Source organism: Ahaetulla prasina, chromosome 13, assembly GCF_028640845.1.
Source record: "Ahaetulla prasina isolate Xishuangbanna chromosome 13, ASM2864084v1, whole genome shotgun sequence".
NCBI lineage: Eukaryota > Metazoa > Chordata > Lepidosauria > Squamata > Colubridae > Ahaetulla > Ahaetulla prasina.
In genome coordinates, this window is record NC_080551.1 from 11,256,324 (window position 1) to 11,400,502 (window position 144,179).

The window sequence follows — 144,179 nt, forward strand, 5'->3', positions numbered from 1 at the left end:
CATTTTGGGGTCTTTTTTCAGCCCATTTTTGAGGCTTTTTTCAGCCCATTTTCAAAGCTTTTTTTCGGCCTGTTTCTGAGGCTTTTTTTCAGCCTGTTTCTGAGGCTTTTTTATGCCCAGTTTTTGAAGCTTTTTTCACCCCATTTTCAACACTTTTTTGGCCCATTTTCAAGGCTTTTTTTACCCATTTTCGAGGCTTTTTTCTCCCGTTTTTTTTTGGAAAAAACAACCTGAAAAAAACCCTCAAAAACAGGCCAAAAAAGGGCTGGAAAAGGCCTGAAAAAGGGCCTAGAAATGGGGTGCACGGAGGCCAAAACCTTTTTTTTGTTGTTGTTGTTGATTTCCTCTTCTAAATTTAGGTGCATCTTATAGTCCAAAAAATAGGAAAATTGTCCCCCCCCCACCCATAAGCCAATCTTAAGCCCAGAAGCAGCTCTTCTTCTCCATGAGGATATGACCCAAAGTTGAAAGTTTGACTCTTCAATATCCCTATTGAAATCTTCTGCAGTTCTCTTTGTGCTTAGAAGACGGCAGGGTTGGCCTTAATTTATTAGAAGACATGAGTAGATTCTTAACTAAGCCTTCCCCACCACCCCCGTATGGATTGCACTAAGACAACGAAAGCCTTCCCCATAAAAACCAGTAAATGCGAGGATAATCTATTTTATCCACAACCTACTTTCTGGAGGAAGTTGAGAAAAGCAGTTGTAAAGTCAGACGCATTGATAATGCATGTTCTGCTTTTAAATTCCTATCATAGCAGAATCATGTCAGGTCAACCAAAGTTTACAGAATTATGAAGCCATCTATTGAGCCTCTCAAAAACTCTTGGCCAAAAATAGCAATAGCAATAGCATTTAGACTTATATACCGCTTCACAGTGCTTTATAGCCCTCTCTAAGTGGTTTACAGAGTCAGCCTCTTGCCCCCAACAATCTGGGTCCTCATTTGAGAGGACCCAAGGAAGTCCTCTCAGAAGGATGGAAGGCTGAGTCAACCTTGAACCTGGTGAGATTCGAACTGCCAAAGTGCTGGCAGGCAGCAGGCAGCAGAAGTAGCCTGCAGTACTGCACTCTAACCACTGCACCACCACGGCTCAAAAAGGTCCCATTAATGGAGATCCAAATGGCCTCGACTCTGTAAGATTTTTAGGACCCTGAAGGAGAGGTGAAATGTTCCTGGTTCGAACCGGATCGGCCAGTCACATAGCCATGCCCACCCAGTCACATGACACCCCCCTCACCAAGCCATGCCCACAGAACCGATAGGAAAGAAATTTAGATTTCACCACTGCCCTGAAGCCTTGGCTGGGTCCTCCAGAGATTTAGGTCACGAGATTAGTTGAGTTCTGCTACTGATATGGCTTTTATTTTGGGGCGTGGTTATTTTAATTAGGTGTCATGGTTTTTGTGGTGGTTTGTTTGATCTACGTGTGTTCCCTGGAGTCTGTACTGTGAAATGGGCAGTTCTCTAAATTATATAGACATATTAAACACACGCATCAATAAAAGACGATTCAAGCCATCAACATATTTGAGTTTCACGTATTCCTGATGTACGCTTTGGGATAGATAAACCTGGCCAATCATGGCTTATTCTGCTCTATAGTAAGCCAACAAATGAGTTGCAAAAGGCATGGATTTTTAAATTGATAAAGGCTTAGCCTTAAGACCTGTTAGATTAGGAAAGGTTGAGCTAATATGAACGTAGATGAATTAGATGGGAAAGGAAGGGAAACTGAGCCGGAATTTACAGTTAGATGCAGAGGGACAATTTAGAAGATTATTGCTTTAGGTAATGAAGACTGGAATAGCATATCTTTTTGGCTTCCTTATTGTTTGTTAGGGAGATTTTTTATTTCATTTGTTGGCTGTTAGGCAGCATGGTTCCATCCTGTAAATACGACTGTTTCCATCCAACCCAATAGCAGACTAGCCTGCAGGTTTTGTGCCAAAGCTGAAGCGAAGGATCAAATGGAATGGAAATGAGAATATAATGGATCAGATTGAGAATAATATTGCCGCATGTCAATTTAAATTATGAGCACGACAAAGGAAATGTTTTCCTATTGCGGTGGAGGAAAGGAGATAATATTAAGGATAATTGGGGTTTACAGGGATGATTCTAGAATCAATAGTCTTTTTGAAGCTGTAATTTTTTTTTTTTTTTAGGTTTCCGTTTTCCTCTCAACCTTGGTGGTCTCTTGTAGCAATATCCACAATTTATCTATCAGCATGGCATTGCCAGTGGTGGCCGGGGATTACGGCCATTGAATCCCATGGCAACTTTTCTAGAACAGTGTGTTGTTTTCAGAAACGTCACCATGATCAAGCAGGATAGATTCTGTGCAGACCTCACACACACACACAGCCAGTGGGGACCTCTTCCTTAATAGGTACGTGTCACATCTGTGGAAACAGCTGTAAATGAATTTTGAATTTTGCGCATGCAGTTGTTATTTTTTTTAAAAAAAAGATGTATTCAATTCTTTTGAAAAGGAAAGAGCTTATCACCATAGGCAGAGGAGGTCTTTTTGTAAATAGGATGAAGATAGCTTCACCTTAAAAAAAAAAAAAGATGTGTGTGAAAGTGAAACTTTGAGAATGAATCATCAGTCTTGAAATAGATAGGACTGGATGGGTTCCTCACTTGAGGAGTGAGAAGACTAGACTCCAAGTTCCTTTCAAAATCCACCTCTTTTATTGCTGTCTGTTGTTTGGATTGAAATGGGTGTGGAGATGGTTGACAATCCAGGGTGAGATAATGGATTTGTGAGGTTGCCAGGTTCACAACCGTTTGTCAAAACAATATTTTCAAAATGTCCTGTTGATGGGAGCGCCGTCTCAGTATTAATACAACACGGTGGAATGGGCTTGGAATTTTCCAGCAATCTGATTGGAAGTAGAGATAAAAGGATTTTGCATTTCCTTCACATTCTCTGTTCAGATGAAGATCAGGCGGTATCATAAAAGGAATTGTGATGTGATTGCCTTAGTTTCAAGATGCCCACAAAGTCTTCTCCAGACCTTGAAACTCTCTTTTAAGACATAATTTCTCTGGCATTTTCCAACATCATGAAACATAGAATAATTTACCCGTCAGGATTGCTCATCATGGCTGCATTCACCCGACACGTTAAACTTGGCTACTGAGTTGACCCAGGTTGGCACAATAGATCTATTTGCTTGTTTATTTCTAATCTTTGTAGCTTGCCGCAGCGAAGGCAATATGAACCACGGAGCAAGAGAAAACAAAGCAATGGACGTTCAAATAGCATACTAACCAAGACGAAGCAAAACCATAGTCAGTCAAGAAAGTTCAAAGTGGAATATTTTAATTGACTTTCAGAACGCAATGAGGAAGGATATGAGTCAGTTTGGCCTAGTGGTGAAGGCACCAGGTTAGAAACCAGGACAAAGTGAATTTTAGTCTTATTTTAGGCATGAAAGCCCAGCTGGATCCCTTTGGGCCCATTGGGGTGGAGTTCCCAGTGACATCTTTCCATGAAGTTGGGCCAGATAAGTAGAATCAATTTGGGCAAGAAGTTGCCTGACGTAACGTGGTGCTGGAGAATTCTGGGAGTTGAAGTCCACATATCTGACAGCTGCCCAATTTGAAAAACACCGGTTTAGACTCAGACAACAACCCCGCAAGGCTGAATGGTTGATTCCTTCTCCCTCAGGTCAGAATTTTGCAAAAACCAAGTGTGCTAGTTTTGGATGCTGAAACCAACATCCCATCTGCCTTGTCACCACAAAGCTCGTGCAATTATGACACAATCGTTAATCATTGCCTGTTCTGGTTGTGCTTTTTTTATTTTTTTATTTTAACGCCAGCTGCATCCTTTTTGTCTTGCAGGGCAAATGCACAGCAAGTTAGATAAATTTCCTGTTCTTTTGCTCAAAAACTGATGGCAATAACCACCCGTGAGGCTCTGCTTTAAGGACACCAGATTGAAAATGACATGGGATTGCGCAAACACCATGGGGAATTTTCCTGCCAGTACTCACTTCTAGTAAGAGTTGTTGGAATTGTTGACGGTCTAAAATATCCACTACTTTGTTTTCTCTTCTGACCAGCTCATATGATCTACTTTTTTTTTTCTTGTTCTGTGTTTCACTTCTGCATCATCCCCTCCCCTCACCAAAGGGATGGCTGAGATGTGGAAACTGTCTTCCTTCTCTTCGATAAACCTTTGGAAGGAGAAAATTGCAACAGGTTCACTTCCTCTACTTGACTTAGAGTAATAACTAAGTCAAAAGTTCCCTCCCAGTAGCCTTAATGAGCATTTAAATTGTTGGCTAAGAGTGTTTTGCATTATGATAGATTCGTTTAGTCATATATTAACTTTTTAAGTGGCCGTATCTGCTGTCTAAAGATAGAAGGCCACAGATTAATACTCATCTGTTGCATCTGGGGGAAAAAATATTTTTAATGTAACGGGTTAGGATTTTCGGGCGTGTCAACTTTCAATTTCCAAAACAGTACGGCTGCTCAAAAGTTCTGACGTGCCTTGGGGGACTGTAAAAATATTTTAGTTACTGTCATATAATTGAGATGTGCTTGGTAAGGAACTACCTAAATTAACTTTTTAATACTTGGTTTGTTTCAGTAGGATATCGCACATTGTGCAGAACCACAAAATGCTTAATCATGGCTTACTGAATTGGTTGAACTTCAACAACATGGTAAGGTTATGGATCATAGCTTTCAAATCACAAAGGGCTGGACTGGCTGAAACTGAATGCACGCAAACTACATTGTAAACTAGTATAATATGTGGAATCCTACTGTCAGGCCTGGAAGCCATATTATCTTGGTGCCTTCAGGGTCCAGGCCTGCCACAATACTACCGTGAGAAGTTGGGAGGGGGGGATTGCATGACTGAAGTAGAATTAGCCATAACAAAACTTCGCAGAGAAGTTCAAGGCCATGGCGTCTGACAGATGTGCTGAGAAGAATGTGGCAGTTGTCTTCTGAACGTGAAGGAACTGATGGGAGCGGTGGTGGACATGTGGGAGAAGTAGCCAGCGTCTTGAACTTTCTTTTGGGTGAGGAAAACCTGGAAGCTCTCAGATTCAGATCTTCCACAGATGTGCCAATATGACATCTCCAATAAAAGTTAGCTTTGGGGAACTGCAAGCCTCCGAGTTTGATTTCTTTGGGGGTGTTACTTGGAACACCTATACTATATAATTTTTTTTATCAAGTGGGATCCATTCTATGACTGCTTTGGTCCACCTGCCACCAGTTCTTCTTGCTATGTTTCTTGCTATATTTTATCCATTTGATAAATAGAATAGAATAGAATAAATAGAATAGAATAGAATAGAATAGAATAGAATAGAATAGAATAGAATAGAATAGAATAGAATAGAATAGAATAGAATAGAATAGAATTTATTGGCTAAGTGTGATTGGACACACAAGAATTTGTTTTGGTGCATAGGCTTTCAGTGTACATAAAAAGAAAAAGAAAAAGAAAGAAAAAAAATACCTTCATCAAAGGTGCAACATTTACAACACAAATGATGGTCATAGGTTGCAATTTAACCCTTAGTGATAGCAACAAAAAGTTACAGTCATACAGTCATAAGTGGAAAGAGATTGGTGATGAAAATGATGGGAAGATTAATAGTAGTGTAGATTTAGTAAATAGTTTGACATTGTTGAGGGAATTATTTGTTTAACAGAGTGATGGCCTTCGGGAAAAAACTTTTCTTGTATCTAGTTCTGGTGTGCAGTGCTCTGTAGCGTCGTTTTGAAGGTAGGAGTTGAAACAGTTTATGTCCAGGATGTGAAGGATCTGTAAATATTTTCACAGCCCTCTTCTTGATTCGTGCTGTATACAGGTCCTCAATGGAAGGCAGGTTGGTAGCAATTATTTTTTCTGCAGTTCTAATGATCCTCTGAAGTCTCTGTCTTTCTTGTTGGGTTGCAGAACCAAACCAGACAGTTATAGAGGTGCAAATGACAGACTCAATAATTCCTCTGTAGAACTGGATCAGCAGCTCCTTGGGCAGTTTGAGCTTTCTGAGTTGGCGCAGAAAGAACAGTCTTTGTTGTCCTTTTTTGATGATGTTTTTGATTCTCGTGATGTGATAGAACCTAGAAATTTGAAGGTTTCTTCTGTTGATACTGTGTTGTGCGCATCCACGAAAGAGACCCGAAACAGGATGGATCGATGACATCAGCAAGTATTGCAGGCCCAATTGGCAGAAAAAGGTTCAGGACCGCATAGGTTGGAAACATGAGGAAGAGGCCTTCGCCCTGCAATGGACAGACAATGATTAAAATGATGATGATGATGATGACACTATATACACAACATTACACATATATCTTACGAACATACTATGATTTTAATGTGCTTTGTGAAATAATTATCATGAGCTAAAAGTGTTTCACCCTGCAGTGGACAGACGATGGTTAAAATAATGACGATGATGATCCTATATCAGTAATGGCTAACCTTTTCCGGACCGAGTGCCCAAAGCACGTGCACGAACACACTTGCGCATGCAAACCCCCAAAATGCAATGTGTGTATGCCCCCCACATGCACACCCAGCCCCCCATGTGTGCGCAGCCCTCATACACACCCCACCCCGCGCATGCATGCACAGTCCCCCGCATAAGCCCTGCCTGCCATGAATGCATTGCGCTCCCACACATCCCTGCTCCCTCACACATGCACAGGCATCCCCCCCCGCATGCGCCCCACACATGCGTGGCAGAGACCCAAAGACCAGTTGGCCAGTGGGAGGCACATACGTGGCAGAGCTGAACTGGGATGACTGCTCCAGAGGTGGGTTTCAGCAGGTTCTGACCAGTTTTTGGGTATTTCAGAGAACCGGTAGTAAAAATTCTGACTGGCCCTGCCCCCATCTATTATCTGCCTCCCGAGTCCCAGCTGATTGGGAGGAAATGGGGATTTTGCAGTAACCTTCCCCTGGAGTGCGGTGGGAATGGAGATTTTACAGTATCCTTCCCCTGCCATGCCCACCAAGCCATGTCACACCCACCAAGCCACACCCACAGAACCAGTAGTAAAATTTTTTGAAACCCACCACTGGACGGCTCGCGCGCCATCACAACCCAATATGCACAACATTACATATACGCAGTGGTGGGATTCAAGTAATTTAACAACCGGTTCTCTGCCCTAATGATTTCTTCCAACAACCAGTTTGCCAAACTGCTCAGAAAGTTAACAACTGGTTCTCCCGAAGTGGTGCGAACTGGCTGAATCCCACCACTGCATATATGTCTTATAAACTTACCACAATTGAAATGAGCTTTGTCAAATAATTATCATGAACTGCAAATGTTACTCTATTTTGTCTTTAAAATGAAGATCTCGTTCCACTTGGGGGGGGGAAAAAACCCAAGCCTTTTTACGAGTACATCAAATTATGACTTCCTAGCTAACATCTTCCATAAATCAAAACCTCTGTACTTCAGGATCGGATCAAGCCTTGGAAAGATAAAAGTGATGTTTCAGTCATGTCAGCTAAGGAAAGATGAAACTGATGGACGGAGGCTAATGAAATCAGAGTAACATTTTCGGCCTTCACTTTGTTGATTGAGGTTCACCACATATTATTGTCTGGGCTATTAGCATCCTGAAGCACAGATATAGAGCGTTGTTTGGGGTTAACCTAGCTGCGCAGAGGCTCAAAAGCTGCAAACTTCATGGGCGGAATAAAGCTGTTAAGGCAAGTGCTAACCAGGTTAATCCTGGGTTGTTTCTTCACAGGGAGCTCACCGCCAAAATATCATGTAATATGTCTGCCTTCTTTCTGGCTTGGCTCATGAAATGAACTAAGGCATAACCCAGATCAGGGGTGTCCGGAGGAGAGAATGAAAGGAGTTAAGATGATGTGGGAGAAGAGCAGACAGACCTGGGGGGGATGGAGTTAAGCACGTCATCAGCTTAGAATTGTTACAATGCCGCAAATGCTCCAAGTCCAATCCCTCTTGAATTCCGTTGACTCTTTATCTGGCGCCGATTCAGAGTTGAGCTTCAGTTGACTAGATTCTTGTGTATAGGCTTGAGCAATAGAGCTTCTGAACTACAACTTAACATACATGATCTTGATCCTTTGTGCCTGACAGATGGCAGTGGCAGGTGGAAAAGGTGCAGGACTTCTGTCACAAAGTTGTAGACCCTCCCTTGGCTTGTTGGACTCTGCTGGTGACCTTCTACCGCTGCACCATAGAGAGTATTTTTAACTTACTGCACCTGTTTGCCAATTGCACAGTGGCAGATAGGACAGCACTCCAGAGGGTTAACATCATTGCCCAGAGGATCATTGGTTGCCCTCTCCCCTCTTTGGAACAGCTTTATAGCTTCCACTGCCTTAAGAAAGTTCAAAACATTCTTAAAGCAAGGGTGAAATGCTCCCAGTTCGAACCGGATTGCCCAATCCGGTAGTGATGGCGGCGGGTGGTTCGGAGAACCAGTAGCAAAACTCCCTGCCCACCTCCCATGCCCTGCTGAGCTGCACGATCATCACAAGTTTTTCTTTTTTTACTTTTAAAAGCATTTTTTCTTCAGCCGAAAAAATGCTTTTAAAAGTAAAAAAAAACCCTCTGATGATTGCGTGGCTCAGCTGGGATCGTTAAAGCCTTTTAAAAGCATTTTTTTTACAATCTCTTCAGCCGAAGAGATTGTAGAAAAAATGCTTTTAAAAGTAAAAAAAAAAAGTTGGCCATGCCCACCCAGTCACATTACATCAAGCCACACCCACAGAACCAGTAGTAACGAATTTTACATTTCACCACTGTCTTAAAGATCCATCTCATCCTGGGCACTTTTTTTTTTTGAACTATTACCATCTGGCAGACGGTACAGGGCAATAAAAACAAGGACAAACAACTTCTATCCCAGAGCAGTAACTATACTGAATTCTATTGTATAGTGCAATATTAATGCAATATCAGGGTTTTTTAATTCAATTGTATAGACTGTGAAGGCTGTGTATTTTTGTTTTATTTTTATAGTTTTCTTATGTACAATGTACACTGAAGATGGCATTTAATTTTGTTGTACGAGGTGCAATGACAATAAAGTAACAACTACAATTACAATTACTCCCCTCTGTGGATGCCCCAGATCTAGATCTTCGGTTTTTATTTCCCATGTTATGGGAAACTAGTCACTGTACTTGGCGAACCATGTTACTAACTGAACAACTGCAGTGATTCACTTAACAACCGTGGCAAAAAAGGTCATAAAATGGGGGCAAAACTCACTTAATTACTGACTTGCTTAGCAACAGAAATTTTTGGCTCAATTGCAGTTATAAGTCAAGGACTACTTGTAAATGACTGCAGCTGGGTTCATGCAAGTACTGGGACAACATTTCCACGTCAAAATGCATCGAGTACAAAATTCGACGAGTTTTGAAGCAGTCAAGTATCGAGGTACCCCTGTACAAAACCTCATTTGTTATGGGGAGGGGGCACACAATTTGTGGGTCTCATCAGGCTGTTCCTTGGGTGTTAATCTCTCACGGCATTTTGATACTCTTGTATTGGGTCCAAAAGCCCTTTAGATGGGTTTTTTTGTTTTGTTTACATTTATATCCCGCCCTTCTCCGAAGACTCAGGGCGGCTTACAGTGTGTAAGGCAATAGTCTCATTCTATTTGTATATTTACAAAGTCAACTTATTGCCCCCAACAATCTGGGTCCTCATTTTACCTACCTTATAAAGGATGGAAGGCTGAGTCAACCTTGGACCTGGTGGGACTTGAACCTGCAGTAATTGCAGGCAGCTGGTTTTAATAACAGGCTTCTTATAGCCTTGAGCCACCACGGCCCTTGGTTGATACCTTGATAGGAAGAACAAACTCTAGGAAGAACAATAGTTTGTGATGAATATATTTATATATTTACAATTATATATTTACAGATGGTCCTCCACTTACAACCATTCATTTAGTGACCATTTGAAATTACAAAGGCACTGAAAAAAGTGACTTATTTTGACCATTAGCAAACTTATGACCATTGCAGCATCCCTATGGTCACATGATCAAAAAACAGATGCTTGGCAACTGGCATGTATTTATGACGGTTGCAGTGTCCTGGGGTCACGTGACCATCTTTTGTGATCTTCCGACAAGCAAAATCAGTGGGGAAGCCAGATCCGCTTAAAAACTGTGTGACTAACTTAACAACCACAGCGATTCGTTTAACAACAGTGGCAGGAAAGGTCATAACATTGGCAGAAATTCACTTAGCAACTCTCTTTTTGCTTAGCCTCAGAAATTTTAGGCTAAGTTGTGGTCATTAATTGAGGACTAACTCTATAGCAGAATAAATATACCAGAGTCTTAAAAAAAGAAACAGAAAATGAATGTTCCCAGCAGTTCCCTGTGAGGACCCAGTGGGAGGCAATTGAAACAGCCTTGTAAGAAAGAGAGTTGTACAACCACCCATTCTTCCCCAATTCGTGCAATTTTCTACAATAGGCCACACGTTTCTGGAAGAGCCACTTCCCTTGTTTGCTACATCCGCTAACTTCTCCATCAGCGGCCGCACACCAATTTAAAAAGCCGAGGAGGCGATTCCTCTCCGTTTACTGGCATATTAGAAAATGAAAAATCACTCTGCAATTTCTTTTTGCTTGCTCAAAATTGCTCTTTGTCAGATATAATATGCGGCAGCAGCATGCCACCCATGTGGTGCAACAGTGACAGAGTATTATACGGTGTAAGACGGATGACATGCTCAATCTAAGTATGAAATGGCAGAGGTTGAAGCTTCAAATAACTCGGTATGGGTTCTGAAGAATGCCCGTTGCATCTCACGCAAACTAAAATTGCTGACGGCATCCGAGACAGTTCCAGGGGGCCAAAAAGGCAGCCACTCTTTCCCAACAAAAGAGGGTCTCAGAGTTGTTGAGTCTCCTTGGCTGATGTCATCTAGATCCTGAAATATCACTGCTGAGTTTGCAAGTAGCCGTGTTATTTCTCTGCCCTGTATTGATAAAGGAAGTCATGCAAAGCTGTGTCATGCAACCATTTCCCCAAATGGGAGACTGCGCTGGGATGATGCTTCATAAAGTCGAGGGAGTGAGGTGGGAGTTTACAATGTTATAAGGCAAAAGAAAAATTAAACTTTTGTCTGCATTGATTTGGCTCTAATAAAGGAGAATATTTGTAGCTCTCTGAGCTTGCTTGTTTTCTGGCAGACGTTTCATTACCCAAACTGGATAACACCATCCAGTGGTGGGATTCAAATAATTTAACAACCGGTTCTCTGCCCTAATGACCAGCTGGGTAGGCGTGGTTCGGTGGTCATGTGACCGTGTGGGCGTGGCCAACTCAACATCACTCGCTTCGATGGGCGCTTCGCCTTAGCTGTTACGATGTAAGAAGGGTTAACCAGAGGGGCAGTTTCTGTAAGCAGGGCAATAAAGATTAGGCTAGAAACAACACCAGAATGTTTCCTTCCTGCCTTTCTTACAGGATTAGCCCTGGAAAGTGGAAAAACAAAAACAAAATGAGATTTCTTCCAACAACCGGTTCTCCGAACTGCTTAGAAAGTTAACAACCGGTTCTCTGCCCTAATGATTTCTTCCAACAACCAGTTTGCCAAACTGGTTGTTGGAAGAAATCATTAGGGCAGAGAACCAATTGTTAAATTACTTGAATCCCACTACTGGATAGGGCCAGTGTTCAAGTCTGTCAAGATCCATCTGGATCTTGAGCCTGTCTTCTAAGGTGTTAACCAGTGGTGGGATTCAAATAATTTAACAACGGTTCTCCGAACTGCTTAGAAAGTTAACAACCGGTTCTCTGCCCTAATGATTTCTTCCAACAACCGGTTCTCTGCCCTAATGATTTCTTCCAACAACCGGTTCTCTGCCCTAATGATTTCTTCCAACAACCGGTTCTCCTGAACAAATGCGAACTGGCTGAATCCCACCACTGACATCATTTGTACTGATCAGAAACATCAAACTAGGTAACATCGTCCGTGCATCATCAGCACAGATGATGTTACCTAGTTTGGGCAATGAAACATCTGCAATCAAACTCAGAAAGCACCAAGGACCCCAATTTTAAGACTTGTGGACTTCAACTCCCAGAATTCCTCAGCCAACAAGCAGAGGGCACCAAGGACCTCTGATCTAGCCCTCAATAATATTTCCATCATCTTGGTTGAAGGCTTCACTTCCGTTTCTTTGCAACTATGGCACAAACATGCTTTGCTAATATATATATATTTCATTTCCTGCCTTGCTGGTGGAACCCCTGGCAGCCACAATATATCTACTTGCTTGTCCCACCATGAGTGAGACTAGCTTAAGCAACTGTTAGTGACATCACTGTTGAAATAATATTTTCCTCCTTACTTGGCCACCACCCAAGAGCTGTGACATCTCTCTCTTATTTTGGAAAAAAAGTTCAACCACTGGAAACAGAAGCAATACGATAGGATCAGACTTAGCTTGGGGCCGGTGTAGTTTTTTACCACACCTTTTTGCCTGAGAATAACAGACAGATTAACTGAGTTGGAAGGGACCTAATAGGTCATTTAGTCCAACTCTCTGCTCAAGCACTATACCATTTCTGACAAATGGCAGTCCAGTCTCTTCTTGAAAGTCTCAAGTGATGAAGCTCCCACAACTTCCAAAGGCAAACTGTTCCACTGGTTGATTGTTCTCACTGCCAGAAAGTTCCTCCTCATTTCTAGATTGAATCTCTCCTTGGTCAGTTTCCATCCATTATTCCTTGTCTGGCCTTCAGGTGCTTTGGAAAAGAGCTTCACCCTTTCCTCTCTGTGGTAGCCCCTCAAGTATTGGAAGATGGCTATCATGTCTTCCCTGATCCTTCTCTTCACTAGACTAGCCATGCCCAATTCATGTAACCGTTCTTCATATGTTTTGGTCTAATCAACCTGGTTGCTCTCCTCTGCACTTTTTCTAGAGTCTCAACATCTTTTTTTATAGTGTGGTGACCAAAACTGGATGCAGTACTCTAGGGTGATCTTACTAGGGCTTTATACAGTGGTATTAATACCTCACTTGATCTTGATTGTATCCCTCTATTAATGCAATTTAGGATTGTGTTGGCTTTTTTTTGCTGTGGCTGCACACTGCTGGCTCATATTTAGCTGATTGTCCACTAAGACTCCAAAATCTCTCTTACAGTCACGGCTATTAAGCCTGGTTTCCCCCAGTTTATATGTGTGCTTTTGGTTTTTCTTACCTAAGTGTAAGACTTTACTTTTCTCTACATTGAATTTAATTTTGTTAGATAGGGCCAGTGGTGAGATTCAGCCAGTTCGCACCACTTCGGGACAACCGGTTGTTAACTTTCTGAGCAGTTTGCCAAACTGGTTGTTGGAACAAATCATTAGGGCAGAGAACCAATTGTTAAATTACTTGAATCCCACTACTGGATAGGGCCCAGTGTTCAAGTCTGTCAAGATCCATCTGGATCTTGAGCCTGTCTTCTAAGGTGTTAACCAGTGGTGGGATTCAAGTAATTTAACAACCGGGTTCTCTGCCCTAATGATTTCTTCCAACAACCAGTTTGCCAAACTACTCACAAAGTTAACAACCGGTTCTCCCGAAGTGGTGCGAAGTGGCTGAATCCCACCACTGGTGTTAACTATTCCTGCAAGCTTAGTAGCATCTGCAAATTTGGTGAGTTCCCCTTCTATTCCCTCATCTAAGTTGTTTATGAAGATATTGAAGAGTATTGGGCCTAAAATGGAACCTTGTGGCACCCCACTGCTTACTTCTCTCCATGTAGACTTAGACCCATTAAGGACTACTTACTACTCAGAATAAACTGAGAGCAGTTCAGCCTGGCAGCTGAGATGGATCTGGAGATGAGTGTTGGATTGGTTTGAGACTCTATAGCAGAGGTGCCCAACCTTGGCAACTTTAAGACCTGTGAACTTCCCCAGGCAGGGAATTCTGGGACTTCAAGTCCACAGGTCTTAAAGTTGTCAAGGTTCGGCACCCCAGCTCTATAGCAACAGATTTTGTACCGGCACCTGGGCACTATTTTATGCCTTAAGGCTGCTGTGAAAATGGCAGGACATCTGCAGTCTTGGGAGAGAGTAATATCATGGCTATCCACCCCTAAATATTTTTTTTTAATTTTATTTTTAAAACTTGTCAAACTGGTTTGAAATAGATATAGGCTCATCATTCTTGGCAAAGGAGAACATCAAGGTTTTGTATGTAGGCAGGTGTGCGGTTTTTCTCCCCCAGTGGTATTCAAAACGTCATAACATTAAAACAACACAGCTGGAAAACACAATGGTTTAGTGCTGGCTCTATGCCTTGCTTGGCACGTAAGCATATTTTTAATACTTTAAACATGGTTGGCATGGTTTGATAGTAGAAATTAACAAAATGTCCATAAACAAATTTCCTCAACTGTATCAGTGAAATTGACTAAGTATGTTAAAGGACAGAAACTGTACAAATCTTCAGCTTTGGACATCTTCATACAGTGCCAAGTCACAATTCGCTTAACTGTGATTTAATAACTGTTGGCATGGCCCATACCACATGCCATGTCATCAAATAATTTACCAACTACGTTGGCTGGATTGATGCAATATGGTGATGTTATCCATTCAGTCATGTCTGGCTCTTGGCAATTCTAAGAAGCCCAAATTTAACCATAGTTTACATCCTGGTTCATGCTGTGGGCAAAGTTATGAGCCATGGCGGATGGGTCAAGTTCATGCCATAGAGGAAGGCAAGGCAGCATTTGAACCCAAGGTGCTGAATGTATTCAACTGCATAATAGGGGATCCAGACCCCAGAAAAGTGGGTCAATTAAATAATCCTAACCCAACAGGGTTTCTTATTAGATTTTCGGAGATGGGGGAGGTTGAGGGTGGCCAAATTTCTGTTTTCACAATAAACCTGCCATGGTGGTCACTGATGCCTCCCATGCTCTCTTGTATCAGACTTGGAGAAGGAAGCATCTGCAACCTGGCACTCTCCAGCTCTCAGGAACCTCCCTGTAGGTGGCTCATCCGAAGGGCGCCAGGTTGGAAAAGGCTCAGTTGGATGCAGGCCGCAGAGGCAGCCAGCGCTGGGGAAACAACTTCCTTACTAATAAAGGAGAATATCTGTAGCTCAGGGTTGATATTAGATGTCCTTTGTGTTCTCTGAGCTTGCTTGTTTCCTTGCAGATGTTTCATTACCCAAACTAGGTAACATCATCAGTACCCTTAGGAGATAGGGGGTGTGCAGAGAGGAGGAGGACGACTATGGGGTCCTTGGTGATCTCTAAGTTTGCTAGTTTTCTTACAGACACTTCATGAGCCACACCAGGTGACATCAGTAGTGCTAGAAAGGAGTGGGTTTGTGGGGTGGAAGGAAGGAAAGAAGGAAAGAAGGAAGGAAAGAAGGAAGGAAGGAAGGAAGGAAGGGGGGAGGAGGAGGACAACTGTGAGCTCCTTGGTGCTCTCCCAGCTCAGTTTGTTTTCTTGCAGACCTCCTATGACCCAACCTAGGTAACATCATCAGCAGAGGTGGGTTTCAGCAGGTTCTGACCAGTTCTGGAGAACCAGTAGCAGAAATTTTGAGTAGTTTGGAGAACCAGTAGTAAAAATTCTGACTGGCCCTGCCCCCATCTATTCTCTGCCTCCCAATTTCCAGCTGATGGGGAGGAAATGGGGATTTTACAGTATCCTTCCCCTGGAGTGGGATGGGAATGGAGATTTTACAGTATCCTTCCCCTGGATTGGGGAGGAAATGGGGATTTTGCAGTAACCTTCTCCTGGATTGGGGAGGGAATGGAGATTTTACAGTGTCCTTCCCCTGCCACGCTCACCAAGCCACACCCACAGAACCGGTAGTAAAAAAAAATTTGAAACCCACCACCCATGAGCAGCGCTACTATTAGTACATCTTTCGCCGTGAATTGAAAACGTACTTGTTCATCCAAGCGGGACTGGCTTAATTCTTAATTCTTAATTTTTAAATTTTGAACTTTTTGAATTTTAATCATTTTAAATTGGGTATTCTGTTTTATTGGGTCAAATTTGACGGTTTTTAAATTTTTCGGCCATTATAGAATATGTTCTTTTAATTTGTGGTTTTAAAATTGTATCTTGTATTGTATTGTATTGTTTTAATTTGGCTGTACACCGCCCTGAGTCCTTCGGGAGAAGGGCGGTATAAAAATCGAAATAATCAATCAATCAATCAATCAATCAATCAATCAATCAATCATCGGACGATGATGCTTAGTCTGGCGACATTAGCATCCTCGGGCTAGCACCGAGGATATTAAGCTAGTTTGTGGGGAGGTCACGAAACGTCTGGCAGAAAACAAGCAAGCTCGGAGAGCACCAAGGAACTGCCCTCCCCTACCCCACCCCACTCCGTCCCTCCCTTCCAACCGCTTCCTTTTCCCGAGCAGCAGCAGCAGCAGCCTTTTCCCCCTCGCCCCCTCGCCCGGGAAAGCATCTCTCCTCCACCTCTCGTTCCGCGACCAGCAGCATCAGCATCAGCAGCAGCAACAGCGGTTGGAACCCGCAACTTCTTCTCTCTTCCTTTGGCGAGAAGAAGAAGAAGAAGTTGGCGAGGGCTCGGAGGGGCGCCCCATAGCGGCGGCGTTTCGAACCCAGGACTTTCTTCCCCCGCTTCCCCCCACCTCTTCTTTCCTTCTCCCCTCCCTCCCTACAAGTTACACCCCCTCGGCTCCGCCTTTTCGCCTTCTTTGCCTTTGCCCTGCCTTGGCTGCCCTTTCCTCCCCCCCCTTGCCTTGCCTTGCCTTGCGCCGGCTTCGCGGACTAACTTCGCGGCCAGGGTGGGAAGCGCGAAGAAGGCGTCGGTGCGGAGCGATGGAGCCGCCCCGAGGCGCGTGAAACTGGCAGGAGTGGAGGAGGCAGCGGCGGCGGCGGGGCCGGCAGCGGAGGCGCTTCTTCTTTTCATTTTTTCCGGCGTGCCGGGCGAAGAAAACGCCGCCGCCCCGTCTGGTTTCCTCGGCCTTTTCGGCTGGCCAAGTGGGGAGCGCGTGGGGGCGAAGGGGAGAAACTGGTCGGCTGGCTGGCCGGCCTTCCTTCCACCTCCCGACCATGGAAGATGTGAGTAATGCGGGGTTTGTTTGTTTGTTTGCGAGGCATGTTTTTTCTAAAAAATAAATAAAAAAATAAATAAATAAAAACTTTAAAAAGTTAAGTTTCCAGTCCTGTAGGGTAGTGCGCGGCTTGGCTTGCTTTAAAGAGGACGGGAGGGGACGGGGGTGGGATGTTTTTCCCAAATCCGGGAGCCCCCGTTTCCCCCTCCTTTTCCTCTCCAGCCTTTTTTTTTAAATTATTTAAATATTATTATTATTTTAAACCCGGACTTTGTTTTGCTCCCCCAAGTTAAACTTGGGTGAGTTTCAAGCCGAGCAGGGAGGAGGAAAGGAAAGGCTCTTAAGTTTTGTGTTGTGTTTCTGTGCGGGTGTGTATGTGTGTGTGTGTGTGTTTGGAAAGAGTTGATGGAAAGGGAGGATGGAGGCCCTTGCTTGGGTATGTGTGTGTGTGGGGGGGGGAGTGGGAGAGGGAGAGGGAGGGAAGGGAGAGAAGCGAAATCTAGGCCTTTTCTTCCTGCCTGCCAAGATTGCAGCTGACACCAAGCGGGAGGGAACTTAGAAGAAAGAAAGAAAGAAAAAAAAAGGCTGGGAAGGTTTGTTTTCCTGGGTGGGTGGGGGGCATCAGCCTGGGAAACCTGGGAGGGGGATGAGGGGGCGGGCGGTGCGAGGGGGGAACCATTGAGTTGTCTGATAGTCCCCAAAATTGATAAAAGATGTCAGGAAAAGTTTTGCTTGGCTGGCTGGGAGATGCTCTCAAGTTCCTTTCTTTCTTTCTTTATTTTTATTTCTTTCTTTAGTTTGTCAAAAACTTGTACGAGATAACAGGTATAAGTATAAACATGGATATGAGCACAGGAAATGGGGACAGTAGGACAGGGACAGTAGGCACGGTGGTGGGCTTATGCACGCCCCCTTACAGACCTCTTATGAATGGGGTGAGGTCAACGGTAGACAGTCTTAAGGTTAAAGTTTTTGGGGGTTTGGAGAAGAAACCACAGAGTCAGGTAGGGCATTCCAGGTGTTGACCACTCTGTTGCTGAAGTCTGTGTTTTCTGCAATCTAAGTTTGGAGCGGTTTTACCTTGAGTTTGTATCTATTGCGTGCTTGTTTTATTTGCAAAGCAGTGAGACAGTTTGAGAGGTTAATCGTGTTGGGGAGGTGAGTGGATTGGAGTTCAAATCTGGCCCTGTGTTTTGGGCAGGTAAGCGATCAGCAAGTAGCTCTTCCGCTTTAGTATGTTGGGAAAACATACTAAACTGACTGACATTCAGATTCAGATGCGGGGTTTGGATTTGACTACCTCTTGGGAATGCAGTGAACAGAGCTATCTAGGGCAGTTGGGGAGCCCTAAGCAGAGTCTTGGGGCACCCCCAGGCACTCAACCTGCCTTTCCTGCCAGCAGTTTCTGTCCCATACAATCCTGTCTTTTTGCATTCTCTGTCGGTCCTTCAACTATCCTGGCTGTGTTCATATAGGGCACCTTCACCTGTGTTTAAAATAATCATGGTTTATTCATTGCATCTCATTTCCTGGGTTTGTGCATAAACGATGCACCCGGCAACCTAATTTGCAAAATAATACAATAATAATGATAATTATCTGGGAGCCAAACTAAACTCACCTTTGGAATGTTGCATAAACGTAAGCCTGTTGGGTTTTCTATTTTCTTTCTTTTTGCACTGATGGGGAAAGGGGGGTTGGACTAGATGACCTCTTGAGTTACCGTTTAACATTCCAAAGATCCCTTAAGACAGAGAAGAAATATGAGCTGTATGAGGGACTGGGCTTGGGGGAAATTATGGAGCCTCGGATTCACACAATCTTGCGATCCAGTACTTAACAGCATTTCTATATCCTTTTTCTCTAGGATACCAGCTGCTTAGGTACGCCATTAAAATGAAATTTTGGCATCCTATCTCTGAACTCCAGATGCCCATGGAGCTTAGGGATTGCCACAATTAAATGGCTGTGCCTAAAAAACAAGAGGTAAAGCAACCTAAAGGGCCTTTTTTGATTACAATTCCCATCATCCCCTTTTTTTGCTGAGATCCTTAGCTCAGAAACAGCAGTGGGGAAATATATGCAAATCTAAGGGGCGTGCATAAGAGTACCAGTGTGCCTACCGTTCCTGTCCTAATATTCCCTTTGGTTGTATCCAATTCGTATGGTTATTTCATGTATATATACTGTTGTATTTGACAAAATAAATAAATAAAATAAAATAAATCTCCCGATTCTGATTGAACCATTTACTAAACTCAACATTTGATTTAGAAGATGCTCCTGTTCATCCTTTGCCAGTTGCCTTTGGAAGCCTGGGGGTGGAGAGAGAGAGAGAGAGAGAGAGAGAGAAGATGCATCGATTTAAATTTGCATTTCTGCAAAAAAAGAAAAATCTGCATGGCTATCTTAAAGGAAGTATTTCATCCTGTATGCTTGAAAGGAATTGCTTTCTAGAAGCAATTCTAGAATGAAGCCTGGCCTAGAATCAGGTTCTCTGAAGCCGATGGACTCGGATGCGACGTGTTGGGAAAGTGATGGGAGGGGATGACCAGGATGGTCAAACAGAGAGCTGCTGGCTTAACATGTCGTGGGAACCTGGTTGAAGGTAGTTTGTTCAGGAACTTTACTCAACTGCAACTTTAAGGCAACTCACAACCCACATTGTGCCCGTTTCTTGAATTGTAACTGTTGTTTGTATGCGCTGATGTTGCAAAAAAATAGAACTTATAGATGGAAACCTCCGAAGAGTTTGTTTCAGTCGCATCGTTTTTTGTTTTTTTAATCTTCAGCATGGGAACTTTATAGAACAGGCAGTTCTTGTCCTGCAAATATAATTCCATTCTTTTCAAAAGAATTTCCAGTTATCTTTTGTGCTTCTGAATCTGGATTGACCCCGACCGAGAGCAAACCATTCCTGTCTTTGACCTTAAAAGAGTTTAAACTAGAGTCCCCAAACTTGTCAGCTTTAAGACTTGTGGACTTCAATTCCCAGAATTCTCCAGCCAACATAGTTGAAGTCTACACTGACTTGAAGTCCAGAAGTCTTACAGCTGCCAAGTTTGAAGACCTCTGGTTTAAACAATTCATTTGGGTCTCTATTATTATTATTATTATTATTATTATTATTATTATCATCATCATCATCATCATCATCATCATCATCACTACTACTACTACTACTCCTCTCTCACCTCGTCCCTTGGTTGTTTTGTTCTTCCTTCCTTCCTTCCTTTTCTTTCTTTCTATAACTCTCGTCTGTTCAAATAGGGTCTTGCCTCCTTCTGCCAACAACCTGTTTGCATTCATTCTGTCAGGGCACTTCTATCCTGGCACCACGAGCCATTTCTCTCTCTCTCTCTCTCTCTCTCTCTCTCTCTCTCTCTCTCTCTCTCTCTCTCTCTCTCTCTCTCTCTCTCTCTCTCTCTCTCTCTCTTTTCTGCTTGCGGGGGCTGTTCTGCACACAGAAAAAAAAAAAAGGCTTTTCGCAAACCCTTCAGCTGTTCCGCCTTCTCAGAAGAGGAAACGGCCTTTTTAATGCTTTATAAGGATATGATAATAGTACGGTTTAAATCTGCTGATCGGCCTCTGTTGCTCCCCTGCCTGCCTCCTGCAGCAGAGAGGAGAAAGGCAGATAAAGCTTCATGCTTAAAAAGGATCTGACATTGCTTGAGAACAGGGAGGAGATCCAAAGAATCTTGGGCTGTGATCGGTAATCCACAGAGGAGCTGTGAAGATGTACCATTTAAACTAGCACATCAATCAGTCAGATTAGGGGGACCTTAGAGGTCTTCTAGTCCAACCCCCCCACACACACACACCCCACCCCTCCCACCCCCGTCAAGCAGGAGATCTTATTTCAGATAAGTGGTTGTTCAGTCTCTTTCTTAAAAGCCTCCAATGATGGAGCACTCACAACTTCTGGAGGCAAGCTGTTCCACTGGTTAATTGTCCTCACTGTCAGGAAGCTTCTCCTTAATTCCAGGTTGTTTCTCTCCTTGATTAATTTTCATCCACTGTTGTGTTTTTTTTTAAATCTTGCCTTCAGGTGCTTTGGAACATAAGTTGACCCCCCTCTTTTTTGTGGCAGCCCCTCTAATACTGAAATGTTGCTGTCATGTCGCCTCCTAGGCCTTCTTTTCCCTAGACTAGATATACCCAATATGTTCTTCATATGTTTTAGTCTCCAGGCCTTTAATCCAGGGGTGAAATGCTCCCAGTTCGGACCGGATCGCGTGATCCGGTAGCGATGGGGGCAGGTAGTTCGGAGAACCGGTAGCAAAAATCCCTGTCCCCCCGCCCCACTACTGCCCACGCCTTGCTGTTCCTCTTCGCTGTCCCTGAAGCGCTCGGTGGTGATATAGCTGCAAACAGCCTTAAATGACTGCCACAGCACTTCAAAGGGCCGCACTACAGCTGATCAGCGCTGTAGGCAGCTAGTAGACCGGTGCCTCTATTTTTAAAGAAAGTAGACCGGGGCCTCTCACTAAAAGGCAATTGGTAGACCGTTTTTAAAGAAGGTAGACAGTGGCCTCCCAAGTTTTGTATACTTTATTATTTTTATTATTTATTATTATTGACCATGCCCATTCAGTCACCTGACCACCAAGCCACACCCACCAATTAAGCCACACCCACAGAACCGGTAGGGAAAATTTTTAGATTTCAACCCTGCTTTAATCGTCTTCTTAGTTGCACTTCTCTACAATCAGGCTGCCTTAAAACCAAGCCAGGGAATTTATTTTCCTTCAGATACCACAAACAACTTGCTCCTGGCCTTCTCTCATCGTTGGCCAGGACGACTGGAGAGCATCTCTCAACGCTGGTGAGTTATCTAGAAAATTGCAGCTGAGGAACATCACAAGTTTCCATTTTCAACCTTGACACAACTAGACCCATTGTCTGTCCAGCCCAGCATTGGCTTACGGTAGCTGATAATGATTTTCCCATTAGAAAATGAACTGAAGATGAAGCACCAGTAGGCAGGGGTGGGTGTCAAATTTTTTTAGCAAGGGGTTCTCTGCCTGGTTGCTGGGTGGGCGTGGCCATGGTGGGCGTGGTCTAGTCAGCTTCCTGCTCCATAGTGGGGGGGCATTTTTGCCCTCCCTGGACTCTGGAGGCTTTTTTCCAGCCTCCGGGAGGGAAAAACGGCCTCTCCAGGCCCTGGAGGCCCTCTGGAGGCCAGAAACGGGCCTCTTTCTGGCTTTCTCGAACTTCCAGTAGGCCCGTTTTTCGCCCAATCCCACACACGCGCCCTGCACTTAACCTGCATCCAAAATGGGCCACGTGGGGACTCCTGGGAGGGGAGAGGAGGAGTGGGTGGGGCCAGCCAGGAGTGGGATTTGGGGGGGGGTTTCTCCGAACTGCACAGAATCTTAGCTAGAGGTTCTTCCGAACCCCTGCGAACCCCCAGCAGCCCACCCCTGCCAGCAGGCCTCTTTCCTGGTTCCCCCAACCACCATTTGTTCAGTTAAACCAATTCTCTGAATGCAAACAACATGGAACCTCTACCTAAGCTAAACATTGCTACCTGGATTTGCACGATTCATTAGCCTAAAACGTAGCCGGCTACTTTGTGATTTACTCTGTTGTGCAAATCCAGTCATTTCATGCAAATTATTCCTTTCAACCATTCTGCAGCTAGGGAGGGACCAAAGAGTGATTTCCTTCCTGTCCTTTCTGTTGGTAAAAACTGGGAGTTTTAGCTAAGATTGTAACTTGTGGCATTGCGGTGATTTTTTTCCAAATGAATTAACAGCACCCGGTGTAAAGATTTAGCAACTGCTCCTGTATTTTGAACTTATGTCCTTGAGAACTTAAGATATATAATAGTTACCTTGCTGGATCATTTGATATAGTTTTATGCAGTGGTGGGATTCAAGTAATTTAACAACCGGTTCTCTGCCCTAATGATTTCTTCCAACAACCAGTTTGCCAAACTGCTCAGAAAGTTAACAACCGGTTCTCCCGAAGTGGTGCGAACTGGCTGAATCCCACCACTGATTTTATGGAGTTTTTCCCCCCATAACTGGACAGTCAGATGTTTTTGAACAAGTTCATAATTCTCTCATCCTTACGTTATTGTTTGCTTTTGGCATCTGGAATATTTTTTTTTAATTGCCGAAGGAATACAGCATTTATGGATCGGTTTTATGTATTTTTAAAACCTTTGAGGCTTAGCCCTGCGCCTCTTTATTTCCTTTTTAGACGTGCTTTCGTTACTCAAAACAATTTGCTCCTTATTTCATAATGCTGCTTTTATGAGGTGTGACAACTTCATTCTGACTGCGTCGTCGTAGCCTGCCAACAGTGTGAAGAAATAGAACATCGTAACAATTCTTACGTACATTCTGTATTTCTGCAGATGTGCTGCTTGGAGCCCGGCCGTTCATCGCCTGACAAAGCTTTCTCTAAAAAGGGTTTTTGAGGTGATATCGGAAAGAACAACAATAACAACACCTATAGCTACCAATTTCAGCTTGTGGGTGGCCATAAGCTAATGTACAATCATGGGTGTTCGCCTCCATGCTGACATCCCTCTTCTTCACTCCTGTGGGTGTCATGGAAACCATACAAACAAACCCGAGCCTCTATTTTAACTTAATGGTTAGAATGGGAAGGGGTGGTCCTGCATTTTGACCTGGTTTATATACCATTCTAAGCCACCACAGACACCCTTTAAATACCTTTTGTGGTCACGGGACCCCCCAAGACTTAACTCAAGATTTAAATCATAACATTTCTTGAAGCCTTCGTGAACCCCCTGCGTCGACAGGTTGAGGGCCGTGGTGGCTCAGGCTGTAAGAAGCCTGTTATTAAAACACAGCTGCTTGCAATTACTGCAGGTTCAAGTCCCACCAGGCCCAAGGTTGACTCAGCCTTCCATCCTTTATAAGGTAGGTAAAATGAAGACCCAGATTGTTGGGGTGGGGCAATAAGTTGACTTTGTAAATATACAAATAGAATGAGACTATTGCCTTACACACTGTAAGCCGCCCTGAGTCTTCGGAGAAGGGCAGGATATAAATGTAAACAAAAAAAAAAAGAAAAAAGAAAAGAGAACTACTGCTCTAAGCCAGGGATGGCTAACCTTTTTGCCGTTGCGTGCCAAAAGTGGGGGGAGCATGGGGGAGGGGTTGCGCACATGCCCACATGCATAATGCAATACCCCTGCATGTTCCGCTCGCCCGCATGCACATGCGACCCCTCCATGCTCCCCCACCCCGCACATGGGTGCACAAATCCCCGTGCTCTCCCTGCGCATGCGTGCGTGACCCCGCAGCCCGTTTTGGGCCTGGCAAGCCTCCATGAAACCTCTTGGGACCAAAAACAGGTTGCGGGAGGGGGCACTGCATGCCCCCCCGTGGCATATTTTGGCGCGGAGAGATACACCACTCCACTGTGCTTCCCCCACCTTTGAATCTCCCGCATGCATCCCGCCCTGCACCAGAGACCCGAAAATCAGCTGGCCGGCGGGACGCGTGCGCACATGTGCAGTGGAGTTGAGCTGGGCGATGGCTCATGTGCCCACAGAAAGGGCTCCGTGTGCCACCTGTGGCACGCATGCCATAGGTTCACCATCACGGCTCTAAGCTTTTATGTAGTTTACGGGTAATCCTTGACTTACGACCATTCTCTGTTGTGACTCTGATGTCACAACAGATGTCCAAAAAAAGGGTACTTACAACTCAGATTAAAAGTTCTGACTGCCGCCCCTCCCATAGTCATGTGGGATGGTCACATTTTTGGCACCTGGCCCCCCGTTTACAGCTGCTTGCAGGATCCCGGGGTTACATTCTGATGATTTCCAGGTAACATTCAGATGCCAAGCCCAGAAAGTTTACGCTATTTCAATACGTGGTTTATTGCAGCACAGTTATTAAAGGCACAAGAGATGGAAAGATTCAGCACTGCCCACTAGGAAGGAATGGTCAGCGAAATTGACAAATCTTGTGGAGCTGGATAAACTAACTTCTTTGATTAGAGACAACACATGATCTATATTTATGGGTGGCTAGAAGACTCTTAGGGACCGAAATGAAAAAAACAACAACCCTATCTTGTGATTTATGGTTCTGACAATTAGATGGGATAGATCAGTGATGGCGAACATTTTCGGCACCGAGCGCCCAAACCGGAACTCAAGCACGTGTGCATACGCATGCGTGCACTGGAGTCCTGAAAACCCAAAGACCAGTTGGCCAGTGCGCATGCACGCGCCAACCAGCCTGGTCTTCGCGGGCTCCGGCCAGTTGATGTTTGGGTTTCCGGCATGCGCATGTGCACTGTCTAGCCCGTCTTCTGGAGCGCCGGAAACCCAAAGACCAGCTGGCTGGCACATGTGCCCACAGAGAGGGCTCCGTGTGCCACCTGTGGCACGCATGCCATAGGTTCACCATCATGGCTCTAAGCTTTTATGTAGTTTACGGGTAATCCTTGACTTACGACCATTCTCTGTTGTGACTCTGATGTCACAACAGATGTCCAAAAAAAGGGTACTTACAACTCAGATTAAAAGTTCTGACTGCCGCCCCTCCCATAGTCATGTGGGATGGTCACATTTTTGGCACCTGGCCCCCCGTTTACAGCTGCTTGCAGGATCCCGGGGTTACATTCTGATGATTTCCAGGTAACATTCAAATGCCAAGCCCAGAAAGTTTACGCTATTTCAATACGTGGTTTATTGCAGCACAGTTATTAAAGGCACAAGAGATGGAAAGATTCAGCACTGCCCACTAGGAAGGAATGGTCAGCGAAATTGACAAATCTTGTGGAGCTGGATAAACTAACTTCTTTGATTAGAGACAACACATGATCTATATTTATGGGTGGCTAGAAGACTCTTAGGGACCGAAATGAAAAAAACAACAACCCTATCTTGTGATTTATGGTTCTGACAATTAGATGGGATAGATCAGTGATGGCGAACATTTTCGGCACCGAGCGCCCAAACCGGAACTCAAGCACGTGTGCATACGCATGCGTGCACTGGAGTCCTGAAAACCCAAAGACCAGTTGGCCAGTGCGCATGCACGCGCCAACCAGCCTGGTCTTCGCGGGCTCCGGCCAGTTGATGTTTGGGTTTCCGGCATGCGCATGTGCACTGTCTAGCCCGTCTTCTGGAGCGCCGGAAACCCAAAGACCAGCTGGCTGGCACATGTGCCCACAGAGAGGGCTCTGCATGTCACCTCTGGCACGCATGCCATAGGTTCGCCATCACAGGGATAGATAGAGAGAAATGACATAACTATGGAGAGATTGGTTAAAATATAATTGTGGTTTTGCCTGCTATGGAGAATATCAAAAGCCACTGCTTTGTATTTTCTTTAATTTCCCTCCCCCCCTTTCTTGCATTTCTCTTTGCTTTCTTTCTTTTTCTCTTTCCTTCCTTATTCTGGTAGTCCTCAACTTTCAGCCGTTAATTTAGTGACTGTTCAAAGTTACAATGAAAAAGGTGACTTACAATGATTTTTCACACTTACCACCGTTGCCGCATCCCCATGGTCACATGACCAAAATTCAGATGCTTGGCAGCGGATTCATATTTATGACAGTTGCATAAATATGATGCAACCTGGGGTCATGTGATCAGCATAGTCAGTGCGGAATCCAGATTCACTTAAACCATGTTATTAACTCAACAAATGCAATGAGTCATTTATTGACAATTGTTAAATTAACAATAAAAGGGACACGGTGGCTTAGTGGGTAAGACGCTGAGCTTGTCGATCGAAAGGTCGGCAGTTCAGTGGTTCGAATCCCTAGCGCTGCGTAACGGGGTGAGCTCCCGTTATTTGTCCCAGTTTTTGCCAACCTAGCAGTTTGAAAGCACGTAAAAAATGCAAGTAGAAAAATAGGGACCACCTTTGGTGGGAAGGGAACAGCGTTCCATGCGCCTTTGGTGTTGAGTCATGCCGGCCACATGACCACGGAGACATCTTCGGACAGCGCTGGCTCTTTGGCTTTGAAACGGAGATGAGCATCGGCCCCTAGAGTCAGGAACGACTAGCACATGTGCGAGGAGAACCTTTACCTTTACCTTTTAAATTAACAATTGTGGCAAGAAACATTGTAAAATGGGGCAAAACTCACTTAACAAATGTTCCACTTAGCCACGTAAATTTTGGGCTCAATTGTTGTTGTAATTTGAAGATTACCTGTCTTATAGATTGTATAGTTGTTGTTTTTTCGGAAGTCTTGACATATCCCTGTCAATTTAACTGTCAGTTTCCCCAACCATACTTATTTTCTTTTATTTACTGCTTGGAAGAAAGCTTAGACAAGGAAGAAAGGCTTAATGTAATCTTGACGTGGTATTTAAACTTGATGTGCACCCAGCCAGTGTAGGGTCAGAAAGAATTCAGTTAACTTGGCTGCACATGTACCTCGCTCCTTGCTAAGGGGGGGTGGTGTGTCACGTGAATCTGTGTCATGTACAGGTGCACCCCTTTCTAGTTCATTTGTACAACTACAAAAACACAAATTAGGATGAACAAAGCTTGCAGATTCCAGCAACTGGAAAGACTTCTTTTCAAAGCTGCTGCAGGCATCTATCGGTGACGTATACCTGGGGTCAGTTATGCAGAAAAATGCAGTGCCGGTTTTTTTTTAAAAAAATTTTTTTATTAAACAGTTTGTCTTTAAAAGCAACACAAAAAACAATCACACATGTATAAAAACAAGACATGTCAAGATATAACGTATTAAACATTACATAACATTGATGGTAATTTTACAGCATTTCGTACCAACTTATGTATTTTGCTTTTTTAATTCTCTATTATGTCATTTCTATTTACTATTCAATAGTAGAATAATCGCATTACTCCAATATATACATTATAATATTTATTGTTCTTATCTACACATTTATATTTGTTTATATTTACATCTCTTCATTTAATGTTGTTCAGTTACTTTAAGTTACATCAATACTAAGTTAAACATTTCTTGTTTTGATTTCTATTTTCGAGCCAAATTTTATTCCATATTTTATAATATTCCGAATCCTCTCTCTCTTTCAACGCCATAGTCATTTTATCCATCTCTGCGCATTCTAGAATTTTCCTTATTACTGTTTTGTCTGAGGGTACGTTTTTTTGTTTCTAATTTTTTGCAAATGTGATTCTTGCTGCTTGCAATATAATGTGGGTCCAATATTCCTAATAAAAACAGTTTAAAAAGTGCTGTTTTTAACTACAAGCTAATGTGACGCTTTCACGCAAGCACCCTTGTACACGAGGATTATTCAGGAGCAAAGCAGACAAGTGATCAAGAGCTGCAGCATTTATTTGCAGGCTGTCTTGAAGGGTGTAAGAGCTTAAGGCCGAGTGTGCAAGAATAAGTGTTAAAGAAACCATCCTGTTTCTAAAAATGGCATCTAAAAAGCTTCTGTCAGAAGTCCCAGTACGCCTAAATTTGTACACAGATCTGAAGGTTACAGGAAAGACACAACTTCCTGATATCTTCAGTAGATTTCTTTTAGAGCCCTGTCTCTTAACACAGCGATATGAGTTGACAAAAGTCGAAAGCACGAAATTTGGTTCATATTGAACTGATTTCAAATTATGGACCCGAGGTAACCTTAGGTTACTAGTCATCTGGATGTTGTTGTTGTTGTTGTTGTTGTTATCACTGCAGCATAAGAATAATTCTGTTGACCTTTGAAAAGCTTCACATTCAGGGTATCTTACAGCACTTGCTTGCTCAGTTCTGCTTGGAAATAAAATCCTATTGTCCTATAGAACATGCTCCAGGCTAAGACTTTGTGATGCGTTTAAGCCTTGGCTTCTAAAAATACAAACTGAGCAAAATATCACTTGCATCCTGAAACATAGCAAAATAGCAAAGGGATTTTTGCATCCAAGAATTCTCGGCCGTACACAAACAGTATTTATATACATGGTGACCATGATGGGGTTTTAATGCTTCAGGACCTCAGCACATTGTTCGGCATGAGTGTATATGCAGATAGAATAGAATAGAATTTTCTACTGGCCAAGCGTGATTGGACACACAAGGAATTTGTCTTGGTGCATATGCTTTCAGTGTACATAAAAGTAAAAATAAGTTCATCAAGAATTCTAAGGTACAACACTTAATGATAGTCATAGGGTACAAATAAGCAATCAGGAAACAATAGCAATATAAATCGTAAGGATACAAGCAACAAAGTTACAGTCATACAGTCATAAGTGGAAGGAGATGGGTGATGGGAACGATGAGAAGATTAATAGTAGTCCAGATTTAGTAAATAGTTTGACAGTGTTGAAGGAATTATTTGTTTAGCAGAGTGATGGCGTTCAGGAAGAAACTGTTCTTGTGTCTAGTTGTTCTGGTGTGCAATGCTCTATAGCATCGTCGTTTTGAGGGTAAGAGTTGAAACAGTTTATGTCCAGGATGTGAGGGGTCTGTAAATATTTTCACAGCCCTCTTTTGACTCCTGCAGTATACAGGTCCTCAGTGGGAGGCAGGTTGGTAGCAATTGTTTTTTCTGCAGTTCTAATTATCCTCTGAAGTCTGTGTTTGTCTTGTTGGGGTATTGAACCAAACCAGACAGTTATAGAGGTGTAGATGACAAACTCAATAATTCCTCTGTAGAATTGTATCAGCAGGTCCTTGGGCAGTTTGAGCTTTCTGAGTTGGCGCAGAAAGAACATTCTTTGTTGTGCTTTTTTGATGACGTTTTTGATGTTAGCTGTCGATTTTAGATCTTGCGATGTGGTAGAACCTAGAAATTTGAAGGTCTCTACTGTTGATGTGTTGTCTAGTATTGTAAGAGGTGGAAGTATGGAAGGGTTTCCTAAAGTCTACCACCATTTCTATGGTTTCGAATGTGTTCAATTTCAGATTGTTCCAGTCACACTACGAGGCTAGTCGTTCAACCTCCCATCTGCATGCGGATTCATCATTGTCTCGAATGAGACCGATCACTGTTGTGTCATCTGCAAACTTCAGTAGTTTAACAGATGGATCATTGGAGATGCAGTCATTGGTATACTGAGAGAAGAGAAGTGGGACAGCATACAGCCTTGGGGGCCTGGGCTAATTGTACAGGTATCTGATGTGATTCTGCTTAGCTTCACCTGGCGGTTCCTGTTTGTTAGGAAGCTTATGATCCACTTACAAGTGTGTTCAGGTACCTGTAGCTGTGAAATATTTATTTATTTATTTACTTATTTATTTATTTATTTATTTATTTAGTCACACAGTATATATAAGCATAAGCATGAAATAACTATACAATATATAAGCATATATATAAGCATGATATGTCATAACTATATTAATTGGATAAAACGAAAGGAAACAATAGGACAGGAACGGTAGGCACGCTTGTGCTCTTAGGTCTTAAATAGGTCTTGCACTTCCTTTTCTGTGATCACTAGGGGTTGTGAACCCAGTGGGATGGGGTCAGTTGTAGGAGGCTTGGCTGTTGTTGGTGTGTTTGAAATGGGGGTTGTGAAGATAGGTGACTGTAGTTTCCTTTCAAACCTGCAGTAAAACACATTCAGGTCATCTGCCAGTTGCTGATTTCCTTCAGCTGGGAAGGAGGTTTGCCGTAGCCAGTGATATTTTTAAGAGTTTTCCACATGTTTGCTCGTTTGTTGAGAACTTGTTTTCTGTAGGCTTCCTCTTTGGAACAATGTAGCTGCTTAAATTTAGCTATGAACCAAGGTTTGTTGTTACTGTATATTCGCAGGTTCCTGGTGGGTACACATAGGTCTTCACAGAAGTTGACATATGATGTTACAGTCTCTGTGAGTTCATCTAAATCTGCAGAGGTACTTTCAAAAACATTCCAATCAGTGCAGTCAAGGCAGGCCTGTAGCTTTACCTTTGCCTCCTCAATCCAGGTCTTCACTGATTTAATTGTTGGTTTTGTGGTTTTAAGTCTTTGCCTGTAAGCAGGTACAAGGTGAATCATGCAATGATCAGAGTGTCCTACAGCTGCTCATGGTAAAGACTGTTAAGCATCTTTTAGTGTTGTGTAGCAATGGTCTAAACTATTCTTGCCTCTAGTGGGACAATTGACATGCTGAAAGTATTTTGGTAATTCTTTCCTTAAGTTTGCCTTGTTTAGATCTCCCAAAATAATGGCCAGTGAATCAGGGTATTTGGCTTCAGCCTCCATAATTTGGTCAGAGTTCGTAATGCCTTGTTTACATGGGCTTGTGGTGGGACATAAACAGCAATTAGAAGAAATTAGGAAAATTCACCAGGCGAATAGTATGGTTTGCAGTTGATAATTAATGTCTCTAAGTTTTCATCACAGAATTTATATATTATAGTTATATCCTGAGACCATCTGTTGTTGATATATAAGCATAAGCCTCCTCCCTTCTTTATACCAGATGTTTCTGCAATTCTGTCTGATCATTGAATCTGAAACCCTGGGATATGCAGGCTACTATCATCAATTGATTCATTTAACCAGGTTTCAGAGAAGCATAGGGCTGCTGAATTGTAAGAGTCAGAATTGTATCTGTTTAAAAGGAGTACTTCGTCCATCTTATTAGCAAGTGAACAGACGTTGGTTAGGAAAATTTAAGGCAGAGGAGTTTTATTTCTTCTATTCCGTAATCTGTTTAAAATCCCCACCCTTTTACCTTTGTTTTTTCGCTTCTTCCATTTGGTTTTTTTGGTAATCCATGGCTCCGGGGAAATTGCTTCTTCCTGTGTTAGAATCTGTTCTGCATTTGTAAAGAGGGGTGGTGGTGAGATCACAGAAAGCTGCTCCTTAAAGAAACGTTGCTTAATTTTTAGTAGATGAGTAAGAAATCAGTAGTGACTTGCAGAGCATAATTAAAAATAAACCATTAGAGAGCATTTCACCGAGGCAGCCTTCGGCAGTGCCATCTTGGAAAAAAAAATCAGATGGATTTTGTGCTTTGACAGATACCAATAGCACTTAGACATGTATACTGCTTTGTGGCGCTTTACAGCCCTCTCTAAGTGATTTATAGAATCAGTATATTGCCCCCAATAATCTGGGTCCTCATTTTACCCACCTCGGAAGGATGGAAGGATGAGTCAACCTTGAGCCTGGTGAGATTTGAACTGCCAAATTGCAGGCAGCTGGCAGTCAGCAGAAGTAGCCTGCAGTACTGCACTCTAACGACTGCGCCACTGTGGCCCAGATACAGGCTACTTTGCCCATTGCACTAAGCCATGGTTCATTTTATAAGCCACAATTAGATGAAGTCCTGCAACATGTGAAACCAACACAAAACTATTGGTGTTGTTTAGTGTAATGTATCCATACTGAAGTGATGGATACAATACACAAAATGATGATGAGACTGCTCCATGACTAGAAAATTTTAAGAAGAGATTGGGCAGCCATTTGTTCAGAATGACATAGGATCTCTTGCTTGTACAGGGGGTTGGACTAGAAGACCTCCAAGGTCCCTCAAACTCTGTTAGTTCTATATAATCCAAACTACTTGTGGGAGTGGTCACTTCCTTAATTTATTGCTATCAAAATTAACAAGGTATGTGATTCTGTTAGGTTGGAAGCTTATTGGAACTGGGAACTGAGCTGAATTCATTTCTCTGTTTCATTTCACTGACTCGTTTTTCTTCTCCCCTCCCATTTCTGTATATTAATCTCTTTGGTTATTTGTATTCATTTTTTGATATTCTTTAAGGCCTCGGTCAGTCAATCTGAACCCTGAACAAGGGGAGGGTCACTGGGTGATTGATAAACCAACTGTCCAGTCTGTTTCCTGTAAATCCAGCTTCTCTTGAAAAGCATAAACGTTTGTATGAAACTTGATGGAAATTTGGATGAGTGTCCCAAATGCCTTGAGAACACATTCACAGCAGGCTGATCTAGCATATATTTTAAAATGGACTGTCTTTCTCTGTTTGGAAATGTCAGAGGGACTCTAGAATCTTCTTTCTTTTCTTCCATTCAATCATGTTCAATTCTCAGAGACCGCCTGGACAAATCCATGCAGTTTTCCTGGCCAGGAATTTTCAGAAACCATTGCCTCCTTCCTGGGAGAAAGTGACTGGCCCAAGGTCACCTAAGGCGCAGGACTAGAACTCGCAGTCTGTCACTTTCTCATTCGATGCTTTAACCACTAGACCAAAAACGACTCTCTAGAGTCATGTCTAGAGTTCTGTTAAATGTCATGTGGGCTAGCAAAATTGCTACCTTAAAAACCCTCAACGAAAGCTTTGAGGTTCTAGAAAATATTAGTTTTAGCACAGATCAAAATCAGCTTCTTCGGTGTGGCACTTTTCAAACTTCGTGCCTTTCCTATAACCTTGAATTCCTTAACAAGGTATCCTATCTTCTAGGGCAGAGGTGTCAAACTCAAGGCCCAGGGGCTGGATATGGCCCGCAGGGTATTTAGATTTAGCCCGCGGGGCCGCCTTGGAAACAGTGAAGGACAGACCTGCGGTGCTTCTGCCAGGGAAAATGGAGCTCGGGAGAGCTGCCTGCGGCCACACCAAGCTCTATTTTCACTGGCAGAGGGTTGCAGGAAGCCGTTGCAGCCAAAAACGGAGCTCAGGAGCCCATTTTTGCTGGCAGAGCACTCAGGCCACCACAGGCACCTCTGACACGTGACATCGAGCTGGCCATGCCCACCCTGGCGCCCCGAAGTCAACCACAACCCTGATGTGCCCCTCAATGAAATCGAGTTTGACACCCCTGTTCTAGGGTGTAGCGAGGGTGCAGAATGATGGCCCTTTGAGAATTTGCGGACTTCAATTCCTGAACCAGGAATTTTGGCAGTTGAAATCCACAAATCATAAAGGGGCCACCGTTCTCCACCTCTGGTGTAGGTGCTCAATTCGTAGCATTGAACTTGAGAACGTCCAGTAGTCCTTTGAGAAGATGAGCTAGGATGTGCAGATGGTCTTGTCAGCAAAATAGATTTTTTCTACTAAACATCTTGGTAAGAAGCCACAGGTAGAACCTAAAATTTTGTGTGGCAGATCTGTGGCTCAGTCCTCTAGTGTTTCTAGTTAAGACAATTGGGGGAAAACCTTGTTTTAAACCAGAGATGGGGATCCATGGCCTCTTTATGACTTGTGGGCTTCAACTCCCAGAATTCCTGAGCCGTCCTGGGCCATAAAAGAGCCATTGTTCCCCACCCCTGTTTTAAACCAAAGGTATTGTCCTTCCGCTCCAGATGTCACCCAGATGTCTTGAACCTCAGCCTTCATAATTTCTAGCCATTATAAGCAGAAAATACATATAAGCTGGGCTCCCCCCCCCATCTTCGTTTATAGAGAAGTCATATCCTGAATTTTTAATGTCATCTTCTTCTCCACCTTTAGTGTCATCTTCTTCTCTACCTTTCCATCAACACAAGTTCATCCATATCTAAGCCTCCCTTCCTGCACACCCTCCCTTCTATCCAGTAAATGGCCAGGAAGGAAGGAAGGAAGGAAAGGCTTTCCACAGTTCTGAACAGATTTACTGGCAAAGGGCTTTTGAAGAATGTTGAATAGTGTTTCATGCTAACTGGTAAATCCTGCATCCCAAAGGAAATAGGTTGCCCATCTTTTTGTTGTTGTTAGTTGCGAAGTCTTGTCCAACCCATCGCGACCCCATGGACAACGTTCCTTCAGGCCTTCCTGTCCTCTACCATCCTCTGGAATCCATTTAAGCTCACGCCGACTGCTTCAGTGACTCCATCCAGCCACCTCGTTCTCTTTCATCCCCTTCTTCTTTTGCCCTCAATCGTTCCCAGCATTAGGCTCCTCTCCAGTGAGTCCTTCCTTCTCATTAGGTGGCCAAAGGATTTGAGTTTCATCTTCAGGATCTGGCCTTCTAAAGAGCAGTCAGGGTTGATCTCCTCTAGGACTGACCGGTTGGATCGCCTTGCAGTCCAAGGGACTCTCAGGAGTCTTCTCCAGCACCAGAGTTCAAAGGCCTCAATTCTTTGGCGCTCAGCCTGTCTAATGGTCCAACCTTCATAGCCATCCATTGCAACTGGGAAAACCATAGCCTTGACTATACGCACTTTTGTTGGCAGGTTAATGTCTTTGCTTTTTAGTATGCTGTCTAGATTTGCCATAGGTTTCCTCCCCAGGAGCAAGCGTCATACTAGTTGGTAAATCCTGCATCCTAAAGGAAATAGGTCGTCCACCTTATTCTAAGACAGATAATTGGTGGTAGTTGTGTCCAGTATAATAAAGACTTACTCATTACATTTTAGCTTGGATAAACATCCTTTGCAAAGCCATCTGATTCCAAATAGGTCTTTATTTCCAACATACCATGTCCTTTTCAATGTCTCTCTGTGCATCAGCATCTTTGAATGCATAAGCTAATTATTACTATTATTTCTTTCCCTCCCTCAGGTGATTTGCCCTTTCTTAAAAAAAAAAAAAGTCTGGATCCAAAACAATGTAAACCATTATTCAGGAAGTTCTAATTTTTGGAATTTTGATCAAGAAAGGAAGGCTTGGTCTCTAAAGAAAGCAACTTCTTCCTTCGGCATCAATTAGATGTCATGAAAAAGAACGGAGTGGTGTTGGGCTTAGACAGTGGAAACCTCTTTCGCTTAGGAATCTTGGAGGAAATCACACAGAGCATAAAGTGTATATTTTTGGAAATATCCTGGGGCAGTGGTGAAATCCAAACTTTTTTACTACCGGTTCTGTGAGCGTGGCTTGGTGCGCGTGGCAGGGGAAGGATACTGCAAAATCCCTATTCTTTCCCCATTCCTGGGGAAAGGATATTGCAAAATCTCCACTCCCACCACACTCTGGGGCCAGCCAGAGGTGGTATTTGCCAGTTCTCCGAAGTACTCAACATTTCCTCTACCGGTTCTCCAGAACCTGTCAGAACCTGCTGGATTTCACCCCTGTCCTGGGGGATTCTGATGAAGCGATGTGCTCAAACCTGATAATGGTGGGAGATCCAGGTCACTTCCAAGACCAGAATTTTTTTTTTGAAATTGACAAGAGTGGTAGACCATCAAGGACAGACTCTATCAGTGATGGCGAACCTTTTCGGCACCGTGCCAAAAGGGTTGCGGGGAAACGTTGTGCGTGCGCGCTTGTCAGGGCTGCGCTCCGGAAAAGCCAAGTGCGTATGCGTGCCCAACAATCAGCTAGCCAGCGTGCATGTGCAGGCTGGTTTTCAGCACTGCCGCGTGCACGAAGGGATCACGCTCAGGAAAAGCCGAACTTCCAGGTTCTGGCGTTCATGCGCACCTGACAATCAGCTGGCCGGTGCACATTCCCACACCGGTTTTCGGCACAGCTACACAGGCGAAGGGCAGCTGATCATCGCACACGAATGCGCGCCAAACACCCAGAAGACAAACAGGCAAGGCTGAGCGTACCGGGCAACATGGCTTTGTGTGTCACTTTGAGCACAGGGGCCATAGGTTCTCCACCATGGAACTATATGGTTGAAGATCTGTCCTTCAAGAATGATCTCTGAAGTTTATATAAGAGTTTTAAAATAGCAACAGCAATAGCACTTAAGACTTATATACCGCTTCACAGTGCTTTATAGCCCTCTCTAAGTGAATGGTCGTAAATCAAGGAATAATTCCTGTAGCAGTGGTGAAGTGCAGCCGGTTCTATCTGGCTTGTTGTGAGCTGGTAGTGCTGGCGGCGGGAAGATCCGTTTCCCCAAACCGGGATGTCATCATGTCCCGGTTTTGACCCTCTGCGCATGCGCAGAAGGCTTTGCACATGCCCAGATGATGGTACATGTGCGAGTGAAGCGAGCGCATGCACCAATGACGGCGCGCATTAGCGAGCCAGTAGGAAAGTACCCCGACCTGTAGTATACATTCAATACTGCCTCAGTGTAGAGATGGCATGGACCAAGCCTTTCTTGTATACCAACTATCCTGTTTCTCAGAGGAGTGCCTGTTCACAGTAGGTAGCAATAATAATAATAGCCCTTAGACTTATATACTGCTTCACAGTGCTTTTACAGCCCACTCTAAGTGGTTTACAGCATCAGCCTATTTCCCCCAACAATCTGGGTCCTCATTTTACCCACCTCAGAAAGAGGATGGAAGGCTGAGTCAACCTTGAGCCGGTCAGGATCGAACTCCTGGCAGTGGGCAAAGTTAGCCTGCAATACTTTTATTTATTTATTTATTTATTTTTCACATTTATATACCGCCCTATCTCCCTAGGGACTCAGGGCGGTTCACAGGCAATTAAAAATACATATAAATACAAACTAAAATGACACGTAAAAAACTTATTCCATAGCCGAATTGTTAAAAACAGTATAAATAATAAAAACCCATTTAAAACCAGTAAATTTAAAATCTAATCCAGTCCCGCGCAGATGAATAAGTGTGTTTTAAGCTCGCGACGGAAGGTTCGGAGGTCCGGAAGTTGACGAAGTCCTGGAGGGAGTTCGTTCCAGAGGGTGGGAGCCCCCACAGAGAAGGCCCTTCCCCTGGGTGTCGCCAGACGGCACTGCCTAGCTGACGGCACCCTGAGGAGTCCCTCTCTGTGAGAGCGCACGGGTCGGTGAGAGGTATTCGGTAGCAGTAGGCGGTCCCGTAAATAGCCCGGCCCTATGCCATGGAGCGCTTTAAAGATTGTCACCAAAACCTTGAAGCGCACCCGGAAGGCCACAGGTAGCCAGTGCAGTCTGCGCAGGATAGGTGTCACGCGGGAGCCACGAGGGGCTCCCTCTATCACCCGCGCAGCCGCGTTCTGGACTAACTGAAGCCTCCGGATGCCCCTCAAGGGGAGCCCCATGTAGAGAGCATTGCAGTAATCCAGACGAGACGTCACGAGGGCGTGAGTGACCGTGCATAAGGCATCCCGGTCTAGAAAGGGGCGCAACTGGCGCACCAGGCGAACCTGGTGGAAAGCTCTCCTGGAGACGGCCGTCAAGTGATCTTCAAAAGACAGCCGTTCATCCAGGAGGACGCCCAAGTTGCGCACCCTCTCCATCGGGGCCAATGACTCGCCCCCAACAGTCAGCCGTGGACTCAGCTGACTGTACCGGGATGCCGGCATCCACAGCCACTCTGTCTTGGAGGGATTGAGCTTGAGCCTGTTTCTCCCCATCCAGACCCGTACGGCTTCCAAACATACTGCATTCTAACCACTGCACCACCATGGCTCATAAAAGGAAACCCTTCAGAGTAGTTTCTCTAGGAAACATTCTGTGCATGAAGTGCTGGATAACACCAGTGGCCAGAAGTATTTGCGGTACTTCTGTACTTGTGGTTCAATATAGCATACAGGTAGTCCTCGAATTATGACCACAACTAAGCCCCAAATTTCTGTTGCCAAGGGAGACATTTGTTAAGTGAGTTTTGCCCCATTGTACCACCTTTCTTGCCACCATTGTTAAGTGAATCTCCGCGGTTGTTAAGGTTACTAACATGGTTAAGTGAATCTGGCTTCCCCATTGACTTTGCTTGCCAGAAGGTTGCAAAAGAGGGGGGGGGGTGTCACATGACCCCCGGACTCCGCAACCGTCATAAATGTGAATCAGTTGCCAGGTGTCTGAATTTTGATCACCTGACCACGGGGGATGCCGCAACGGTCATAAGTATGAAAAAACAATCCTAAGTCACTTTTTTTTCAGTGGCGTTATAACTCCGAACGGTCACTGTTGTAAGTCGAAGAACTAACTCTATTCCTCACCGTCTAGGACAGGGGTCTCCAACCCTGGCAACTTTAAGACTTGTGGACTTCAACTCCCAGAATTCCTCAGCCAGTGAAGCTAGCTGATGAACTCTGGGAGTTGAAGTGCACAAGTCTTAAAAGTTGCCAAGTTTGGAGACCCCTGGTCTAGGAATAAACATTGGCAAAAGTGGAAGAAAAAACCATGATTACAGAAAAGTTGCCGTTTGCATCTTGCAAGCAAGCAGGACTCGGTTTTTTGTACCTCTCTGGTGCTATGTGACGATGTTTAAAATCAGATTTGAGTCTGATTTGCGTCTTTAAAATCCGATTCAGTGGGGGGGGGGGCTGGGGGAGGGCTGGACTACCAGACCTCGATGGTCTCTTCTAGTTCAATTCATTCTATTCTAGATTTAGAACCGGGTTGCCCGTAGGTGGAGTTTCCCAATCAGCTTGAGTCAGAACAGGAAGTCAGAACAGCCCCAATTATTTAGGCGAAGCCAGAGGCCTTATATTTCTGTCAGGGCAAGAAGCTAAACTAGTACGTTAGACTTTAATTCCTTTTTTTTCTTCATATAATTCATACTAATGGGAAGGAATCTTTTAATGTTTGGGTTTGTTTTTTCCAAAGGAGGAAGAGAAGAAGAAAAAACTCAAAGAGCCGTTCTCTTGGCTTCAGAGTAGTTGTCTTGCATTGATTTCATTATAAATTGGCCAACGGGACTTTCTGTATGAACATCCTGTACTTCAACGTATAATCATCTTTCCAGCATTTCCCCCCCTCTCCCCTCTCGTTGGCTTCCCATCCTCCATTCAAGATCAAGGGGAGACATGGGATCAGTAAACACGGAGAGCCAATGAATGTTGTCCTGATATTCCTGTTGGAAGTGTCTCTGGTGGGAAGAGTTAGCGAAAAGAAAAAGAGTTTCCACATTGTCAATAACAAGAAAGGCATTCAAGGCCAAGCCCTAACAAGGGGCAGTGCGAAATTGTGATTGCAAATGATACGAGAATTACATGAAAACACTCCTTTTGTGGAAGGCACAATTGCGTGATCCTCGCAGCTTGTCCCAAATAGACTTTTTTTGGTTCTCGGATGTGTTGGGAGACCTTCTTGTATCATTAACCTTCTTGAAGGCTTCACCTCTTTGGTGGGTATCTAGATCTAGAACTGATGGAAAGCAGCACAGTAATACTTTGACCCAGGCCCCCAAATGTCTTGGGTAACTTGCGGTGGCCAACAAATACTTTCCTGTTCACCTTCGACACATGAATGTCTCAAGTTTGGGCATCCTTTGAGATAGCCAGTTGTTTTATTTATATTTTAGCAATGTATTGGGATACTAGAATGTCTCTGATTTCACCTATTATTGAAACCGTAACAGTCTTGTTTCATTTTGGTCAGGTGTGTTGGGTGAAGACTGTCTTTTGCTAACTGAAGTTAAGGGACTCTCCATCACCCCTGAAGTTCAGAGTTAGAAAATCAGGACTTTTGCAAAAGCAGCTTATGAATCCCTAGTAACTGTTGTTGTTAGTTGTGAAGTCGTGTCTGACCCATCAGGACCCCATGGACAACGTTCCTCCAGTCCTTCCTGTCCTCTACCATCCTCTGGAGTCCAGTGAAGCTCACACCAACTGCTTCAGTGACTCCATCCAGCCACCTCGTTCTCTGCTGTCCCCTTCTTCTTTTGCCCTCTATCGTTCCCAGCATTAGGCTCTTCTCCAGTGAGTCCTTCCTTCTCATTAGGTGGCCAAAGGATTTGAGTTTCATCTTCAGGATCTGGCCTTCTAAAGAGCAGTCAGGGTTGATCTCCTCTAGGACTGACCGGTTTGATTGCCTTGAAGTCCAAGGGACTCTCAGGAGTCTTCTCCAGCACCAGAGTTCAAAGGCCTCAATTCTTTGGCACTCAGCCTTTTATATGGTCCAACTTTTACAGCCATACATTGCAACTAGAAAAACCACATCCTTGACTATCTGCACTTTTGTTGGCAGGGTGATGTCTTTTCTTTTTAGTATGCTGTCTAGATTTGCCAAGGCAGTAATCCATGAAGGGGTCCCTAGTAATACCTTTCTTTTTTTCCCCCTGGTTTGATTCTAGGGTTTGAAACAGGAAAATTTGGAGAAGTCAAAGAGTCCCACTTCAGGAGATAAAGTTGGCTGGATCAAGAAGAGCAGCGGGGGGCTTCTGAGTCTTTGGAAAGAGCGTTACATCCGGCTCCGTAAAAACCAGCTCTTGGTGTACGAAAATGAGGTAAGACAAGGGGAGAGAGACGCCTCAACAAACTCACGGACTTGTTCCTAACACAAAAACGCTCTTCCTTGATTGTTGCTTAAATTTGGTTCCTTCTCTGCCTCACCAGGAATGTTTCTTCTGATAAAAGTTTAGATCCAGAGATCATCCATTAAAGCATTGGATAGATAAAAGCAGTACAGGTAGTATGGTAGATTTGATTTAAACCATGATTTAAATCACTAATAAAAAAGCTTGGTTTAAATCAACTTAATTTAAATCATGATTTTTAAAGAACAACTCTCATCTCTGCTGTGAAATTGTGTAAATGCATCTATGCAGTGCATGTTATCTCAGCTTGCAGAGCTAGCTAGCTAGATGATTGATTGATTGATTGATAGATAGATAGTAGATAGGTAGATGGTAGATAGGTAGGTAGATAACTAGGTAGGTAGATAGATCATTGGTATATGATTGGTAGATAGATGGTAGATAAGTAGAAAGATAGGTAGACAGATAGGTAGATAGGTAGATAGATAGTAGGTAGATTGTAGATATATGGTAGATGATAGATGATAGATAGATAGATAGATAGATAGATAGATAGATAGATAGATAGATAGATAGATAGATAGATAGATAGATGATAGACAGACAGATTCTAACTGTGAAGGATAACCCTTAAGGCTTGCTCTGTTGCCCTATTTTGCAAACCGTAAAGATCAGGAAAACCGATTTGGAAGGAAGACTTTGGTTTCCAAGCCAAAATGCAGCTTAAAATGAAGAAGATGAGCAGGATTCTTGGAAGTTGGCACTCATCAGCCAAGCAGCTAACTGAGCAGGGAGATGATTCAGCTAGTTAGTTTTTTGGCCCACTGTGATAAAATGGATTGCGTTTTTATTTATAGCCACTATTTTTAAACATTCCTCTCTGGGTATACTGTACACTTATGATTTGAGATTATTTTTACACCCTCTTCGTTGTCCTCCTCTTCCTTCCTTCCTTCCTTCCTTCCTTCCTTCCTTCCTTCCTTCCTTCCTTCCTTCCTTCCTTCCTTCCTTCTTTCTTTGCACTTCCTCTTTTCTTCTTGTTGAGCAACAGATGCCAATCACGATGAAAGTGCCAGGCAGAAAGGAATTAACCCATCATTTTGGGATCAGAAATCTGTCTCAACCCTGCGCATTCTCTTGAAGTTAAGCACAATAGATAGACGAGATCTTCTTGGATTAACCTACTTTTTTCTCATACAATAATCAGGCCCATTTGGAAGAGGATACACTTCACTCTGCTCCTGTTCTTAATTATTTCAGTTGATAGTTTTGGTTGATAATGGTTCTTTTTAAGCCTGGGATGTTTAGTAATATGTTTATTCCCCTGTGTTGGGATGGCTGGAAGCGAGATTTAGCAGCTAACATTGCATCCATGGATGCCTGGTACTCGTTCTTATTTCCTGCCCTTCTTTTCACCTATAATTACGTGTGAAATATATTTATGGTTTAGCCAAGACAGCGTTACATGTCGTACAGGCGAGGAACTAGATTTCAGAACATAAAAGGCTTCTGTCACAGGATCTCTGCTGGTTGTTGTGGTGACCTAGAACACTTCACTGTAATTGATGCAAGATGCTTTAATAAAAGCATGACATTCTTTCCTTGGGATCATGAAAAGGGTGCTGGCTGAAAATATAGCGTTGAAAATATGCTTTCTTTCACATATTGGTCATTATTCTATACCAGTGATGGCTAACCTTTTTGCCGTCGTGTGGCAAAAGGGGGAGTGCAGGGGGGGGTCGTGCACATGCGTGCCGACACTCACAATTCAATGTGCCCCCCCATGCATGCACGTATGACCCCCCTCACTCCCCCCGCTTTTGGCATGTGATGGCCCGGTGGGCCCGGTAGGCCCGTTTTTGCCCTCCCCAGGCTCCAGAGGCTTTCTAGGAACATGGGGAGGGCAAAAATGGCCTTCCCCACCCCACAGAGGCCCTCCAGAGGCCTGTAACCAGTGGTGGGATTCAGCCAGTTCGCATCACTTTGGGAGAACCGGTTGTTTACTTTCTGAGCAGTTTGGTGAACTGGTTGTTGGAAGAAATCATTAGGGCAGAGAACCTGGTTGTTAAATTATTTGAATCCCACCACTGCCGGTAATGTTGGCATAGGACCAGGTTATTTACGGGACCGCCTACTGCCACCAATAGCCTCCCATCGACCAGTGCGCTCCCATAGGGAGGGTCTCCTCAGGGTGCCGTCGGCCAGGCAATGTCGGCTGGCAACCCCCAGGGGGAGGGCCTTCTCCATGGAGGCTCCAACCCTCTGGAACGAGATACCACCAGGGATCCGCCAACTCCCTGATCTCCGGATCTTTTGACGCGAGCTGAAAACGTTTTTATTTCATCGTGCAGGACTGGCCTAATGGTTTTTTAAAATGGGGTTTTTTATTGGATTTTAGAGTTTTTAGCCAATTCGAATATTTGTTTTTAAATCTGTTCTTAATTTTTGTTTTTATCCTGGCTGTAAACCGCCCTGAGTCCTTTGGGAGAAGGGCGGTATAAAAATCAAATAAACCTAAACCTAAACCTAATGTTTGCTGTTTGCCGACTTCTGGTGTGCCCGGAAGGCCCGAAAATCAGCTGGCCAGTGTACACATGCGCGCCAGAGCTGAGCTTGGGCAACGCTCACGTGCCCACTGATATGGCTCCCCATGCCACAGGTTCGCCATCATGGTTCTAAACTACTTCACTACTGTAGTCAGCAAAAGCAAGTTCAAGTGATCTTCTTTTTCAAGAAGGGAATTAAATGTAATTTGAAATCAGGAGCGAGCAGGAGTCGAGTGTTTGGGTTATATCTCAGTCAAGTCACTCATTCCCTTGCTCGCTGCTGCCTTTTTTTTTACTTGCAGACCAGTGACTCAGCATGCAGCGTACTTAAGTTTAAGAAGTATTAATTATGCAAAATAGAAGAAAGTCTCCTCTCTCTCTCTCTCTCTCTTCTCACCTGTATTTATGCAGGCTGAAAATAAGTAACCTTTGATTCATGCAGAGGCACAAATACACGGAGACATTTTCTGAGAGTGATGATATGATCATCACGTAGATATTGTTGACAAGACAAGGGAAAAATTGCTTGAAGAGAACCAAGTTGATTCCTAGTTACTTCAGTAGGTATTCTTTGAGCTACATCAGAGGTGTCACGCTCAATTTCATGAAGGGCCACATCGGGGCTGTGGTTGGCCTTGGGGGGCCGGGCAGGCATGGCCAGCTGGGTGGGTGTGGCCAGGTTGACACCACTCACTGGGCGGGACTGACTGGGTGGGCGTGGCCAGATGGGTGGGTGTGGCCAGCTTGACGCCACTCCCCAAACTGCTGGCATGTTTCCTCTTTGCATTGGGTAGACCGGGCCAAAGTCACGCTGGCCCGACGTTTCCTTTTTGCAATGGGTAAACTGGGCTGAAGCGACGTGGGTAGACCGGGATGGCCTCGCAGGCCAGATCTCACCCCATGAGGAATTTGATACCCCTGAACTAGATGATGTGTCTTGGTTGTCTCCAACAGGAATCCCAGGTGTGATGCTCCAGAGATTCCAAACTATTAACTATTTTTTTAGGTTTACAATGAATCGGAATCAGATTAGAGCTGGAAGGGACCTTTTAGTCCAGCCCCTGCTTAAGCAGGAGATCCTAAACCATTTCAGACAAGTGTCTGTCCAATTTCTTCTTTATAAAACCCGAGTAATGAAGCACTCACAACTTCTGGTGGCAAGCTGTTCCACTGATTAATTGTCCCCACTGTTAGGAAGTTTCTCCTTTATTTCCAGGTGGCTTCTCTCCTTGATTAGTTTCCATCCATTGTTTCTTCTCCTTCCCTCTGGTGGTTTGGAAAATAGATGGACCCCCTCCACTTTGTGGCAGCCTCTCAAATATTGGAACCCTGCTATGAGGTCCCCCTCTAGTCCTTTTAGAAGTTGTTGAGATCTGAGAAAAGCTGTGTGACAAATTTGGCAAAATTACACCCCATCAATGTAAGATGAATCCTGCCATATGGCTGTCTAGTCCCCCATATATGGGCCCATTGAAACTGGACCCTAATACAACTTTGGCGTTATGGTTTGGATATTATAGCTTGTGTGTGTGTGTGTGTGTGTGTGTGTGAATGATTCGTTAGTGTCAATCCAAGCCGTCAGCTTTCAGAAGTTTGGATGGTTTATTAGCCTCGTCCTTTCTGGGCCAAACTAGTTGTGTACATGAAGTCACATTCCTTGTTGCCTTCTAGACTAGGTTCTCATCAATTGATTAAAACATTTGGATATTGTTGTGTCTTCAGCTCCCGAGCCTGGCCTCCTGGCAGAGAGTGACTCAGAGAGTGAGGGGGAAGAGCCGACAGGGCTTCCCTTTGCAGGACCTTCCTCTCTGGCTCCGCTCCAGGTCCCAGAGGCAGGCCAGGTGGAAGAGATGACGAGGCCTCTTTCTCCCGCACCTTTCCCCTCCCAGGCAACGCCTCAAGACCCAGCTGCTGACAATCAGTCCTGGTTAAATCCCAGGCATCGCAGAAAGGAGAGGCGGAAACAACAAAAGAAGAGGTGGGGCAGGCCTAGAGAGTGCTGAGTCACGGAGCCACACCCCACAGGGTATAAAAGCAGGAGGAGCTGCTTTATAGCTTCTTGTGACGGACAAAAACTGACTCTTGGAAACTTTGGCTGCAATATTTCGAGACTAAAAATTTGGCTTCTGGATTTCTGTTTATTTCTGAACTCTTGGTTGCTCCAGCAACGAACTGCAGCTATGCTGGCTTCTGAGGAGATAAGAGAACTTGGCAGGCAATCGCAGGTTCGTTGGCAGAACTGATATCTGTCGTAAGAATAAATTGCTGGCAGATATAGTCAGCTCGCGTGTCTTCTTGGTTGTGGTTGGGGGGGGACAGAACAGATATATATCGGGTGATAAAATGTAAGATTAGATAAATCAATGATATGCATATGTTGAAATTGCACAAAAGACTTGTAACCAACCCATCGACACACTGTATTTGGATGGAAGATGTTTTTATGTTTGTTTGTATTAAAAATAAAAATAAAAAATAGAATAGAATAGGTTCTCGTACTAGATGGTCTGCTTGGACAACTTTTTATATATCTATATATCAATTTGATAAATCTTCTATTAATTACATTTTTTAGTGCTTAATAAACTTCATATTGTCTGAGTATTTAATTTGCTTAACAATAGTGATTGAATTCTTAATCTCCACCTCTTTTTTCCAACCACTGGTAAAATAGATTCCATGTTTGATAGCATTCTGTGTCTTCTTTCTGTTAGTTTTCAATTCATTTCTGCACAGTCTAGTATCTTCTTGATTTTCTCATCATCTTGCGGTGTTCCTTCGTTTTGTCTGCTGGGCAACTTTTTTTTTTTATTTGCATTTATATCCCGCCCTTCTCCGAAGACTCAGGGCGGCTTACACTATGTTAGCAATAGTCTTCATCCTATTTGTATATTTATATACAAAGTCAACTTATTGCCCCCCCCTAACAATCTGGGTCCTCATTTTACCTACCTTATAAAGGATGGAAGGCGGAGTCAACCTTGGGCCTGGTGGGACTAGAACCTGCAGTAATTGCAGGCAGCTGTGTTAATAACAGACTGCATTAGTCTGTTGAGCCACAAGAGGCCCCTTTGAGATGCATCGGGAAGATTCAGTTTGAAATTGAAATTCAGTGCTGCCAACTACCAAAGACCATGATAGTTGGAAGCTACTTATAGCAGAAATGCAGGCCTTTGTGGAAGGCTGATGTAGAGGAAGTTGATAGTCTAATTTAAGGAACTTAGTTTTCACTCTTTTTAATCAGGCGTAAAGAATCTCTTAAATTTGGAGTTGAGTTGCATAGATACCTGCGATGCCAACAAACAAAAGGGGTGATGTCATTAGTGGAATGATGCAGAGGTTTTGCCTGCATTAACAGATTAACAGAGTTGGAAGGGACCTTGGAGGTCATCTAGTCCAACTCTCCGCCCAAGCAGGAGACTCTAAACCATTTCTGACAGAGGGCAGTCCAGTCTTCTTAAAAGCTTCCAGTGATGAAGCTCCCACAACTTCTGAAGGCAACTTCTGTTCCATGGGGCTGATTGCTCTCACTGTCAGAAACTTTCTCCTTATTTCTAGGTTGAATCTCTCCTTATTCAGTTTCCATCCGTTATTCCTTGTCTGGCATTACATCCTTGTCTGGCTAGGTGGCTCAGTGGTTAAGATGATGAGCTTGTCAGTCAGAAAGGTCGGCAGTTCGGCAGTTCGAATCCCTAGTATAGGTCTTTCTGTGTGAGCAGGGGGTTGGAGTAGATGACCTCCAAGGTCCCTTCCAACTCTGTTACTGTTACATCCCCTTGCTGGGGAGGCTTTTCATCAGTTAGAACCAGACAGAAATAAGCCCCCTTCCTTTCCCCCACCTGTCTTCTGTTTTCTGCAAACAGCTGCTCTTGTGAGATTTTGCAAGCTTCTAACTGTGCTGTTGAGAACATTTGATTCTATAGGTCAGTGATGGGTAACCTTTTTGCCATCACGTGCCAAAAGCGGGGGGAGCACGGGGTGTGGGTGTGTCACGCGTGTGTGCCCACATCCATAAGTATATTTATTTATTTATTTTGATTTATTTATTTATTTTGTCACAACAGTATATATAAGCATAAGCATGAAAGTAACTATATAATATATAAGCATATATATATAAGCATAAGCTCTTGTTTGCTCTTGTATTGTTGTGATTGAAGCTGAAGTAGTCTTTAACAGGAAGGACATTGTAATAGATGATTCTATGAGTTAAACTCAGGTCATGTCGAAGGCGGCGTAGTTCTAAATTTTCTAAACCCAGGATTTCAAGTCTGGTGGCATAAGGTATTTTGTTGGATTCAGAGGAGTGGAGAACTCTTCTTGTAAAATATTTCTGGACACGTTCAATTGTATTGATGTCTGAAATGTGGTATGGGTTCCAGACAGGCGAGCTGTATATGCTTCCTGCTCCCCGTGGATGCGTGTGCAACCCACCCACCCCCGGCACTTCCCCCAGTAATGGCTTGCTGGGCCCCACAGGTCCATTTTTTGCTCTCCCCAGGCTCCAGAGCCTCTCTAGGAGCCTGGGGAGGGTGAAAACAACCTTCCCCACCCCCCCTGGAGGCCAGAAATGGCCCATTTGCTGACTTCCGGTCCCCCCCACCCCCGGAGCTGAGCTCGTTTGCTCATCAGTATGGCACCGTGCCACCGGTTCGCCATCACGGCTATAGGTGATACAAAACGGGGAACTTGGAATGATGCATATTGACCCCATTAGACCATTGCTGCTCTGAGCAGCCCCAGGGATGGCTCAATGGTTTGACCATTGCGGTGATAGATGCACAGTTTCGATTTATTTATTAAACAAATTTATGTAGCCACCCAACTCACGCATAGGTGACTCTGGGTGGCCCTCTGGGTGACTCCAGAGATTGAGTTGAGGTGCAGCACGAGCGTCACATTTCATGCTTTTAAGTAGAGGAGAAGAAAAAAGCAGTGTTGTCTCTTACAGGAGGAACAGAAATGTGCTGAGAGTCTTGAACTGGAGCATTATGATCGATGCCAAGATTTGCGAGCGCTCCTGAAACGGAGAAACAGATTCATTTTAATCCATTCTCCAGGATGTAAGGTAAGAAGTCTTTTCTGTTTTATATGAAACTCCTTCCCATTCCCATTCTCCTTCTCTTCCTTCCTTCCTTCCTTCCTCCCTTCCTTCCTCCCTCCCTCCCTCCCTGCACAGTAGTTACAATGCAGTATTACAGATTAATTCTGCTAACTGCAGCAGTTTGATCCTGACCGCCTCAAGGTTGACTCAGCCTTCCATCTTTTTGAGGTCTGTAAAATGAGGACCCAGATTGTTGAGGGCAAGAGGCTGACTCTGTAAACTGCTTAGAGAGGGCTGTAAAGCACTGTGAAGCAGTATGTAAGTCTAAGTGCTATTCCTTCCTTCCTTCCTTCCTCCCTCCCTCCCTCCCTCCCTCCCTCTCAGTGGTTAGAATGCAACCAGAGTTTTATAGCATTGGGTTGATCTTTGGATTTTTTTATTTTTTATTTTGCAATTTGCTCCATTAATTCTCTATGAAGATTGGTATATAAATCTAATTGTGATAGACCTGTACTCAAAAGAATTTGTTCCTTAAATACTATGTGGGCACTCCCTAAGAATGGAGCAATCTTGTGCTTATTATGATCACTTAGAATAAACAAGACTGGAACTATGTCCTCCAACCTTCTGTTCAGAGGCAGTTCTATGACACGTCTGGAAGATCATATCCATCTTCAGATCTGGCCTTCTCCTGGGAAGACATATCTTGGATGGACAAGAACCTTTGTAAGGCCTTTTCTGAAGTTCTCCTTTCTTTGGACACCTCGGTTACTTCTCTTTCACCTCCTGGACTATGCTACTGGCAGCCTTCTCCCTGGATTGTATAACTGCATTCAAGCAAGGCAGTCAAGAACAGATAATCCAATAATGGAAAATCATCATAGAATGAGCCGGTGATACAATTCTTTAACCATCAAAGCAGCGGTGAAATGCTATCGGTTTGCACCGGTTTGGGAGAACCAGTAGTGATAAAAAGCTACCGGTTCAGGCGAACTGGTAGTAGAAAAAAACTTACCGGTTCGGAGGAACCGGTATTTCCGATGATCAGCTGTGCCGCGCGATTTAAAATCACTAGAAAGCAGAAAATCCTGCTTTCTAGTGAATCTAAATCGCACGGCACAGCTGTTTCCCTACCCTTGCTGTTATACTTACCTTCTGAAGCCGTCTCCTTCCACGAGTTTGGAGCATACTGTGCATGCCTTTTGTGTGTATTGTGCATGCAGCACGCGTTTGGCACGCATGTGCATGCGTGGCCAGCGAACCGGTAGCAAACCAGTTCAGATTCCACCACTGCTTCAAAGTCTACAATCAGGGGGAAAAGCCTGATCGTTCAGGCAGACTCCTTCCTGATTAAGGAGAGAGAATATGCTATACTCTGACTTCATGGAGAAAACATGCCTGCTTGGGAAGGAACCAAGATATTTCTCTCTCTCTCTCTCTCTCTCTCTCTCTTTCCCCTTTTGTCCGAACAAACTGAGTCCGACCCTCCCTGTTTCCCCTCCTCCCCCATTGCCCTGTTTTCCAGCCAGCAACTTGTTGTGGCAGAAAGGAAGTTTGATCAATGGGGACTGTGCTTAGAGTTTAAATGACTGTTAAAAAAACAACAACACAACCCCTGCCTCTTGTGTTCAGTAGAGGCGCTATTGTAAGTGACTTTGTTAATAAGGGTGATTCCAGTTCAGTTGTATGGGAGCTCAGATGGAAGCAGATGCTCATCCGACAAGTTTGGCTTCTCCCGTTTCCAACAAGGCTGCTCGCGAACTCCTCCCTTGGCAGCAGCTGCAGCAGAAATTAAAAAAATAAAAAATAAAAAATGGAAGGAGGAAAGAAATTGCTTACCTCCGTTCTAATTGTTGGTGTGCCTGCCTGTGCCTTCTGCAAATTCAAGGTTGTGTTGCATAACTTGTTCCAATCCTTGAGTGCAGGTGGGCATCTCTCCTCCAAAACCTTGTGTTCTGACCTAGACTTCCTGATATAGTAAAAAGCACACAATTAGTCCCAACCCCCCCCCCCTTTTTAATTTTAACGGCTGTGAGTTCCTTTCATTCACAGCACGTGCTGAATCAACAGGAGTTTACAAATAGTCCAACAGAAGTCTGCCACAGTCCTTCGGATAAGGCTTGTAAACACCCACCTTTATCTTCTTTGACACGCTGCCATAGACCTAATTGGCAATTATCTTGGCAAGGCCACATGGAAACACAGTCAAAAATGGAGCTTCAAAGTACAAACCGACACCATCCACAACATTGCTTCCTGCAAAGGCCCACATGCCTTTGCTCTTCCTTTATGTCTTATGGGAGGGGCCAGTCATCTCCAAGCCTTACTCCCGAGTCGTCCCTTTTGTTTTAACTGTTCTTGTCTTCTGGCAGCTCTGCGCATGCGCATACTGGGAACAGGCTTCCCCTGTTCCTCTGCGTCACTGATGTCCGACTCTGGAGGCTCTGGAGTCCACACATAACCCCCCAGATGGCCTTGGCCCCATCTCTGCCTCCGATGCAGAGCCCTTGTCTGAGCTTTCCCCAGACTCCAGGACTGGCCCACGTCCCTCCCCAGCCTCCTCACTATCCAACTCTGCTGCTAGCTCCACAGGCTGTTGGCGGACCACAACACCTTGGTTGGGCTATAGCAGGGGTGTCAAACTCAAGGCCCAGGGGCTGGATCCAGCTTGCGGGATGCTTAGATCTGTGGGGCCACCCTGGACACAGCAAAGGACTGACCTGTGGTGCCTCTGCTAGCAAAAATAGAGCTTAGGACGGCCGAGGGCAGCACTCCCGAGCTCCGTTTTTCACTGGCAGAGGGTTGCAGAATGCTGGCACAGCCGAAAACGGAGCTCAGGAGCTCATTTTTACTGGCAGAGTGCTTTGGCCAGTACAGGTGCCCCCGCATGAGTGACATCGAGCTGGCCACACCCACCCTGGTCACACTCACCCTGCTCCCCACCCCCAAGTCAAACACAACTCTGATGTAGCCCTCAATGAAATCGGATTTGACACTCCTGGGCTATAGCAAGAATCAAAATGGATTTCATTATATTTTATAGAATCCTAACATCATATAACAACCTCCAGGGATGGAGCAACCACTGCTTCTGAAGGCAAGCCGTTCCACTGGTTAATTCTTCTCACAGTCAGGAAATTTCTCCCTTAGTTCTAGGTTGGCTGTATCGTCGATTATTTTCCATCCATTGCCTACTAAGAGTAGGTTGCAATCCTCCCTTGCTGGGAAGATAAAAGGGGAGAGGAGAAAAGACAAAGGAACACATTTCTGTATTAAACCTGTACCTTGGCATTGGATCTCTTTATTTCATGAAGCATGATTTCCCACCCTCTCCTTCTTTCTCTTTCTCTCTCTCTCTCTCTCTCTCTTTCTTTCTCTTTCCCTCCTATTCCTGCAAAACCTTTTAGTTCAAAGGAGGCTCTTTTTCCTTGACATATTTTGGATGATTCCCTTGTGATAATGACGAAAATGGTGACGATGGCAACATTATCAGAAATGATGCATTGGGGCCAGTGCAGTTGCTGTACTGGAACATTTCTTCCCTGAGTGATTTCTGCAAGATCAGGTGTTTTTACATTGCTTGGTTTAATGACAGTCCTTGATCTTCTATGGATGAGGCTGTGCCTTTGGGTTATCGGGCTGGATCCGATGGAGTTTGCTTCTTCCGAAACACCTCGTCCTGCCTCCATCCTCACCATCACGAAGAGCACTTTTTTCCTCGAAACATCTTCTCTAGAGGAGAAAGGGGAGGAGAGAAAAAAAAAAACCTCCACATTCTGTTATCCTCTTCTTCATTCACGGAATCCAAACGTTGATTTTAACAGCTGTTCATTGCCTTTGACTTTCTTTTTCATGTGTTTAAATGATAAATGTCCATGGGCTCCATCTTTCAAGGATCTCATCAACATATTTGGCTGGTGGCCCACAGCAGCTTTCCCTAGTCTGGGACTCTGCAGATGTGTTACAACTTTCTCTTTTAAGCATCTGGCTGGAGAAAGCTGGACCATGATGGAGAAACTGATTTGTATGCTCTGAATGTCCAAATAGTTGCACCTTTCCAAAAGTTCAATATCTGTTGTGGTCTGCCAGCAGCCTGCTGAGCTGGCAGCGGAGTCAGGCAGTGAGGAGGCTGGGGAGGACAGTGGGCCAGTCCTGGAGTCAGGGGAAGGCCTATACAAGGGCTCTGCGTCAGAGGCAGAGATGGGGCCAGGGCCATCTGGGAGCGATGCGCGGACTCCCTAGCCCCCAGAGGCGGACAGCAGAGAGGCAGAGGAACAGGAGGAGCCTGTTCCTAGTGCCTGCATGAGAAGAGCTGCCAGAAGGCAAGAGCAGCTGAAGCAAAAAGGACGACGGAGGCCAGGAGATGATTGGCCCCTCCCATGAGGCTTAAAAGACCAGCAATGAGCTGTTGGGTTCTTCGTAGAAAAGCAACATTGATTCCATTGCTTCTTGTCAGCGTGTCTTGAACTTTGTGGGGGTTTTGCCAAGAAAAGCCTTTGGCAGGTTGATGATATGGCCAAAGGACTGTTTTTGAAGAATTTGTTTTGGACTAGGCTGAGAATGAATTAATTCTCAGTTATTCTAATAAAATAAGTTTGTTCAGGACTGAATTGTGTTTGGTAATCACTACTTGGGCCTTGGTCACAACAATATCCTTCAGTGTTTCCAGAGATCAGGGGCATTGCTACCAGAGGTGGGTTTCACCAGGTTCTGACCTGTTCTGGAGAACCGGTAGCGGAAATTTTGAGTAGTTCGGAGAACCGGTAGTAAAAATTCTGACTGGCCCCGCCCCCATCTATTCTCTGCCACCCAAGTCCCAGCTGATCGGGAGGATATGGAGATTTTACAGTATCCTTCCCCTGCCACGCCCACCAAGCCATGTCAGGCCCACCAAGCCACACCCACAGAACCGGTAGTAAAAAAATTTGAAACCCACCCCTGATTGCTACCCTATGTTTGCCAAGCATATATAAAGGTGGTTGTCAGCCTCCGCTTTAATTAAGTGCATTTCTCCTACTAGATTGTTTTACTGTTTATTACTTTGTTAAAAGTTTGCTCTACTGAGTGTCTTACATGATTAATACAGGAGGGGGGAGGTTTTTACTGTTCCCAGCGTTCGGCTGACATTGCACGTGTGGGAGATGGAGATACAGTTCGTTTGAACTGTTTTGGCGGGTGAATGAAACGGCAGCTGCTTGCCCCACATTCCATCCACGTGGCCAAGGAGGAAGACGACATTGGATTATTACTGTATGACCTCTAGGAGGGGGAGGGATCAGGAGACTCTGTGGTTTTGATTTACTTCCAGTCTGGCTTTGCCTGTCCTGCATTTCAGACTTGCTTAGTAAAAATTACCAATTTCTTCAAAACGATGGAGTTGGGTTCTTTATTTTCTTAAGTACTGATCTGAGGCTAGCTGACAGTGGTGTTCTCCATCTTAAAAAAAAAGAAGCTTTCATATAATTACAGAACAGCCTCATATACCTTAAAACCCGGGGGGGGAAAAACCAGTTCCTACAAATGGCACTATCATGGCCATTATCTTAGCTTGTTCATTGCAGACCTCTCCTCTGGTAGCAAATAAGGTCCATGCTGGATTGGGCAACCCATGTCTGGGTTGGACAATCTTTTGCAGCAGAGAACCACAGTTGGCTGGAGTGATGACCTAAGCAGGCATGGTCAAGATTTTATTTTTCATAATTCCAGGTTTGTGGAGTCATGAGACTTTGTATTTTTTTAAAGTTACTTTGAGTCTGGTTTGGTGGCTACCCCACAGTTCTAAATGTATTTCCTGACTTACAATGGCAAAAACAACACTACCTATCTTAGTTTTTCTCTGCTTTGATCAGGGGTGACTTGAGGAAGGAACACAAGACTTCTACTCCTGGTAGATAGGAAGGCGGATAATTGGCTCATCAAACTATGCCCATTATCCTGCATCTGGGCCATTTCAGGTCCATTTTCCGGCCCTGATAAGAAAATCTTTTCCTAAGGGGAAACTGGATAGCACCAGCTGGTATTGCAAGGAATTATTATTCTTTTTTTGTAGTGAAATGTGAATTGCTTTCAGGCAAACTCCCCTCCTATTTTTTGTTTTTGTTTTTTTCTGCTCAGGTGCAGGATATCAAATTCCAGGCATCGACTCCAGAAGAAAAGGAATTGTGGATGAAAGCGCTCAACGATGGCATCAGCCGAGGAAAGAATAAGATATTTGATGAGGTCAGTTGTAGCTGCAGTCAATCCAATCCTAAATTGCATTAACAGAGGAATACAATCAAGGTCAGCAGGGGTGAAATCCAATGGATTCTGACCAGTTCTGGACAACCGGTAGCGGAAATTTTGAGTAGTTTGGAGAACTGGCAAATACCACCTCTGACTGGCCCCAGAGTGGGGAGGGAATGGGGATTTTGCAGTATCCTTCATCTAGAATGGAGAGGGAATGGAGATTTTACAATATCCTTCCCCCAGGAGTGGGGAGGGGGGAATGAAGATTTTGCAATATCCTTTCCACAGGAGTGAGGAGGGAATGGGGATTTTGCAGTATCCTTCCCCTGGAGTGGAGTGGGAATGGAGATTTTGCAATATCCTTCCCCCAGGAGTGGGGAGGGAATGAAGATTTTGCAATATCCTTCCCCCAGGAGTGGGGAGGGAGTAGGGATTTTGCAGTGTCCTTCTTCTGGAGTGGGGTGGGAATGGAGATTTCGCAGTATCCTTCCCCTACCATGCCCACCAAGCCATGCCCACCAAGCCATGCCTACCAAGCCATACCATGCCTACCAAACCATGCCCTCAGAACCGGTAGTAAAAAAAATTGGATTTTACCACTGCTATACAGTCTTAGTAAGACCACACCTAGAATACTGCATCCAGTTTTGGTCACCACAGTATAAAAAAGATGTTGAAACTCTAGAAAGAGTGCATAGAAGAGCAACCAAGATGATTAGGGGACTGGAGGCTAAAACATTCGATGAACGATTGCAGGAACTGGGCATGGCTGGTCTAGTGAAGAGAAGGACCAGGGGAGACATCATAGCAGTGTTCCAATATTTGTGGGGCTGCCATTGAGAGGAGGGGGTCAAGCAATTTTCCAAGGCACCCGAAGGCCAGACAATAATGGATGGAAACTGATCAAGGAGCGATTCAACCTAGAAATAAGGAGAAATTTTCTGACAGTGAGAACAATCCGCCAATGGAACAGAAGTTGCCTTTGGAGATTCATCACTGGAAGCTTTCAAGAAGAGACTGGACTGCCATCTCTCAGAAATGGATGACCTACAAGGTCCCTTCCAACTCTGTTAATTTGTTAAATCTTAGCTTCAGGCTATTCCTAACGTTGCTGTAAGTTTTTATGTCAGTGAAGACTCAAAATCATCCAGGCCAAAGGTGTCTAAAGGTTGAATCATGGCAAACTTTGTTAATCTCAGATGTTTCGTTGCTCATCCAAGCAACTTCATCAGTCAGAGTAAAAATTAGATAGGCAGAGAATCAGAGAGTCACTGGATTGTACCAACTCTTGCCACACCAACTTCAAAGGTTTCTCCCCAAAAAGAGTTGCAATATGTTCTTCCTCTGAACGATGAAGTTGCTTAGATGAGCAAACGAAACCTCTCGGATTAAAAAAGTTTGCTGTAAATTGTTATACTGGCTCCTTCCATTCCCCATTCTTTATATGAGCCCAGGATGGGGAAAGTATATTGACTCGTGAGAATCAAAAAAAAGTTGTAGAAAGATGCGATGCCAGCACTGATGATGTTATCTAGTTGGGTAAGGAAACGTCTGTAAAGAAAACAACCAAGTTCAGAGAGCACCGAGGACCCTCCTGCACATTGCTTCAAAACCTGGTTATATTTCCAGAAACCAATCGGATTTTTCTGTCCATTTAAATGTTTGAAAATCAACAGCGCCGGCCCTCGTTAACGGTTGGGTGACCAGAGGATCTGCATATATAGAAACAGAGGAGGAGACTGAAGGCTGAAGGTCCTAATTTATTCACCTGTGGGTGGAAATAGACTAAGAGTCTAAAGATGATCAGCGGAAAGAAAGGAGAGCTGAAAAAGAGAAACATTGGTGACTGTAAAAGAAAGGCATTGTAGGGGTGCTGAAATGACACTGTGGTTCTGTGGCTTTTCAGACTTCCTGGCTTCAGGGAACTACCGTCTTGCATTGACTTGCTGCAAACTGTGTTGTGCTGCAGAACCCAAAACAGGTTACAGACGACTGGATGTGAACGCAAAGGGGTTTGTAGAGCAGTCTCCTCCATCTTGGTGCCCCTCAGATGTTCTGGACTTCAGCCCTTGAAATTCAGGGGCAGGCTGAAATCCAAGGCATCTGACAAGCGTTAGCAATAGCGCCTAGACTTATATACCACTTCATAATGCTTTACAGCCCTCTCTAAGCCGTTTAGAGAGCCAGCACTTGCCCCCCAACCATTTTGGTTCCCCATTTTACCCACATCGGAAGGATGGAAGGCGGAGTCAACCTCGAGCCTGGTGAGATTCGATCTGCCAAATTGCAGGCAGTCAGCAGAAGTAGCCTGTAGTACTGCATTCTAACCACTGCGCCACCGTGGCTCATACGAGAAACCATCAGAAAATCCTAGGATTTTAGAGTGGATCAAGGCAGTTGATGAAACATTGTCACTTGTTGCTAAGTAAGCAACATTCCTACAACTCAACCAAGATCTACCTCCTTAGCAATAGCAATAGCACTTAGACTTATATATCGCTTCACAATGCTTTACAGCCCTCTCTAAGTGGTTTACAGAGTCAGCATAAGGGAGACCCCAACAATTTGGGACCTCATTTTACCCACCTTGGAAGAATGGAAGGCTGAGTCAACCTTGTGCCTGGTGAGACTCGATCTGCCAAATTGCAGTCAGCAGGCAGTCAGCAGAAGTAGCCTGCAGTACTGCACTCTAACCACTGCGCCACCGTGGCTCAAAGTTAGAATAGGAAAAGGGAAGAACATTGTCAAGGATGGGGGAAGTGACAGAGATCTGGTAAGCCACCTGGACACGTGTGTCTTGCAGACTCCTGGCTTTTCTAGATCAATCCTGCCTAGGCTATGAAGATCAATTTTTTTCCCCCTTCGTTCATAAACGTTCCTTAAGTTCTGGGTAGCACCAGTGCAACTGCTAAAAACCATCGCTGCCTTTTCTCACAATTTTAACAAGGGCCACATTTGAAGACTGTAGAGTCTGCTCAGGTAGTCCTCAATGTACGACTGTTTGTTTAGTGACCATTTGAAGTCACAACAGCACTGCAAAAAGTGACTTACGACCGTTTCCCCACACTTATGACCATTGGCAGCATCCCTACAGCGATCAAAATTTGGACGCTTGGCAACGGACTCCTCTTTATGAGGGTTGCATAAAGCGGGGTCAAGCGATCCTGGGGTCAAGCGGTCCCCCCTCCCCTTTTGTGACCTTCTGACAAGCGAAGTCAGTGGGGAAGCCAGATTTCACTCAACGGCCGTGTGACTAACTTCACAATTGCAGGATTCGCTTAGCAAGTGTGGCAAGAAAGATTGTGAAATGAGGCAAAACTCCTATGACAGATGTCTCACTTAGCGACAGAAATTTGGAGCTCTGTTGTGGTCATAAGTTGAGGACCACCTGTAAATTGAAACACTGCACGAGAAACGTTTCCCCTAATTCCCCCTCCCCAAAAGCAGGAGACCTAGAACACGGGGCTCCAACCTTGGCAACTTTAAGCCTGGCGGACTTCAACTCCCAGAATTCTAGGAATTGAAGTCCTCCAGGCTTAAAAGTTGCCAAGGTTGGAGATCCCTGTCCCAGAACATCCAGGCCCCAACCCAGAAGAGATGTCCTTCCACGCACTGCAGTCTTTGCCTCCTGATGAAGTGGACTCGGCCTCCCTCGGTTGAAAGTCAGCCGTTGCATTAAGCGAGTAGAGTTGTGTTTTGCATGTTCGTGGGTACCCAAGGGAGATGGTTTATTTTGGCCAGAGGAGCATTGATTTTGATTGGTCCTTCATGGCCCGGATTACAAATGATTTTGGCAAAGGAACGTTCAACTCCGAATGAACTTCCCGCTTCCTTCCCATTTCTTCCCTCTCTCCCTTCCTTGTGTCCTTTCTCCTTTTGGGCCTCGCCATTTAAACCCAAGTTAAATTCATCCCTAAAGGAATAGAAACCCTTCCATTCCCCGCTATCCCGTCAGATATAGCCAGAGGGAGGCAGCCAGGAACAGCGAACTGATTGCATTTGCCTTGCAAATCTAAGCAGAAGAAGAGAAGAAGGCAGAATTTGAGCCATTTGTGCTCTCGTGTTAACGCAGGAAGGAGACACCGGAAGAGTTGTGTCATTGAGTGATCTTGGCAGCCTTAAGAGGACTCCGTGAACTGGTGTAGAGCCAGGGACTTTGGACTTTAGGATGCCCTGACTTACCGCATTACAGGTCATCCTCAACGTACGACCACAATTCGAGCCCAATATTTCTGTTGCTAAGCGAAACATTGGTAAGGGAACTCTGCCTCGTTCTACAATCTTTCTTGCCACACTTGCCTAGGCCAGTCGCTCCCGTTGTTAAGCTAGTCACACAGTTGTTAAGTGAATCCAGATTCCCTCATTGACTTTACTTGTCAGAAGGTCGCAAAAGGGGATCGCGTCACCCCGAGACACTGCAATCGTCATAAATAAGAGTCGGCTGCCAAGCATCTGAATTTTGATCATGTGGCTGCGAGAGGCTGCAACAGTCTTAAGTGAAAAATGATCATAAGTCAATTTTCTTCAGTGCTGTTGTAACTTCGAACGGTCACTAAGCGAGTGGTTGTATGTTGAGGACTACCTGTATTAAGTCTGGACCTATTGTTCTTGCTGGCATGTGCGCTAATGAACTTGACCTGTCCTTCGCTGAGAGCATCCAGAGATGCCTCCTAGGTGAAGACATTTTATGGTTATTTTTTGGAGTATAAGACGCTCCGGACTATAAGATGTACCTACCTTTTTGGGGGAGGAAAGCAAGAAAAAAAAAATCTGTCTCTTCCTCCCAGCAATTTACCTCCTTGCAGCAAACAACAAACAGCAGAGACCGAAAATGGGGCGCGTGGAGGCGGCAATAGGCAATGGCAATCCCTGCAGCCTGAAACAGTATGTGCGAGGGGAACTTTTACCTTTACCTATTCAGTCCTGGCATTTGGTATCATCGATGTTGACAGTAATTGGAAGACACACTTACTCAGTCCAGTGAAAATCCAAGCGGTCACATGCACACAATATGCCAAAGCTCAGTTAGGTATTTCAGGGGATGAACATGTTGTATGAATCCAGCTTGGTTGGTTGGTTGGTTAGTGGTACAGAGATTGAGCCAAAGCTTTCAACTTTGGGGCGATAATCCTTCTTTTGTGATACATTTCCAATTGGAGTATGTGTACTTTCTGGATCAGTTTGCTAATCACCAATCTCAGCAGATTTGAGTTCAAGATTACAAAAATGGATTCACAGAGTCATCTGTTTGATTTGGAGCAGTGGTGAAGTTCAAACTACCAGTTCTGTGGGCGTGGCTTGGTGGGCGTGGTGTGGTGTGGCTTGGTGGGCGTGGCAGGGGAAGGATACTGCAAAATCCCCATTCCCACCCCACTCTGGGACCAGTCAGAGGTGGTATTTGCCAGTTCGCTGAACTACTCAAAATTTCCACTACCGGTTCTCCAGAACCTGTCAGAACCTGCTGATTTCACCCCAATTTAGAATGAAAATACAGCCAGAGTAGCTTGTAAACCAAGGTTTATGGATTGGCAAAATAAAATTTTAAAAATCGTATCGGGCCTGTTTTGGTGAATAAGCCACAATGATCGGGCTTTATGTACTAAACCACAGAGGGTAAGTTTTCACATGATTATATGAAGCCAAAAACATGCTAGGATTTGTTGTATAGATTAAAGGAATGATCCAACCTCTTGTATATTTTTTTGGGTTTGGAAGGCTGAACTCTAAAATGCTTCTTTTGAGTCATTTATGAAATTAAAGCAAGAATGAAGTAAGAACTGACACAATAGCAATCTTCCAATCATTGAGGGGCTGTCACAGAGAAGGGGGGGGTGTCAGCCTGTTCTCCAAAGCACCTGAAGGCAGGACCAGAAGTAATGAATGGAAGGCTATCAAAGAGGAGAGCCAATTTACAATTAAGGAGAGATTTCTTGACAGTAGGAACAATTAATCAGTGTAACAGCCTGCCTCCAGAAGTTGTGGGTGTTTGCTCTATCACTGGAGGTTTTTAAGAAGAGATTAGACAACTATTTGTCTGAAATGGTATAAGGCAGGGGTCAGCAACCTTAAACACTCAGAGCTCCAAAGGTCCTAACCCAGCGGTTCTCAACCTGTGGGTCGGGACCCCTTTGAGGGTCGAATGACGATTTGCCAGGGGTCGCCTAAGACCATCGGAAATATGGGAAGTATACTTGCGAGTTGAAGAATCGCGCTCCAATGGTTGACTCCACAAGCCAGCTGCAGGCTCTTCAAATCGCTAGCCGAATTCGGCTTCAGGCGCGATCAATTAAAAAAGAGAGAAATCTTTGCTCTGATGTCTCCCTCTCAAGCCAGCTGCAATCACTCCCAATCGCTAGCCTAATCTGGCTTCAGGCGCCATAAACTTAATAGGGGAGGAGTCTCCGCTTTAATGCCTCCGTCCTCAAGGCAATCGCAAGCAGTTCAGATCGCTAGCCAATACGGCTTCAGGCGCGATAAATTCAAAACAAAAATAATTTTACGGTTGGGGTCACCACATCATGGGGAATTGTATTAAAGGGGTCGCAGCACTATAAAGGTTGAGAACCACTGTCCTAACCGGAAGCACCCGTTCAATTCTGGAGCTGACTGGAAGTCCGGTTCCCCCATCATAGTCTCCTCCTAGTGTGGCATCCTTTTTCTTCTGCTGACTGGAAGTCCGGTTCCCCCACCATAGAGTCTCCTCCTAGCACGGCATCCTTTTTCCTCTACCTGTCCTAACTGAAAGCCCTATCAACTGTGGAGCCGACCAGCAACCGGGAGCCACAGCAGAGGGATGAAAGAGCCACATGCGGCTCCAGAGCTGCAGGTTGCTGACCCCTGGTATAAGGTCTCCTGCTTGGTCAGGGAGTTGGACTAGAAGACCTCCTGGGCTGCTTCCAGCTGTTACCAAGTATTCTGATCATAGCCTTTTTCTATTTTCTCCCCCACTTAAAGGTGAAAGTTGATGAGAGCCTTTCTCTGGATCACGTAACTCGAGGCAGAGCCAAGATAGCAAAGGGCCGTCGTCCACCCACCAGAAGCCACTTGAAAGAGGTAATAATTGAGGTTACCACCAACCAACGTGGCTTTTATATTATTTAATCAGAATACTCCTTTTATCATTCATTCAGCAACATTGCTCTTTACTTTTTGTCCTCTTTTATGTTTTGCTATTTCTCATCACGGGAGGGAAGGGTCACAATACCCACCCCCCAGCTAATTTTGATCTTTATGACAGGTATGATTATTTGAAATAATCCCGCGTGCATCTGGACGTATCCAGGAATTATTTCAATTGAAGTTGCATTCTAAATAAAATAATCTGGTCTTTAGTCACATTTGGTATCTCTCAGCTGTTTTTGTAACATAAGCTTCTTGTCTTAAAAGCCACAATCTTTAAACATCCTCAAGAAAATCATGATTAAATATTAAAATGCAGAACAAACAGTAGGCTGGGAAGAGAAAATTAAATATTAAACCCAGAACAAGCAAAATGCTGAGACAAGATCGTTACAAACTGGCTCCTCACTAATAGAGGAACTGAACAAACTACTTAGCCTTGGGGGAGAGTTCCATGGTGTGGGCATAGCTACAGAAAACTCCCGATTTTGGGTCACCCATGATTTAGAACTCTAATAGTTGTAGACCAAACAAGATTGATGTCCCTAATATTTGGGCAGACTTTTACTGAGAGACGGGCTCTGGGGATATTAGACAGAGACAGACAGATATATAGACAGACAGAAAGACATAAATAGAGATGGATGGGTGGATGGATGGATGGATGGATAGATAGAAAATAGAGAGAGAGAGAGAGAGAAAGAGGAGAGAGAGAGAGAGAGAAACATGATGGATGAATGGATAGAAGACAGACAGACATAGAGAGAGAAAAAGAGAATGAGAAAGGGAGAGGAAAGAGAGAGAGAGTAAGAGAGACAAATAGACGATGTCCAGATTCAATCTAGGCCTAGAACAGAGGTCTGCTAACTTGGCTCTTTTAAGACTTGTGGACTTCAACTCCCAGAGTTCCTCAGCCAGCTTTGCTTTGGGAATTGAAGTCCAAAAGTCTTAAAAGAGCCGAATTTGCACACCCCTAGCCTGGAACAATCTAGTTCTAAGCCCAAGGAATTCTATCCACATAGAGCTCAAGAGAAGAGAAGAAATAGGCCCAAGAAGTCAATCCTATGGTAAGGAACGAAGCCAACATTCTGGCAACTGTTTCCGGGAATATGTGATCATATTTTGAGCGCAAAACTCCAGATGACCACCAGCAGGCAGCAAAGAGCAAGAAGTCACTGCTATCTATCTGATGGTCATCTGGATTTGTTTCATCCATAACTTAGGTATGGTAGCCTAAGGCAGGGATAAAGATAGATTTTCTGCTCCTTTGATTCCATGTATGAGTCTTCCATCGGGCTTCTTGCTTGAGCCGCCGCGGTGTGGCTCAGGCTGTAAGATAGCCTGTTATTAAACACAGCTGCCTGCAATTACTGCAGGCTCGAGTCCCACCAGGCCCAAGGTTGACTTAGCCTTCCATCCTTTATAAGGTAGGTAAAATGAGGACCCAGATTGTTGGGGGGGCAATAAGTTGACTTTGTATATAAATATACAAATAGAATGAGACTATTGCCTTATACACTGTAAGCCGCCCTGAGTCTTCGGAGAAGGGCGGGATATAAATGTAAATAAAAAAAAATAAGATAATCTCTTGCGTTGACAAAAATGTAATACTTAAAAAAAAATGCATGATAGTCATTCTGAAATTGCAGGACATGTAGGGCATTCGAACCTTTTTTCAGTTATTTGTTTGTTATTATTGTGTGGTCAGCAGCTTAAATTCTTTTAAAAGTTATGGACTTGAGCACTGATTCAGAGATCTCTCTCATTTGCTTTTCTGCTTAGGTGGCTAGGTCAACGTCAGATGGGATCCTGAGACTTGACTTAGATATAACAGACAGTGGATCTCCAAACAGCATCCTAGTGACCAGTGAAACTGCTGAAACTCCTCCTCCGAAGGAGACTCCTAAACCTCCAATGCCCCCTGCAAAAGTGCCCATGCCTCCAACGGAGAACCTAAGTGCCAATCTTTCCCCAGAAGATCCACAGGTCAAGAAGCCACCAATGCCTCCAGTTAAGCCTCTTAAGGAAGTAGCAGCACCCGGCGAAAATGTGAACTCTGTGGAAGGAAGCGAGGCAGAAGAGGAGACATGTGAAGACTCTGAAGAAATCGAAGAAGGTTTGGCGGAAACCAAACCTCCAGCACCTCCTCCGAAGATTTTATCTGAAAAAATGAAGGTGGGATGGGATCATCCAGGTTCTGAACGTCGTGACGTTGGAACTGAGAAGGCCCCTGGATTAAACAAGGAAGCAGTCAAACCACCGACTCCTCCACCTAAGATTTTTAGAGCCAGCTTGATCTCCAACGAGAACGACGTGCAGGTAGACCTTTCTAAAGGGGATTGGCAGCCTGACGGAGACTCAAACCTTGACGTCCGCGGCATTGATGACAACGCAACAACTCAGCCTGCTTTCCAGAATGGGAAGGAGCAGGACGACCATTCCTCGGAGCCAGCAGCAAAGGAGGAGGGCTCGAGCCTGCCTTCTGAAGACCAGGTTGACGGCGTGGAGCCCGTAGGAGGTTCTCCAGCAACCAAGCCTCGCAGCGCCTCTCTAGGGGCCTTGCTTTCAGATTCACCCAAAAAGCCTCCTCGGCCAGATTTCCAGAAGTCGTCTCTACTGCACGTGGTGCGGATGGAGAAGAAAATCGCGGATGAAAAGGAACGAACTGAGAAGCTCCTGCAGAAGGTTCAATGTGAAGAGCTGGAGCAAGGCCAGGAAAGGGGCAAGCGACTCTCGGTAGACGCAAAGGAGCTGCTCAACGAAGCCACCGAACAACTCCGGCAAGCCACCCAGGTCTTGCAAGAGGTCAAAGATTTAGGGGAACTGAGAAGGGAACCTACCAGTTTACGGAAAGGGATCCCGAAGGACCTAGCGACTGTTTATAGGAGAAGCGCTCCTTAAGAAGGGATTTGAATTCTGAATTTTGATTTAGACGAAAGGTAGCCGGGCGGCACCATTTCTACTGGGCTACTAGATCAGTGTTTTAAAGACGCATGGATAGGGCAGCAGCCTGAGTCTTATTAAGTGTTGCTTATTTTCACACTGCCCCTTTCGTAATCTCAGAATGTGGGCTGGATCCTGCCGGGCGGGGTGTTCTTAGAGAGGGATCTGGTTAGAGGACCTCAGGGAAAGATCTGGTGGTTTTTTGGGGGGGAAGACAAGCAGTAACTGGAAGCCATAGGGACTTCCTACCAGGGGTGCCTAAAACATTTCAAATGTGGAAGAGTTTGAGAAAGAGATCGTGAAGCCTTTCCAACTTGGTGGAAACCTCTTGCAAGTTCAGAACGGGAGCTTTGCGGTTCAGGCGGTGCCCTTTTGAGCTAGGAGCACGTCAAGTTGGAGCAGGGATGTTGAATTTCCCGTGCAGGCTGGAATATTTCGGGTTAGAAAAGTTTTGCACAGTCCTGGTTTTTGTCTTTCTGGTTTATTCTTTCTCCCTCCCTCTCTCTCCTTCTCTCCCTCCCTCTCTCTCTCCCTCCCTCTCTCTCCTTCTCTCCCTCCCTCTCTCTCCCTCTCTTTCTCTCCTTCCCTCCCTCCCTCTCTCTCCCTCTCCCCTCTTCCTCTGTCTCTCTCTCTCCTTCCCCCCCTCTCTCCCCCCTCTCTGTCTCGTTTGCAAAGACTGCAGAGATCAGCTGCAGAATGAGATCTTAGTGAGCTGGGTATATGGAATGAGGCTGCAGTACTTTCTAATCCTTTTTGTTTTAACTCAGGGTTAATGTAGTAGGGCACATGGGAGGCGGGGCTGAAGCAAGCAGTGGGTGGGCTCTCCTTTGAAATCCTTTCTTTTCTCTCTCTCTCTCTCTCTCTTTTGTGATGCTCCCTCCTCCTTCCTGACTCTCCTTTTTCTTGAACGGCTTTGTTGCAGAAAGCTTTCCTCAGGTCCCGTTCCAGCTTTTTATTTATTTGTCCCAAGCCATGCAAGGTCCTTGCAAGTGGTGACAGTGTGTGCGTCCTGCATTTAAAGACAAGCCCGCTTATCACCAAGATAGCCAGTGATTATTTTGGGGAGGCTCCCAATATATAGACGTTGCTGACGATGGGTGGCTGTTTTAAGTCTGTCCTAGCCAGGTATCAAACTGAGCTACATCATCAGATTGCAGATCTGAAATCGTCTTAGTTCCTACATCACCCGCTTGCTTGGGGTTGGCTTAGCCTGCTGTTGCGTTGCTCACCTCTGGTGGCTGATTGAACAAATGATGGTTATGCAAAGGGTGCCTTTACCACAGCGTGGAAACACAATTAAAGTCTTCAGCAAGTCGTAGGGAACAAGGTTTTTTTTTCCCCCAAGCTGATTTTCCATTCATTTGCGAAGAACAGACACATCATACATTGGAGAGACTCTGTATAAATCCATCACGGGTTCGGCTGATGCAAAATCTCATTTGAATGGGGGGGAAAAATACCAACTGGACTCATACGTGCTCAGATTTCGTACAAACACAGTGGAGAGCATCAGGTTTTTTTCCCATTATGCAGTGGCACTCGCCTTAGCAACCATATCAACTTTGGGGAAATGATTTTGCAATTGTAGGGCGGGTGTATATGCGTTCCCATGTTTCCTTTGGTTTTGGTTGAACATTGCTTCTAAACTGGCTGATAGCTACCATGTTTCCCTGAAAATAAGATCTCGCTGGATAATAAGCCCTCCACCAAAAATAAACCCTCCACCAAAAATATTTAACTGCCTGCGCAGCTGGTCCCCGCCATTTCCTCTGGTTAGGTTTAGGGAGACAGAGCTGGAAATCAGGCAAGACGGCAAGGGGATCCCCGTCTTGCTCCATGCACCCCAAAATAATAAGACCTCCCCAAAAATAAGGCCAAGCACTTATTTCGGGGTTCAAAAAAATATAAGACAGGCAGTGGTGAAATATAAAATTTGTTACTACTGGTTCTGTGAGTGTGGCTTGGTGGGGGGGTAATATGACTGGGTGGGCATGGCCAACTCTTTTTTTTTTTTACTTTTAAAAGCATTTTTTCTACAACCTCTTCGACTGTAGAAAAAATGCTTTTAAAAGGCTCCTCTGACAATCCCAGCTGAGTTGCCTGATCATCAGAGGGTTTTTTTTTTTAACTTTTAAAAATATTTTTTCGGCTGAAGAAAAAATGCTTTTAAAAGTAAAAAAAAAAAACAACCTCTGATGATCGTGCGGCTCAGCTGGGCATGGCGGGGGGGCAGGGATTTTTGCTACCGGTTCTCTGAACCACCCGCCGCCATCGCTACTGGATCGGGCGATCAGGTCCAAACCGGGAGCATTTCACCCCTGAAGACAGGGTCTTATTTTCAGGGAATCACAGTAGCTGCATCAGACAGACCAAGGACCAATGCATATTTATCAGAAGAATAGTCTTTCGCTTAGGATGAGGTATGAATTCTGCCGTAAGCGCAATCTCCCGCCATAAATTACTGTAACTTTTTTTAACTTGCCCCATTAATAACCTTCCTTGCCAAGATCCTCGTTTTCACTTGAGCTGATGGCTTTTAAAAGACTCTGGAGACAACCGTATTTTTTTACAACCTGGAAAATGAGTTGATATTTTCCTATCTTTCAGATGTCATTTAAAAAGAAAAAAAGAAAAGAAAAAAAGACGCGCATAAAATCGGTACCCAATGATTCAATAAGCAGCTTAAGGAAGAAATATTGGCGAATCCGGGCAGGATGGAAATAATGGCACTCAGTGCCATTTGTGCTCTGGGTTGATTTCCTGAAGACGGGGTCCTCGAAGACCTAGTTGAATTCATCACCGGACTCTTCCTGCAAGAAAAAAGGTGAAAGGAGGAAGAGGAGGAAGAGGAACACCAGTTTCCTTCCTGTTATCGTAATATAATTAGAACCGTGTCGTCCTGGTACATCTTGGAGCTGGTTCACATTGATCTGGTTTGCACATTGCACTGAGGCATGCAAGGGTTAACCCAGCCCAGGGGTCGGCAGCCTTAAACACTCAGAGCCACAAAGGTCCTAACCGGAACTCCCCCCCACTCAGTTCTGGAGTTGACCGGAAGTCCGGTTCCCCCAGCGTAGAATCTCCTAGCCTGGCATCCTTTTTCTTCTACCTGTCCTAACCGAAAGCCCTATCAATTGTGGAGCCGACCGGAAAACCCACCCCTTGCCATAGAGAGCCACGCTGTGCTTTCCCCCCCCCCCCCTCAAACCGGAAGCTCCTCTCAAAATTGTGGCACCGACCAGTGACGGAGGGATGAAAGAGCCACATGTGGCTCCGTTGCCTACCCCTGACCCAGCCAATTATGGTCTATTCAACAAGCCAAGGTTTACTGCCATTTGGAAACCTAACCTCTGGGATGCGTAAACCATTGCTTATGGCAGACAAATACAAAATTTTGAGGCTAGGAGCCATGCCCTAAAATGGATAAGAGTCAGGACTAATGGTTTGGGACTAGATGAAATGTTCATATCGAACTGAATACAGTCAGTGGGACTACTCCCCCTGTATTTAACATTTCTTTCCTTTTCTCCTATTAAGAATTAAAAGTTGGCAACTTGTGGAGAAGCCCTAGGAACGTCCTCAAGGCCCTTTCAGTGGTGCCCGTTGGACTTCCTTAATTCATAGCTTGGCGTTATGGCGAAGCTGCCTATGGTTTGTTCTGCAAACCCCAATTGAGCAAACGGCAGCTTAAATGCGGTGGCATCAAATCGATGTGTGCCCCCCTCCCTTTTTTTTCCTTTTTTTAAATTGCGGCAAGAGAGGAAGCTTCATATGCAGAACGATTCGGGACAAGTCAAAGACCGCATCCTCCGGCGTCATCTTAAATAATATTTTTTTCTGCAGAAATCAGTCTATTGCACAGTTGAACTCGATTCATCTCCGCACTCGAAGAGCCATTATGCGTTTTCACAATCTCCGCCACTGAGCCATTGGAAGCCAGCTTTTCTCCCTAGGGCAGTGATGGCGAATCTTTAAGACACCGAGTGCTCAAACAGCATGTGTGGACTTGTTTCATTGTTTGCAGGGAAACAGAAGCTCACAAACGCTACGGAGATCTGACCTGGAGCGATGGCCCATGTGCCAGCAGAGAGGCTCTGCATGCCATCTCTGGCAAGCGTGCCATAGGTTCGCCCTCACGGCCCTAGGGTTTGTGCTCTGCACCATCTGTCTCGGTGTCCCTTGTTCTTAAAACCATGGTTTACGCGCAAACTGAAATCCTGGCTTCAGGTCTCTTCTGCGCATCTGGGACCACGGAGCAGTAACTGGGTCATAATCGGGTGGCCTTCAACGCCACTCGTGCATTTGCAGGCAGGGCTGTGCCCATATTAACTTCCCAACAGATTGTGGTGGAGACGTTACACGGACAACTTATAAATGATCAGCACTGCTGATGGATAAACACTTGATTCCAGGCCTCCTTAGATAGACTTCTGCAAGAAGAGCTTCAAAACCCCCAGCCCTTTCTGGTTTTGAATAGTTGCTGGACGATCTCGGAACAAAACGCCCATTTCTCTTGAAACAAAAAAATGAAGTTGATTGTGTGTGTCTCATAGCTGCTTGTCCTTGTCCTCTTTTTTTCTTCTTTTTTTCACAATGGGTTCAGCCGGCTGGGAGTTTTTATTTATGCAAGTGACCATGCCACGCTTTGTGTTGTTGTTGTTGTTGTTTTTCAAATAAGGGGCCAAACTGGAGTCCTCTCTCTTTAAAATAAAATAAAAAAAAGATGTAATTGTTTTGCACTAGCTGTTTACGAGACGGAAATATGAAAATAGCTATTTTGCTTAGAGCTATCTCGCAGTTTTCTTTTTTTAGAGCCATCCCTGCAACTGCTCGCGCGTTGGCTGCCAAAAAAAAAATCTACAACCAGGAATGTAACAAACATGTTTGCAAAAGACAAAGGAGCACAATAGTTAAATTTCCCCAGGCCTACTCACTCACTGAAGACTGCAGTCCTGGGTGGCTTCCCACCCCACCCCTCTGTGTACTAAGGTATTGTCAATGCTAAAATCAGGGAACATTGGAACATTGGCCTTGGCACAAGACAGTACTTTCCCCTACTTTGTACACTCAATCAGTGTGAAGAGTTAGATGTTCTTTGAACCAAAACTAGATTGGCTCAGCAGAAAGCTAGCCTTGCTTGCAGCTATCCAAGCGTGTTTGTTTGTTTGTTTGTTTTTTTTGAGGTGCAGGCCCAAATTTGCTGCTATGAAATATGTGAATTGGCTGTATTTATCTAGGTAAGCACTGAAGGAAATAATTCGGAAGGAACCCTGGTAGGGTAGACCAATGTTTCTCAACCTTAGGATATCTGGACTTCAACTCCCAGGATTCCCCAGCTAGCATGGAAGAATTCTGAGAGTCGAAATTGGCGCATCTTAAAAAGTTGCCAAGATTTGAGGAACAACTAAGGTGGACAATCTAGGTTCCTCCATAGATTGCCGGGCTTCTGATTCTGCCCTTCCTGGCCAGTAGAGCCAGTGGTCAAGCATTATTGGAGTTGTAATCCAGCAGTATCTGTAGATCTGTTAGTTTATTCATCTATCGTGTGTATATTTAATGAACACTGATGTATTTTCTCAAAAGTGCTTCTCGTAAAAAATCTGTTCAAAAAATCTTTTTAACAGAATGTTGCTGTTGATTCTACATTCCCTCTCAAATCTGAGCAGAATATTGTACAGCCTCTACTAACAATATTTTGAATCCTTTTTTCTACATTGCTGTAAATAACTAAAAACTTCTTCGGGTGCGCGTCGAGTATTTTGTTGCGAAAAAGCTTTATCCAGAAAGGGGTTGTGTCTTTCTTTGTTTTTGAGATGGTCAGCCCTCCGGTTGAAAATTGTCGACTCTGATTCTTTCAGCCCTGAGAACTTCTTAAAATATAAATATATTTTTAACAAGCTGTCTCGAGCATCTCAATTCCTTGATTTGTAAGTGCCTCCCTCTTTCAAACCGCTTGGAGCTCATGCCAAGTCCCACCACTGAGAAAATCATTTTTGAAGACGAGCAACTGTTGAGTAGTGGGACACATTGGGACGATGAGTTTATGAGGAGGCTTTTGCTACGAGGATGATCAAGGACAGTGATGTAAGTATATTAGTTCAGTTCTAGCTTCCTGAAGAGGACTGGATGGAGAGTAGTATTTATTTTTTATTATTTATTTTATTTGTCATAACAGCATACATGAGCATAAGCATGAAGCAACAGTAGGACAGGAACGGTAGGCATGATTTATTCCTCAACGGCAATCCACACCTGGCTTCTTGTCTTCAAGGCTGTTCTCCTGTCTAGCGTATTCCAACTGCCTTCTGAAACTGGTTCTTCCAACCCAGCAAAAGCCAGTTTAGATCAAGGGATGCAAATAGACCTCATCCAGTGAAATTTAACTGGCATTTAAGTACCTGCGCTTAACAGAAATGACAGTGCAGTGGGCAAAATGAAGGCATACGGGTGTCTTAATTCTAAAAGGTTTGGAGTACTTGGCTTACAACTATTAGTTTAGTGACTCTTCAAAGTTACAACGGCACTGAAAAAAATGACTTGACAATTTTTCATTTGGCCGTTGTTGCCTCCTCATGGTCGTGTGATCGGAATTTGGATGCTTGGCAACTGGTTCGTATTTATGACTGTTGCAGTGTTGCCTGGGTCATGTGATCACCTTTTGCAACCTCCTAACGAGTCGAGCAAGGGCTCAGTGGTTAAGACGCTGAGCTTGTCGATCGAAAGGTCGGCAGTTCAGCAGTTCGAATCCCTAGTGCTGCATAATGGGGTGAGCTCCCGTTACTTGTCTCAGCTTCTGCCAACCTAGCAGTTCGAAAGCACATAAAAAATGCAAGTAGAAAAATAGGGACCACTTTTGGTGGAAAGGTAACAGCATTCCATGTGCCTTTGGAGTTTAGTCATGCCGGCCACATGACCACAGAGACGTCTTTGGACAGCGTTGGCACCGCTCCCTAGAGTCGGGAACAACTAGCACATATGTGCAAGGAGAACCTTTACCTTTACCTTTAACAAGTAGAGCCAATGAGGAAACCCAACGACTGGGTTACCAACTTAAGAAGATTTTTTAAAAGCCAGGGAAAGCTCTTTGAAATGATCAGATACACCTACAGATAGTCCTTGATTTATAACAGTTCATTTAGTGACCAAAGATACAATGACACTGAAATAGCAATAGCACTTAGGCTTGTATATACCGCTTCATAGTGCTTTACAGCCCTCTCTAAGCGAGAAAGATTCATGATCATTTTCCACGACTGGAATTCTTACCACTGTTGCAGCATTCCCGTGGTCACATGACATCCACATTTGGATGCTTGACAAATGATTCACATGTATGATGGTTGCAGTGTTCCGGGGTTCATATAATCACCTTTTGCGTCCTTAACGATCAAAGTCAATGGGGAAGCCAGATTCACTTAAAGAACCATGTTACTAAGTGCAGCGATTCCCTTAACAGCTATGGGGAAAAAAAGATAAAATAGGGCAAAACTCACTTAGCAACTGTCTCATTTAACAATGGGAATTTCGGGCTCGGCTGTGGTCATAACTCGAGGACTACCTGTACAGCTCTTGTTTGCCTAGCCAGGACGGCTTGTGGGAATTGCAATCAAATATCTGGAAGGCAACCAGCTCAGCTATAAATCAAGGGCCTGATCAATATCCCACAGGCCAACATCAACATTAGTTTCAGTGGAAGAGGAAATGGCCTTCAAATACCATTGATAAACAAACAGAACCTAAGCATACATCATTTATATCCTAGACAAAATAGCTAGAGTAAGGAGTTACTCGGCAGAGGAAGGAAGCAGGCTTTGGATTTCAGTAATAGACCGAATCCCCAAGGGCTCTTGGTCCAGTGATATATTTTTATAGCTGATTAATGTCCGTGTGGTTTGTTATTGCAAACTTTGCCATGTATTTCCAGACTGGGCTGGATGTGAATGAAGGGATCCCCCTGCTTAAATTCTTAAATGTCCTGGGTGAAGCAGACAGCAACACTAAACATGGCTAAGAATGTTAAGGGAAGTTCTGCTGGAGAAGACCGGAGGTTCACCAGGGGAAGACACACCTGGTAAACCTCCTACACATTTTAGAGTGTGCAACAATTCCCATAATTCTAAATTGTTAAATAGGCCAGCTTGGACCTATATATTGGGTTCCAAAACGTTCAGAGAATATCAGGTTCAACAGATGGCAAATCTGCCCATTCTGGACTTGGAACTTTAAGCTTGGTCAGATCTCTTCCATGCTTGTATGCAAGACTCCGAGGAGTTCCTGAGTCTGTAGACTAGAGTGGGCAGTGTAAAAAAGCAACAACCTGGAAAGCGGTACCGATATACGGCTTCTGTTTGGGGTTGACTGGAGAAAAATGAAGTTACCCAAAAGGGAACTTGACTTGGTGACTTCATCCCTTTCTTTTCAAGGTTGATTTGGTTTTGCTAGTATTTCTAGATCAGGGGTGGGGAACTACCGTGTTTCTTCAAAAAATAAGACCCAACCGGAAAATAAGTCCTAGCGTGGTTTTTCAGGATGCTTGTAATATAAGCCCTACCTCCAAAATAAGCCCCAGTTAAGATCATCAGCCAGATGGATGCATGGTTGGAGACTAATCAAAGAGAGAAGCAATGTGGAATTAAGGAGAAACTTCCTAAGAGTGAGGCAATTAACCAGTGGAACAGATTGACTCCACAAATCGTGGGGGTTCCATCACTGGATGTTTTTAAGAAGAGACTAGACAGACACTTGTCTGAAATAGTATAGGTTCTTCTGCTTGAGCAGGGGGCTGGACTAGAAGAAATCTAAGGTTCCTGTTTCCATTCCATTCCATATTTTCTATTCCAGTCCATTCCAGTCCAGTCCAGTCCAGTCTAGTCTAGTCTAGTCTAGTCTAGTCTAGTCTACCCCATCCCATCCCATCCCATCCCATCCCATCCCATCTTTTCTATTCTATTCTATTCTATTCTATTTCTATTTCTATTTCTATTTCTATTCTATTCTATTCCATATTCCTATTCTAGTTAGTTAGTTAGTTAGTTGCAAAGTCGTGTCTGACCCATCGCGACCTCATAGACAACGTTCCTCCAGAATATAATAGAATTCCTATTCTATTCCCCCCAAAATAAGACCTAATGCGTCTTTTGGAGCAAAAATGAATATAAGACCTGGTCTTATTATCGGGGAAGCACAGCATGTCCCTTTTACAACCTGTGGACTTCAACTCCCAGAATTCGTTAGCCAGCATGGCTGGTTCAGAAATTCTGGGAGTTGAAGTCCCCAAGTCATAAAGGGGCCATAATTCCCCACCTCTGTTCTACATCATCAACTTATTTCCAACAAAGGACAATGATGGACTACAGAAAGACAACGTAGAGGAGCTACACCACAGGGCAGTTTCAGAGCAGAAGTCTGAGTCCGGGATGGAAACACCTTGCCCTAGCATATGAATAAGGCTCAAGTTCAAAGCAAACAAGTCTTCTTAATGTTAATGACAGGGTAGCTTAATGAAAGTCAGAGAAATTATTAAGAAGAGCTGCTGGATGCTTTCTCCGCCCCCCTCCCCATCTAGCTCTTCACACATTTGAAAGTAGGGTGCTGAGGTCTTTGCAAAAAAATGTGCATTTGGGACTAAAGCTTACAAAGGTGACAATTCATCCAGGTTAAGACACTTGAAAATAAAGTACAGGTGTTGCTCAACCTACCATCACAATTGAACCAAACTTTCCATTGCTAAACGACACAGTTCTTCAGTGAGTTTTCCCCCACTTTATGAACTTTCTTGCCACGGTTGTTAAATGAATCACTGCAGTTTTTAAGTTAGTCACACATTTATTAAGTGACTCTGGCTTCCCCGTTGATTTTGTTTATCAGAAGCAGTGGTGAAATCTAAATTTTACTACTGCACACCACACCAGAACAACTAGACACAAGAACAGTTTTTGCCCAAAGGCCATCACTCTGCTAAACAAATAATTCCCTCAACACTGTCAAACTATTTACTAAATCTGCACTACTATTAATCTTTTCATCGTTCCCATCACCAATCTCTTTCCACTTATGACTTATGACTGTAACTTTGTTGCTGGCAATCCTTATGATTTATATTGATATATTGACCAACATTTGTGTTGTAAATGTTGTACCTTGATGAAGGTATCTTTTCTTTTATGTACACTGAGAGCATATGCACCAAGACAAATTCCTTGTGTGTCCAATCACACTTGGCCAATAAAAAATTCTATTCTATTCTATTCTAAATTTTTTTACTACCGATTCTTTGGGCATGGCTTGGTGGGCATAGTGTGGCTTGGTAGGCATGGCAGGGTAAGGATACTGCAAAATCTTCATTCCCACCCCACTCCAGGGGAAGGATACTGCAAAATCCCCATTCGTTCCCCACTCCTAGGGGAAGGATATTGCAAAATCTCCATTCCCACCCCTCTCTGGGGCCAGCCAGTGGTGGCATTTGCTGGTTCTCCAAAATCCCCATTCGCTCCCCACTCCTAGGGGAAGGATATTGCAAAATCTTCATTCCCACCCCTCTCTGGGGCCAGCCAGTGGTGGCATTTGCTGGTTCTCCAAACTACTCAAAATTTCCGCTACCAATTCTCCAGAACCTGTCAGAACCTGCTGGATTTCACCCCTGATCAGAAGGTCACAAAAGGTATGCACATGACTCTGGGACACTGCAGCTGCCGTAAATGTGAACCAGTTGTCAAGCATCTGGATTTTGATCATGTGACCATGGAGATGCAACGGTTGTAAGAGTGAAAATTGTTATAAACCACTGTTTTTTCCAGTGCTGTTGTAACTGCTAACAGTCACCAAATGAATGGTTGTAAGTTCAAGAATTACCTAGAGAACAAAACTTCTGTAGTCTAAAATCAGAATTGCTGGCTAACCTGTAATGTAGTTCATTTGCTTTTCTGTTGAATGGGTTTATGATCCCAGCAAATTGTAGCTCATTCAATAAACCAGGACTATTTGAATTCAGGCGTGACAGGCAAAGGATCTTGGCTTTTTCCTTGTTTATTTTATTTATTTATTTTGTCGAGTACGTATTAGATAATATATATAAGTGAATACAATTAAAGGGAACATTAGGACAGGGATGGTAGGCACGCTGGTGCTCTTATGCACGCCCCTTCAGAGCAGTTCACCCGCCTTGGTGTTTGAAAGCAGAATCTTTCAAATGTAAGGTGACCAACTTTTTTACAATGAGGAGGAGGGCACAAATAAATTGGGGGAAAAAAATCCACTTGTGCCGGCGCACTCTCTCAAAACAATTTTCCTGTGCGGAGAGCATGTGTCTCATAATTGCGTCTCATCGCACTGTACCAAGCCTTGACAAACCATCATGTCAAATACAAATATGTCACATCACAGGCAATGGATCAGATCGGCATCGATCGAATACGGAGATTTACAAGATTAGTCTTCAAATATCGAAAAGGAGGACATGTAGGAGGACCCTTTTCGAGAGAGGACAGAACTTACAAAATGGGAACTGGAAATTATTTTGGTCAGGGAAATAATGATAAGAGGCTATTTTGAAAGACCGGAAACATTACATGGAACTTTTAGGTAAATTGATGATTTATGGACTTGGCGATTAAAAAGGGTTAAAGAGGGAGGGGAAAATTAAATGCTTACCCAAGTAAGGTTTAGTAAGTAAAAAGATTTAGTAACTGAGGAATAATAGAAAGAAGGGGCCTAAGTCATAATTCTGCATTTTCTTTTTTCTATCTTTTTCTTATTTTTTCCTTTTTTAAAAAATCTTTCTGCTTTATTCAAAAATTCTAACAAAAGGTTATATTTAAAAAGATTATAGTCACTTTACATTATTAGTACCACTTTGTTTTTATGGCAGCCGGGTAACTTACTAAGCCTTTAAATAGGAGAGTTGAAAAGCCAAATACATACCTTCATGGTCTAATTTTGGTGACTTCGAAGGGAAAAAAAAAATCCATAAGGATCTGACCACTTCCTCTGCATTTTGTTTTAAGCTTATTTCCTTTCCCATCTTTCTCTTTACATTCAGACAGGAAAGGAAAGGTACTTGCTAATTCTTTGAAGATCTATAAATATGGAATAGGAGAGGCGACTGTCCAGAAGTTTTAGAAGAGCTGTAGCCACAAGTGTTTCCTTTGTGGTCATAAAAAAAAAATCACCCTTAAAAACACAAGATGGAGATGGAGAATCTGCAACTAGACCAAAGCGATGCAAGAGAGATGATAGAGAAATAATTGTAGAAAAAATATCACGCAGAAAACAAAATACGCTAGTAGAGAGAAAGCATTTCTGATAATTTCCCTTTGTAAATCAACCCACAGAACAAGCAGTCCTTGAGTTATGACTATAACGGACCCCAGAATTTCCACCACGTCGCATCAGTCATAAATAGAGGCACCCATGTGACCAGACTTACTTCACATCATTTTTGGGGGCAGTCATTAAATTAATGCTGTGGTTGTTAAAGGAATACAACAATCATTAAGCACAGTGGTCATTAAGTGAATCATATTCCTCTGGGCATTTTTTTTTTGCTGGAAATGGGCTAGAAAGACTGGAAATAGGCAAAAAAAACCTTTAAAATTTAAAACTTTAAAGCTAAAAAAAAATTCTTTTATTTAAAAGAGCATTCTCCTAAAAATCTTTTTGTTGGATGGGAATAAAGTAATTCTCAGAAAGCGCCACTAGGTGGCGAGGTCCACCATCTTGCATAATGTATTTTCTGAACAACTGGCTGCATTCAACATGTAAGGATTAGATTACTTTACAGTGTTTCTCAAACCTTGACAATTTGAAGATGTATGGACTTCAACTCCCAGAATTCCCCAGCCACAGTGGTGAAATCCAAATTTTTTACCTACCGGTTCTGTGGGCGTGGTGTGGCTTGGTGGGCGTGGCAGGGAAAGGATACTGTAAAATCTCCATTCCCACCCCACTCCAGAAGAAGGATACTGCAAAATCCCCATTCCCTCCCCACTCCAGTGCAAGGATACTGCAAAATCTCCATTCCCTCTCCACTCCTGGGGGAAGGATATTGCAAAATCTCCATTCCCACCCTACTCCGGGGGGAGCCAAAGGTGGTATTTGCCAGTTCTCTGAACTGCTCAAAATTTCGCGCTACCGGTTCGTCAGAACCTGCTGGATTTCACCCCTGCCCAGCCATTTCTGGGAGCACTCAACTCTTAAAATGAATGGGTTTGTACCCAAATAGTTTAATCCAGGATTACAGCTTTATAGTATCATGGTGTACTGTATAAGCCACATTCTCATACCAAACTGAACAAATTTCACTATTGCTTAATATGACGTTTAAAGCCAATCTGTGTGGAATCCCATTGTGTTAAGCCATTTAATAAACTATGGCTTGTTGGCTACGTTCATAGGACAATGGCAGGGATCTTAAACCATTCTAAGCCAGAACCCAAGAAACCCACATTATGGCTTTATCCCAATCATTGTGATGTTTCTATTTGGTTAATAAGTATATTTCTATTAACAGTACAATGAAAAGGACTCTTGGCAGCTTACACAGGAAAGAAGTGCAATCTCAAACATACTCAGTACAAAAGATAAAAAACCGACAATAAAACACAGGAAGACATACAAGTGAAAGAAAAAAAAATAGCAACATCAAATCGGAATAAAGCTATTTGAAGTCGTGCAGCCTTTTATAAATGATAATTTTACAAAGTTGCACAAATATGATTGAATGTGTTATTTTCAGTAGTATTTGGAAGAAAAGATGGCTTGGAGTTGCTTTCTTCAAAAACCCTTGATTATTCTGTGTATAAGTGGATAAAAAACGGTGGCAAACAGAATTTCCTATCCGCTCTAATTGAGATAATCTCTAGACGTTTGCCGCCTGGCCTCGAAGGATAATAACAATTTCTCCATCCTGGTCTTAAATGCATTTTATTTTTCAATACAGTGGCTCTTATCTGTCACCTCCATTTCTGCTTGGTGTTTCTGCTGTAATTCTGCCTTTTCTCTAGCATATTCAGCCATTTTCCTAATCCATTTTAATTGTTTATGTTATCATATTTCCCTGCCGGAATTAAAAGCACAGATAGGATCGGATTTTCCTAAGCACCAAGGATATTAGTAGGAAATTATACACTGATCCACAACTTACCTTAAAATATAGTTGTACCTGATCATTTCAATGAGCTTTCCTTGGTTTTTTTCAAAATCTTCTCGGGTTTGGGAATAAATCTGTTCTTTGCCTATAATACTAACGTATTCCCGTAGAAGGTTTGAATCATACAGCCCTTGTAAAGGAAAATGCAGTTGTATGAAATGAATGGTTGGATTTCCAATTGATCAAGGGAAAATGTGCCTGGTGCCCAAATGACTTGATTAAAAAAAAAAAAAAAGGATGTTGCTACATTTTCTACAAAGTGGTAGAAATGACCAAAGACACACCCCCTCCCATTCCAATTGTATATATATATATTTATTTCTGAGGTTTTTCGCGGGTGCTTGTATGTAGGTCTTTGGTTATTCGGGTTTTCTCCCACGTAAAATTGGAAGTGTCTTGGCGATGTTTCGACGAAGTCTCATTCGTCATCTTCATTCGTCATCTCATTCGTCAGCTCCCAGAAGCACGAAGCTGATAACACCAGCCTGAAGATGACGAATGAGACTTCATCGAAACGTCGCCAAGACACTTCCAATTTTACGTGGGAGAGAATAACCAAAAACCTACATATATATATATATACATACTGTATATATATCACTGCTCCCCACGCCCCCCACACATGCGTGCATGACCCACCCAGCCCCTGGCATGCACATACATCTCCTGCATGCGCCCCACTCCCTGTACATACACGGCAGAGACCCGAAGATCAGTTGGCCGATGGGAGGCGCGCACGCATGTGGGCTGGAGCTGAGCTGCATGATAGCTCGCGTGCCCCTAGAGAGGGCTCTGCGCGCCTGCTGTGGCACACGTGCCATGGGTTCGCCATCACAGGCCTATAGGCAGTGGTGAGATTTAAATAATTTAACAACCGGTTCTCTGCCCTAATGATTTCTTCCAACAACCAGTTCACCAAACTGCTCAAGAAGTTAACAACCGGTTCTCCCGAAGTGATGCGAACTGAATCCCACCACTGCCTATAGGCTAATATCTATCTATCTATCTATCATCTATCTATCTATCTATCTATCTATCTATCTATCTATCTATCTATCTATCTATCTATCTATCTATCTATCTATCTATCCATCTATCTATCTATCATCTATCTATCTATCTATCTATCTATCTAGCTATCTATCATCTATCTATCTATCTATCTATCTATCTATCTATCTATCTATCTATCATCTATCTATCTATCTATCTATCTATCTATCTATCTATCTATCTATCTATCTATATCTCTATAGCTATCTATCTTCTATCTATCTATCTATCTATCTATCTATCTATCTATCTATCTATCTACCTATCTATCTATCTATCTCACTGCAGTGATACCCTTAACAAACAGGGCAAGAAAAGTCATAAAATGGGGCAAAACTCACTTAGCCAATGTCTCACTTAGCAACACAATTTTTTGGGCTCAATTGTGGCCATACATCGAGAATTTCCCATAATGGTAAAGCTGAGCCATCCGAGTAACCTCTCCTGTTGAAGAAGCTGCTCAAGTTAGTCCAGAATGCAGCTGCGCGGGTAATAGTGGGAGCAACTCGTTGCTCCCATGTAACACCTCTCCTGCGCAGTCTGCACTGGCTTCCTGTGGTCTTCCGGGTGCGCTTTAAGATTTTGGTCACCACCTTTAAAGCGCTCCATGGCTTAGGACCCGGGTACTTATGGGACCGCCTGCTGTTACCCTATGCCTCCCACCGACCCGTACGCTCTCACAGAGAGGGCCTTCTCAGGGTGCCGTCAGCCAAACAATGTCGGCTGGCGGAAGGCCTTCCCTGTGGGAGCTCCCACGCTCTGGAATGAGCTTCCCCCTGGCTTACGTCAAGTGCCTGATCTTCGGACCTTTCGCCGTGAGCTGAAAATGCACTTATTTATTCAAGCGGGACTGGCCTAAAATTTTATTGGGTTAAAATTTTATTGGGTTATTTATATTTTAATATTTTAATTCGTTTTAAATCTGGCCACTTTATAATATGTTTGTTTTAATCTCTTTTAATATTGATACTGTGATTTTTACTTGGCTGTACACCGCCCTGAGTCCTTCGGGAGAAGGGCGGTATAAAAATTGAATAAAATAAAATAAATAAATAAAGCTCATGAGAGAGAAAAAAAAAAAAGAGAGAGAGAGAGAGATTTATTTTTTTGTTGCTGAATTCCACCGGCTGGAATCCCGTCAGCTGAAAAGACCGACATTCTTCAGAAAGAAGCAAAAAAGTAAAAATGAAGATTCTCGATCACATTCCTGAGCCATTAAATCATCGGCTGAGGTGATTTTGCAGGGTAGGCGGGTGATGGCAGGGTCATCCCGTTCAGGGAAGGGTTTTGTTTTTTTCTCCGACAGGAATCTAGCTTTATTTATTAATTTATTATTTTTTATTTATTAATTAGATTTATATACCGCCCTTCTCCCGAAGGACTCAGGGCAGTTTACAGCCAAAATAAAACACAATTACACAAAAATTAAAACACTTTTAAAAATCTGATTCAGTTAAAGCTTGGCACAGAGACAAGTTTATTAGTGCGGTTGTGAAGGATGACTCTGCTTATCCTGTACAGGTACAGTCCTCAACTTACAACAGTTCATTTTGTGACCGTTCGATGTCACAACGGCACTGAAAAAAAAATAGGGCCTCACGACAGTTTTCCCACGCTTAAAGACCGTTGCGGCACCCCGCAGTCACGTGAGCAAAATTTGGACACTTGGCAACCAACTCGTACTTATGACGGTTTGCAGCATCCTGGGTGGGGGTGGGGTGTTCACATGGTTCCCCCTTTGGCGACATTCTGACAAGGGAACTCGACGGGGGAAGCCGGATTTCCTCAACAGCCATGTTCACCAACTTAATCACTGCCCAGAATTTTTAACCACCGTGACAAGAAAGGTCATAAAATGGCGGCAAAACTCACTGAACGAGTTGCCTCGCTTAGCAACAGAAATTGTGGGCTCCGTTGTGGTTGGAAGATGAGGACCACCTGTAAGTCTTTTTATTTATATTTATTTATATGTATGTATGTATATACACGCACACACAAACACACACGCATATATTATCCATCTCCAGGTAACTTACAACATTAAAAGCATTGTGATTGTAAGTTGAGGACTACTTTTCTTTCTTTCTTCTTTCTTTTTTTCTTTCTTTCTTTCTTTCTTTTCTTCTTTCTTTCTTCTCTTTTGTTCTTTCTTTCCTTCCTCCCTTTCCTCCCTCCTTTCTTTTTTCTTTTTCTCCCTCTCCCCCTCCTCTTTCTTTCTTTCTTTTCTCTCTTTTGTTCTTTCTTTCCTTCCTTTCCTCCCTCCCTCCTTTTTTCTTTCTTTCTTTTTCTTTCTTTCTTTCTCCCTTTCTCTCCCCCTCCTCTTTCTTTCTTTCTTTCTTTCTTTCTTTCTTTCCTCTCTTTTGTTCTTTCTTACCTTCCTTTCCTCCCTCCCTCCTTTCTTTTTTCATGCTTTCTTTCTCCCTCTCTCCACCACTCCTTCCTTCCTTCCTTCCTTCCTTCCTTCCTTCCTTCCTTCCTTCCTTCCTTCCTTCCTTCCTTCTTTCTTTCTTTCTTTCTTTCTTTCTTTCTTTCTTTCTTTTTCTTTCATTCCTCGATTTATTTGCCACACATCTTTCCTCCAGGCGACTTAAACAACTGTTAAACCCAGCAGCATTGTGTGAAAAACAAAAATCAATATTTCTCATAACCATAAATGTTACAATTAAACGAGGGGCAGGAGGGAAGGAACAGAATGGGGGGGGGAGAAAACTCCTTTTAACCCATCCACCACGTCCAGGGTGTTGTTGTTGTTCTTCCCTGTTGGGGGCGCCCATAGTCAAGCCAGGGTCTCAACCTTGGCCACTTTAAGCTTGGGGGGGCCTCAATTCCCAGAATCTCCGTCAGCCTTTTGGGAATTCTGGGAGTTGACGTCCCCCAGGCTTAAAGTGGCCAAGGTTGGAGACCCCTGGTCCAAGCGGCAGAGCCTCAACCAGGGTTTCCGAGCCGTGCAAGGCTAACAACCGACCGCGGGGCTCTTTCCCGCCCCCTCGAATTACCAACGCCAAGCGCGCGCCGGGCAGCGCTTCCCTTTTGCCGCCCTGCCTGCATTCCGACCCCCGGCAGGGACGCCTGTGGACCCTTTTCCTCCTCCTCCCCCAAAGAAGCGTGAGAAGCGAGGAATCCTCCTCCTTCCTCCTCCAATTTTCCTCCCCCTTTTTTCCTCCTCCTCCTCCTCCTCCTCCTTCTTTCGCGAGCTGCTCAGCGGCCCCCTCGACGCAGGCGCGCGGCGCTGGAGAAGGAGCCCTTCGGCTGCTCAGTCGCTCGCTCTCCGGCTGCTTTGGCTCGTTGGCTGGCTCGGCGCGGCTGGAGGGAAGCAGCCCGAGATCGCTGGCTGGCCCAGGCGGCCCCGGAGCAGCCATTTCTCTCACCCTGCAGCTGTCCACCCCGCGTGGATGCCCAGCCAGGCGCGTCTCTTCGCCCGCCTTTGCCCTCCTTCCCGCGGGGGAAGCCAGACGGACGCCGAGCCTCCCCGGCTGGCTGGGTGAGTGAGTGAGTGAGTGAGTTGCCCGGAGATTCCCCCGGGATGCGGTGGGTGGTGGGTGGGTGGGGGTTGCTTTCCTCGAACCGGACTAGAAACTTCCCTCAGCCCGGCTGGGGCTCAATTCCCCCCCCCCCAACGCTCTTTGGGGGAAACTTTTAGCCGAAGTTGGAAACTTTTTGTTTTTTATTGTTTTATTGTGATACACAATCTGACAAACACGCAACGAAGGTACAAAAGCGAAAGAAGACCACTAAGCAACGTTGTTTCAAAAGAGGAGATGTGGCGACATGTTGTATATTGCGCGTCGGTCGGAGTTGGAAACTTTTGTGCGGCGCGCCGATGGGCAATGGGCGAGCTGCTCCGGCCGCCGTGCGGTCCGCAGCCGACGTCCGGCAAAGGCTCGTGGAAGAAGGGGGGGGTCCGCTGACCGAAGGAGATGGATGGATGAGGGGGGAAGCGGATCTGACTTCTGCCTGGCCTGCGGGGGAAGGGGGAGTCCGGTGGAAGGAGGGAGGGAGGGAGGCTGAGAAAGAGAGAGAGGGAAGGGGGCGTCTGGCTTTAAGGGAGGAAGGAGTTCAATCCTGGACTGGTAAATGGCTGCTTTCAATTGGGATTCTTTACTTTTGAATGTGGGACGTTTGCGGAGGGGTTCCCCGCCGCCAGGTTGGGGGATTGTTGGAGGGGGGCTGAAGAGGAAAGGAGGAAGGAGAAGGGGACCCCTCCCCTCTAAATGTCAGAGCAGAGTTTCCCCTAAGAGGAGGAGGAGGCTGAGAAAGAGAGAGGAAGGGGCGTCTGGCTTTAAGGGAGGAAGGAGTTCAATCCTGGACTGGTAAATGGCTGCTTTCAATTGGGATTCTTTACTTTTGAATGTGGGACGTTTGCGGAGGGGTTCCCCGCCGCCAGGTTGGGGGATTGTTGGAGGGGGGCTGAAGAGGAAAGGAGGAAGGAGAAGGGGACCCCTCCCCTCTAAATGTCAGAGCAGAGTTTCCCCTAAGAGGAGGAGGAGGCTTTGGTGGTGGGCGCTTGGAGGTCTTCCGCGCCCCCTCGAAAGTCTCCCGAGTTCCGATTTGGGGCTTCCTGCTCCCCACCCACCCCTTTTTTTTGAACGTGGCTATATTTGCAACTGGGGAGCAGGGAGGCCCTTGAGGAAAATCGAGGTGACTTCTTTTTTTTCTTTCAGAAGAAAGGGGGAAGGGTTCCAGGGCTTCCCTCCTTCCCTCCCTTTCCTCCCCCCCGAATTTTTCTTTTCTTTTCACGAAGCGACAAAGGGCTGCTGGCTCTCCCAGCTCCCCTCTCCTCCCTCTGAACTGCTCGGGCTGAAAAACCCTTCGTGTTGGGAGATTGGCAAACTTTCGAAAAAACTTTTCTTTGTGGAGGTTTGTGCGTCGCGATTAAAAATCGGCGTCCCTCTGAAGGGCACTTAGGAACTCAAGAGTCCTCAAAGGCACTTCTGTGTGTGTGTGTGTGTGTGTGTGTGTGTGTGTGTGTGTGTGTGTGGATTGTGCTGTGCAAATCCCACCCCCCCAGTAAAGTTCTTGACTTGACTTCTCTGCCAAATAGTTTTGCATGTGCAACACTACAAAGAGAGATGGGAAGCTGCTTTGTGGATTCTCCCACTGTATGCTGAGCCACACATGTGGCAAAGCTGTGGAATTTGGTGCAGGCACAAAATTGCCTGGGAGATTAAATATTTGCTGAGGGATGGGGGATGGAGAGGGGGGGGAGGCTTGGTTGTACGAACCTTTTCCTGCCACCTGTCCTCTCTCCGGCATTTTTCTCCTTTTCAAGAGTGTCCTGCAGAACAGGGGTTTCCAACCTTGGCAACTTTAAGCCTGGCGGACTTCAACTCCCAGAATTCCCCATCCAGCTTTGCTCTGCTGGCAGAGGGATTCTGGGAGTTGAAGTCCTCCGGGCTTAAAGTTGCCAAGGTTGGAGACCCCTGCTGCCTGGGGATTATTTCTCCCCCCCCTCCGCCCTCTTATTTTTTCTCCTGTTTTATTTTTCTGGTCTGTACTGTGCAGTCTCCCTGCTTTGCAACATCTGGGCCCCACACACTCCCATGTTAACTGGCTGCATTGTGCATCCCGCTCTTTCCAAAGTAGCCTTTTAAATTGTAGGCGGATTCAGGAAACTTTGTTCTAAAAGGATCACTTTGGAGTGCGTAGAGGAGTTCAGATAAGTTACCTGGAAGCTTTCTAATCTCTTACCTTGCCCTTAAAACAAGCGGCCTTTAAAATGACCTCACTTGAATCTCTTTTCACTCTTTGTAATTCTCTAGCTTTCCCTCCCTCCCTTCTGTTTCTCTGTCAGAGATGGCAGTTTTAATTGCTCGATGACACTTTTAATTGCTCCTTACTTTCTCCTGCTCGAGAGTTTTAATTCCTGAGTTTTCAAGCACCAAATTCTCAAGGCTGAAAGAATTTGAGAATACCAATCCCAAAGTCTCTAGAGGGGTGTTGGGTCAAGATGGTTCTTTTTTATTTATTTATTTCATTTGTCACAACAGTATACAAACATTGACATAAAACAACAACACATCATATAAGATATATATATATGAGCAAAAGAATGCAATAACTATGTTAATTTGATATAATGAAAAGGAACAATAGGACAGAAACGGTAGGCACATTTGTGCTCTTATGCATGCCCCTTATAGTCCTCTTAGGAATGGGGTGAGGTCAAAAGTAGACAGTTTTGGTTGAAGATTTTGGGATTTTGAGTAGAGACTATAGAGTCAGGTAATGAGTTCCAAGCAATCAAGTTTGTGGAGTGGATTGCTTGCCTTTTCTTGTTGTGTTGATGGTTCGGCAAATATTCTGGGTGATTTGCCATAGAGCAGCAACGAAGAAGGTCCTTCTAATGTCCTTCTAACAATGGAAAGGAAGGTTCCTTCACTTCTTCCATTGGACGGTTGAGAAGATAAACACCTGTGACCTGAAAATCAGGAGGATAATTTTTGCAAGGGGACAGTGTTTCGTCTGAGCACATGCCCCCCCCCCGGGGGAAACTTTGTTGCATAATGTTACGGCTGAGTTCACATTTTGTGCTTCATCCAAGTTTTCCGCCTAGCAGGTTATGTGATTCCTTCAGACGATTGAGATGCATTCTCACCAGTCTAACCCTGGTTTAGTATGGTGGAGAAGGCCAGCTGTCATTTTGTATTTGGCTCCAACCTTTGGGTCTCATAATAAAGTTATGAAAAGTCTTAATAACTTTTACATCTTAAAAGAAGGAGTAGGGATGACATGATAGCAGTGTTCCAATAGCTGAGGGGCTGCCATGAAGAAGTGTGTGGGGGGTGTCAACCTACTCTGCAAAGTACTTGAAGGAAGAACATGAAGCAACCGATGGAAACCGATCAGGGAGAGAAGCAACCTAGAACTAAGGAGAAATTATCTGACCGTGAGAACAATTAATCAGTGGAACTTCAGCCTTCAGAAGTGGTGGGTGCACTAACACTGGAGGTTTTAAGAAGAGATTTATTTATTTATTTATTTTGTCACAACAATATATGTAGGTATCATACAAAAAGATTATATAGTATATAAACACTTATATGAGTAAATATAAGGAGGTATAAGCATATATATATATATAGGAAGAAGAAAAGAAAAACAATAGGACAGGAACGGTAGGCACGTTTGTGCGCTTATGCACGCCCCTTATTATTATTATTAGTAGTATTAGTATTATTATTAGTATTATTATTATTTGCATTTATATCCCGCCCTTCTCCGAAGACTCAGGGCGGCTTACACTGTGTTAAGCAATAGTCTTCATCCATTTGTATATTATATACAAAGTCAACTTATTGCCCCCAACAGTCTGGGTCCTCATTTTACCTACCTTATAAAGGATGGAAGGCTGAGTCAACCTTGGGCCTGGTGGGACTTGAACCTGCAGTAATTGCAGGCAGCTGTGTTAATAACAGACTGTCTTAGCAGTCTGAGCCACCAGAGGCCCTGTGTGAAATTAGATTTCTCTAATTCAAAATGGATAAACTTCTTTCTTTCAAATTGGTGGGTGGGCTCCCATTTTCATATCACCATCCATGGACAGCAAGTCTTTTCTGTCCTGTGAATTGCTTTTATCTCACTCCCAGCCCACAAACACCCTTGGTCCTCTTAGGAATGGGGTGAGGTCAATAGTAAAAAGTTTTTGGTTAAAGCTTTTAGGATTATGAGATTGGACAACCGTTTACCTGAAATGGTATAGATTTCCTGCTCGAGCAGTGGGTTGGACTAGGAGACCTCCCAAATCCCTTCCAACTCTGTTATTCTGTTAAAAGTGTGCAAACAAACTGCAGAAAGCATAAGCATTACTGTAGGGATTCAAGCGGTGCTTAAAAGAGTGGGAGGAGAAAGATTGGTTGTAAATATATACTGTACAGAATTGGGGGGATTTTTTAAGGCAGAAACCAACTTAGTCTGTGTACTGGAAGAATGTGGGCATAGGTGAGTGAGCCTCTCAATAATCTAGCAGTGCAAAAGGTACGAATGTTTTGTTGCAGCCTTGCTCCTATACTGGCATGGAAGTTGTTTTTTTAAAACCAGGGTTTTTTGTTTTTTTTTGTTTTGTTTTGCAAGAACGATAATTCAGAGTTTCTCCAGGGCCTGTGCATTTTTGGATGTTCTTTTTGCTTTTATTTTCAACCGTTACTCTCTGGTGGTGGGTTTTGTGTGTGTGTCCTCCTTAAATGATTTCTCATGTTTTTGTCAGTTTGCCATACGTGAACTCCTTTGTTTCATTGCGTTGATGGGTTAGTTGGTTGGATTCAGTAAACAAAGACACTTATTGAGGCTCCTGTGGATTTCCGTTCTTGTTACATTTAAATGCTGGCTGTGAAGTGAAGATAACACACACACACACAAGGAGAGAGAGTGGTTTCCTATTTTATTTCACTCCTTCAACAACCCTTTGAGGAGGTCGGTTAGAGTGAGAACTTCATGGTTGGGTGAGGACTAGAACCAGAGGGTATTCCCCCGGTCACTGTTTCCAGTGCCGTTATAACTTTGAACGGTCACTAAACGAATGGCTGTTGTAAGTCAAGGACTAGCCAGTGTTTTGCATATCCTTCTTGTCTGCAGCAAAGCAACTTATCTAGTGTGCCAGGTCCCTGGAGCTTTTGCTGTCAACTAGTTCCAAAAAGTAGCATTGAGCTTCTGGATTATTGCCAGGCCTTTGTGAAATCTGACACAACAGCAAGCCTTTCTCCAAGTCTTTGCATTCTCCAGATGTGCGGACTTCAACTCCCAGAAATCTGTGGGAAGGAGTCGAAGGACCACGTGTTAACCCTAAGCTTGGGAAAAGCGTAGAAGGGGATTGCCGTTAGTTTACCCCTTAATAGTTAGGAAGGTATGCAGGAAAAGTCATTGACATGAGAATTTGGGTGCCACACGGGGATTGGCACCTAAACAAGCTTGTGCAGGCTGAAGCCCAGAAACTGTGCGTCAAGCAATCAAAGGCAGTTTTATCTCCCACGACGACTGAATTAATACATTACGCTAGTTTGTTGGGCAACCATAACTTAGCATACCTCTATTCAGTCATGTGACTGATTAACAAACATAGTTAAAATAAATCATAGCATCTTTGGGTCATAAATTCGCAGGATTCTTCCCCCCCCCCATGTATATGTATATGTTTGAACTAGACTTCTGATGTTTTTCTGTGTTATATATATGTGTGTTTATGTGGGTATGTGCATAATGGTTAATTTTGAAGAGTGGAACAAAATTTCATGTTAATGTATCCTGATTAGTGTACATTTAAAGTGAAAATAGCCATTCTATTCTATTCTATTCTATCCTATTCTATTCTATTCTATTCCTATTCCTATTCCTATTCCTATTCCTATTCCTATTCCTATTCCTATTCCTATATAAGAAGTCTTGCCTTCAGAACTATTCTATTCTATTCTATTCTATTCTATTCTATTCTATTCTATTCTATTCTATTCTATTCTATTCTACTCTACTCTACTCTACTCTACTCTACTCTACTCCCACTCCACTCCACTCCATTCCATAGTGGTATTCACTTACCTTCACTGCTGATTTACAAATGGGAGCATGCAGGGCCTTCTGCGCATGCGCAGAGTGTCAAAAACGGGATGTTATGATGTCCGGGCGGGTGGGTGGAGCCTCCTGCAGCCGCTGCTACTAGTTCACCCAAACCGGATAGAACTGGCTAAATAGCGCCACTGATTCCATTCCATTGATTCTGTAAACCGCTTAGAGTGGGCCGTAAAACACTGTGAAGCGCTATATAAGTCTAAGTGTTGTTGCTATTATCTTTCCTGAATGGGGTCTGAAAACAGACGCCAAGAATGTGAGTGCCAGCTATAGTGGTATCTTGCTTAGACATTCAAGTATTTCCTCATCTGAGATGATATCAGGGAAGGTGACCCCTTCTATCATCTGAATGAAGCCTACAATAGATAGTCCTTGGCTTATGACTATTTGTTTGATGGCAAAAGTGAAAAAAAGGTGATAAATTCTTGGTCTTCAGATCTTTATTGCCATGGTCCTGTAATCAAAATTCAGGCACTTGATAACTGGCAATCATGTATTTATGGTGGTTGCAGGATCCCAAAGCCACAGGATCACATTTTGCAACCTTCCCAGCCAGCCTAACAACTTCACAAAAGTTGTTGAGTTGCTATTTCTCTTGAAAACTCTTGAAAAACTCTTGAAAAAAAACACTCGTGAAAACTCTTGGAAAAAAAAAGAACTCCTGAACCGTTAGTAAAAAATGCTTTTAAAAAAAGTAAAAAAAAAAGAGGCTCCAATGATCGCGCGCCACAGCTGATCACCCCCCCCCCATGCTGTTCTACTTATCTTCCTTTCCATGCCTTCTTTTGTCATGCACTACACTTGCATGCCGCGTGCACCTCGCATTTGGTGCGTGGTGCGCACTGCGCATGCGCAGCCACCGAACCTGTAGTAAACCGGTTCAGATTACACCACTGGTCTTGTGTATTTCTGCAGTGAAATTGCAACGGAAAGATTGGCTAAGTTGCTTTCACCAATACCAGGAAGCATTTCTGAAAAGGGAGCGGTGGGGAATCTTGAATTCTTCCCTCTTGCTGCTTACTAATCGGGTCTTGTGGAAGTCAGTAATTAGACTCTCCTAGCCTTCGATGCCATGACTTATCTCAACCATGCTACTGTATATCAAATAAGCCGCAGTATATGACTTCTCAACTACATTATGTTCATATTAATATTTTTAGCACCATCATAAGTTCGAAGAGTCACCCAAAGAATGGTTGTAAATCATTCTTGTATGTGTGTGTGTGTGTGTGTGTGTATATATATATACATATATATATATATATATATATGTATGTCTTTGGTTATTCGGGTTTTCTCCCATGTAAAATTGGAAGTGTCTTGGCGACGTTTTGACGAAGTCTCATTTGTCATCTTCAGGCTTCAGCTTCGTGCTTCTAGAAGCAATGTGTTAATATATAATATATAATAAATAATATATATATTATTTGCATTTATATCCCGCCCTTCTCCGAAGACTCAGGGCGGCTTACACTATGTCAAGCAATAGTCTTCATCCATTTGTATATTATATACAAAGTCAACTTAATTGCCCCCAATAATCTGGGTCCTCATTTTACCTACCTTATAAAGGATGGAAGGCTGAGTCAACCTTGGGCCTGGTGGGACTTGAACCTGCAGTAATTGCAAGCAGCTGCTGTTAATAACAGACTGTCTTACCAGTCTGAGCCACAGGCCCAGGCCCATGGCCTTATTTCTCCATCTGACCTTTGGCTCTTATGAGAATTGTTTTTTTTTTCTTTTCTTGTTGTTTGCTTTAAACATTGTAAAATTTTCGGTGCAAGAAAATACAGCATTTAGATACTTCTATGATAAACTGGGATAGATTGCAATAAATATTTTTCCTAATATTGTACTGCTTTTTATTTTTTTATTTTTTTTAAATATATATTTTTATTCATATACATTTGGAATGCAGTCTATTATCAGGGTATACCATTTATATATATAAAAAGAAGGACCAGAGAAAAGACAGTAATATTAACACATGTACTGATAACAATAGTAATAATATATTGAAACATGTACTAATAACATGTTGAACGCCACCACATGTTTACTGGACCCGTGCCCCTCCTGGTTGGTGCTGGCCACCCAGGAGGTGACACGAGGCTGGCTCCGGGAGATTATAAATGCTTCTTTGTTGGAGGGGGTTGTCCCCGCCGCCTTGAAAGAGGCGGTGGTGAGACCCCTCCTCAAGAAGCCCTCCCTGGATCCGGCTGTTTTAGGTAATTATCGTCCAGTCTCCAACCTTCGCTTTACGACGAAGGTTGTAGAGAGTGTGGTGGCATGTCAATTACCCCAGTACCTGGATGAATCTGTCTATCTAGACCCGTTCCAGTCCGGTTTCCGGCCCGGTTATAGCACGGAGACGGCTTTGGTCGCGTTGGTGGATGATCTCTGGAGGGCCAGGGATAGAGGTTTTTCCTCTGCCCTGGCCCTATTAGACCTCTCAGCGGCTTTTGATACTATCGACCATGGTATCCTGCTGCACCGGTTGGAGGGATTGGGAGTGGGAGGCACCGTTTATCGGTGGTTCTCCTCCTATCTCTCCGACCGGTCGCAGACGGTGTTGACAGGGGGGCAGAGGTCGTCCCCAAGGTACCTCACTTGTGGGGTGCTGCAGGGGTCGATTCTCTCACCCCTTCTGTTCAACATCTATATGAAGCCGCTGGGTGAGATCATCAGTGGCTTTGGGGTGAGATATCATCTGTACGCTGATGATACTCAGTTGTACTTCTCCACCCCGGGCCACCCCAATGAAGCTATCGACGTGCTGTCCCGGTGCCTGGAAGCCGTACGGGTCTGGATGGGGAGAAACAGGCTCAAACTCAATCCCTCCAAGACGGAGTGGCTGTGGATGCCGGCACCTCGGTACAGTCAGCTGCAGCTGCAGCTGACTGTTGGGGGCGAGTTATTGGCCCCGATGGAAAGGGTCCGCAACTTGGGCGTTCTCCTGGATGAACAGCTGTCCTTTGAAGATCATCTGGCGGCCGTCTCCAGGAGAGCTTTTTACCAGGTTCGCCTGGTTCGCCAGTTGCGCCCCTTTCTAGACCGGGGTGCCCTATGCACGGTCACTCACACGCTCGTGACATCTCGCTTGGATTACTGCAATGGTCTCTACATGGGGCTCCCCTTGAAGAGCATCCGGAGGCTTCAGTTGGTTCAGAACGCAGCTGCGCGGGTAATAGAGGGAGCCCCTCGTGGCGCCCACGTGACACCTCTCCTGCACAGACTGCACTGGCTACCTGTGGCCTCTCGGGTGCGCTTCAAGGTTTTGGTGACCATCTTCAGAGCGCTCCATGGCATAGGGCCGGGTTACTTACGGGACCGCCTGCTGCCACCGACTACCTCCCACCGACCCATACGCTCTCACAGGGAGGGACTCCTCAGGGTGCCGTCCGCCAGGCAGTGCCGACTGGCGACACCCAGGGGAAGGGCCTTCTCTGTGTGGGCTCCCACCTTCTGGAACGAGCTCCCCCCAGGATTACGTCAACTTCCCGACCTCCGAATCTTCCGCCGCGAGCTTAAGACACATCTATTTATCCGTGCAGGGCTGGCCTAGGGTTTGATTTTTTATAAATTTAATTTTAATGGGGTTTTGTATTTTAACTATAGTTTTAAATTTGGCCTTTATGGAATAAGTTTTTTAAATGTTGTTTTAACATGTATTTATATTATATTTTATGTTTTATATGGCTGTAAACCGCCCTGAGTCCTTCGGGAGATAGGGCGGTATAAAAGTTTGAATAATAAATAAAAAAATAAACAAATAAACAATAGTGATAATATAACCAAGTAATTTTAACTAAGTTTCTTTTTATATTATGATTCTTAACGAACGTACCTTTTCTTTTACGAACACTGAGACTCATATACACCAAGACAAATTCCTTGTGTGTCCAATCACACTTGGCCAATAAAAAATTCTATTCTATTAGCTTATTTGCATTTTTGTTCACTATATTGGCATGATTGTAGTTATAAACCAGCTTTATTTTTAATACATTACATTCATGGTCTTTCTTCCTCTAATTTCGACCTTTTGTCTCTAACCACTCATAGAATCTATTCCATATCAGGCATTTTTCCTAATATTGTACTGCTTTGCTATTTTAGAAGGCTCAGTACAGTAAAGTTCCTTTTGAATGAGTGGACCCGTGGATCTTGCCGAAACAACGGTTTATTGAATCATGGTTTGTTGAATAAACGACCTGTTGGCTGAGTTTATATAACTTGCTGTTTTTCTGTAGTTCCCAAACCCCAAAGGCTGAATTTGCCGCAATACATTAAATCAAAGTTGACCGGTCATCTGATCTGTGAACCAGCCATGGAGTGTTGATTCAGGAAATCAGATGTACGGTCCTCTCTTACAGTGCAAAACTGAGAGCTTCCAGATGTTTTAACTATAGCTCCCTTAAGCTCAGCTAACATGGTCCACGATTGGGGCTTATATCTAACATTAGGTTGCCTTCTACAGAATGTGGACAGAAAGAAACCCCAAGTTCCCCAAAGACTGGGCGTGCACAATTGCACGGCTGCTTTTAAGCCTCTTGCCCCTCCCCTGATTTTTTTTTTTTTTTAATTTGTTACCCTTTAGAAACCAAATGTTGTGTAACTGGAAAAACTTCCAACCGAGCATGGGATCTCAGCTTTTGCACAAGTGACACAAGGCCGAGCCTGGAACTGGCTTTGCTTCCAGAATGCTTCATAAATTAATGGGCTAGGTTGGGTGTGGGAAGTGGTTGAGCGGTTTGCACGCCTCTCTTGCCAACAGCCTTTTTTCCATTTGTGTTAGGCCGCCGTGCAAAAGAAAGGTGGAAGATTGACCCTTAAGGAAAAAACAAAACAAAACAGAATTGGTATTTCCCCAAAGGTCTTTGTTGGTCAGAATCTGCTTTCCAAACCTTGCAGGGTTTTGTCGGTGAAGATTCTCAATCGCCCAGTTTAGAGTTGTCTGAAAAATTGAGTCAGGGCAACTGGACTTAGTTTTGTTAAGTTGAGATTGTTTTGCTCCTCATCTAAGAAGCTTCCTTGGTAAGAGCAAGTCAGTTAGGCCAGGGGCCACCAACCTTTCGGATCTCAGGGACCACTAAATTCATAATTTTAAATCCCACGGACCACTAATAGGACCTGCCTAGTGAGCGGCTGGATGGGTTAGGGTTGCAAAATCTTCTGATTTCTACCTCTATTTTTAGAGAAATCCCATACAGTTTTCATCATTCTTTCAGAAGGCCCTTTCTTAAGATGTGGTTCTGCCAACGGGCCTGGGGAACCCAGAATGGATGGAGCCCCATTAAATGGCTGTTATGAATGTGTGTTGTTGCCAGGGTGGGGTTATTACTTTATTATTTCTTTTACATTGTGTTTTTATTTCCTCTAAATCTCCTTGAGTTGCCATGTAAACCAGAAGACGGCAATATAATTCTTCCTAAATAAATAAACAAATAAATGTGTTTCCATCTCAAAACGGGTACCTACCATGTTAACTATAGTCAACCATGTTGACTATAACTTGTTGCTGGCAATCCTTATGATTTATATTGATATATTGACCATCAATTGTGTTGTAAATGTTGTACCTTGATGAATGTATCTTTTCTTTTATGTACACTGAGAGCATATGCACCAAGACAAATTCCTTGTGTGTCCAATCACACTTGGCCAATAAAATTCTATTTTATTAAATAGTTAATGGACGGTATTTGGAGGGAGGGGATGGGCTGTCTGGAAAAAAGGATTAGGATGTTCAGTTTGCCCTCCCCCTTTTCTATCTGCAAGGGATTTAGGATGGAGACACAACCACAAATCTTCCGGAGGAAAAAGTTGGGCTACTGAGCAGGAGAATTTTAATTACGAACAATCATTTAATTCATAAGACTTTGTTTGCTGCCCTTCTCGCCCAAGCGGAGATACTTATTGGAGTGTTTCAAACACTCCTTGTCTATTAGTTGTGTAACAGTAAACATTCAACATGTGACGTTGTGCTGTCATGAGAAGCTCTGGGTGATGACATTATGTAAGGAGCAGATGTTTGGGGGTGTAGCAATTTTCCTTATTGCATTTAAATCCTATTAAAATACTTTTAAGAACAACGACTTGGCTTTTGGAGAGCTAATGATTCACTGTTGGCTAGATTGGCATAGTAGAATGTTGAAGGCATTTTGTGTGTGTGGTGTGTGAGTAATCAAGTGTTGCTTATGGGTGAAATGTGTGCACTGGGAAGCACAAGGTGGACTCCCATTTATTCCTGATCGTGTGAACAGGAGGGAGGTTATGACTCAGAATGGGGCAGAGGCCAACAGGCTGAGCCACTGCCCAACAACCTTTCCCATAGGGAACGATTGGAGAATAAAATAGAATAGAATAGAATAGAATAGAATAGAATAGAATAGAATAGAATAGAATAGAGTTTTTTATTGGCCAAGTGTGATTGGACACACAAGGAATTTGTCTTGGTGCATATGCTCTTAGTGTACATAAAAGAAAAGATATGTTCATCAAGGTACAACATTTACAACACAATTGATGATCAATATATCAATGTAAATCATAAGGATTGCCAGCAACAAAGTTACAGCCATACAGTCATAAGTGGAAAGAGATTGGTGATGGGAACTATGAGAAGATTAATAGTAGTGCAGATTTAGTAAATAGTTTGACAGTGTTGTTTGTTTAGTAGAGTGATGGCCTTCGGGAAAAAACTGTTCTTGTGTCTAGTTCTGGTGTGCAGTGCTCTATAGCGTCGTTTTGAGGGTAGGAGTTGAAACATTTTATGTCCAGGATGTGAGAGATCTGTAAATATTTTCACGGCCTTCTTCTTGATTCGTGCAGTATACAGGTCCTCAATGGAAGGCAGGTTGGTAGCAATTATTTTTTCTGCAGTTCTAATTATCCTCTGAAGTCTGTGTCTTTCTTGTTGGGTTGCAGAACCGAAGCAGACAGTTATAGAGGTGCAAATGAATCTTCCCCCCATATCCAATGTTTCTTTATAGTTTTTTTAAAAATAGTATATTTCTTTTGTTTTATAATAAAAGGTAAAATATAAAACAGAAAAACCAAACCCAATTCAACCGTACTTCCAACACTAACAACAAAAAGGAAAAAAAAATTTCTGTACAAAAAAAGAGAGAGAGAAAACGAAGATACCAAATAAATTTAACACTGAATATATAGAATCCACACCGTTGGATATTGAAAAAAGGGGGAGAAAAAAAACCCACCCAGTAGATTCTCCTCCCCTTTTACAAATAGAGAGAGAGATAAAATAGAAAAAAATAGAAAAAAAGGAGAAAGAGCATTCAACAGGTTAAGCTAAACATTACACCAATGCTTCTTTATAGCTTTAAATTAAAAAAAAAATCTTTTAAAGTTTCCATCTTTCAAAACCCAATCTTTTATTTTATTGACTTCTCTCTCCAGAGCCCCGATGAATTTGCTCCTATTCTGTCCAATTTCCAGAAAGTCATCTGGGAATGAATAGCCTGGAATTCTAAGAAGCTTAAGCTTTCCAGTGTTCCATTAGGCAATAATAATAATAATAATAATAATAATAATAATAATAATAATAATAATAATAATAATAATAATAATAATAATAATGATGATGATGATGATGATGAAAAAGCTGGGAATGATGTTGCTGGATATTCGGATGCTTTTGTTGTTGTTGTAAAACCTATTCCTTTTGTATAAGCTGCGCATGGGACATTGGTCTTCTGGGGTTGCTGAATTTCGTGGTCTATGCTGGTGAAGCCTACAGGAGGCATCTGCAGAAGACGGTTGGTGGCCAGATAAGTCAAGATAGAAACGAGAACCATAGATTTGAAGCCCTCTTCCCTAGAAAGTTTGTTGCTGGCATGTTAACTGACCCATTTCTGCTAGGGCTACGCAACCTTTGGGAAGGATTTAGAACAGGGGTCTCAAACTCGATTACATTGAGGGCTGCATCAGGGTTGTGTTCCACCTTGGGGGGACCAGGGAGAGGTGTGGCCAGAGTGGGTGTGGCCAGCTCAACGTCACTTGTGTCGGGCGCGCCTGTGGCGGCCTGAGCGCTCTGCCAGGGAAAACGGGCTCCCGAGCTCCGTTTCAGCTGTGACAGCCTCATGAAACCCTTGCCAGCCAAAATGGAGCTTGGGAGGGCCACGTGCGGTTCGCCTGAGCTCCATTTTCGGCTGCGACGGCCTGCTGCAGCTTTCTGCCAGCAAAAACAGAGCTTGGGACAGCCTCACGCGACCCTTCCTAGCTTCATTTTTGCTGGCAGAGGCACCGCAGGCCAGTCCTTCACTGTTTCCATGTGGCAGCCCTGCGGGCCAGATCTAACCACCCTACGGGCTGGATCTGGCCCTCCTGGCCTTGAGTTTGACACCCCTGATTTAGATGAAGGGCTTCGGATTTCACTTTCATGAAAGTGGTCCTCTTTTTTTGAGGTGTCCTTTCAGTTTAGGGGACCTTTTAAAGCCGCATGTTGCTGGGAAACAAAGATTGGCCAATTATTCATAGCATCTTAGTTTTCTTTTTGCGTCAGAGCCCGCCGAAGAGATGGTTACGGCTCCGTTCTGATGGAAACTGGGCAGTCAGTGTCCTCAGATTTCTCCGTTGTTTGCTTGCTCCTCTGGAAACGAAAAAGAGAGGAGAGGCACCTGTCCTTTATCTTAATCAGTATTGATACAGAGCAGTGCGTTGAAACAGTTAAATCTGCCTCATCTTTTACGCATTACCCTGATTGCAAGAGGTAACCAAGGGATTATGTGCAGGTGGCACCTTCTGTCAGTCTCCGGCTATGATCCACTGATCCACATTGTTGGCTGACATGGGAAAAAATGTGGTTAAATGGAATAAACCATAGTTAGCTTAATTGCAGGTGATGTACAACCTTCTTTATAGATATCACCCATTTTCCCTGTCCCACCTAGTTCTTAGTGTTCCCCTGCCCTCTGAGTGAATAAGGTTCTTTTGTCAGTTAGAATTACTTTGTGGTTGTCTATCTCTCGGCCCCTGTATCTGTTATTTATTGTTTTCGGTGATGTTTTGATCTTATTTCTAATCTTCATCAGCTGCCCAGAGTCATATGTTTGAGAAGGGCGGCCAGTAAAATTGAATGAGCGACTCAAACAAGCTGATAACCTCCGCTTGGGCAGCAATACAGGACTGAATTGCATCCTACCTTTTCCATAATCATAACTGTCCCTTGGATTAATTTTAGCTTTCAGAACCAGCCAACTATAATAGAATAGAATAGAATTTTTTTTTTTGTTGGCCAAGTGTGATTGGACACACAAGGAATTTGTCTTTGGTGCATACGCTCTCAGTGTACATAGAAGAAAAGATACCCTCATCAAGGTACAACACTTACAACACTTAATGATAGTCATTGGGTACAAATAAGCAATCAGGAAACAATGAATATCAATATAAATTGTAAGGATACAAGCAGCAAAGTTACAGTCATGCAGTCATAAGTGGAAGAAGATGGGTGATGGGAACGATGAGAAGATTAATAGTAGTGCAGATTTAGTAAATAATTCGACAGTGTTGAGGGAATTATTCGTTTAGCAGAGTGGTGGTGTTTGGGAAAAAACTGTTCTTGTATCTAGTTGTTCTGGTGTGCAGTGCTCTGTAGTGTCGTTTTGAGGGTAGGAGTTGAAACAGTTTATGTCTAGGATGCGAAGGGTCTGTAAATATTTTCATAGCCCTCTTTTTGACTCGTGCAGTTTACAGGTCCTCAATGGAAGTTAGGTTGGTAGCGATGGTTTTTTCTGCAGTTCTAATTATGCTCTGAAGTCTGTGTCTGTCTTGTTGGGTTGCAGAACCAAACCAAACAAATAGAATTCTTCATGTAAGTGAAGAAAATTCTGGACAGGTGAGTGAGTGTTTGCACAAAAGAGAAGCAGGTAAAGTCGTCCCTCCTCTGCATGCAGCAGAAGTAAGAGAATGATCTGTTCAAAGAAGGAAGCCTCATTGTTCACACCCTTGTGAAGAGGCAGCCCCTTTGTTTCAAATGATCAGGCAAGCAAAAAACACTGGAAGACCTTAACAACTAGAATCTCTGGGTGGCTTATTTCCAAAGCTGCCTTAGAAATTCAGCCTGAGCTCTTGTGAGTCCATTAGCTTTATTAAATAATACTTAGCTGCGTTCCTTCCGTGAAATTAACCTTTATGTCAGCGGTCTCCAACCTTGGCAACTTTAAGACTTGTGGACTTCAACTCCCAGAGTTCCTCAGCCAGATTTGCTCTGGGAGCTTTGCTCTGGAACTCTGGGAGTTGAAGTCCACAAGTCTTAAAATTGCCAAGGTTGGAGACCCCTGTTAGAAACCAGAGATCTTACCTTTATGTTCTTTAGTTAATGGTAAGAAAGCACAAAGTAGAATTTCTGAGCATGGCACATCGGTAGCAAATGCATGGAGTTCGAAATCAGTCTACTTGTAGAATTCACATCCATTGATTTCATTCCTCGGCATGACTTTTTAAATCTTATCGGTCCATGTCTCTGTCTAAACCAGGGGTGTCAAACTCGGTTTCATTGTGGGCCACATCAGGGTTGTGTTTGACCTTGGGGGGCTGGAGTGGGTGTGGCCAGCTTGATGTCACTCATGTCGGGGGGGGCGCCTGTGGTTGCCCGAGTACTCTGCCAGCGAAAATGGGCTCTCGAGCTCTGTTTTTGACTGCAATGGCCTCCTGCAACCCTCTGCCAGTGAAAACGGAGTTTAGGAGAGCCATGGGTGGCCCTTCCAAGCTCCATTTTTGTTGGCAGAGGCATCACGGGCCGGACCTTTGCTATTTCCAGGGCGGCCCTGCGGGCCAAATGGAAGTACCCAAGAGACTGGATCCAGCCCCTGGGTCTTGACTTTGACACCCCTGATCTAAACCATGGAATGCAAGCAGAATTTTCCTTCAGTCACATTATATACCGTATTTTTTGGAGTATAAAATGCACCTTTCCCCCCCCAAAAAAGAGGGTGAAAATCTGGGTGCGTCTTATACTCCGAATGTAGCCCCACCCAGCTTCTCAAACGGAGGTTTCAGAGGCTGAAAAAAGCTTCAGAAACGAAGCTTCAAAAAAGAAGCCCCCAAACAGAGCTTCAGAGGCTTTTTTTCCTGAAGCTGTTTCGGAGGTTTCAGAGGCAGAAAAAAGTTTTTTCTGAAATGGAGTTTCAGAAGTTTCAGAGGCAGAAAAAAAAGCAAAAAAAAAAAAAAAAAGCAAGGTTCAGAGCTCACAACCAAGGAACCTGTTGCTAAAATTGACCTCTGGGAACAGCTGATTGGGGGTATGGGAGGCCAATCCACCTGCCAATCAGCTTTTTTCTTATCTTCCACCCCAAAAACTAAGGTGCGTTTTATACTCCGAAATATATATGTATGTATGTATGTGTGTGTGTGTGTGTGTGTATATATATATATATATATATATATATATCCCGCGTAAAATTGGAAGTGTCTTGGCGACGTTTCGATGAAGTCTCATTCATCATCTTCAGGCTTCAGCTTCGTGCTTCTGGGAGCAAAAGAAGAAGCACGAAGAAGCCAGAAGCACGAAGCTGAAGCCTGAAGATGACGAATGAGACTTGTCGAAACGTCGCCAAGACACTTCCAATTTTACGCGGGAGAAAACCCGAATAACCAAAGACCTATACATACATACATACATACATACATACATACATACATACATACATACATATATAATTATAATTATAATTATAATTAAAATTATAATATCAGAGTTGGAAGGGACCTTGGAGGTCTTCTAGTCCAACCCCCTGCCCAGGCAGGAAACCCTACACCATTTCAGACAAATGGCTATCCAACATTTTCTTAAAAATTTCCAGTGTTGGAGCATTCACAACTTCTGCAGGCAAGTTGTTCCGCTGATTAATTGTTCTAACTGTCAGGAAATTTCTCCTTAGTTCTAGGTTGATTCTCTCCTTGATTCAATCTCCTTGATTGATATATAAAACCATACCTCCCCAGTTTTTAGTAAAAGTGGGTAATCCAATCTATTTATTTATAGGAGAATAAACAGCCAAGGCTTGTTTTTTTGCAAATGTAAACAGTAACTTGGTAAGTTATTGAAAGGGAGGTTTTAAACACAGTTGTTGATTCCTTCCCTGCTTTTAGTGGTCCTGCAGAATGATGGAAAGCCTGGAGATTTATTTTTCAATTACTTGAAACCAGTTTTAACAACTGTCTTGTATTATCTCAGTTTATGGGATGCGCCATGTTTGGCAAACCGCCATTGTTGGGTACGCAAACATGCCTGGCCAAAATCCATGTCAGTCTTAATCCATCCTGTTAAATTCTGGAAGTAACGAGGCTGGAGACCAGGGTAGTGACAACAGCTCTTTAATATAGGGTGAACCCAGCAACAGGCTGGGGGAAAAACCTCTCCTTTTATACAGTTCTGCTGGAGGCTTCGTCCAATCAGCAACGTGCTGATTTCCCGCTCAAATATTTAAAGGTACAAACATGAATACATAACACTCCTCCCCTCCCAGAAAACACTTTGCCTCTATTTACATTTTATTTACATGTCCTTATTCGACGTAGTCACGCAAATAACCTGGGCGTCTCCTAGTTCTTTCAGACCTGCGCGGTTCAGTTCTGGGTGGTGTTTTGAGCTGGTCGGAGGGGCTGTTTTCTCCTCCCAGCTCTTTCTCTAGGCCAACGGGCCCTGGATTATTTGCAGACTCTTTCTCTTGGCCATCCGGCCTTGGATTACTTTTGTGATTTTCCCTGCCGATTCCTCGAACCTGATGGCGTCGCTGGACCTCCGGGACCTCAGCTAAGTCTTGCGCCTCCGGTTATGGTCAGCTGTGGGTTCAAATAAGGAGTGGTCACTATCTGTCTCGTTTGGTTCGGGTTGCTCTGTTATTCGTTTCCTTATCTGATCTATGTGGCGCCCATACTCGGTTGTCTTGTAACTCGACCAAGTATGACTTTGGACCGGTCGCTTTTATGATTTGCCCTGAGCCAGCTTGGGCCGTCCCCATAGTTGCGGGCCCACACTCTGTCGCCTATACCCATTCCTCTGTTTTTCTATTTCCCCCTGGTAACCCTCTGGTGTGTAATGGGGATTCAAGCGGTCAAGTGGGCACCGGAGCTTCCGACCCATCAAGAGTTCGGCTGGGCTTCTGCCTGTAGCAGTGCTTGGGGTTCTGTGCTGAATGGCCAGAAAGAAATCTACCTTTGCTTGCCAGTCTCCTGGCTTGAGTCTGGACAATGCCTCCTTAGCGCCCCGGACGGAACGCTCTGCAAGGCCATTCGACGCAGGGTGGAAAGGCGCGGAGAGGGCATGGCGGATGCCCTCCTCTGCCAAGTATTCCTCAAACTGGGCTGCCGTGAATTGCGGGCCATTGTCGGACACTAGAGTGTCAGGCAACCCGTGGGTTGCGAATAGGTGGCGCAGGGCTGCGATTACTGCCTCGGCCGTAGTGGATTTCATAAGTACGATTTCTAACCATTTAGAGAATGCGTCGACAACCACTAGGAAGGTTTGGCCGTGGAAGGGCCCAGCAAAATCAATGTGGATTCTTGACCAAGGCCCTTGGGGTTTTTCCCATTCCCTGACTGGGGCCGTTGGTGGTAGAGGTCTGGACTCTTGGCAAGCCTGGCATTTCCCTACCCTCTCAGCAATTTCTGAATCCATGAGTGGCCACCACACATAGCTTCTTGCTAGCCCCTTCATCCTTACGATCCCTGGGTGACCCTCGTGGAGGAGGTCCAATACCTTTTCCCTTAATTTATCCGGAATCACCACACGATCACCCCATAATAGGCACCCCCCTTGAGCCGAGAGCTCATCACGCTTTTTAACAAATTCCTTAAACCTTTCGCCCGCGCAGCGGCCACCCTCTTGTACCCATCCGGTACAGTCCTTAACACAATGTCGGTATGATGCCGAGCCACTTCCTTAGATGTGACTGGGCCTGAGTCCAAAGAGTCAATCAGCAGGACAGGCGTCCCGGGTGGGGTCTTGATCGCCTCTGGTAGTGGGCATCTGCTTAGCGTCCGCATGCCCCACTTCTTTTCCTGGCCGATGCTGCAGCTTGTACGAATAAGCGGCTAAGAAAATAGTCCATCGAGTCAATCGTGGCGAAAGTGCCACAGGCGTTGGGCGGTCTCCTGCCAGTATTCCTAACAGCGGTCTGTGGTCAGTCACAATTTCAGATTCCCGCAGATATACATATTCGTGGAATTTCTTCACCCCTGACACAATTGCTAGCGCTTCTTTATCTAACTGACTATAGTTCCTTTCTGGGGGGGACATTGTTCTAGAGTAGAAGGCTATAGGGGCTTCTGTGCCGTTTGGAAGTCTGTGGCTGAGCACAGCCCCCACCCCGTAAGGGGAGGCATCGCAAACCAGCACTAGGGGCAATGAGTTATGATATTGGATGAGCAGGCTATCGCTTGAAAGCAGGTTTTTTACTGTTTCAAAAGCCCTACTTTCCGACTTTCCCCAAGACCAAACAGTATTTTTTCCTAGAAGTTTGTGCAGCGGTTCAGCAACGGTCGCTTTGTTTTTTAAAAAAACCGCGTAAAAATTCACTAACCCCAGGAATGCCTGCAGCTCTGCTTTGTTTTTGGGCGCTGGGGCCTTTCTGATTGCCTTGACTTTGCTCTCAGTGGGGTGAATTCCCTTCTTGTCTATACGGTAGCCCAAGAATTCGACGGACTCGACCCCTATGTGGCATTTGTTTGCTTTTACCTTTAGTCCGGCTGCCCGGAAAATGCCCAGAACCTTTCTTAATCGCTCCCCCAGTTCCTCTACGTTTTCCGCTGATATTAAGACATCATCGAAGTAGGGAACTACCCCTGGGAGCCCTTGCAAGAGTCGTTCCATTAAGTTTTGGAACAACCCCGGTGCCACACTCACCCCAAATTGTAGTCGGGTGCATCTGAAGGCACCCCTGTGAGTTACAATCGTTTGGGCTTCGGCTGTGTTGGCGTCTACGGGCAATTGTTGGTAGGCTTGGGCCAAGTCTAACTTTGCAAAGACCTGCCCTTGCCCCAAAGAGTGCAGTAAGTGTTGCACCACGGGAACCGGGTAAGCGCTTTTCTGTAAGGCTTTGTTTAGCGTCGCCTTGTAGTCAGCGCAAATTCTAATTGACCCATCTGGTTTTATGGGGTGCCGATTGGCGTCTCCCACTTTGCGTGATCGACTGGTACCAAAATTCCCTGATTTATGAGCTTATCTAGCTCCTTGTCAATTTTTGGCTTAAGGGCAAAAGGGACTCTCCTCGCCTTTAGCCTAATGGGAGCTACCTGGGGGTCTAAGTTGAAGGAAATAGGGGTCCCCTTGTACTTGCCCAGGCAGTCCTTGAAGACATCTTGAACTCGTTAAAGAGAATGTCTTTCAGGTTACAGTCACTTCTGTAGATGCCAGTCACTCCCATGCCCAGTGCGAAACCAGTCTAGTCCCAACAAACTAGGCAGAGTCCCTCGACGATTGTGATGGGCAGGGTCTTCTTGTGAGGTCCGTGCTCGACGGACGGAGGTGGTCCTCGAACAGGGATTCGATTTCCCTGGTAATCGTGGACCCGTAACGTTGGGATTGCAGGTGGCGCCGCGACTGACGGCAGTGACTTCACCAAAGTGTCCCAGGACATGATGGTGATGGCTGACCCGTGTCCACTTCAGTCGGCACCTTACTCCCTCTATTTTGGGTTTGGTGAAGATCTTCTTCTCCACTGGGTTGAGGCGCGCCTATAACTACAGTCGTTTGGTTGAATCGCGCCTTTCTTATTTGAGCCAATCGGGTCGCCTTCCGATCCAGCGCTCTGATTGGCCGATTTAAATTTTCGGCGGAAGGTTGAAGAGCTCGACAGACTTGAGCTAGGTGCCCTTCTTTCCACACCGCCGACATGTTGCGTCCTTAAACTTGCAGCGTTGGCGCTGGTGTTGACCTCCGCAGCTTCCGCATTCGCCTCGGTCCTCTTTGTCGCGCCGGTTCGGCAGACCCTTCCTCATCCTCACCGTCACCGCCGGATTCGGTCTGAACCTCCTCCTGGTGCACTGGAGCCGGCTTTGTGCTCGCCTTTGGTGGGGAGGCTTTGCAATGTCTCCGCCGCTTGGGTGGACATTTCATGTGCTCTGGCTTCGTCCAGGCGTTGGCCAGCGTTAGGTTGCTCTTCGCTAGCAGCCGCGCCGCAAAGCGGATGTCTTTGACCCCTCGGATGAGTTGCTCGAGCAGCACCTCGTCTAGGTCTCGGTATCCGCAGTCCTTGGACGCCTTCCTTAGGGCGGCCATGTAGTCACCAATGGACTCGCCCTCCATCTGCCTTCGCTCTCCAAATTCAAACCGCCGCACGTATTTGGACGGTGTGGGTGCGAAATGGTTCTTTAATAGAGTTTGCAGAGTTGGCCACGATACCGATTGTATCGGCGTTGGCTCTGCCAGGGCTTCCGCAATATCGATGACCTCCGGACCACAGTGGCTTAAGAAATAAGCCCTTTTGCGGTTATCTGGAACTCCCTGCAGTTCGTTGGCTTCTAGAAAGCTTTCGAAACGGGTCATATACGTTCCCCATTTCTCTCTGGCTGGGTCAAACGGTGCGGGCGGAGTGTAACTGGCCATCTCCGCGTTTTCTGCCCTGAATTGCTGGGTTCGGTTCTATCGTGCGTGCTTCAGCTCGGTTCTGGTTCTCCTTAGCCTCGAAATCCCATCCTCGTCGCCAATGTTATGTTCTGGAAGTAACGAGGCTGGAGACCAGGGTAGTGACAACAGCTCTTTAATATAGGGTGAACCCAGCAACAGGCTGGGGGAAAAACCTCTCCTTTTATACAGTTCTGCTGGAGGCTTCGTCCAATCAGCAACGTGCTGATTTCCCGCTCAAATATTTAAAGGTACAAACATGAATACATAACACATCCCTTTGAATACTCTGTATAATAATCATGATTCTGGGCTCCCTACATACATTCGTTCACACAAATCACTGCGATCTTCTTTTTATACAGTAAGAATTCTAATTACATCAGTAAAAACTAATAATAACTGAAAAAATTACAAGAATAACAAAAAAAAAAAAAGAAGCAGCCAAAAAGAGAAAAGAAAGAAAATAGAGAAAGAAAAGAAAGAAAAAATGAAAATATAATAAATATATATATAGTGACTTCCCATTTTCATCACTTATATAAACATTTTAGTAATTTATCATTTTTTTCTCTTAAACTACAGCAAATGATCTGGTTTGGACTGTCTGTCAAAAATGTCTGTGTGTCTGTCAAAAGTGGTATAGGGTCTGCTTGGGTGGGGGGTTGGACTAAATGACCTACAAGGTCCCTTCCAACTCTGGTAATCTGTAATCTCTTTTTCTAATATCCCATCACTTATTTATAAACAAATCCATAAACTTTATTTCAGTTATCAACAATAATAATAATAATAAAAAAGCCAGAGCTAACAACATATGCATTTTAGCTTGATCAGATAAACCAACTTTATATTCCTTCCTTTTACTTTACTAGTGTTTTCAAATAATGCCCTATATCGTTTTAATTTTATTTTATTTTGTTCCCCTCAGTTGCTCTATAACCCATCAACTTTTGTTCTTGCTTGCACTTAAAATCTTGGCTAATCATTTTCTTTTGTGAAATGTTCACAATAATTTTATGTTCCGTATCTTACGCCCTTTCATTCCGCACATAGTTTCTTTATGGAAATCTTGTTAGTTTCCATTTAAATCTTACGCAGCTTTCCCCTTTGGAACTCTGCCACAAAAGGAGCTTTGTCCCTTTCAGGGTTTAAGGAGGAAATGCTTAGCAACCACCTTTACCTGGTTAATATTTTCACAAGGTTTCCGAGCTGAAGTGGAATCTGCTTGGCTGGTTGGAGGATATTTTGCTCAGTCAAGGTCAAAATGCCTCTCTAAACTTTGAAATCCATTCTTTTGCCCTTTTTCAGATCATTTGTTCTCACAATTCAATTTTTTCCTTACATATTGTTTACATTTCCCGACTGCCACAATTTGTTGGTTATTCTACATAATGTATAACTTTATTGTGGGCAATGATCAATCCCTTTTGAGAACAAGACATAAAACTTAAAAAACAGACCTTTTTTTTGTTTTTGTTTTGCGTAGTTATAAAACCCTGAAAACATTTTCAATGAAATGGACATTATAGGAGATCATTTACATTAGCGGTCCCCAACCTTTTGGGCATCGGGGACTGGTTATGTGGAGAGGGGTTTTTCTGTGATGGCTCAGTAGTTAAGACGCTGAGCTTGTCGATCGAAAGGTCGGCAGTTCAGCAGTTCGAATCCCTAGTGCTGCATAATGGGGTGAGCTCCCGTTACTTGTCCCAGCTTCTGCCAACCTAGCAGTTCGAAAGCACATAAAAGCTGCAAGTAGAAAAATAGGGACCACCTTTGGTGGGAAGGTAACAGCGTTCTGTGCACCTTTGGCATTGAGTCATGCCGGCCACGTGACCAGAGAGGCATCTTCGGATAGCGCTGGCTCTTCGGCTTTGAAATAGAGATGTACACTGCCCCCTAGAGTCAGGAACGACTAGCACAGATGGGCGAAATATGCTAAATACCTTTAGCTAAATAAAAGCAGGTGGCAAATACGTGAAGCTTAACTTGGCTTTTTTTGAAAAATAAATCAAGGAAAGGTTTATTTTGTGGCTCAAGCAAGTGAATCAAAGTGATGGGAAACCTTTTCTGAAGAAGTTTCCTCCCCCCCCCTCTTTTTCCAACTAGTGTGTTGTGAGAGCTCGCACTGCAATTTCTACTTAAATAATACAGCTTAGTTTAGTTTAGTTTAGTTTAGATTCCGCTAGGTTGGAATTGGGCATTCCAAATGTCTCACTGCTCTTGTTAAAATGTAGGGCATACATGTTGGATTTAAAGTTTTGGGCCTTTTCGTTTTGATTGGTATCTTCTCCATTGCAATTTAAGCTTGTGGGGAAACATGTATCATAAAAAAGTGGACTAGCAACTGAAACATTGCTGCAAAGAAATGGCATTCATTCAAGAATCCATCTCACTGGGTTCAGCTACCTTTGTGGGAAGGTGTAAGTCAGGATTAAGAAAAATAAATTTGGATTTTAGTGCCCCTCAACCTCCCGAGGTAGCGAATGGGTAAATATCAGAATTGTACAGAACATCTGGATGGTGTTAAGTGTTCTGACCTAGGCTCCCTTAAAAAGCAGGAAGCAGCGTCTTGGTCCTGGCAAAACCTCCTTTATTTACACGATTGTGAATTCTTTTCATTCACAGCCAGCAAGGCCTGCCCAAACAGTTTTTCAAAGGAATATTTATCAACACAGCCCTTATCGCTTGGAAGGCTGCCAGGTTACTAGTTTCCAAATGCAGTACAAGGCAAAACTTGTCACAGAGTCTTTCAGAGTCACGGAATGAACAAATTGTTTCCTGCAAAAGCCCACTCCCTGTTTGCTCCTCTTTTGTTTCCTATGGGAGGGGCCAATCACCTCCAAGGTGTGGCTTTACTCCCAAGTCGACCCTACTTTCTGAGTTTTTTTTGTTTTCTGGCAGCTCTGCTCATGCACACACTGGGAACAGGCTCAAGCTGTTCTTCTGCCTTTCTGCTCCCTCTCTGCCTCTGACGCAGAGCACTTGTCCGAGCTTTCCCCAGCCCCCAGGACTGGCCTACATTCTTCCCCAACCTCCTCACTGTCCAATCTGCTGCCAGCTCTGCTGGCCGCCAGCGGGCCACAACATTAAGCACATCCATTTTAACCTAACAGTCAGGTCAATACATAGGGTTCCTACAATGATGAGGAGGTCAAACTGTTTTCCAAAGCACCATAAGGCAAGACAAAAAGCAATAGGTGGGAGCTAATCAAAGGAGAGCTGCAACCTAGAACTAAGGAGAGGTTTCCTGACAGTGAGAACAATCAATCAGTGAAACAGCTTTGCCTTCAGAAGTTGGGGTGCTCCATCACTGGAGGTTTTCAGAAAAAAAAAAGACTGGACAGCTATTTGCCTGAAATGTTTTCCTGCTTGAACAGACCTCCAAGGTCCCTTCCAACTCTATAATTCTTCATTTCTTTGTCAAGATTGTCATATTTAACATTCACGTTGGAGAATCTTCAGAAGTTCTGCTTGCTCTCGTATCCATGAAGACGGTCATTGCTTTCATTGTTTTAATTTCTGTGTTCCTCTCTGGAAGCATGTGCTTGAAACAGTATTTGAAACTGAGACTCTGAACTTTTTTTTTTAGTTTGCTGCTGCTGTAGAGCTCTTATTGAAACATTTGCTTTCTGGATTCACTTACCAATGTGCCAGCCCAAGACTGTTAATGAAAGGGGGTGAAAATTAAACATTAACTCGTCCCATTGAAACAAAATGAAAAATGGCTCTTTGCTGGGTTGTATTGCGGGACAGAAAACCAGGTGGCTGAATTTGTTTGTATTACACACTTCCTTTTTGCCTTTTTTAAAAGGTAAAGATCCCCCTCGCACAAATGTGCTAGTCGTTCCCAACTCTAGGGGGCAGTGCTCATCTCTGTTTCAAAGCTGAAGAGCCAGCGCTGTCCAAAGGCATCTCCATGGTCATGTGGCCAGCATGACTAAATGCCAAAGGTGCACAGAATGCTGTTACCTTCCCACCAAGGGTGGTCCCTATTTTTCTATTTGCATTTTTTACGTGCTTTCAAACTGCTAGGTTGGCAGAAGCTGGGACAAGTAGCGGGAGCTCACTGATTCTGTGGCCGTAAAAGAAAAAAAAACACCCAGCTTTTATTAGCTTGATTTTTATGGAGAACCTTACTCAGTCATTGGATTTTGTCCATAGCAAAATGCTGATTTGATCTTTCATTATCAAGGTTCAACTACCCTGATTTCACATAATAGGTCATACCATAGATCTTTGTTCAGCTTTTTCTGAAATGGAGCACTTGGTTAAACTTAAAGCGCTTGGAAGACAAACTTTTAAAGAATCCCCAGGCTGGGAAATGACCCTTCTTATGTATTGTCGCACTCCACAATTATGGAACATACTTCTCTTGATGATACAATTTGCTTTTTGGTGCCAGGCAAGTCCTGGCTTTTCATTTGAAAAGACCCGGCTACCTAAAACTGATTTGAGACGTAAGTAAATACATTCACGCGTTGAACAGCCGTGTTCCCTTGTATTAGCTGGTGCTTTTGTTTCTCATGAAAACCTATTCCTGCAGGATGATGCAAATTGTGTAAATGCAAGGCAGTTGCCACGTGGCCAAAATGCAGTCATGTGACTTCAGTGTGTGTGTGTGTGTGTGTGTGTGTGTGTGTGTGTGTGTGTGTAGCTGCCAGAACTTCAAAACTGGTACTTAAGTAGCTCTGGAGAAGCTGGTTGTGACTTTGAACAGTTGCTAAATGAGGATTTCCCTCCCTCTTTTCGACAGATCAGGGGTTTGTGGACCCTGCGGTCCTCCAGATATTGCTCCAGTCAAGCTCCCAATAACATCAACCAGCACAAGCAAGGATGAAAGTTTTTGGTTTTTTTTTAGTTCAACAATGTATGAAGTTGCTCAAAGTTCCAGCTTTACTCCTTGAATTAAGACTTTGTTTTAAATTCCTAGATAGCATAATGTAACAACTGTTTCCCCCAAAATAAGACCAGGTCTTATATTAATTTTTGCTCCAAAACACGCATTATGGCTTATTTACCGGTTAGGTCTTATTTGGGGGGAAATACAGTACTAAACACCTCCGTCTGCTGTCGATCTTAACTGGGGCTTATTTTTGGGGTAGTGCTTATATTAAGAACATCCTGAAAAATCATGCTAGGGCTTATTTTCCGGTTGGGTCTTATTTTCAGGGAAACAGGGTATTTATTTAGTTGCAGAGAAATTTTTAGGTTTCAATTTCCAGCTTTGTTGGGTGGACTTCCTTCAGCAAAAAAAAAAAAAAAAAGTCAGTGGAAGAGTTGTTTAAATTATTAACTGGTTTTCTGGTGGATTTTTAAAATCTTCTGTCTGTCCCCGAAAATTCATGAAGGAAGTGCTATAAACCTGACCCGGTTTGTACTGCCATCCTGGCATCTCCTGCTGTCTCGGCTGCCCTCCCAAACCTGTCAGAACCTGTCAAGCTGGTTATTAGCCTTCTGCGAGAACTGAGCTGCTTGTTGGGAAAACTGCACCTCTCATTTTGGAGCAAAGTATGAGGGAGGGCCACAAGTAATTAAAGACTGGGCTGAGAGCAAACAGGGTGGTTGCTAGGGTAATTCGAAGAACCTGAAACTAGGAAATGAATTTACAATATTCCTGTTGGGTCATCGGGGAGCTTTTATTCGAAGTAAGTACTTTTTGCTTATCTGACCTTGACAATTGAATGATTCCTGGTTAGACTGTGTGGTTAGATTCTTTTGAAGTAGAAAAGGTGAACTGGCTTGAACCCTGCGCAAGGTGCTCGTCCTGTTACTTATGGAAGTGGCTGTTTGAGAGGGACTTTGCTCACTGACCAGGTTTAGAATAGAATAGAATAGAATAGAATAGAATAGAATAGAATAGAATAGAATAGAATAGAATAGAATAGAATAGAATTTATTGGCCAAGTGTGATTGGACACACAAGGAATTTGTTTTGGTGCATATGCTCTCAGTGTACATAAAAGAAAAAAAAATACCTTCATCAAAGGTACAACATTTACAACACAAATGATGGTCATAGGTTGCAATTTAACCTTAATGATAGCAACAAAAAGTTACAGTCATTAAAGTTAGGTATTACAGCGCTTCAGTTCATGGTTAGTCTGATGGTGATTTTGTTTAACCGTGATTTTTTGAAACTGGGTTCAACATTTGTCATTCAGATGGCTTGCCATGGAAGCTGCATTCAGACAATACGATAAGCCTTGGCCAGATAAACCATGACCCTGTTGCAGTTGGTACAACGGCTTTGTAGGAAAGGAAATATTTATTTATTTATTTTATTTGTCAACAAATACAAGAAAACAAGTAACAGAGTAGACACAGACATGGACACATGAAAAAATTTTGGCACGCAAAAAAAAAAAAAAGGATATCAATTGGCAAAACATAGCCATAAACACATAGAATGATTACATATTATTATTATTATTATTATTATTATTATTATTATTATTATTATTATTATTATTATTATTATTATTATTATTAATAATAATAATAATAATTAAATTTTTATACCGCCCTTCTCCCGAAGGACTCAGGGCGGTTTACAGCCATAATAAAAAACAACAGCAATATACACATAAAACCATAGTTTAAAAAACTTATTATACAAATGGCCGAATTAAAACATTTAGAATAAAACCCCAAATTTTAAAATGTAAAACATTAAAACTAATTAAAATCCTATTAAAATCCTATGCCAGTCCTGCGCGAACAAACAAATAGGTCTTCAGCTCTCGGCGGAAAGTCCGGAGGTCCGGCAGTTGCCGAAGTCCAGGAGGAAGTTCGTTCCAAAGGGTGGGAGCCCCCACAGAGAAGGCCCTCCCCCTGGGGGCCGCCAGCCGACATTGCTTGGCGGACGGCACCCTAAGGAGTCCCTCTCTGTGCGAGCGTACAGGTCGGTGGGAGGCATTCGGTAACAGCAGGCGGTCTTGTAAGTATCCTGGCCCTAAGCCATGGAGAGCTTTAAAGGTAGTCACCAACACCTTGAAGTGCACCCAAAAGACCACAGGTAGCCAGTGCAGACTGCGCAGGAGAGGTGTTACATGGGAGCAACGTGTGGCTCCCACTATCACCCGCGCAGCTGCATTCTGAACCAACTGGAGCCTCCGGGTACATATAATTGGGAACAGTAGGACAGGGACGGTAGGCACGCTGGTGCGCTTATGCACTACCCATAGGATGTGGGACCTTCAGGTGAGGAATTGGGCGAGGATGTGTGGGTAAGCAAACCAGTTCTCATTTAGTAGCATTGAACCTGGTAGTTACTGATTGGATAAATCCTGTGCCTTTGGCTCCAATGTTTGCAAAAAAATTCTCCCCTTCTGCTGTTCAAAAAAGTCACAACAAATCATCTCTTTAGTCTCATTAGACCTCATTTGATAGCTGGACTCTATATCCCATGAATTTGCAAGCACATGTTGCTAATTTGATCAACTATAGAACAACAGATAGCAACAATTATTTGCAATAGCAATAGCCCTTAGACTTACTATGTACCGCTTCACAATGCTTTGCAGACCTCTCCAACTGGTTTACAGAGTCAGCCTCTTGCCCTCAACAATCTGGGTCCTCATTTTACTCACCTCAGAAGGATGGAAGGCTGAGTCAACCTTGAGCCGATGAGAATCGAACGGCCAAATTGCAGGCAGTCAGCAGAAATAGCCTGTAGTACCGCATTCTAACCACTGCATCACCGTGGCTCATATGAGAAACCACCAGAAAATCCTAGGATTTTAGAGTGGATCAAGACAGTTTATGAAAAATTGTTACTTGTTGCTAAGAAAGTGGCCCACAGGTGTTTAAGAAAGGAGTTGAGCTAGGTTTTGTTAGGGTGGTCACAGCTAATCTACCCACAGATGCATAGAAACGTGCCTTAAAGGTGAAGGTAAAGGTTCCCCTCGCACATATGCCCTAGTCGTTCCCAACTCTAGGAGGCGGTGCTCATCTTTGTTTCGAAGCTGAAGAGCCAGCGCTGTCCGAAGATGTCTCTGTGGTCATGTAACCGCCATGACTAAATGCCAAAGGCACACGGAACACTATTACCTTCCCACCAAAGGTGGTCCCTATTTTTCTACTTGCATTTTTTACATGCTTTCGAACTGCTAGGTTGGCAGAAGCTGGGACAGGTAACGGGAGCTCACCCTGTTACGTGGCACTAGGGATTCAAACCGCCAAACTGCCGACCTTTTGATTGACAAGCTCAGTGTCTTAGCCACGGAGCTTAATCTGTGTAGATGTACATTTGACTAAACATATAGTACAAGCAATAGCTTTAGGGATTTGGGGAGGGACAGTATTATGGTGTTACATAAAGATTTATGTAGCTCACCAGATAAATCTGGTCCATTCATTCCCACAGTGGTGTTATCGTTTTTTTTAGCACAAAGCTTTTTGTTTTTTGGAAACACCATGTTTCATAACAGCAATTCTTAATATAACATAATAAACTTTGTTCAAGTCAAGGTGGAACCAGAATGTTTACAATGCTATCTAGATACCAAATCTAGATTATGAACCTCCAGTGTACCAGTGAATTGCGGTGTCTTTCAATCCCTCCTATTAAGTCATGTATCATTGAGTTATTACGTTTGAACTGTTTAGCAACATTCCAATTAAATCCCCATTCACATTTATTGAAGAGTTTATTTTTATTTTCTTTCCATAAATGAAACATTTCAGTTTGTTTACTTCGGGGGAGAAAGCAAAACCATTTTTGAGCAACTAGGCAGTTTATAAACAACAATACGAACGTCTCCTTTTACTGAATAGAAAAAAAATGCTAGATCTCCATACATTTAGAGAAGTAGAATATTGTAACTTCCTCAAAAAATTCATATCACTTCCATCTTACAAAGACAACTTTCAAAGACTTGTCTAATAGGGAAAGTGTAAGCCAAGATGTCCTTCGTAGACTTCAAGATACTTGCTTGTTCTCTCCTTTTTAGTTGCTAGAAGTAAAATCATCTGCTTGTTCCTCAAGAATTAGTCATGGAAACTAAATAATATAATTGATTCATGTCTAGATTGCTGATAGGTTGACTCCCCTACCATGCCCATGTACTATGTTGGTTTACTCTTTGGTGACTCAACTCAATAAAATGTAGTTATTTGTTCTATGCCATAGTGTGCTTTGTGAGCAAGCTGATCATATCACTAAATTTGAACCAAAATTTTAAAAAAAATCATTTTCAAAGCAAACCACAAAGACCTGTTTAATATTATAGAAGGCTGGAAATGATTTTTTTTTTTAAGGAGGGGGGGACCCGAATTGAGTTTATCTCCCCATCCTCTGCTCATGTGTTTGTTTTTGCAAGATTTTATCTATCCTGTCCTCAGTTCAGCTAAACTGATTTTGTGATAGTGATTAAAGGTGAAGAGAAGCAGCAGGATGGTAGGTAGTACGCTCTGTTTTCTTGAAAGCTTTGTGTCCTTGAGTCAAAAAATCTGGCTGCTTCCTCCCCAGCTGTCTTCATATTTGCACAACAGTTGTTGTAGGGAGGGATATCTCTGCAAACACAGAAAGATTTGGAAGGATCTTGTTATCTGATGAAGGGGGAAGATTGGATCTTCTTTTAGTTGCATTAATATAAAGTCATTGGCAGGTCCAATAGATGTGAGCCGTACTGATTATTGTAGTTTTCATTTACAAAAAAACACCTTAAAATCTGAACTAACTACTTTGGGAGATTTTGGAATTTGCACCATTGAAAATGAAGGCATCATTGCAATTGCACCATTGAAAAAAAAGGGGATAGAACTCTAAATAGAATGTAAAATTAGTATAAATGTATAGAACATAAGGACGTGGTGGCTCAGGGGCTAGGACGTTGAGCTTGTCGATCGAAAGGTCGGCAGCTCGGCGGTTCGAATCCCTGGTGCTGCCGTGTAACGGGGTGAGCTCCCGTTACTTGTCCCAGCTTCTGCCAACCTAGCAGTTTCGAAAGCACGTAAAAATGCAAGTAGAAAAAATAGGGACCACCTTGGTGGGAAGGTAACAGCGTTCCGTGCACCTTTGGAGTTGAGTCATGCCAGCCACATGACCACGGAGACGTCTTCGGACAGCGCTGGCTCTTCAGCTTTGAAACGGAGATGAGCACCGCCCCCTAGAGTCGGCAACGACTAGCACGTATATGCAAGGGGATCCTTTACCTTTACCTTTACCTTATAGAACATAGGTGAATACTAATAGGAGGATATAAAAATGGTCACAGTCATGTGCAAGCGGTGAATAAGAATTGTTTAACTGTAAAAACTTTGGAACCATAATGTGTGGGGTAAGTTGTGCTAGACAAATAGCTAAATTTGACCCAGGACTGTGATCTGTTCAGGTAACACCTTTGCTAAAGCTCTTCTGATCAGTGTCTATAAGCGAGACTGTCCCAGAAGCCTAGTTTGTATGTTTTTCAATTGTGCATTGAAAACTGCTAATGATTAGCCATCCTGCAGGATCCAATCTGGCTTGGCCATCGGGACCACAGATTTAGTCTTCCGAGCTTTTTGGATTTGTGCTGGAGCACAAATCCAAAAATGAACCCATCAAAGATGAACCCATCTTTGAGTTCCCCAAAGATGGGTTGCAGCATAAGTCTAAAAGCTTGGAAAACCGCTGGTCCTGGTGATGGATCCAGATTGGATTCTCCAACATTATGAGCCTCAGTGGCACAGTGGTTAGAGTGTAGTACTGCAGGCTACTTCTGCTAACTGTTGGCTGCCTGCAATTTAGCAGTTCAAATCCCAGCAGGCTCAAGGTTGACTCAGCCTTCCATCTTTCCCAGGTGGGTAAAATGAGGACCCAAATTGTTGGAGGCAAAATGCTGACTCTGTAAACTGCTTAGAGAGGGCTGTAAATCACTGTGAAGCAGTATATAAGTCTAACTGCTATTGCTATTATCCTGGGACATGTATATTTGCCTTCATTTGACTAGCCATCCTTTTTATAGGACCTTGAACATTAATATGATCTCTTTTATGGTAGAATGTTTTACATATATAAATGTTGTGGAGATTCAGAGAAGACCTATTTAAATTTGTGGCACTGATTCTTAGTCTTTCATATTCTTTGTCCTACAAATCAATTTACTAAAAGCGTCTGGACCAGGGGTGAAATCTAAAAATTTTCCCTACCGGTTCTATGGGTGTGGCTTAATTGTGGGTGTGGCTTGGTGGTCAGGTGACCCAGTGGGCATGGTTTGGTGGTCAGGTGACTGAATGGGCATGGCCAATAATAATAAATAATAAAAATAATAAACGAAGTATACAAAACTTGGGAGCGCACCAGTCTACATTCTTTAAAAATAGAGGCATTGGTCTACTAATTGCCTTTTTTTTGGACCGCACCGGTCTACCTTCTTTAAAAATAGAGGCACCGGTCTACTAGCTGCCTACAGTGTTGATCAGCTCTAGTGCCGCCCTTTGAAGCACCACGGCGAGTCATTTAAGGTCGTTTGCAGCTATGTCACCACCGAGAGCTTCAGGGACAGAGAAGAGGAACAGCGAGGTGTGGGCGGGGTGGGGGGGCAGGGATTTTTGCTACCAGTTCTCCGAACTACCTGCCCCCATCGCTACCGGATCGCATGATCCCATCCGAACCAGGAGCATTTTACCACTGGTGTGGACCTCCCCTTCCTCATTGAGAGGACCTCTTTCCTTATGTGAGATATCTGGTGCATAATTCCCAGCAAACTCAATTTTTGATTCCCATTACCAAGAAGATAAATAACCAGGAGCTTGTAAATCTGTTGAAGGCCTTGTGTTATGGAATAGCTTTCCTTGAGGCCAAGTTAGCATCTTAGCCTAGTGACATTTAGGAGTGAAAATAATGTTTTCTCTGGATGTTTTGGCAACAATGGATGGATTAACGTTAGGAATAGAACTACCTGAGCTGTTGTCATTTTCTGTTTAGAGTTTTATATATTGCTTTTGTTGTTATCTGCAGGGAGTCTATGTAGATTATGGTTGTGTATAAAATAAACGAACGAATAGATAAGTGAAATTAGTACAGGGGGAAAAAAAGCAGTGTGCGCCTATTTTAGAAAGTTGGCATGCCAAAAGTTACAGATTTAATCCAGAGTTCAGAAGGACATGAGATTAAAAGCCTCAAGAACCTTCACCTGTCAGAGGTGACAATTCCAAGTTAGATGGACCCAAGTTCTGCCTTCACTATAAAGCCATTTCCTGTGTTCCTAAACATACCTACAATAGTGGCCAAAATTGTGGAAGCCTTTTGGGAAAAGTATATTTTTTAAAACTTGCTAATAACACCAACTTTTTTTGGGAGTAGTACCATAAAATTATATCTCAATGAAAAAATAATTTAATCAAGAATGTAATGCAATAACCTTTAGGAAGGATTTGCTATTAGAATACCAGTTACAGTATAAAGAAGAAAAATGAAACATATAGAAAAAACGAGATATACAAAAATTATCACCATGTCAGTTAATACTTAGTTGGGTAACCTTTAGCATGAATTACAGCCTTACAACGTCTTCCCATTGAGTGAACTAAATCCTTTAGTTCTGTAGCTGTTATAATGTGAAGCCAAGATTGAATGATTGCTTCTATTAACTGGGTTTTATTGCTGGGTTGCTTCTGACTAAAAAAATTCTTTAGATTTTTAAATAGATTTTCAATTGAGTGAAGGTCTGGGCTATTCCCAGGCCATTCCAGCAGTGGAATATGATTAACTTGAAACTCTAAAAAAAAGAAGAAGAAGTGGTGTTATTAGCCATCAAACCTCAAAAATACACTTTTCCCAAAAGGTTTCCACAATTTTGGCCACTACTGTAAGCGTTTTGAAACCTAAAAACATCTCTATGTACAACTGACTTCAATTTAGCAGTTTTCTGTAGAAAGGAGATCTTCTAAAGCTTTAAAAAAAACCTGTAAGCAGGCGAATTTAATTGTTCTGAACTCGGCTCACTGCATATTCTCCACCCCTCTGCTTCCTTCCTTCTTTTACTTGCTTTCCTTTTGAAGTTGGTTTCAGAGACAATATTCATTCGGCCTAGACTGTGGTTGGTTCTCAACAATGTTCTTTCTGCCTCTTCTGGAACTGCTTCAATATCCTTCACGGAAGTGTGGATATTACCTTTTAGCTCATAGAATCATCCGTTGTAATGTCCTTCCTGCCAACGACTATTTCAGTTTCAACTACAATAACACAAGAACTACCTTTCGCCGCGAATTGAAAACATACCGTATATACTCGAATATAAGCCGATCCGAGTATAAGCCGAGGTCCCCAATTTTACCCCAAAAAACTGGGGTAAACTGGGGACTCGAGTATAAGCCGAGGGTGGGAAATGAGGCAGCTACCGGTCGGGGAAACCCTCCCTCCCTCAGCTGAGAAGGCTGGCGGCTCCCCCGCCCCGCCCTCTCACTGCACCGGCAGGGCTTCCCCGCGCTAATGCAAAAGCCCGCCAAGTTTGCGCCATCCGGTATAATGTGAAAAAAAGAAGAAAAAAAAAACCTCGAGTATAAGCCGTATATACTCGAGTATAAGCCGAGGGGACGTTTTTCAGCACAAAAAACGTGCTGAAAAACTCGGCTTATACTCGAGTATATACGGTACTTGTTTGTTCGCGCGGGGCTTTCTTAGACTGTTTAGATTTTGAATTTAAATTTTATTTAAGTTTTAAATTGGGGTTTTTAGATTTTAAATATTTTAATTTTTCGGCCAAATTGTATAATAAGTTTTTTAATTTAATTTTTAATTGTACATTATTTATTTTTATCTTGGCTGTACACCGCCCTGAGTCCTTCGGGAGAAGGGCTGTCTAGAAATCTAATAAAATAATAAAAATAATAAAACCAATAGATTTAAACTTAATGTCAACCGCTCCAGTTTGAATTGTAGAAAATATGATTTCTGTAACAGAATTATCTGTGCTTGGAATGTATTACCTGACTCTGTGGTCTCTTCTCATAACCCCAAAAGCTTTAAACAAAATCTATCCACTGTTATCCTCACCCCATTCCTAAGAGGACTCTAAGGGGCGTGCATAAGACCACAAACGTGCCTACCGTTCCTGTCCTATTGTTTCTTTCCCTATATATATATATATATGCTTATACTTCCTTGTTTCTCCTCATATATTTCTTTATACATTATATAATCTTTTAGTGTTATGCTTGTATATATTGTTTTGACAAAATTAAATAAATAAAATAAAAAATAAAAAAATAAAAAACCTATCCAAAAGGTAATGCAATTTGTTTTGTGTCCAAAGCTCAATGTTCTTCCTTAGAGTGGAGCTCAATTGTCAGGTTTTCTAGACAACAATATGAAAGTGGTTTCTTCCAACAACATATTTGTGCTTGCCAGTCCAGACTAGATTTTCTAGTAAAGCCCCATTCAACTGTATTACAGATAGTCCTCAACTTACAACAATTCATTTAGTGATTGTTCAAAGCTACAGAAGCACTGAAAAATGTGATTTACGACCGTGTTTCACAGTTATGACCTTTGCAGCAGCCCCATAATCATGTGATCAAAATTCAGAGGCCTGGCAACGGGTTCATATTTATGATGGTTGCTGTGTCCCCAAAGTCATGCGATCCCCTTTTGTAACCTTCTTGACAAGCAAAGTGAATGAGGAACCCAGATTCAGTTCAAAATCCTCTTACTAATTTAACAAATGGGATGATTCACTTAACAGCGGTGGCAAGAAAAGTCGATAAAGGGGGAAAAATCACTTAACAAATGTTTCGCTTTAGCAACATAAATTTTGGGCTCTATTGTGGTTGTAACACGAGGACTACCTCTATTCAAATCTGACCCTGTATAGCTTCTTTTTTCTTTTTCTTTTAAATCAGCCAACATTATTGACTGATCTAGAAAGTCAAAAAAAATTGGCCTTGGTTAATTCTTGGACAAATCTGAGTGGCAGAATATCTGGAACGAACTCTTTCTGCACCATTTTCAGAAAAACTGCATGGATACGACCATGGAGTCACCAGGACTTAAATGTAACTTGAAGGCAATTTTAAGTGGTGTGTTGGCAACATGCCCAGTAATAGGGACTTGATCCTCACTGCCTTACTAGTATGCAGGCATTGATAATTATGTAGTTGACAAGGGACTTATTGAATTTGCTTACTTCTAAAAGGCTTGCAATGCTTATCTCAGACTGATGGTGACATTTGATTCAAAGTGCAGTCAAGATGCCAGATGTTAAGCCAATGGAGAATAAAACTCAGAAATGGGTTGGTTTACTTGCGAACTCTGGAAATTGTAGCCCTAACGCGTAACATTTGTGTGTGCAAAATGAAGCAAGTCTGCAACAAAGAATCAAGGTCACGTGAAGTGTTAATACCACTTTATAATGCCTTGGTAAGGCCACACTTGGAATACTGCATTCAGTTTTGGTTGCCACGATGTAAAAAAGATGTGGAAACTCTAGAACGGAGGTCTTCAAACTTGGCAGTTTTAAGACTCGTGGACTTCAACTCCCAGAATTCTCCAGCCAGCATAGCTGCCAAGTTTGGGGACCCCTGCTCTAGAAAGACCCCTGCAGAGAAGAGCAACCAAGATGATTAGGGGACTGGAGGCTAAAACATATGAAGAACAGTTGCAGGAACTGGGCATGTCTAGTTTGATGAAAAGAAGGACTAGGGGAGACATGATAGCAGTGTTCCAATATCTCAGGGGCTGCCACAAAGAAGAGGGAGTCGGGCTGTTCTCCAAAGCACCTGAAGGTAGAACAAAAAGCAATGGGTGGAAACTAATCAAGGAGAGAAGCAACTTAGAACTAAAAAGAAATTTCCTAACAGTTAGAACAATTAATCAGTGGAACAACTTGTCTCCAGAAGTTGTAAATGCTCCAACACTGGAAGTTTTTAAGAAGATGTTGGAGATTTAAGAAGATTTGTCTGAAGTGGTGTAGGGTTTCCTGCCTAAGGAGGGGGTTGGACTAGAAGACCTCCAAGGTCCCTTCCAACTCTGTTATTCTAAGATCACCAGAGAACTGGTTGGGTTCCCACATCTCACTGCATCATAAAAGAACAGCTTGAAAAAGGTTCGCCAACACTGGTATAGGGTTTCCTGACTAAGCAGGGGGTTGGACCTACAAGGTCCCTTCCAATTCCATTATTCTAAATTCTAAACTCGTTGCATAGTACAATGTAGAGTAGGCTTCCTTTGAAAAATCCCACCTTCTCAACTAGATGAGTGTTGCAGATCTTGAGGTAAGTTAACTCTGCTTGGCGCTCAGGCGGAATTTGTTTTAGAGCCCGAGGAAATTGCACTGGAGTACGTGTTTGTTCCAACTGTTGAACTTTACTTAAATGATGAAGGTGTTTTTGTTACTTTGGGCAGCGAGGAGGCAATGAGGATAATAAGAGTTGAAGATGTCACGATCAATAGGATATACATCCAACCGAGCCGGTTTTGCTGCGTTCCATCCTGTATCATATAATTCCAATTTAAAACTTACAAATCTGCAACAGCTACTAGTGTTATTAGATTGCTTTCTCTACCTTAAGCCTGGTGGTAAAATTACATGGCCCAATTTCGCTTTTTATCCCTTCATCGCTTACTTTTGGGTTACCCCTTAATGAGAAGTTCTGGAGAACTTGAGAAAGCTTGCATGTTCTTTTTCCTAACTTCTTGGTGGGTCAGTTATAAATTTGAAGGATCACAGCATTCCGTTCTTAACTTCACCTCTTTTATCCACGCTTGGCTTGAGTGATTTTTATTATGTGCTTATGTGTCGATCCATTTTTAATCAACGCAGAGCGAAGGGAAATGAGAAAAGCTTATTTCCAGAAGAGCGTTTCAACGCAACGGTGCTGCCTCTTGAATGGTTTTGACTGCTGCCAGGACTGGTATTGTCTAAGGTTTTATTATCAAACTTCAAAGGAAATAGAATTCCCATACCTAGGATATTATTAATGCGGGAAATGGTTCCATGGCCAAGTCCAAGTTCACAACAGCCAAGAGAGGTGTTACAATTGATACAATTGAGGAAGTTTGAGATTGTTTTTCAGTCTTTGCCTCATTTGTTTTAAATAGCAGCCTTTTTGAACATAACAGAATTTCTTTTGGAACGGATTTACATGTATAACTTATTTTCTGGGACTTCATTTTTATTTTTTCCTAGACATCATTTTAAATAGGTATGCATAACTTATTGCAAGTCTGTAATTTTCATCCTCTCCTTCCTTTCGGTTGTTCCTGTTCCCACATACTTATTATTTACTTGCAGAGTGTTCAGTGCTTGGAAGGAATATAATTATGGCTGCAAGCATAATAAAAAACTTTTTTTTTTTTTTTACAAATAAAGGAGTAGGATTCACATCTTTATACAGAAATTTTTTAAGGGAATATAAAGATAAAACCGGAAACTTTACTTTTAGGTCTTAATGGATAAAGAACTTGGAAAAAAAAAGTTGGAACTTTGATGTTATATTTATATATGTTGATGGCAGCAAGATTACATTATGCACCAAAATAGAAGGGCACTCTGATTGGATAATGGCTGCAAAAATTATTGGAGTTAGCAGAGAGGGCTAATTTGACTGCTTTTGATCAAAGAAAAGAACACAATTAATTTTGTTTCTACTTTGAAACTGCTTTAGGACTTTGTGATTGAGGTGGGGGAAAAAAACGAAGCTTTGATTTTGGGTTTTGCCAATTACCGTATATACTCGAGTATAAGCCGAGTTTTTCAGCACGTTTTTTGTGCTGAAAAACGTCCCCTCGGCTTATACTCGGGTCTATACGGCTTATACTCGAGTTTTTTTTTTTTTAAAGCCCCTCGGCTTATACTCGAGTATATATGGCTTATACTCGAGTTTTGTTTTTTTTTTTCTTTTTTTCACATTTTACCGGACGGGGCGGGGAAGCCCTGCCGGTGCAGTGAGAGGGCGGGGCGGGGGAGCCGCCAGCCTTCTCAGCTGAGGGAGGGAGGGTTTCCCCAACCGGTAGGTGCCTCATTTCCCACCCTCGGCTTATACTCGAGTCCCCAGTTTACCCCAGTTTTTGGGGTAAAATTGGGGACCTCGGCTTATACTCGGATCGGCTTATATTCGAGTATATACGGTATATAGATTTGTAGCTATAGAAATGGTTAGTATATATACTAATAGAAATAAATATTTGAGGTTTCATGTTACTTACCTTATGTTGCTGCACCAGAAGGATTGTTGGAAGTCAATGCTTTTCTTTTTCCTCTCTACCCTGAATTTTTCTCTTTTCCCCTTTCCCTCCCTTATTTTTCCCATATTTTCATTTTTTTTCATTTTTTTTCTTTTTTTCTTTTTATTTTGTTGCACAGTATATATATAAGCATAAGCATGAAATAATTATACCGTATATAAGCATATATATAAGTATGAGTATGTAATAACTATATTAATTGAATATAACGAAAGGAAAAAATAGGACAGGAACGGTAGGCACGCTTGTGCTCTTATGCACGCCCCTTACAGACCTCTTAGAAATGGGGTGAGGTCAATAGTAGACAGTTTTTGGTTGAAGCTTTGGGGATTTTGGGAAGAGACCACAGAGTCAGGTAGTTTGTTCCAGGCATTAACAACTCTGTTACAGAAGTCATATTTTCTGCAATCAAGATTGAAGCGGTTAACATTAAGCTTAAATTGTGTGCTCGTGTATTGTTGCAATTGAAGCTGAAGTAGTCTTTAACAGGAAGGACATTGTAATAGATGATTCTATGAGTTAAACTCAGGTCATGTCGAAGGCGGCGGAGTTCTAAATTTTCTAAACTCAGGATTTCAAGTCTGGTGGCATAAGGTATTTTGTTGTATTCAGAGGAGTGGAGAACTCTTCTTGTAAAATATTTCTGGACACATTTGATTGTATTGATGTCAGAAATGTGGTATGGGTTCCAGACAGTGTATTCAAGAGTTGGTCTAGCAAATGTTTTATATGCTCTGGTTAGTAGTGTAGTGTTTTTGGAGAAGAAGCTACGCAAGATTAGGTTTACAACTCTTAGAGCCTTTTTTGTGATGTAGTACTTCTGTATTGCATATTTTGACAAGCTAATAAAAATAGAAACCAAGAACCGTGATAATTTTTTTTTCTGGTGCCATCATATAATTTGATGCAGTGGAGGGAGGGCCAAAATGATTTTTAAACTGCTGAAATCAAAATCATGCGAGATTCCAGGTCTCTCGTTTTCAAGTGATCTGAAGATGGCTTGATTTTTGTGATATTTTGGCCACTTTATTTATATATTTAAAATGCTAGTTTGGGGTGGGGGTGGGGGGAAATGAAGCTTGGTTTTCTTCTTCCATCTCAACCTGCAGATACTCAGCAGGAACTGCTTCCATCATGGATTGCATAGCTATCCACAAATCACAGACTGAGCTTTGTCAGTTCATAGAATAATAATAATAATAATAATATCTGTTAAGGTCACACCTACTCTGAGTCAATTTTCAACGAAGCACTGGAAAACGCTGATGCTGGCTTCAAAGTAAATGGTGTTCAGATCAACAATTTAAGACATGCTGATGATACAGTTCTGCTTCCCAGTAAGCATGAAGACCTTCAGCTCCTCATCCACAGAGTCTCAGAAATACCTGAAAAATACGGCTTGAACCTTAACAGCTCAAAAACCAAGATCATGGTTGTCAGCAAACAACCCATTAATTTACCACTGATAAGTTTGGGAGGAATACCGCTAGAAAAAGTTGAAAGGATCATGTACCTCAGTTTTAATTTATGTGAAAGCTGGGACATGATCAGTGAAATAAAGACAAGGATAGAGAAAGCTCGAACAGCATTCCTCAAAATGAAAAAGGTCTTCTTGCAGGCACAACATAAGCCTAAGACTGAAAATCAGGCTTCTCAGATGCTGCATCTTTTCTATCCTGCTCTACAGAGTAGAGAGTTGGTCTCTGACAGAAAGCCACTTGAAGAGACTAGAAGCATTTGAAATGAGGGTTTACAGATGGCTGTTACGTATAAGCTGGGTTGACAAAATCACAAATGAGGAGTTGATAAGCTGCCTGGGAAAGCAAAGGGAAATCATCGAAACCATAAAAAAGCGGAAGTTAGACTATTTTGGACATGTTTTTTTTTTTATTTGCATTTATATCCCGCCCTTCTTCGAAGACTCAGGGCGGCTTACACTATGTTAAGCAATAGTCTTCATCCATTTGTATATTATATACAAAGTCAACTTTTATTGCCCCCAACAATCTGGGTCCTCATTTTACCTACCTTATAAAGGATGGAAGGCTGAGTCAACCTTGAGCCTGGTGGGACTTGAACCTGCAGTAATTGCAAGCAGCTGTGTTAATAACAGACTGTCTTAGCAGTCTGAGCCACCAGAGCCACCATGTGAGGCGACCCCCAGAAAAATACAGCATCCTTCACTTAATCCTCCAAGGAGAGATTGAAGGCAAACGAGATCCAGGCAGAAGAAGAACATCATGGCTTCAAAACCTTAAGGGACTGGTTTGGACAAAACTCAGCAGCACTTTTTCATGTGGCTGTTGACAAAAACAAGATTGCCAACATGATCGCCAACGTCCGATGACGGATATGGCACAGGAAGAAGACGGTCACACCTGGAATAGTAGCCATCCTGCAGCTAATTTATAGTGCAATCAGAATGGCCCAGTAATTTGGAATTCATAATGTTTGCAGGAAGGAACAATTCTCAAATCCTTGAGTCATATATCACCGTGTTGATGAATATTAGTCATTCTTCAAGGTCTCCCTTCTATTGTAAGGCTATTTTCCTTTTGGCATTTATACCGATGGCGGAACAGTGATTACAAGCAGCCTCCTTATTGTGCATGAGTCCATTCTGCATATCACCAAAGGTTGGCTTGAGGAAGCCTTCATTGTTATCTCTGCACATTTGGCAGCTGCTAAGGGACATCATTGCCGACAGCTGTTTTCTTCTGCAGTAGGCCATTCTGAACAGTGCTGGATGGCCGCCATAATTTAAGTTTCCAGGATTTAAAGACTGTGGAAAGCCAGTCCTGGATGTTGGATGTGCAGGACTGGGTGACAACAAGATAGCTTTGGAACTAAGCAGATTATCTGAGACCGTGTTTGATAATCATGGCCAAAAATGATGAGGCATTGCTAAAACCAGGAGCATTAGACCAGGAAGTTTGCCTTGAATGCTAACTTTAGACTTGGTAGAATTGCTTTCATAGACCTGTATAGCTCTTGAGATTTGCTGGATTAGAATTTGACCTAATCTTTGCAGGGTGGTTATGAGATTAAAACAGAATTTAGGCCCTTCCTTCCTTCCTCCCTCCCTCCCTCCCTCCCTTCATTTTGGCAACTTCCTGGACTAATCTGTGGTTTTCTTTCAAAAACTGGTTTGCCGTTGCTTTCTTTCTAGAGAGAGCAAGTGGCCCAAGGTTACCCAGCTGGTTTTGGACCTAAGGCAAGTCTAGAGCTCACAGTCTTCTGGTTACTAGCCTGTTGCCTTATTTACTACATCAAACCTGTTCTCTTTTGGAGGAAGTGGAAAGTAAAAATCGTACTGACACAATTTTAGGGATTAATTAGGGCTTTTGCTTTTAGACCAAAAATGAGATCTAACTGCAGCTACAGTTCCTTTAGTAGGGTTAGATTAGAATATCAAATTAAGGAGCTACTGAACAAGCCTTATTCTTGCAAAAACAGGTATTCTTCCTGTAAAAACAAGTGTTTTAGCTAGACTTGGGGCAGAGAAAATATATGCAAAATGAATGCAAAAACCCGAATAGGCTGCGACATTGTTTTTGAACAATGTTATTTTAATGAAGTATTAAATGCAACCACTATTGTACATCATTAAATTCAACGCTCTTGCAAAATTGACAAGTTGAATAAACATTTTGATTGTTTAACTATAATACCTGCAGCCTGGGAACCACTAGATGTGTTTGTGGGTACTTTATATTTGCTTTAATAAACATTAAATACATACGGTGCATATAAATTAGGGGCTACAAGCAGTGGTGGGATTCAAGCAATTTAACAACGGGTTCTCTGCCTTAATGATTTCTTCCAACAACCAGTTTGCCAAACTGCTCAGAAAGTTAACAACCGGTTCTCCAGAAGTGGTGCAAACTGGCTGAATCCCACCACCGGATACAAACATTCACTTACCGTAGGTTAACTGTTTCCAAACATATGAGGTTTGGTTGCAGTGGAGGGATCATTGTAGAGTGAATCTGGGCTGGGATATTTGTATTCAAACCTGTTGGGTGTCAGTTCAAACTTGCTGGGTCTCAATCTCACAATCTTAGTTTATACCTCATGCAAAGCTGTGGTTTGTTTAACCTTGTTTTGTTCAAGCTGGGTTTTATGCCAGCGTCGGGATCCTAAATCAGCAGCAGGATTCAAACCAAAAATCAAGGTTACCATAGAAAGGCATACTATGTTGTATGAATTCATGGCTGAGTCCTCTTTGGTCACAAATCCCAGTGTTTTTGAGTTTTCATCGTGCCAGAAATTAATGGTGGTAACTTCTTGATGTTTTGAGCTTGGGTAACATGAATCCTGCAGGATGAGATTTAGATTTACAGCTAGTTCTTGACTTACGACCGCAATTGAGCCCAACATATGTTAAGTGAGTTTTGCCCCATTTTACGACTTTCTTTGCCACAGTTGTTAAGTGAATCATTGCGATTGTTATGTTAGTAACATGGCTGTTAAGTGAATCTGGCTTCCCCATTGACTTTGCTTGTCAGAAGATCACAAAATGGGATCATGTGACCCTGGGACACGGCAACCGTCATAAATATGAGTCAATTGCCAAGCATCTGAATTTTGATCACATGGCCATGGGGATGCTGCAAGAGTCGTAAATGTGAACATTGGTCATAAGTCACTTTTTTCAGGGCTGTTGTAATTTTAGAACGATCCCTAAATGAACTGTTGTAAGTCGAAGACTACCTGTAGATAGATAGATAGAATTTTTTATTGGCCAAGTGTGATTGGGTACACAAGGAATTTGTCTTGGTGCATATGCGCTCAGTGTGCCTAAAAGAAAAGATACGTTCATCAAGGTACAACACTTACAACATTTAATGATAGTCATAGCATACAAATAAGCAATCAGGAAACAATATCAATATAAATCGTAAGGATACCAGCAACAAAGTTACAGTCATACAATCATAAGTGGAAGGAGATGGGTGATGGGAACGATGAGAAGATTAATAGTGAGGATTTAGTAAATAGTTTGACAGTGTTGAGGGAATTATTTGTTTAGCAGAGTGATGGCGTTCGGAAAAAAACTGTCCTTGTGTCTAGTTGTTCTGGTGTGCAGTGCTCTATAGTGTCGTTTTGAGGGTAGGAGTTGAAACAGTTTATGTCCAGGATGTGAGGGGTCTGTAGATATTTTCACAGCCCTCTTTTTGACTCGTGCAGTATACAGGTCCTCAACAGAAGGCAGGTTGGTAGCCATTGTTTTTTCTGCAGTTCTAATTATCCTCTGAAGTCTGTGTCTGTCTTGTTGGGTTGCAGAACCAAACCAGACAGTTATAGAGATGCAGATGACAGACTCAATCATTCCTCTGTAGAACTGGATCAGCAGCTCCTTGGGCAGTTTGAGCTTCCTGAGTGGGAGCAGAAAGAACATTCTGTATTGTCCTTTTTTGATGACGTTTTTGATGTTAGCCGTCCATTTTAGATCTGCACTGTATGAGTGTTTTAAAAATCAAATCAACAACCTCCAAACCTGGATATCCCTCCTGAAAATTGTTAAGCGACGTCCGTCCCAGTTTACAAAAAGTAAGGTAATCTCTTGTCTTCTTTAAACATACTTGTTTTTCATATTATTTACCTCAGAGGTAGGCTATCAGTTGCTCTTCAGATGTTCTTGAGCTTCATTGATATCAGAGCCACACATTCTCCACCTCTATTTTCATAACATTTTTCATTAATTTCCATAGCTAAAAGAGTGTCAGTTGGTGAATTGTTAGAGAAAGGGAGCTTCGGATAAAAAACATCGAAAAGTCTTTTAACGTTGTGTTTTCCCCTGGGTGTGTAGTTTAACTACCAAATTGGCTCCTGTTGTCTTGTCCTGGATGTGCAATTCCATAACTTTTATAATCTGTTACATATTAAATGGAACTTAATTAAATTAAAATGTGATTAATATCCTTTTTTTTTCTTTGATGCCAGCCTGGCCTCTAGTTTTAAAAGCTAGGCTAGATTTTATCCTGACTCTATAAAGAACTTGACAGATTAGGAGCTGATTACATTTATCTGACTCGGTATAAAAAGTTTGTTTTGCATTCTGCTTGCTTGATCTGCAATGGAAAAACGATCCAAGTGTTCCATATAAAGGTGCATGTGAACAAGGAAAATGCATAATGCTAGATAGGTGGTTTGGTTTAATTATGTTTTATTGCACATAATTTCCATTGAGGACCTGTATACTGCACGAGTCAAAAAGAGGGCTGTGAAAATATTTACAGACCCCTCACATCCTGGACATAAACTGTTTCAACTCCTACCCTCAAAACGACACTATAGAGCACTGCACACCAGAACAACTAGACACAAGGACAGTTTTTTCCCCGAACGCCATCACTCTGCTAAACAAATACTTCCCTCAACACTGTCAAACTATTTACTAAATCTGCACTACTATTAATTTTCTCATCGTTCCTATCACCCATCTTCTCCCACTTATGATTGTAGGACTGGAACTTTGTTGCTTGTATCCTTACGATTTATATTGATATTATTTCCTGATTGCTTATTTGTACCCTATGACTATCATTAAGTGTTGTACCTTATGATTCTTGATGATCTTTTCTTTTATGTACACTGAGGCACTGAATTTCATCAATTCAGCTGTTCGTTTGATTTGGGCTGGAATGCGTGTGCCAAATTTCTAAGGGTTTATAAACTATGATTTGAAGCATCGTTATACAACTTAATGTCAATGTCAATTTAAGGAGTGCAACAAATTTTGTGCATCCATCCATCCATCCATCCATCCATCCATCATCTATCTATCTATCTATCTATCTATCTATCTATCTATCTATCTATCTATCTATCTATCTATCTATCTATCTAAAAGTAAAAGTAAAGGTTCCCCTCACACAGGGCTTATTATCAGGGGATGTCTTATTTTGGGGAAACAGGGTGTGTGTGTGTGTGTGTGTGTATATAATATATATATAAATTTTGAATTAGATTTAAATATGGAACTGAGTAGCAAACACACAATCGGTCATCCGCCTGTTTTTTTTGCTGGAAAGGAAATTCTCTTCCTTAAAAATTGCATTTCCAGATGGCCTTAAAGCTTTTAAGTTTCCTCCCAAAGAGACAAGCTTTTTGCCAGCTGTTTGGGGAGAATCTCCTCTGTCTTTCTCCATCCCCTTTGATGTCCACCAAGTATATTTAGTTTAATCTTTATTATGGCCGTACAACCAGAAACCATAACACGGGTAGTCTTCGTCTTATGACCACCATTGAGCCCCAAATTTCCGTCCTTGGAAAAGATTTTGCAGCTAGTAAAGGGCTATCTTTATATCTGTTGCAGAAAGAGCTACTGCACCTCTCTTGGAATTGAGTGAAAATATGGACGGTTGGAGGGTGAATTGGGCAATGAAAGGCAGAAACTCAGCACTCCACTAGGGTGACTAAATGAGTGGGAAAACAACACTTGTCCATTGATGAGAATTTCCCCAAAATTCTTCCCTCCTTTACAGACACTCCAAAAGCAATTTCTTTTTCATTAGTTTCAAAAAAAAAAAAAAAAGCCTTGGTAGAAGAAAGAAAAATGCAGGACTTTTTTTTTTTTTGGCAGTGGTTTAAAACAGTGGTTCTCAACCTTTATAGTGCTGCGATCCCTTTAATACAATACCCCACGATGTGGCAACCCCAACCTCAGCAGCCACAGAAGGGGGGAGGAAAAAGCGGCAAACTGTTTTTTTGAATTTATCGCGCCTGAAGCTGTATTGGCTAGCGATCTGAACTGCTTGCGATTGCCTTGAGGACGGAGGCATTAAAGTGGAGACTCCTCCCCTATTAAGTTTATCGCGCTTGAAGCCAGATTAGGCTAGCGATTGGGAGTGATTGCAGCTGGCTTGAGAGGGAGACATCAGAGCAAAGATTTCTCTCTTTTTTAATTCATCGCGCCTGAAGCCGAATTCGGCTAGCGATTTGAAGAGCCTGCAGCTGTCTTGTGGAGTTAAGCATTGGAGCGTGATTCTTCGACTCGCAAGTATACTTCCCATATTTCCGATGGTCTTAGGCGACCCCTGGCAAATCGTCGTTCGACCCCCAAAGGGGTCGCGACCCACAGATTGAGAACCGCTGGTTTAAAACAAGTTGCCCTTTAGAGCAGCAAGGGAACCAGCCAATTCTGGTTTGTTGAACAAAGCAATGCATGATGCACAACCTCATATATGTTGGCTGTTGGAAGCTGGATGAAGACTTAGATTGCCGCCGGTTATGCTTGTCTGAATTAAGTTGGATTAACTCTCACCCTCTGCAACACACAAACTCACTCACTCACTCACACACACACACACACACACACACACACACACACCGCTACCTTCTTAGCAATGAGAAGAGTTAACTGGCTTGCCTTCAAAAGTTGTGGGTGCTCCATCACTGAAGACTTTTAAGAAGAAACTGGACAGCCATTTATTTGAAATGGTATGGTTTCCTTCTTGAGCAGGGTATTGGACCAGAAGACCTTCAAGGTCCCTTCCAACTCTATTATTCTGTTATTTAAGGATGTCTAAGTCTTTGTCAATTCTTGTTTTAGTCATTTTTGGCTCCACTTACTGCACCTTAAAGAAATAAATGGCTGCCTTTCTTAACTGTCAAGGGAATTGTTTCTCTCTCCTTGCTGTTGGTGAGTGGGTTTTTTTCCTGCTGAATTTGTCTCCAATATCTTTATCGCCTCCATCGCAAGCAGTTCTTGGCCTGAGTAAGCTTAACAGCTCTCCTAAGAGGGAGGCGAGGAGGGAGACATAAAACCGGTCTTTTGCTACCAAACAGGAAGTAGCGTGAATAGCAGGAACTCTTGATAATGCATGGTTTGTATAAAGAAAAAGGCAGAAGTGGGGGGGTGGCATAGCAGGGAAAAGGGATTTGTCTTTTTGAAACATACCAGAGCCGGTTATTAAAGTGAAGGTAATTAATACTTGGGAATGAAGAATGTTCCCCCTTCAATTAATAATAAACCCTTTTTCCAATGTGCTGACCCAAGCAGCATTTACTAAATTTTTCTTTCTGCCTAACAAGTTGTGAAACTTTAGGGGTGGGCTTCAAAATGTTTAGCAAAGGGTTCTCTGCCTGGCTGCTGGGTGGGCATGGCCATGGTGGGCGTGGCCTAGTCAGCCTCCTGCACCATGGTAGGGGGGCATTTTTGCCCTCCCCAAGCTCTGGAGGTTTTTCTCGAGCCTCTAGGAGGTGAAAACAGCCTCCCCAGGCCCAGCAGGCCCTCTGGAGGAAGTTTGAAAAACAGGCCTACCGGAAGTTCGGGAAGGCCGGAAATGGACCTGTTTCCGGCCTTCTTGAACTTCTGGTAGGCCCATTTTTCACCTTCCCCAAGCCTCCGTGTTTGCCCTGCACTTACCGGCACTTAAAACGGGCTGTGTAGGGACTCCTGGGAGGGGCAGGGTGAGCGGGACCAGCCAGGAGTGGGATTTGGGGGTTCTCTGAACTGCACAGAATCTTAGCTAGAGGTTCTCCCAAACCCCTGTGAACCCCCCGCAGCCCCATCCCTGTGAAAATCCCCATATCCGCATTCAGATACCAAAGGGCTGCTCTCCAGGGTAAGGCATGGTTCTTACCTGCACCACCTTTGTTCCTGCTCCTGTTCGAGCATGCATATAAATCTTAAAGTGTAAGGAATGAGCTGTGCAACGGATGGAAGATTGTTACAGAACCAACCTAGAACTAAGGAGAAATTTTCCGACCGCGGGAACAATAAATCAATGGAACGGCTTGCCTCCAGAAGTTGTGGGAGCTCCATCACTGGAGGTTTTCAAGAAGAGATTGCACAATCATTTGCGTGGAATTATATCAGGTCTCCTGCTTGAGCTTGAAGTTGGACTAGAAGACATCTAAGGTCCCTTCCAGGCTCCAGAACATTCTACGTTCTAAGTCAAATTTCCTTACCTGATGCTTCCCAGATGCTTTGAAGCTGCAGCCTCCAGAATCTGAGTATGACTTTAACAGCTAAACAATTTTGGACATGGCAGACCCAACAGATCAGGTGAAGTTCTAGGTTGGGGAAGATGGCTTTAGAGGAGTTGTCTTCAAGCTGCTGCTCTCCAGATGTGCTGCATTGTCCTTTTTCACTTCTACTTCCACATAAATATCAGTTGCTTACAGTTCAGTGAATGCAGGTAGTCCTTCACTTACAACCGCAGATGGGGTCAGGATTTCCGTTGCTAAGCAAGATAGTTGTTAAATGAGTTGCACCCAATTTGACATATATATTTTTTGGGCCATGGTTGTTCATGATCCTTCTAATTGTTAAGTGAATCACACGGCCCTAAAGCCAACAGGGGTGTTCAAGAGAGCCCATCCATATGGTGGCCATCTAGAACAGTGGAAGGCAACCTCCACATTGTGCCTCGACATCTCTTGGCTTTGATGCCAGGTTCAAAAAAAGAGGCCCTCCAATAGAGCAGAACTCTTGGTGTCTATGGAGAGTCATCCAGGTCACGGTTGTCCCAAAGGTGCTTTTTCAAGAGGCAACTGGACTTTCTGGTTTTTCTTTGAAGACGTTTTGCTTCTCATCCAAGAAGCTTCTTCAGCTCTGAAGAAGGAGGTTCTTGGATGAGAAGGAAAACGTTTTCAAAGAAAAACCAGAAAATCTAGTTGCCTCTTGAAAAAATGAATTCTTGATGATTACATGGGCACATCCATGCGTTTTCTTGGCAGTGGTATAGAAATGGATCCCATTCCCCTTCTTTTGGGACACTTTTCCCAAGTTCTCCATCTAGTCTGCATCCCTGGGATTTCTCAGTGATCTTTCCAAGAATTCACTGGATCTGATCTGCTTAGCCTTTTCACGACCAGCCGAGGTCAGCTAGATGCTGCTACCTACGATATTAGTAAAATCAACCCATCCTTGCAGCAACAACAAAGTGTGCTGTTGTTGATGTTAACACTCTCTTTAACAATCATTATATGTTGCTGTAGCACTTAATGACGGCCTGGAGCAGGGATGGCGAACCTTTTAGAGGCCGAGTGCCCAAACTGCAACTCAAGGCCCACTTATTTATCGCAAAGTGCCAACACGGCAATTTAACCTGAATAATGAGGTTTTACTACCTAAAATAATGATAAAGAAGGCAGAGTTCAGCTAAATGTTCTAAGAAAAAAGTGATAAATGCACTTTTATTCCCTTCATTTTTTCCCCTGCTTTTGAAATACTACGTTTAGCAACAATAAAAAAAGAAAACTTTTGTAATATCATTTCTCTTTCCCTCCCTCCCTCTCTCTTCCCCTCTCTCTCCCTCTCTCTCTCCCTCCCTCTCTTCCCCTTCCTCTCCTTCTCTTCCACTCCCTCTTTCTCTCTTTCCCTCTCTCTCTCTCTTCCCCTCCCTCTCTTCCCCTCCCTCTCTCTCTCTTTCCCCCCCTCTCTCTTTCTCTCCCTCTCTTCCCCTCCGTCTCCCTCTCCCTCTCTTCCCCTCCCTCTCTCTCTCTCTTTCCCTTCCTCCCTGTCTCCTCTCCCCGCTCCCTCTCCCCCTCTCCCATGGGAGAAATGTGATGGAACTGAGCTGGGGGGTTCCCATAGAGTGCCACCTCTAGCACGTGTGCCATAGGTTCACCACCACTGGCCTAGAGATCGAAATTCCTGCCTCCAGCATCTTTTAATTTTCTTTGACGCTATTATACCTCCTTGGAGGGGGAAAAAAAGGTTCTGTTTATGGGTTGCGATGGGCTCGTTGCAGATGGTAAAGTTGGCCAGTTATGATTTCCTGCAGCAACCCCTGATGCACCAATTACTACACGTGAGCCACTGAGCTTCAACAAAGCTCAACTAGACTTGCATCCCACAAGCAGGCCAGCGTGGCCTGATCAGTATTCTGGGTTGGTAGCTCACAGAAGTGGGCGAGTAGTTTAAGCCTGTTACTTATTCAAGTTTTCAAACAATGCTCAGAGCAGTAGTAAAGTTAAACAGGGCCCTTTATTCCATGGTTAGAAATCCCGTACAGAGCTGACATTGTTTGGGCCTCCTTTTGATTTAACAATCGTTTGTAGTAGGTATGAGCGTCTGCAAGCGAAGTCCGTATTTTAAGTTGTTCTTTTGTCGTTTTCGTGCAGAAGGACTTTTTTCTGCCTATACAAAGGCCTGCTGTGTGTGCTGGTAGCCTTTGCTCTCTGGTCTTCTGATTCATGTTTTACATCAATGCCCTTCTACTGATTTTCTGAGGGGGAGGAAGGCTGGGGCTGTGGAGGTTTTGTGCCCTGGACTATGGCCTTGCAAATAAACTCTCTCGGTTGCAGTTGTGTACGGTACTTTTTTTTTTATTAGTGAGCTTGTTTGCACATTAAAGGCATGTCCGACTTGTCTCTGATTCACTTCTGGGACTTTCTGCCAGTTAAAAATTGGATTGGTGGTGATAGGCAACCTATGGCATGTCACATGTGGTGGAGCATGCCTTCTCGCAGTCAGTGTGCCAGTAGTGAAGGACTCTGGGAGTTCAGGATCTGCAGTGCCACAGGCTGCAATATGACATGAAAGTAAGGAAGCCAATTGTCAAGTTGGAAAGAATAGAATAGAATAGAATAGAATAGAATAGAATAGAATAGAATAGAATTTTTTATTGGCCAAATGTGATTGGACACACAAGGAATTTGTCTTGGTGCATATGCTCTCAGTGAGAAAGATAAAAGAAAAGATAGGTTCATCAAGAATCATCAAGGTACAACACTTAATGATAGTCATAGGGTACAAATAAGGAATCAGGAAACAATCAATATCAGTGTAAATCGTAAGGAAACAAGCTACAAAGTTACAGTCATACAGTCATAAGTGGAAGGAGATGGGTGAGGGGACGATGAGCAGATTAATAGTAGAGCAGATTTAGTAAATAGTTTGACAGTGTTGAGAGAAGTATTTGTTTAGCAGAGTGATGGCATTCGGGAAGAAACTGTTCTTGTGTCTAGTTGTTCTGGTGTGCAGTTCTCTATAGTGTCGTTTTAAGGGTAGGAGTTGAAATAGTTTATGTCCAGGATGTGAGTGGTCTGTAAATATTTTCACAGCCCTCTTTTTGACTTGTGCAGTATACAGGTCCTCAATGGAAGGCAGGTTGGTAGTAATTGTTTTTTCTGCCGTTCTAATCATCCTCTGAAGTCTGTGTTTGTCTTGCTGGGTTGCAGAAAAAAGTGGCATTGATTTAACTCATGCGGTCATGCCAGTCTCTTTAGTTCTCTGATGATGAGAGTATCTTTCTGGTTGATTATGAATTGTAGCCCAAAACATCTGTTTTGGCTAGTTGGATTCACTTATCATGTAAATAATATCAGTTTATTTGGTTTAGTTTATTGTTATGGAACATCCGGTCCATTCTGGCACCCTGAAGATGTCCTCCTGGTTAATTGTAGTCCAACGGATTAGTCTGGACAGATCGGGTTAAAACTCGTCATGTAAATAATATCAGCTTGCTTGGTTTAGGGGACTGGTTTTTTAAATAATAATTTTATTAAATTTTAAAGTAGGAATATAAAAACTAATGAGAGCCAATAAGAAAGAGAATTGATGAGAAGACTAAAAAGGCAGAAATGCTGCAAAATAAGAAAATATAGGAAGAAACAGAACAGAAAGAAAGAATGATTTCTGACTTCTTTTACACCAGTTGTAAATGAAACTTACATTCAGGTCGTGCAGGGAAGTCCAAGTATCTTGAAATTGCTAAAGGTTGAAAAATAATGCTCTAGTAAGGGAAAATAGTTTTTTAAAGCCTTAATTAGATCAAATAGGAGATTGGTGTGTGTGAGTGTGTGTGTGTGTGTGTGTGTGTATGTATGTACATACTATATGTATGTATGTGTGTTTGTGTGTACACACACCCATACCCACATTTGGCTAGAAATAGCTGATCCATATACTTTGTGGATTTCATTTTCCTCTTTGAACCTGGAAAGCAAGGGCTCTATACCAGCGGTGAAATCTGAACCGGTTTACTACCGGTTTGCTGGCTGCGCATGCGCGGTGTGCACCACGCACCAAATGCAAGGTGCGTGCGTGCGCGCAGTGCACGCCAAAAGGAGGCATGGGGTAACTAGAACAGCGCAGGGTTGTGTGTGATCAGCTGTAGCGTGCAATCTTTTTTTTTGCCTTTTAAAAGCTTTTTTTTTTTTTACAACCTATTCGGCTGAGTATTTTGTAAAAAAAATGCTTTTAAAAGTAAAAAAGAGGCTCTGACGATCATGCGGCTCAGCTGTGATCGTCAGATCCTTTTTTTTATCTTTTAGAAGCATTTTTTAAAAGAAGCGGCAAGTGGAGAAGTTGGGCATTGGGTGGGCATGGGTGGGTGGGGAAGGGATTTTTGCTACCGGTTCTCCAAACCACCTGCCAACATCACTACCAGATCAGCTGATCCAGTCCGAACTGGGAGAATTTTACTCCTGCTCTATACCCATTTAATTTTTGCCTTTCTATCTTGCATGCCCTGCACAGCATATAGGTTAAGAAATATGAACCTGAAGTCACAATGGCTTTGAAGCTAGCCATACTGTGAACATATATATTTTCCATCAATCTCTGTCTCTCATGGAAAATTAGGGATGATACAGCCGCACATGAAATGATGGCCCTTCTACTATTTAAGTGATAAATACCAGTCAAGTATTGGCCAAATTCATGAAGGATATCTGATACATTGGAAGAACACTCAATCTTTCCTGCTGTATGTGAAAAAACCCCTTCCTTTTTCCTAACATTTGCAAGATTGCAACAGGTCCCAGTTTGGGATCCATTTGGTTCTCTGGATCTTGTTACGTGCCCACGATCCTGATTGTTAGCAGGGCTGACTTGGTTCAGCCAACCAATTTACCTTTGGTCATATCCTAAAACCGCATCTGCTTGAAAAGTGGCTGCTGTCGGACGAGGTTGAAGTAACCACAGTGGTGGCCAACCACTGTGATAGCATCTGCTTGCCTTCCAAAGAAGCTTTGCAGTTGTCCAAGTTTGCTTTTTTTCCTTCCATGTCCAGATGTGTTTTCTTTGGAAAGCCTGGAACCCTTAATTTTGTTTATCTTGAGCTTTGTTTGGGCCTCCTTGGCCAACACTGTGATTTGGGTTCAATCCCTTTGCAGAGCGTGTCCATTCAATCCTTTTTTCCTGCGCAGGATAAATATTGTTCAGTGCCCTTCTATGCCTCATATCTCTGGTGACTTCTAAAGCTTTCTGCTAGCTTCCCATGACCAGCTTGAAGCATCACTGAAGACAAGGAGCGTCCTTCAGTCCATATATTCAAAAAGTTGTTTTCTTTGGTTAAAAGCAACATTTGGTCAAGAGACCACACTAAACCACGGCTTTCTGGATAAATCAAAGCTGGCTGAATTCACATGAGTCTGTTAAATCATGAAGATGAGTGACATTTTTCAAGCCGTTCTTTTATGATGCAGAGATGTGGGAACCCAACCAGTTCTCTCGTGATCTTAGAATAACAGAGTTGGAAGGGACCTTGGAGATCTCCTAGTCCAACCTGCTTAGGCAAGAAACCCTATACCACTTCAGACAAATGGTTATCCAATATCTTAAAAATGTCCAGTGTTGGAGCATTCACAACTTCTGGAGGAAAGTTGTTCCACTGATTATTGATCATATTAGGAGATTAATTGTTCTCCTTGATCAGTTTCCATCCATTGCTTCTTGTCTTGCCCTCCGGTGCTTTGGAGAATAGCTTGACTCCCTCTTCTTTGTGGCAGCCCCTGAGATATTGGAAGATTGCTATCATGTCTCCCCTAATCCTTCTTTTCATTAAACTAGACATGCCCAGTTCCTGCAACTGTTCTTCATATGTTTTAGCCTCCAGTCCCCTAATCCTCTTTATTGCTCTTCTCTACACTCTTTCTGGAGTCTCAATATCTTTTTTACATCGTGGTGACCAAAACTGGATGCAGTATTCCAAGTGTGGCCTTCCCAAGGCATTATAAAGTGATACTAACACTTCACGTGATCTTGAATCTATCCCTCTGTTGATGCAGCCTAGAACTGTGTTGGCTTTTTTGGCAGCTGCTGCACACTGCTGGCTCATATTTAAATAGTTGTCCAATAGGATCTTGGTCAATCAGCTTTCCCTCGTTTGTGGTTTTAGTGTCTTTCATCTCAAGATTCTTTCACGATGATGTGTCGCTGTAGCAGATCATGTTTCTGTCTTAAAAAGGCATAATTTGAGGGATCCTTGATGCTCTTTGACAAGACTTAGCACTGATGATGTTACCTAGCTTGGGTAATGAATCATCTGCAAGAAAACAGCCAAATCCAGAGAGCACCAAGGACCCCTCATTTCAACCCTGAGCTAAAATATTCTTTATTGATAAAGAAATAATTTCCTGCACCTTTGAGCTAACATTTCAAAGCCTCAGACATTGGCTTATTTTGCTATGCCAAATATGTTAGTGCAGCGGCAAACTGGTTAATATTAAACCCTGTGTCCCAAAGATGCATTTTCAAGAGGAGCTGGACTTTCTTGGTTTTTCTTTGAAGATGTTTTGCTTCTCATTCAAGAAGCTTCTTCTTGGATGAGAAGCAGGGGTGAAATCCAGCAGGCTCTGACAGGTTCTGGAGAACTGGTAGCGGAAATTTTGAGCAGTTCAGGGAACCAGCAAATACCACCTCTGGCTGGCCCAAGAGTGGGGAGGAAATGGGGATTTTGCAGCATCCTTCCCCTGGAGTGGGGAGGAAATGGGGATTTTGCAGTATCCTTCCCCTGGAGTGGGGTGGGAATGGGGATTTTGCAGTATCCTTCCCCTGCCATGCCCACCAAGCCATGCCCACCAAGCCACACCACACCCACCAAGCCAGGCCCACAGAACCGGCAGTAAAAAAATTTGGATTTCACCACTGATGAGAAGCGAAACTGTCTTCAAAGAAAAAGCCAAGAAAGTCCAGTTGCCTCTTGAAAAAGGACCTTGGGGACAACGGTGACTTGGATGACTGAGAATCTCCATCGATATTAAAGCCAGTGTTTTTGATGTTCTAGTTTTGACCTAGCCTGTTCACTCATCTGGTCAGCGTTGGGGAGGGCAGGTACCTCTCCTCTTTTATGAGTTGTAAAGGGATATGGAAAGATGAGCTCTTTTAAAAGGAAGCGAGAGCCAAGCTGCCTTTTCTCTCTGGTTATGCTCCATTCAGCCCATCTGCCATCTGTTCGAGTAATGAGGTGTTTCCTCTGCCTGACCCACTTGGCAAACGACACACGGAAAAGTCTACCAGGCTCTCGGCTGGCTTTCCACCTCAAACGGGGAGGGAGGCACTTCAGACATATTCGGAACGGAAAACTTGGAAGTGGGCTGTCGAAGGCTGCTCTTTGGGTTTTTCTTTATGCACTCTTTAATTTTTTTTATTTTTTAAAGACGACTTTGCAAATGTGGGGGATTGTGCACTGGCTCTGCTTATGGGTTTTTTTTTTAGGACTGATGAGAAGATCCAGGGGTCTTCGTTCATTTTGTAGCTGCCCTGTGTTTTCTTCCACTTTGCCGCTCTATATTTGACTCTGCCTGGGTTTGCGTTTGTATCTTATCTTTTCTCTGAAGGCTCCAAATAGTTCCAGGGTAAGTGAGTGCTCATTTATCTCCACTACAGCCAGAGAGGCAGGCTGGGCTGGGAGAGAAAACGATAACCCCCAAATCACCCCATGAGGTAGAAGGAAGGGTTGAATTTGGGCCTAGCCTATCCAAGTCTGTCACCTTAACTTCTAGATTTAACTTTCTTCAGAAAATTCTGAGTTTTTTAGTAACAGTCATTCATTCATTCAACCCATCTGCCATCTTTATTATCTCTCACCTTTATTATTTTCAAAAATAACTCCTACTCTACTCTATTTTTCTCTACTCTAATTTACTCCACTCCACTCCACTCCACTCCACTCTCCACTTTACTCTTCTCCACTCCACTCTACTCTCCACTCTACTCTCCACTCCACTCTACTCTCCACTCTACTCTTCTCCACTCTACTCTATTCTACTCTCCACTCTACTCTACTCTCCACTCTACTCTCCACTCCACTCTCCACTCTACTCTCCACTCCACTCCACTCTACTCTCCACTCTACTCTACTCTACTCTACTCTCCACTCCACTCTACTCTCCACTCTACTCTCCACTCTACTCTACTCTACTCTACTCTCCACTCTACTCCAGCCCAGCCCAGCCCAACGAGGTGAGCTGGACTGAGAGAGAGTGTCTGGCTCAAGGTCACCAAGCCAGCTTTCATGGCTAAAGCGGGACTTGAACTCATGTCTTCATTCTTCCTAGCCTGGTGCCTTAACCATTAGACCAAAACTGGCTCTCTGAGACCTTTGCTTGGAAGTGCATAAACTAGGACTCCAAAACTTCTTTCTGAACAACTGATCTGCATGCCTTAAAAACCTCGAGTAGGGATAGCAACTTTTTAAAAATAATTATTTTAGTCTGGACTCCACAGAATGGACTATGATTTTCTGCGAAATTCCTTATATCCTCTGATGTTCTGAATGAGTGGGAGGTTATTAAAGTTCATTTGAGCATCTTAAGGATGTTTTGTAAAGTTTAAAGTGTTCCGATAAACATTCAACTAAGAGAAAACTGGGTTGTAGATTCTTCATTTTTCATAGGAGTTGTAAACAAACTGGCATTCCTTGTTATTGGTTTCCAAGGGGAACTTAGTTGGATAACATTGGAAGAATCCTCCAAAACTGTCCAGAAAAAAAAATCATAGAATCACATGAGGAATATCTGGAATCGAAGTTCTTTCTGCCTATGTATTGCTTTATGTCTTAACATGCCTTTCCCAGCCCAATGATTTAATTTAGCTAGTCCTTAATTTAATCATACCCTAGAGCAGGGGTTTCCAACCTTGGTCCCTTTAAGACTTGTGGACTTCAACTCCCAGAGTCCCTCAGCTAGCAAAGCTGGCTGAGGAACTCTGGGAGTTGAAGTCCACAAGTCTTAAAGGGACCAAGGTTGGAGACCTCTGCCCTGGAGCTGCTGACAAATCTCTCCCTTTACAGATTTGCTAATTTTCTTCAACAGCTAGTAGCTCTGCCACAGTGGTGAAAAGTAAAATTGGTTACTACCAGTTCTATGGGCATGGCTTGGTGGGAGGGGTTAATGTGACTGGGTGGGCGTGGCCAACTTTTTGTTTTTTTACTTTTAAAAGCATTTTTTCTACAACCTCTTCGGCTGAAGAGGTTGTAGAAAAAGCGCTTTGAAAAGCTTGTGATGATCCCAGCTGAGATCATCAGAGGCTTTTTTTTTTTTTACTTTTAAAAGCATTTTTTCGGCCGAAGAAAAAATGCTTTTAAAAAAAACACACTCTGATGATGACGCAGCTCAACTGGGCATGGGGCTGTGGGGAGAGGAAAGCAGGTATTTTTGCTACCGGTTCTCCGAATCACTCACCGCCATTGCCACCAAATTGGGAGATCCGGCCCAAACCAGGAGCATTTCACGCCTGCTCTGCCAACTTTCCCACGAGCAAGTTCCTGAAATCGATGATGCACTGAATCAACAAAAGCAAAATTGGAAATTCATTCTTCTCAAATCATATAGGAAGAATCCTTGGATGCAAGAAGTGGTGGGTTTTTATTTATTTATTATTTATTTTTTGGGTTTTTTTTGTTTGTTTCTTTTTTTTTTTTTTTGGTCAAGGAGATCTTCCCTTAGTGAAGTCAGGCCTGTGGATGATTTGTTGTTAGCTTGAGAAACTGGGTCAAAAGATCCTATCGTTCACCCTGCTGTCTCCTGGCTCTTTGGCTGAGCCCTTCATCCAGGCATGGAGAAAGGGAAGGAATTTGATCAGAGCTCTTCGTATCCATCATGCTTTGAACTGCCTGAAAGGAGACACCGAAAGGTTTTTTGTTTTTTTTTACCAGCCTTAAT

At 43.5% G+C, this 144,179-nt stretch overlaps 2 protein-coding genes and 1 long non-coding RNA gene across 3 annotated transcripts in view; 2 read left to right on the top strand and 1 right to left on the bottom strand.

Moving 5' to 3' along the window:
* Positions 1–16,408: 16,408 nt before the first annotated feature.
* PLEKHO2 (pleckstrin homology domain containing O2) lies at positions 16,409–66,132 on the top strand. Its single transcript, XM_058156196.1, has 6 exons — positions 16,409–17,080; positions 40,758–40,910; positions 48,438–48,554; positions 54,645–54,749; positions 61,710–61,808; positions 63,657–66,132. Exons 1-6 carry the CDS (start codon positions 17,072–17,074, stop codon positions 64,773–64,775), a joined length of 1,602 nt encoding a protein of 533 aa, XP_058012179.1. The 5' UTR covers positions 16,409–17,071; the 3' UTR covers positions 64,776–66,132.
* LOC131184628 (uncharacterized) lies at positions 49,079–50,766 on the bottom strand. The gene is made up of 3 exons (XR_009152005.1): positions 50,665–50,766; positions 50,370–50,499; positions 49,079–49,357 (listed from the first exon to the last, which is right to left on the bottom strand). It is a non-coding gene; the product is annotated as an uncharacterized LOC131184628 (long non-coding RNA).
* Positions 66,133–83,197: 17,065 nt separating the features above from the next.
* LOC131184881 (A-kinase anchor protein 13-like) overlaps positions 83,198–144,179 on the top strand; it is a 143,100-nt gene continuing 82,118 nt past the window's right edge. The window contains exon 1 of the mRNA XM_058156701.1: positions 83,198–83,497. The gene's annotated coding sequence lies outside the window, so the exon portion shown is untranslated. The remainder of the gene's footprint in view (positions 83,498–144,179) is intronic.

Bases quoted from the DNA above. Each gene is read 5' to 3' on its own strand.
- PLEKHO2 (XM_058156196.1), top strand. The intron at 40,911-48,437 runs GTAAGACAAGGG...TGTCTCTTACAG, and splicing joins TCTTGGTGTACGAAAATGAG to GAGGAACAGAAATGTGCTGA. The intron at 61,809-63,656 runs GTAATAATTGAG...TTTTCTGCTTAG, and splicing joins CCAGAAGCCACTTGAAAGAG to GTGGCTAGGTCAACGTCAGA.